The following is a 144179-nucleotide window of genomic DNA, read 5'->3' as shown; positions in this document are numbered from 1 at the left end:
AAGAGAAAAGCCGCAAGTATAAGTAGAACTGTATGCAGAAGTGACAGAATTCATAGCAGGAGGAAAATTTTACTAAAATTATGGCAGTGAAAAGCTGGACCAATGGTAGAATCTTTTCACAGAATTGTAATTGGTCATAGTCTATAAATATCAAACATGTTTAAATTCACTATTATTATACATATGTAAATGGAGACTAGTGTGAGAAATTATTCAGTAACATTTAAGTCAGATGTGCTAAGTTCCTAGAGGAGAAATAAGAGTTGGTCCTTTGCTGGTTTCAGCAATAACTGATTATCCACTTTCTTCAGAAATAGACCACCTCCTCTGTAAGTTGACTACCCTAGTATTTGTAACTCTGCAATTCTATTGACAGATGAGGATTCTAGGGACGTTGGTGGAAAAGCCCCGGAGACATACTCAAGAATGGCCAGGGAGGGGTGCCATCATCACACAAAGATTAAAATAATTTCATTCAATACTTAATTTTTTATCTGTTCAAAAAGCTCTATGACGTACTTTAGCATTTTTCTTCTTGAGACCTTTTGGCACTAAGTAATATGGAAGATGGGTAGTGAAGATTCGCGGTGATGGCATTTTGACAAAGTCTAAATTATGAATATTGTACTCAAAGAAGGGTGCTCTGTCCACTGTTTCCATGTTTTCAGTGCTGTTCCGGTGGCCCTCAAAATAAATCAAGCTGAGGATGTGTTGAGTCCAGATGGTACCTGCAAAAATACACAGCAATTCTGATGTCAATTCTTAGGTAGGTTTAAGTAATTTTCACCTGTGGTAATTTCATCCATTTTTGAGCCATTGATGCTTTTTTAACATTCTATGTATGCTAACAAGAAAGTGCAATTTTGTTTGATTTTTAACTATATTTAGCAATAACATTAGAAATGATAAAATAAAGGGCTCTAAGTTTCTTTTTTAATAGTATAGTTGTTTTGTTCTGATTTCTTGATAGTGATTATTCAAATTATTCCTATAGCTTCTCTGTATTCTGTGTTCTATGAGAAGTCTTTTTTGCAATATTTCAAACTTCTAGTTGGGAAATTGTATTTATAGATTAATGGCTACCCTCTTATGAATCCACACACATGCATACTGCTAAAATCATGTAAGGTCAAACAGCATTGACTTCACTAACTATTTTCTGCTGGAGCTTTCTTGATCTTCATGATACTGTTTCCAGGGTGTTGGACACCTTTTACTGTGTGTTACAGGAAGTACTCTTCCTTTCTGTGATTTCTTACAAGTTTGCTATCACAATTTTAGAAAACTTAACAAACATGAAGTGCATTCCATTTCTTCCTTTCTGTGTTTCTTTGCCCAACCCTGTGTTTCCATGTTCCCATGAACGGATTATGAATACATTGTAGTTTACTTACTGATTCTCAGCTTAGTAACCATTCAAGTAAAATAACTACAATGAAACTCTTTGAGAAATACATATAAACACCCAATCCTATTTCCACTTCAAAAGAATCTCAATGGGTGTGATCAACCTTTGTTGAGATATGTTCATTTTCTGAGTATGTGGTTCAGGTGAGTCATGATCATCTGGGGATTCTCCTGTCTCTGTCTCCTACCTCACCAGGAAGGTCAAAATTACAGACACATATTACCACATCTGGCCTGCACGTGTTCAATTGATCCCCACTCAGGTCCTCAAGCTTGCAAGACCAAGACATACACTTTGCACACTGACCCATCAACTCAGCCTTGAAAAGATTTTCTGACCAAACCATGTACAATCCTATTGTCTATAGTGTTTGTCAACAGCCACAGAGGAACTAATTTTTAAAATGGCATGTGACATTTTCAGGACCGATTTTTTTCTCTTAAAGTTTATCAACCACATTATAAGCACAAATGAAGACCTCCAAGGGCTGACCCTGGTGACTCAGAAGTCACCATAGACATAGGATTTTCCAGTCCCCAGCAGGACACCACTGCTCCAGCACTGCTCTGTATTGATGAACTTCACACTCAAGAAAATGTGTGTGGGTGCATGTACTTGCATGTACATGCTGGTGAGTGCAAGAGCTTCTTAAGCTGTAAAAAGTAGACCTCAGTTCCTGTTGAATACTTTAAAGTAAGTGATATATGGTAAAAAAAATCCATCCTGAATGCCGAAGCATTTTCATATTTGCAAATTCAGGAGAAATTATTTCAGACTATGTCATCCCAGTCCAACAGACCAAACAGGTAATCGCTCACCAAATGTCTGCATTTGGTTCTCTGTTGCACATCTCATTATCATAACATTTCTACCTCCCACCAGAGTACACACTGCATTCTCTGATGGCAGCCTTCTCTCCTACAGCTTGGGGTTTCCTTTAGGTTTTATCTGATCATAAATTGTTATGCAAACATAGGTTTGCTACTCCTGGTGCTGGACTGGGGCCATATTGGTACACATAATACCAAATCAAAGGAAATGTTAAGAAAGAGCACATGGTGAACTCCTGGTACTTACCAGATTTTGGATATGTGATTATGAAGACATCGTCATCTCTAATTTCAAAGTCTTCCATAGTTTCTAAGTGTTCGATGTTCACAATGCTTTTCCCAAAATTATATCCTTTAAATTTAAGTAAGTATTCATTTGTCTTATCCATAATTATTTGCCTAGAAGTATATAAACAGAATACATTTCTGGGAGATCAATATATGTCAAGTCCCATTTAAATATCTTATGTGTATAAATATTTGCTGTGACAAATTACATAGATCACATTATCTAAATTTCATAATACTTCAATGATGTTGATTTTTTAAATCACATCATTAAATATGAGGAAAAGAAGATAAAAAGTTAAGTACATTCTCCTGTAATTCCCTGGGAGAAGAATTATAACAAATTTAAACATACAGATGAGGAAATAGGGTTATATATATCTCAACCAATTTATTCAAGGTTACCCAGCTAGCCACCCTCAGAGGATTGAGCACAGAGTACATGTGGATAATCTAGAATATTTTGTGTTTCTCTTACCTGCATATTTTCATTCTTACAAAAATAAGAAACTCTCCAAGGTGTGCTTTCATATTTAATTTAGAGTTTGGATTACCTGCTTTGTCAAAATGAGGCTTCTGCAGATTGTCTATTGAGTGGCTCTTGAAATAAGCAACACCAGAATTTGTACTTCTGAAAGTAACTTACAGCTACAGTAACTTATAGATATAGTTATAGTAGCATATAGTTGCAAGGTCAGCTATTAAACTTTTCATCACTTTAATTTCCAACCAAATAATCTAACATTAGTTTAAGTAATAAAGGAACACAAGATATAAATCAAACAATCTCAAGACAAATCTGATCTTATCAAAGTTTGATCAAGTCAAATATCTCTACTGGATCTGCCAGAGAACTCTCTACTTGAAGGTTAAAATGGCCAGTGAATGCCCACAGTTCTTATATTTTTGATTGTGAGCCTAGCCTTCAAAAGCTGAGCCCAATGCCCACAGTTCTGATAGTTCCTTAGCACTAGTACACTTCCCCCCAATTGTTAGTTTTTTAAAATCCTGTCACCAAGAGATTCAATTTAATAAAATCTGATAATATAGCATTAACTAAATATCATTCCAATAATCAACACTCAATATTATGTTTGGATGATTTGAGTAAGAACTCTCCATACAGTTGAGGAGGCTGGCCCAGAACTCAGTATGTAGAACAGGTTAGCCTCAAATTGCATGAATGATATTGCCAGTATTGGGATTACATTCTTATGAAAAATGCCTGACTGATTTCTTTACAGATAGGAAATCACATAATGAGAATCACTTGGGTGAACCTCTGTGGGCTATATACCACAAAGTAAGATGTCTAATTGAGACCCTCATGCCTTGCAGGTTCAGGAACTGACAGCTCAAGTCCAAGTATCCTGACCACAGAGCTCTGGAAATTAAAAGGTTGGAGTGAAGGAACACACACACACACACACACACACACACACACACACACACACACACAGAGTAATTTCTGTGGAGGTAGATGACACTGGTATTGAAAAAGAAAACTTAAATGTATCCTTTGGAGTGTGCTGAAGAAAATACACAGCACAAAACACTGATCAATGGAGAGTCCATTCATAGAGACTTTTGTTGAAGTGCAGAGAAAACGGAAGTGAGTAACTCTAACATCTCACCACACCAACAATACTGTCCATACACGCTCTAGACAGTCACTATGCCTCCCATTCTGACCTTCCTGGATAAGAGTCTCAGAATGCCTCTGTAAGCACACTGAATGAAATTTTCACTTGTTTATTGTGTTCAGTCACCCACCTGGGCTGTCTTTTATAAGAAAGATGGGGAGCAGAGGAGGCAGAGACAGGGGAGTAAGGGAGAGAGAGAGACAGAAACAGAAAGACACAGAGAGAGACAGAGAGACAGACAGACACACACACACAGAGATAGATAGATAGATAGAGAGAGAGAGAGAGAGAGAGAGAGAGAGAGAGAGAGAGAGAGAGAGAATTTCATTCTCTAAAGCAAGGAAAGAGGGTATGAAGAAGGTTCATTATGGAAATGGACTTCAGAGGATTTTAGTGACAGTAGGAAAAATGATTATATAAGGAGAAAGCATATATAGGTTTCCTTGATATTTTTGCATTGAATCTTAAGAAAAGGAGGAAAACAAAATTAATAAGAAAAAACTATTGAGACAAGGTCTCTGTATGTAGCCCTGGCTGGCTTGGAACTCACTATATAGACCAAGCTCATCTTCAACTCACGAATATCTACGTCCTTATGTCTCCAGAGTGCTGGGAATAGAGTCATGTACCACCACACTCAGACCACAAAAAGATTATATATATATATATATATAATCAAAAGATATATATATATATATATCAAAAGAGAGGGAAATCTTTGGTAGTATCTAAATCTAGTCTTTTCTACTCACAGTTTGCAGAGAAATGGAAGAAGCAAAACCAGTTCTGATGGAATGTTTAGGAAAGCAGAAATTGATGGTTGCTGAGGTATAAATATTCCCTTCCACGTTTTTTCTTGGCCAATAGAAGTGTTCTAGGAAAAGTAAACTGAATTCAGCAGGGATACGTGAGTAAGGTTTGCTGGCACTAGGAAAGTCTTATCAGATGTTTTCAGGCACATGAAATAAGTTAAACATTAAGAGAGTATAGTTAAAGTTGACAGATCTGGAAGATAAATTTCACATTTACTTAATCATGAGGATTATCATGCAAGCCACAAGTTATATTTGACACCTACAACTACAACTTGCTTAGATAAATTCTGGAACATGATGGTAACTAAATCCTTTTAAGGATATCTGAGTGGGTAGTCTCAATTTTTCATGGCTTTATTGCTCTTTTCTTTATCCCTGTTTGTCCTGTTAGTGATTTTTGTTCCTTTGTTGTTGTTGTTTCCTTTTTTTCAACTTGACACAAGCTACACCATCTAATGGTAGGAAACCTCAGTTGAGGCCTCATCAAGTCTACCTGAAGGGGAGTTTGTGTGGCATTTTCTCAATTAATGACTGATGTAAGGAGCTGAGTCTACTGCGGGTGATGCCACCCCTGGGTGGATTGTGCTGGGTTGTTCAAAAAAGCACACTAAGCAAGCCATGCAAAGAAAGCCAGTCAGCAGCAATTCTCCATAGCTTCTGCTTCAGGTCCTGGCCCCAGGTTGCTGACTTTGATATCTTGCCCAGACTTCCCTTCATAATGGGGGATAAGCTGTTCGGTAAAATAAACTCTTTCCTGCCCAAGTTGCTTTTGGTCATGATTTTATCACAGCAACAGAGAGAAAACTATGTCACCATCTGTGCTGGCTGGTTTTGTGTCAACTTGACACAAACCAGAGTTATCTGAAAGGATGGAACTTCAATTAATAAAATGCTTCCAAAAGGTCAGGCTCTAAAACATTTTCTTAATTAGTGGTTTATGGGGAGCCCATTGTGAGTTGTGTCATCTCTGGGCTGGTGGTCCTATGTTCTATAAGAAAGTAGGCTAAGCAAGCCATAGAGAGGATGCTAGTTGGCAGCACTTCTCAATGATCTGTGCATCAAATCCTGTATCCAGTTCCTACCCTGTCTGAGTTCCTGTCCTGACTTCCTTCCATGATGAACAGTGATGTGGAAGTGTGTGCCAAATAAACCCTATCCTTCCCAAGTTGATTTGGTCATGGTATTTCATCAACAGCAACAGTATCCCTAGCTGAGACACCATCCTCCTGTTAATTTCACCTAGTCTATTTCCACCATTGCAAAAACAGATCACACCAATGAAGGTTCCATTCATTTTATAAAATCATTTCATATTTTAATTTTTTCCAATCCCTTTGGAGAATCATTCATATTGTCGTTGTTCTAACCCTGCTCCTCTTTTTAAATGTAGATATTACCTACCTTTGGCTTTCTACAAGAATGAGCTGGTTTTTACCATCTTCTCTCGTCTCTTCGCTCATTTTTCAGCCCTCTGTTTCCCACATGCACTGCTGTTAGGTAATGATTCTCAGGTTCCCACAAAACATAGAATTTGACCCCAGGAGAGAATATTAATCTGCTCATTGTACAAATCTTTCCTGGTAAGAGAATAGAACATAATCTAAGGGTAATTTAAACTTCTAAACATTGAGCTTGTCCCATTGTACATAATGTTTTCAACGAAGGAAATATTTGTAAAATAATACAGGCTGTGAGGAAAGCATAGTGCAAAATATGGGTATGAATGGGAGAAAACTACTTACTAAAATGAAAAGCTGAGCCATGACTTTCTGAACTGTCATTGAACTGGATGCCTCCAGGGTCTTAGAAGATGTATAGATCTCATGAACACGGAGAGGATAGAGGAGAGGGAGACAATACACCTGGAACAAAATGCAAACAATATGTGATATTACAGCTAGTGGGCAGTACAACAAATTCCTTTTTTCACTCATGGGACTTTACTGAAGTTTGAAAATATAGGGAGATAAATAAATTTAGCCCAGTCCATGAGAAATTATTTGCAATAAATATAAACAAAACAAAAAACTGAGATTCATTATTTATGGAGAATTGCTTCAAATGAGTAAGAAAAAACAGCTCCATAAGAAAGGGAGCAAAGATTGTGACTAGGTAAACATACAAAATAAATGTCAGTGAGTATTAAGATTTACACTGATCTTTCTCTTTAATAATCATAGGAATACAAGTTAAAATGCACCATAGACTGATTCTATAACTTTATTATGGTGAATAATGCATCAAAGACAAGGATATGCCAGTATCACTGTGACACAGTCTCTGAAAGGTCCTAGGCTATATACTCAAGAGGGTGGCTGAGTGAATAGTCATTTTTGGTTTTAGTTTTTTGTGGATTCACCATACCTATTTTCACAGTTGCTGTATCACTTTCCACTCCCATTAGCAGCATGTATGGGGTGTTCTTCTGACATCCTTATCAGCACTTGTGCTTATTTCTTTCCTTTATGACATCCGTTCTGACCAGAACCTTGTGGAATGTTAGCATTGTTTTCGTTTGTAGTTCCCTGATGATTTAAATATTCACATTGTCAAAAATTCATATGTTTCTTAGTCCTTTGATGGGAGAGAAGAAGAAAGAAGTGGTAGGAGAGTGGTGAATAGGTCAATATATACAATATACTTGAAAGAATTTTTTGTGAAATACAGTGTAATGTACAATGAGTGTAAAGCAATAAAAGTATTTTAAAGGCTTGGTAGCTATTGAAACATCATATTTCCCATACAGATTATGACTTATCTATACATAGAATCTTGGCCCCAATGACAGTGCCAGGTATGAATTGTACATTTTGTGGAGTGGACCTTAAATCCAATGAGAAAGTGGTTGGTTCTTCCTATAATATTAATGCCACTGTTGCACAGGTGGCCATGTCTTGTCAGGGCAGTCATTACAATAGCTTGAAGGGTTTGTGATTATTTTTCTCCTCCAATATCATGTGTAGAATTTTCTAATATTGTGAAAGCTACCCACTAGGGATGAAGCTTCCAGATGAGTAACAGATTGATTTCTCAATATTTTGTTATCAAGTGTATGGTATCTTCAGGAATTGAGTCTTACTGTCCAGTTCTGGAGGGTCATGAAGAGCATAGTCAATACCCTGTAATGTTTGGTGGCTGCCTATGGAACCTCACCGCTCAAAAACTCCTCCAAACAGGTAACCCTTCCCAGCAATGGACATTTTATTTGTTAGTCTGTAGTGTCTGCTGTGGACATTTTTACCGAATTATAGGGTGATGGGGGAAGTCCTTCTGTGTATATGTAAATAAAACACTGTTGGCCAATAGGGAAGCAAGATAGGTAGAACTAGGAGTAGGAGGATTCTGTGAAATGTAGTCAACAGGAAGGAGTAGCCATGTGATCCTGGGGAAGAGAGGTTGAGTCAGGATACCGTCCTTGGAAAGATAAGTCCTTATAGAAATATATATTAGTGGTCATGGGTTAATACTTAAGACAGAACTAGCCAATGAGAAGCCCTGGACATTGGCCAACAGTATTGTAACTAATAGAGTCTCTGTGTGTTATTTTGGGGGCTAAAGTAGCAACGGAACCTGGACAGGAATCCTGCAACAATAGGGTAACTCCATTTAAACTTTTTTTTATATGTGTGTGTACGTATATTTTAGGAAGCCTCTACAGTTGTAAGTTTCCATATGAATTTTTAAAAATGTCTTTAGCAATATTTATCCCTCCCTGTTTTTCCTCTTTTACCTTGTCATGATACCTCTCACCCCATTTAATCCTTTAATTTTCTTTATTCTTTTTTATCTCTTTATACCTAGATATCTTATCCCCTCCATTGAAAGTGCACCCAGCCACTTACTAATTTTCTGACTTTTATGGGTATGCCAAGAGAAACACACATAACTGAAGATTCAACATTAATATTCACAAATGATAGAAACCACTAAATATTTGTCTTTCTAGTTCTGAGATACCTCACTCAGAATGCCTGTTTCTGTCTCATTCCATAACTGACAGTATGACTGGGGCTAAAAGCCTATGCCTTGACAAGTTAGAGGTCCTAGGGGAGAACCTAGTACTAAACATTCATTTATTCTACTAAGGGAACACAGTATCAAATCAACTTCTAAAACCTTCTCATTATACACAGAGGTAAGTGTTGCAGGATATTTGATCAGACTGTGAACCCAGATATTTCATTATTTGCTGGAAAAATCTGCTTCTAGCTGTGGTGCGGTTCAGCCTTAGCACACACCTTTAATTCAAGAGCTTTTTGTCTGAATATTGTAAACATGACTAAAAAAATCCACCATAGGTCAGGAGGTGGAGCATGCACATAGTTGACATGAAAAAACCATAGAGTGTAAGAGGTCGTCAAGAGGATGGGGAGAAAGAGGTGTACAGGAGGTTGAAGGGAGGGACATCTAGCTGGAAAAGTTTTTGTTTGAGATGGCATGGGAGAAATCTCTCTTTCTGGGAAAATAGTGAAGGAGGAACCAGATGTGTGCTGTCACTGCCTCTCTGAGCTAGCAGGTTTTTACCCCAGCATCTGGCTTCCAAGTCTTTATTGATTTTGAACTATAGAGGCTTAGTTAAAAACAACAGATACATACACCTCTCGACCCTCACCAGAGGAGATCCTTTCTGCAGTCAATGGTGATTAACACAGAGACCCACAACTTGCCAAGGTGAAGAGAATAAGAGACTGGTATGCTTAGCTCTCTATGGGTTTTCTATATCACATCCCCTTCTCCCCAGGTTTAATGAACATTGAAAAAAGAAGGGGCAGAAAATGTAAAATCTAGAAGCAATGGATCACTACAATGAAACTTTTCTGGGTACAACAGAGGAGTTAAACATAGGAAGTGATGGTGGTTGTGACAGCCTGCACATGACCTGTACAAGCTTAAGTCAGACAAAATCCCAGCATAAAGAGGGAAGGTAGGCACGGAGTCCCATTCCTAACTGTGAGGAGCTCCTGGAAACTGACAGATCCTGGGAGAGGGAGAGTTAGTTTTCTTCAGTGGTATTGCTCTTGGCAGGCTGACCATGTTCTAGTGGATATCCACATACTCAAGAATATATAGGCAGCACATACTGGACTTAACATATTTTAAAAATCAGGATACAAAGTTGGATGAATTGGTAAGAGGATGTGGATCTGGAAGAAGCTGGGAAGGGGAATGAACATGATCAAAACACATTATACCCCTAACAATATAGGCTATTTCAGTTGCTCTTGGTTCCCCCCAGCGACTAAAGGTGAGTCCCCATTGCTGAAGATACCATGTACTTTGGACACAGGATTCAGAAGTCCAAGCTAAATCTGACCTGAAAGCTTACACCGATAATAATAAATAACTACCTCAGTCTTCCTGCTCCAGAAGATGCAGCCTCTGCTCTTTCAATGCTCTCTGCAACTCAAGAGAACCTGAGCCAGCCCCTCCTCTACCTTATAATGGGTCACGTCTGCACCTGAAACCACATCCAAAAGGTGTGACCACCACTACAAGTTCACTGACAAGGCAAGATGCCACTACAGAAGAGTGCAGTAATAGATCTTAGAGAGGAACTTAAAATCAGTACTTATTTACTAAATTAGTATAATTCCTATCTTCATTCTAAATATTTGTCCTTATAATTGTAGTTCTGACTCCTCATCAAAGAAATTTCTCTTTGCAATAGGTGGAGCCTATTGCGGAAAACACATTTGGTCAAAATGCAGAGAATCATGGGGTGCTCAGCCCCACTGGTCACATCTACAAGACAACTTCTGCATCTAAGGCTCGGGATGTATCGTGAAAGGAGTGGAAAAACTGTAAGAGCAAAAGGACTGGGAAATCCGATATGAGATTGTACATCCTTTCAGATAAGGCAGGACAGCTACACCTATGACAGCTCAGCATGACCCCCTCAGCAAGATCTGAACAATATACAACACCGACAGACATACTAACATGGGAGGGGGAAACCTCACGTGGCTGCACACCTAAACAAAGAACTAGAAGCAACTCATGAATGCTGAGAGTGGGGAATAGTCTTCCCCAGGAATGGGCCCCTCATGAATAGTCTTCCCCAGGAATGAGCCCCTCATGAATAGTCTTCCCCAGGAATGAGCCCCTCATGAATAGTCTTCCCCAGGAATGAGCCCCTCATGAATAGTCTTCCCCAGGAATGGGCCCCTCATGAATAGTCTTCCCCAGGAATGGGCCCTTCATGAATAGTCTTCCCCAGGAATGGGCCCCTCATGAATAGTCTTCCCCAGGAATGGGCCCCTCATGGGGCTGAAACCTAAAACTAGTTGGTCAGCCCTGAAATCCTATATGTACAAGTCAGAATACACAAACTGAGAAAAGTATATTTACATATTTATGCATTTTATATATCATATAATATGCATATATGTAACAATGACAATTGAATACAAAGAAGACATAAGTTTGAAGAGGGCTAGAAGGAGGAAAGGGAAGGGGATAATTATATTTTAATTTCAAAATATTTGAAGAAACAAAAAATAAAACTATATACAAAAATAAAAATAATAGTATAGGGCAAGCCCAGCTTCAGGTGAGCTTGGGTCTGGTGGGGGGGCACACTCCCCATCCCCTGCCCAACACCCATGCCCTCGAGCTTCCGGGGGCCGCTCCTGGAATCCAGAAGACCCGCCCACACAGGAAAGACACCACACTTCCAGGACCCAAACTACAGCGAGCCCAGCTTCAGGTGAGCTTGGGTCGGGGGGGGGGACACTCTCCATCCTCTGCCCAACACCTATCGCCTCGATCTTCCGGGGCCACTTCTTGGCATCGAGAAGACCCACCCACACAGGAAAGACATCAGCCCTTCCAGGCCCCAAACTCTGGCGAGCCCAGCTTCAGGTGAGCTTGGGTCTGGGGGGGTCACGGGGGACGGGACACTCCCCATCCTCCGCCCAACACCCATCCCCTTGATCTTCTGGGGCCCGCTCCTGGCATCCAGAAGACCTGCCCTCACAGGAAAGACATCAGCCCTTCCAGGCCCCAAACTCTGGCGAGCCCAGCTTCAGGTGAGCTTGGGTCTGGGGGGGGCACGGGAGACGGGATACTCCCTATCCTCCGCCCAACACCCATCCCCTTGATCTTCTGGGGCCCGCTCCTGGCATCCAGAAGACCCGCCCTCACAGGAAAGACATCAGCCCTTCCAGGCCCCAAACTCTGGCAATCCCAGCTTCAGCTTAAGCTTCAGTGTCAGCATCCGCAGTTTCAGCTTCAGGAAGGAAGGAGACCAGTGGAGACAGAAAGACCCCACCAGCACCCACTGGAAGAAGAGTTGGAAACAAGACAGAATAAGAGCTCACACTCAGCAATAGAAAGACCAACATGACTGCACCAGAATCTAGGGAACCAACACCAGCAAGACCTGAAGAACACTACATAGACAAAGCAGAGGAGACAGACCTTAAACATTATTTTATGAAGATGATAGAGACCCTCAAAGAAGAAACGAGGAAATTCCTTGAGGAAATAGAAGAAAAAACAAAAAAATCCATGAAATGGGGGAAAAATTCAAGAACTAAACAAATCTCTCAAAGAATCTAAAGCATACCAAGAAAAAACAACCAAACAAATGAAGGAAACAACTCAAACAGTTGAAGTATTGAAAGCTGAAATAGAAATGATAAAGAAAATGCAGAACGAGGGGATTCTGGAAATAGAAAAGCTGGGTAAATGATCCGGAACTACAGATGCAAGTATCACCAATAGAATACAAGAGATAGAAGAGAGAATCTCAGGTGTTGAAGACTCATTAGAGGATATACAGTCGTCAACCAAAGAAAAACTCAAAACCAACAAATCCCTAACACAAAATATCCAGGAAATATGGGACACCATGAAGAAGCCAAACCTGAGAATAATAGGTATAGAAGAAGGTGAAGAACTTCAACTTAAAGGTACAGAAAACATATTCAACAAAATCATAGAAGAAAACGTCCCTAACCTAAAGAAGGATATGCCTATGAAAATACAAGAATCTTACAGAACACCAAATAGGCTGGACCAGAAAAAGAAGTCACCTCGCCATATAATAATCAAAATATCAAACCTACAGAATAAAGAAAAAATATTAAGAGCAGCTAAAAAAAAAAAGGCCAAGTAACATATAAAGGAAGACCTATCCAAATTACACCTGACTTCTCAATGGAAATGATGAAAGCCAGAAGATCCTGGACAGATGTCCTACAAACGCTAAGGAAACAAGGATGCCAGCCAAGACTACTATATGCAGCAAAGCTTTCAATTACCATAGACGGAGAAAACAAAATATTCCACGACAAAGCCAGATTTAAACAATACGTATCCATGAATCCAGCTCTACAGAAAGTGCTAGAAGGAAAACCTAGATCCAAGGAAGATAACTACACTCACAAAGACACAGGCAATATATAATCCCACTTTACATAACACCAAAAGAAAAAGGGAGGAGAAACTACACAAAATAACTTCACTACCAATAAATCAAGCACAAACAAGAATCATCAATCAATGGTCATTAATATCCCTCAATGTCAATGGCCTCAACTTGCTTATAAAAAGACACAGACTAGCAGAATGGATACGAAGACAGAACCCATCCTGCTGCATAGAAGAAACACATCTCAACATCAAAGACAGACGTTATCTCAGAGTAAAGGGTTGGGAAAATATTTTCTAATCAAATGGACCCAAGAAACAAGTGGATGTAGCAATCCTAATAGCTAACAAACTAGACTTCTAATTAAAATCAGTCAAAAGAGATGAAGAAGGACATTTCATATTCATCAAAGGAAAAGTACATCAAGGTGAAGTCTCAATTTTAAACATCTACACCCCAAATACAAAGGCACCTACATTTGTGAAAGAAACATTACTAAAGCTCAAATTGCACATAAAATCTCACACACTAATAGTAGGAGACTTCAACACTCCGCTCTCACTGCTATACAGGACCTCCAGACAGAAACTTAACAAAGAAACAAAAGAACTAATAGAAGTTATGACCCAACTGGGTTTAACAGACATCTATAGAACATTCCGCCCAAACACAAAAGGATATACCTTCTTCTCAACGCCACATGAAACCTTCTCTAAAATTGACCACATAATAGGAAACATAGCAAATCTCCACAGATACAAAAAAAATTGGAATAACCCTCTGTATCTTATCAGACCACCATGCATTAAAATTAGAATTCAAGAATAATACAAATCGCAGAAACCCTACAAACTCATGGAAATTAAACAATGCACAATTGCACCATCCTTGGGTAAAGGAAGAAATAAAGAAAGAAATTAAAGACTTCCTGGAATTCAATGACAATGAGGACACAACATACACAAACTTATGGGACACTTTGAAAGCAGTGCTGAGAGGAAAGTTCATAGCACTAAGTGCCCACTTGAAGAAACTGGAGAACTGTCATACTAGAGAATTAATAGCACAGCTGAACGTTCTAGAACAAAAAGAAGCAAACTCACCCAGGAGGAGCAGATGCCAGGAAATAATCAAATTGAGGGCTGAAATCAATCAAGTAGAAACCAGGAAAACATTGAGAAAAATCAATGAAACAAAGAGTTGGTTCTTTGAGAAAATCAACAAGATAGACAAACCTCTGTCCAAACTAACCAAAAGACAGAGACAGAGCATGCTAATTAACAAAATCAGGAATGAAAAAGGGGACATAACAACGGACTCTTAGGAAATCCAGAGAATCATCAGGGCATACTTTGAAAATCTGTACTCCACAAAATTTGAAAATTTAAAGGAAATAGACAATTTCCTGGATAGATATCACTTGCCAAAACTAAATCAAGAGCAGATAAACAATCTAAACAGACCTATAACTCCTAATGAAATAGAAGCAGTCATCAAAAGTCTCCCCAAAAAAGAAAAAAGCCCAGGCCCAGATGGCTTCAGTGCAGAATTCTACCAGAAATTCAAAGAAGAGCTAATTCCAATACTCCTCAAAGTATTCCACACAATAGAAGCAGGAGGCTCACTGCCAAACTCTTTTTATGAGGCTACAATTACCTTGATGCCCAAGCCACACAAAGACACAACTAAGAAAGAGAACTATAGACCAATTTCCCTGATGGACATCAATGCAAAAATACTCAATAAAATACTAGCAAACCGGATTCAAGAACACATCAGAAAAATCATCCACCATGATCAAGTAGGCTTCATCCCAGGAATGCAGGGATGGTTCAACATTAGAAAATCTATCAATGCAATCCACCATATAAACAAACTGCAAAAGAAAAACCACATGATCATCTCACTAGATGCTGAAAAAACCTTTGACAAAATCCAGCACCCCTTCATGATAAAGGTCCTAGAGAGATCAGGGATAACAGGAACATACCTGATTATAATAAAAGCAATATACAGTAAACCAACAGCTAACATCAAACTAAATGGAGAGAAACTCAAAGCAATTCCTCTAAAATCAGGAACAAGACAAGGCTGTCCACTCTCTCCATATCTCTTCAATATTGTACTGGAAGTTCTAGCTACAGCAATAAGACAACAAAAGGAGATCAAGGGGATACAAATAGGAAAAGAAGAAGTCAAACTTTCACTATTTGCAGATGATATCATAGTTTACATAAGTGACCCGAAAAACTCCACAAGGGAACTCCTAGAGCTGATAAACACCTTCAGCAAAGTGGCAGGATACAAGGTAAACTCAAAAAAATCAGTGGCCCTATTATATACAGACAATGAAGTGACTGAAAAAGAAATCAGAGAAACCTCACCCTTTACAATAGCCATAAACAGCATCAAATATCTGGGGATAATGTTAACCAAGGAAGTGAAAGACCTGTATATCAAGAAATTTGAGTCTTTAATGAAAGAAATCAAAGAGGATACCAGAAAATGGAAAGATCTCCCATGCTCTTGGATTGGTAGGATCAACATAATAAAAATGGCAATCTTGCCAAAAGCAGTCTATAGATTCAATGCAATCCCTATCAAAATTCCATCGCAATTCTTCAAGGACCTGGAAAGAACAATAATCAACTTTATATGGAAAAACAAAAGGCCCTGGATAGCCAAAACAACCCTATACAATAAAGGAACTTCAGGAGGCATCACCATACCTGACTTCAAGCTCTATTACAGAGCTATAGTCATGAAAACAGCTTGGTATTGGCACAAAAATAGGCAGGTAGACCAATGGAATCAAATTGACAACCCTGATTTTAACCCACACACCTATGAACACTTGATTTTTTGGCAAAGAAGCTAAAACTATACAATGGAAAAAAGAAAGCATCTTCAACAAATGGTGCTGGCATAACTGGGTACTGGTATGCAGAAGACTGAAGATAGATCCATGTTTATCACCTTGTACAAAACTTAAGTCCAAATGGATCAATGATCTCAACATAAATCCAGCCACACTGAAACTTTTAGAAGAGAAAGTGGGAGATACTCTTCAATGAGTTGGTACAGGAGACCACTTCCTGAACATAACACCAGTGGCACAGACACTGAGATTGACAATTAACAAATGGGACCTCCTGAAACTAAAAAGGTTCTGTAAGGCAAAGGACACAGTCAACAAGACAAAAAGGCAGTCCACAGAATGGGAAAAAATATTCACTAACCCCACATCTGACAGAGGGCTAATCTCCAAAATTTACAAAGAACTCAAGAAGCAAGTCTCCAAAACACCAAAGGATCCAATTAAAAGGTGGTGTACAGAACTAAATAGAGAATTCTCAATAGAGGAGGCTAAAATGGCCAAGAGACACTTAAGAAAGTGCTCAACATCCTTAGCCATCAGAGAAATGCAAATCAAAACAGCTTTGAGATACCATCTTACTCCTGTCAGAATGGCTAAAATCAAAAACACCAACAACCATTTATCTGCTGGAGAGGATGTGGAGAGAGGGGAACTCTACTCTACTGCTGGTGGGAGTGCCAACTCGTACAGCTACTTTGGAAATCAGTATGGAGATTCCTCAGGAAAATGGGAATCAGTCTACCACAAGACCCAGCAATTCCACTCTCACGCATATACCCAAAAAATGCAAATTCATACAACAAGGACATCTGTTCCACGATGTTCATAGCAGCATTATTTGTAATAGCCAGAACATGGAAGCAACCTAGATGCCCCTCAACTGAAGAGTGGATAGAGAAAATGTGATACATTTACACAATGGAGTATTACTCAGCAGAAAAAAACAATGGAATCTTGAAATTCGCAGGTAAATGGATAGCACTGGAAGAAATCATCCTGAGTGAGGTAACCCAGTCACAAAAAGACAAACATGGTATGTACTCACTCATATATGGATTTTAGACATGGATCAGGATAGTGCCAGTCTGCACTTCCACTGACAGAGAGTCTGGGAAACAGGAAAGTATCTACAAGATATGCATAGTACCCAAGAATGAGGCAAGCTCCTCTGAACAGATGGGGAACACGGCAAGGGGTGGGTGGGAGTGGGAGCTGGGAAGAAGAGAGAGGGAGAGAGGAAGAGAGAGTAGGTCATGGGGGAACAGGAAGGTTGAGTGGGGGGTAGAATAGGGGGGGAGAGGGAATCATAGGTTAGAAGACAGATCAGGCACCAGTGTGACCTCTAGTGATCTAAAGGGATGACACCGATTGGCAAGCTAAGCAATAGTGGAGAGACCACCTTGAATGCCCATTCCTAATAATGAACTTGATGTCTATAACCATCCTGGAGCCTTCATCCAGTGACTGATGGAAGCAGAGGCAAACACCCACAGTTAAACACTGAACTGAACTCAAGGAACCCAGTGACAGAGAGAGAGGAGCAATGAGCAAATTGGCAAAGAATGGGCTGGCAAAACCAGCAGAGACAGCTGATCTGAACAGGGGGGAGAGCTCTTGGACCCCAGACCAACAGCTGCGAGACCAGCATGGAACTGATCCAGATTCCCCGAATGTGTGTGTCAGTGAGGAGGCCTGGGCAACCTATAGGGCCCTGAGCAGTAGGCCAGTGTTTATCCCTGGAATACAATCAGACATTGTGTGTCCATAACACAAAGAGGGATGCTCTCTCAGCCTTGACTCTTAGGGGAGTGCCTGGACCCTACCCTGAGTTAAATGACAGACTCTAGATATCCTCTATGTGGAAGGACTTGGCAATAGGGTGGGAGGCTGGGGGGGATGGTGAGGGAGTGCGGGAGGATGGGAGGGAGAGGGAACTGGGACTGACATGTAAAACAAGCTATTTAAAATTAAAAGAAAAAATGATAGTATAAGAAATTCTCAAAGACTAATAAAAATAGAAAAAATATTGTATGAAGTTCTTAATATAATAAGAAATGAAAAACCTGAGATTTACCAATATTTTTGATAGTGCAATCTGTCTGAGAAAGTTTTCCCACCACACCATTAAACAGTGGCATGTGTTTGCTTTATTGACTTTTGCAGGTGTTTTTAAAAACATGTTTAGATATTTTGCTTACCAGGAATATTAGTTCTTGTAATGATAGAATTTTGAATTAATTTCATTTAACCTACACTGAATAGTCAGTGATTTCATAAACAAAGTTCCCTAAGACTTGAAGTAACATTTTACTTACATGGTGTTCCCAACTGTGACAGTGTCTGATTATATTTGTAGTGATGTGGGTCAAAACTCCAGGCCTGTTGTTTGCGAGTCAAACGGTGTACCGTACCAATGAGCTACAACCCAATTCCCAACACAAAGTTCTTCTGACCTCACAGATATTCAAAAGCAAATGTTCTACATTCAGTAGAAAGTAGACTTTGTCTTTAAATATTTGATCTTTCCCAACCCTAGTAACAAGCCCCCAAACAACCCTAGCTGGCCAGACAGTAGAAAGTAGACTTTGTCTTCAAACATTTGATCTTTCCCAACCCTAGTAACAAGCCCACAAACAACCCTAGCTGGCCAGACAGATAGAGGGGAAAAACAACAGAACTCCCCAGTATTCTCTGTAGCTGAGCGAGGGTGTGCAGACACATGCACCACCCACATCAACTGCTGTAACACTAAGTTTGCTGTGGGTTTATTAGGATTCAGCCCTACCATGGGGTGAGGAGTTTGTACACGTTTTCTATTTTACTCTTATTTCTTGCATTGTCTTCTATACTATAGCGATTATGGTGCTGTTCTGTTCTCTTTTGTTTTTAGAGACAGGGTTTCTCTGTGTAGCTCTGGCTGTCCTGGAACTCACTCTGTAGCCTGGAACTCACAGAGATCCACCTGCCTCTGCCTCCCAAGTGCTGGGATTAAAGGCGTGCGCCCCCACCGCCTGGAAATTAGAGTTCTTTTATACGATTTTAAAGGTGTGCAGGGTGTTGTTCAGTTGTTTTGATTCCTACATGCCCTGTGATTACCTTTTTGAATGACCTCACATCATCTTTTGCCTTTTTATGTATTCATATTTGTTCTTTATCCCATTGGGATTTTTATGTTTTCTTTACTAATTTAAAGAAATTCGTTATAAAAAGTGAAAGAAACTAAGTCTTCAACTTGTAACATGTGTTACAATGACTGGGATATTTTTTCTTTTACATTTCAATTTATTTTATCTGCACATATGTATTGCACCACATGTACACTTGAGACCTATGGCAATCACCAGATCCCCTAGAAATAAAGCTAAGGATGGCTGTGACCATCATGTGTGCTGGAACCCAAATCCAGCTCCTCTTATCCGCTGAGCCATTTATCCAAGGCCCCTGGACCTTTTTCTTTATATAATTCCAAAAATTTTGTTCATGTTCCATTCCAATCATATGGTTTCCTTCCCACGCCCCTCCCTCCCTCCATCCCTCTCTCTCTCTCTCTCTCTCTCTCTCTCTCTCTCTCTCTCACACACACACACATACACATGCACACACTGCATTTACAATATCTAAATGTTTCATAGGTCCCTAAAATCATTGTTTAGTAAAAAATTTGGTCAATCAGGAATTCTCAGCTGGACTGTTCATTTTAATCTGCAGTGTAGTACACCAATTTCCACATTTCACATCATGTTGCCCTCACAGTGTGGATTATATTACAAACACTGTCTTAGTTCATACCATTATTTACACTGGTGCAGGCCCAATGTTTGGGAGCTTGAATTACCCTCAGGTTATGTCCTGTTCCCTAACTGGGGACCCTTTGTACATAACAAAGGTTGAGACTCTCTCCTGTGGTCAAAGTCTGTGTTTTGGGGGAACCTGAGAATCGCTACCTAAGAGGAGTTTAGGTGGGAAGCAGAAGACTTAAGAACGGACTGAGAGATGAGAGAAGGCGGTGCAGCAGAACTGGGACAAAAGCCCATTATTGCAGGAAACAAACACACAAGCAATATCTAACTTTAGAGCAATGAGTAGACAGTTCTACCGGTCTGCATTCTTACTCCAGCCAGCCAGATTAGCGACTTTGCGGATTCCTACCCTTGCCACCCACTCCTTCAGGCCTGCCCTCAGCCTGACTGGGCAGGATAGAGGTCTCAGGACCTCATGTTTACCACACACACTCTGACAGAAAGCTATTTAGGTGAGGAAAGGGTGTGTTTGGCTTATTCTTCCACATTGCAGGCCATGGAGTAAAGTCAAGGCAGAAAGATGGAACAGAACCGTGGAGGGATGTTGTTTGCAGGCTCTTCTCCAAGTCACACTTAGTTATCTTTCTCACTCAACCAGGGCCACCTGTTCAAAGAATGGTGCAAGCCGCATTTGGCTGAACCCTCCTCACTGCTAGCAGTTAATCAATTAATCTTTTAATTATAATTGGATTAAGTCTGTGGCCTTTTCCCAGGGGCCACAAAGTCCACAGCATTTGGAGGTTCCAGCGAGACTCCTGAGAGACCCCAGATTCAGGATCAGCGGTCTGGGATAGGCCCCAGAGAGAAAGAGCAAGTTCAGAGTGGACATGATAGACCCCGGAGAGCCCAGACTACACCTGCCCCAAGTCTGCAAATTCAAAGTAAGACTTGCTAGCCTATGTGCTTCTGCATCTAGGACCTATCAATTGGTTGTTCTGTTCTGCAGTCCAGGCATTTGGAGAGACAAAAGGTGAGATCTGACTGTCCTTCTGGTTTTGATGTACGAGTGAAGGTGGCCATCACATATCTGAACTTGTCTGCTTTTTGTTTGTTCATTTGTTTTTAATTGTTGTTGTACTGTCTTTCTCTGTTGTCTGCTGGATTTGTGTTTTCAGGCTTTGTTGCAGAGATGGGGATTCTAACTGAGCACAGCAAACTACCCATGAGCTCCATGCAACATTTTCAGCATCTCCATGAAGTAGATTGCTCCCAGCTGCCTCTATGCTAGCTCCTGGATGGAGCTTGTTCTTTTTCTGGCCCTCTCATTGGCTCACAGGAACCTGCTACTTAAACCCCACGGACACACTGAGAATTTCTCTACCTTTTCTCTCACTTTACTTCTAATGGATGTCTTTTTCCAGCTTGTTTTATCTCCCAGCTGGTTCCTGTCTCTGACCATGGACCTCTGGCGGTGGCCACTCGACCACTGCTGGGCTGGGAGAGTGAGCACTCGTGATACATAGCTCTCCTGGATACCATAAGCTCCCTGATCCACCGGCTGCTACTCCCTGCACTGAAGCTGGTCCTTGCCCAGAATTTATCGCGAAGCCTTCTGTATACTCTGCTTGCTCTAGTCTCTCCCTTTGATCACGGGATTCGTTATTTCAGAGATTAGGTGTCTTTTGGATATGGTTAATATTAAAATATTATTTTATATTCTTCTTTTAATAAAAAGATGGCTCGGGGTTTGGGTATGGCATCCCTGTTCCGACCCAAACATGGCTGTTTAAAATTTCCTACAGAATCCATATCCTAGGTCAGAAGATCATCTGGTGACTCTAGGACAAAGAGAAGAACAAAATAGTCCAAGAAAGGACAGTATGTGCTTCACAACAGCCAAAAAATAAACTTTCTATGTAAGACACTGGATATGATGAAAAATTTGTAAAATGAAAATCTATAAAGGAAGCAAAAACAACTTGCTGCCAACATTTTCTGATTCCCTAGGGATGTCTGGTTTTTATAGTTTTCTGTTTATTGACCTCTATGTTAGAAATACTTATGTTATTCTACAACGTAATGACTTTATAAGATTAAGAGGCCCTTAAGGTTGTTGGCCTGTACCTGCACACACACACACACACACACACACACACACACACACACACACACACACACAATGTAGTTATAAAATAAAATCTTCTGTCTAAAATCTCCCAATTAATAACTCTAGGGATGCTTCTTAAAATTGCCAGAGCTGGACTTGTTAAAGGCTGATCTTTCTTCAAAAGAGGGAGATAAGCAAGGTCATTGAACCTTCCCCTAAGCATCCAGTCACCCCTTCCAGTTCATAGTAAGTACTTAGGCCCTAAGTGCATGAAGCCTCAAGGTTTTCAGGTCACTTATGTTAACTATCATCATCTGCAAAAAGTGAAAGTTTGACTTCTTCCTTTCCAGTTTGTATCCCTTTGATCTCCTTTTGTTGTCTTATTGCTGTAGCTAGAACTTCCAGTACAATATTGAAGAGCTATGGAGAGAGGGGACAGCCTTGTCTTGTTCCTGATTTTAGAGGAATTGCATTGAGTTTCTGACCATTTAGTTTGATGTTGGCTGTTGGTTTGCTGTATATAGCTTTTATCATGTCCAGGTATGTTCCTGTTATCCCAGATCGCTCCAAGACCTTTATCATGAAGGGGTGTTGGATTTTGTCAAAGGCTTTTTCAGCATCTAGTGAGATGATCACATGGTTTTTCTTTTTCAGTTTGTTTATGTGGTGGATTACATTGATGGATTTTCATATGTTGAACCATCCCTGCATCCCTGGGATGAAGCCTATTTGATCATGGTGGATGATTTTTCTGATGTGTTCTTGGATCCAATTTGCCATTTTTTTAAAGCAAATAGAATATATTGTTAATATTTGAATACGTTTTTACAGAAGGTATTTTGTAACTTACTAACATGAAGATTGTTAGATTATTTTTACCAGGTATTCCCATTCAGAAGCACAGCAAGTAAATCAATACATTTTAGAAAAATATACAATATACAAAAATGCAACACACACATACACAGAACTTTTGTTTTCTTCTCATTTTCCTTGTGATTCTGAGGAGAATGCTAACCATTAAGGATATACTATGATTTGAAAATATAACTTATTTAAACTTCCATTTTTACTAATATATGTGTCTCAATATCATTATTATGAAACTAACAAAAACTAAGAGATATAAAATATTCTTCTAAAAGTTTGTTAGAAATATATATATATATATATATATATATGTGTGTGTGTGTGTTATATACAGAGGAAACTGTTCCTTATTTCAAATTCTTTGCCTCACATTAACATAATACCCCTTTCATCCCCATGCCTTGAGTGCTTCAGTGCTGACTATACTACATTTTTGTTCCATTTTTTTATCATTTTTTATAGCTTGTTTTACATGTCAATCCCAGTTCCCTCTCCCTCCCCTCTTCCCGCACTCCCCTTCCCCCTCCCTCCCACCCTATTGCCAAATCCTTCCACATAGGGGATATCTAGAGTCTGTCATTTTACTCTTGGTAGGGTCAAGGCACTCCCCTAAGAGTCCAGGCTGAGAGAGCATCTCTCTTTGTGCTATAGGCACATGAAGACAGTTTGTATACCAGGGATAGACACTGATCCACAGCTCAGGGCCCCATAGGTTGCCCAGGCCTTCTCACTGACACTCACATTTGGGGGGTCCAGATCAGTCCCATGCTGGCCTCCCCACTGTCGGTCTGGGGTCCAAGAGCACTCCCCTGTTCAGATCAGCTGTCTCTGCTGGTTTTGCCAGCCCATTCTTTGCCAATTTGCTCATCACTCCTCTCTCTCTGTCACTGGGTTCCTTGGGTTCAGTTCAGTGATTAGTTGTGTGTTTGCCTCTGCTTCCATCAGTCACAGGATGAAGGCTCCCGGATGGTTATAGACATCAAGTTCATTATCAGGAATGGGCATTCGAGGTAGTCCCTCCACTATTGCTTAGCTTGCCAATTGATGTTATACCTTTGGATCACTCGAGGTCACTCTGGTGCCTGATCTGTCTTCGATCCTATGATTCCCTCAATTTGCCATTATTTTATTGAGTATTTTTGCATCAATGTTCATGAGAGAGAATGGTTTGTAGTTCTCTTTCTGAGTTGTGTCTTTGTGTAGTTTGAGTACCAAGGTAATTGTAGCCTCGTAAAAAGAGTTTGGCAATGAACCATCTGCTTCTATTGTGTGAAACAATTTGAGGAGTATTGGCATTAGCTCTTCTTTGAATTTCTGATAGAATTCTGCACTGAAGCCATCTGGCCTTGGGCTTTTTTTGGCTGAGAGACTTTGATGACTGCTTCTATTTCATGAGAGGGTGTGGAGAAAAGCTAACATTCCTCCTCTGCTGGTGCGAGTGTCAACTCCTACAACCACTTGGGAAATCAGTATGGAGATTCCTCAGGAAAATGGGAATTAGTCTACCACAAGATCCAGCAATTCCACTCTTAGGCATATACCCAAAAGACGTGCATTCATAGAACAAGGACATCTGTTCCACTATGTTCATAGCAGCATTATTTGTAATAGCCAGAACCTGGAAGCAACCTAGAGGCCCCTCAACTGAACAGTGGATAGAGAAAATGTGGCACATTTACACAATGAAGTACCACTCGGAGGAAAAAAAAAACCAATGGAATCTTTAAATTTGCAGGCAAATGGATGGAACTAGAAGAAATCATCCTAAACAAAGTAACCCAGTCACAAAAAGACAAACATGGTATACATTCACTCATGTATGGAGTTTAGACATAGAGCAAAGGATTACCAGCCTGCAATCCACACTGCCAGCGAAGCTAGGAAACAAGTAAGACACTAAGAGAGGCAAACATGGTTCCCCGGAGTATGGAAAGGGACAATATCTCTTGAGCAAATTGGGAGCATGGGGGGACGGGAGAGGGAGCTAGGAGAAAGAGAAGGGAAGGAGAGGAGGGGAGAGGAGCACATCAGGGAGCAGGAAGATTGCTTGTTTTTAGTTATTTGTTTTAGGCTATACCTTGAAAACACACAGACAGTTAAATAAAGCCTTTTTAAATTCCCTGTTTTATTTTCTTCTTTTTTTTTAGAAACAAGCTTATTTTACATGTCAATCCCAGTTCCCTCTTCCTCCTCTCCTCCCCTGGCCCCCAATAGCCCCTATCCTATCCCCTTTCTGTTCCCCAGGGAGGGTGAGGCCTTCCATGGGGGAATCTTCAAAGTTTGTCATATCATTTGGAGCAGGGCCTAGGGCCTCCCCTGTGTGTCTAGGCTGAGAGAGTATCCCTCTATGTGGAATGGCTCCCAAAGTATATTCATATGCTGGGGATAAATATTGATCTACTACCAGAGGCCCCATAGATTGCCAAGGCCTCCTCATTGGCAGCCACATTTGGGGTCTGGATCAGTCCTATGCTGGTTTCTCAGCCATCAGTCTGGGATCCTTGAACTCCCCCTTGTTCAGGTCAGCTGTTTCTGTGGGTTTCACCAACCTGGTCTTGACCCCTTTGCTCATCACTCCTCCCTCTCTGTAACTGGATTCCAGGAGTTCAGTTCACTGTTTAGCTATGGGTGTCTCCTTCTGCTTCCATCAGTTACTAGATGAAGGCTCTAGGATGACATATGAATTAGTCATCAGTCTCATTATCCGGGAAGGGCATTTAAGGTAGCCTCTCCACTGTTGCTTAGCTTGTTAGTTGGTGTCATCCTTGTAGATCTCTGGACATTTCCCTAGTGCCAGTTTTCTCTTTAAACCTATAATGAATCCCTCTGTTATGGTATCTCTCATCTTACTCTCCTCTATTCTTCCTCCGGCTCAACCTTCATGTTCTCCTCTCCTCCCCTTCTCTTTCTCCTAGCTCCCTGTCCTCTGCCCCCATGTTCCCACTTTGATCAATGGAGTTCTGATGAGCACTGATTGCTTACTCTTCAGTCACAGCTCAAGATTTTAAATTTCCTTTGGTTGTCTTCTAACATAGACCTAAAAGTGCTTTCCATCAGGTTAAGAAATCTCTGTCCAGGGGAGACCAGGGGACCAGCTGTTCCGGCGGGACCAGGTAAAACAGGCCTTATATCTGGGCATGTGTCCTAGTGCCTGGGGATCACCTGGGAACTGCACAGAGCTTCCAATCCAGGCTGGAGCCAAGCACCCCAGAAAGACATGCCAATGAAGGTACGAGAAGCTTACAGAACACCAAATAGAGTGGACCACAAAAAAAGTCCTCTCGCCACATAATAATCAAGACCCCAAATATACAGAATAAAGAAAGAATAATAAAAGCAGCTAAGGAAAAAGGCCAAGTAACATATAAAGGCAAATCTATCAGAATCACACCTGACTTCTCCATGGAAACTCTGAAAGCCAGAAGGTCCTGGATAGATATTCGACCAACACTAAGAGACCATGGATGCCAGCCCAGACTACTATACCGGGCAAAATTCTCAATCACTATAGATGGAGAAAACAAGATACTCCATGACAAAACTAGAGTCAAACAATACGTATCCACTAACCCAGCCCTACAGAAACTTTTGAAAGGAAAAATCCAACCCAAGGAAGTTAACTACAACCAGAAAAACATAGGCATCCCTCTCTACCAACAGCCAAAAGAAAGAAGGGGTGAAATTCCACACATAACTCCACCAACAACAACCATTCCAAATCAAAGAAGAATGAGCAATCAATGGTCATTAATATTCCTCAACATTAATGGCCTTACTTCACACATAAAATGAAACAGGCTAGCAGAATGGATTCGAAGACAGAACCCTTTCTTCTGCTGCATACAAGAAACACACCTCACCCTCAAAGACAGATATTACCTGACAGTTAAAGGTTGGGAAAATTTTTTTCAATCAAATGGACCCAAGAAACAAGCAGGGGTAGCAATCCTAATACCTAACAAATTAGAGTTTAAAATAAAATCAATCAAAAGAGATGAAGGAGGTCATTACATACTCATCACAGGTGAAATCCACCAAGATGAAGTGTCTATCCTGAACATCTATGCCCCAAATACAAAGGCATCCACATTCATAAAAGAAACATTACTAAAACTTAAATCACATATAAAGCCCCACACACTTATAGTGGGATATTTCAACACACCACTCTCACCACTAGACAGGAATACCAGACAGAAACTCAACAAAGAAGCAAAGGGTCTAATAGAAGTAATGACCCAACTGGGATTAACAGACATCTATAGAACATTTCATCCACATAAAAAAGAATACCTTCTCACCACCACCTGGAACCTTCTCAAAAATCAACCACATACTTTGCAACATATCAAACCTCAGCAGCTTCAAAAAAATTAGAATAACTCCATGTATCTTATCAGACCACCATGCTTTAAAATTAGAATTCAACAACACAAATTGCAGAAAACCTACAAAATCATGGAAATTGAATAATGCACAACTTAAAGACTTCCTCGAATTCAATGAGAATGAAGACACAACATACCCAAACCTATGGGACACTTTGAAAGCAGTGCTATGGGGGAAGTTCATAACACTAAGTGCCCACATGCAGAAACTGGAGAATAGTTATACTAGAGAATTAACAGCGCAGCTGAACGCTCTAGAACATAAAGAAGCAAACTCCCTCAGGAGGAGTAGATGCCAGGAAATATTCAAATTGAGGGCTGAAATCAATAAAGTAGAAACTAGGAAAACAATACAAAGAATCAATGCAACAAAGAGTTGGTTCTTTGAGAACATCAACAAGATAGACAAACCTTTGTCCAAACTTACCAAACAGCAGAGAGTGAGCATGCAAATTAACAAAATCAGAAATGAAAAGGGGGACATAACAACCGACTCTGAGGAAATTCAGAGAATCATAAGGTCATACTTTGAAAACCTGTACTCCACAAAATTCGAAAATTTAAAGGAAATGGATGACTTCCTGGATAGCTATGACTTGCCAAAATTAAATCAAGAACAGATAAGCAATTTAAATAGACCTATAACCCTATGGAAATAGAAGCAGTCATCAAAAGTCTCCCAACCAAAAAAAAGCCCAGGTCCAGATGGCCTCAGTGCAGAATTCTACCAGACATTCAAAGAACAGCTTATACCAATTCTTCTCAAAGTATTCCATGCAATAGAAGCAGAAGGGTGTTTGCCAAACTCTTTCTACGAGGCTTCAATAACCTTGATACGCAAGCCACACAAAGACACAACTAAGAAAGAGAACTTCAGACCAATATCCCTCATAAACATTGATGCAAAAATACTCAATAACATAATGGCAAATCGGATCCAAGAACACATCAAAACAATCATTCACCACGATCAAGTAGGTTTCATCCCAGGGATGCAGGGATGGTTCAACATATGAAAATCCATCAATGTAATCCACCATATAAACAAGCTGAAAAACAAAAATCACATGATCATTTCACTAGATGCTGAAAAAGCCTTTGACAAAATCCAACACCCCTTCATGATAAAGGTCTTGGAGAGATCTGGGATAACAGGAACATACTTAAACATAATAAAAGTTATATACAGTAAACCAACAGCCAATATCAAACTAAATGGACAGAAACTCAACGCAATTCCTCTAAAATCAGGAACAAGATAAGGCTGTCGACTCTCTCCATACCTTTTCAACATGGTACTTGAAGTCCTAGCCAGAGCCATACGACAACAAATGGGGATCAAGGGGATACAAATTGGGAAGGAAGAGGTTAAACTTTCACTATTTGCAGATGGTATGATAGTTTACATAAATGACCCAAAGAACTCTATCAGGGAACTCGTACAGCTGATTAACACCTTCAGCAAAGTGTCAGGCTACAAGATCAACTCAAGAAAATCAGTAGCCTTACTATATGCAGATGATAAAAGAGCTGAGAAGGAAATCAGAGAAACATCACCCTTTACAATAGCCACAAACAACATAAAATACCTTGGGGTTACGCTAACCAAACAAGTGAAAGACCTGTATTGCAAGAACTTTGAATCTTTAAAGAAAGAAATTAAAGAAGCCCTCAGAAAATGGAAAGATCTCCCATGCTCTTGGATAGGTAGGATCAATGTAGTAAAAATGGCAATCCTGCCAATAGCAATCTACAGATTCAATGCAATCCCCATTAAAATCCCAGCACAATTCTTCACAGACATTGAAAGAACAATTCTCAACTTTATATGGAAAAACAAGACATCCAGGATAGCCAAAACAACCCTGTTCAACAAGGCAAGGTCTGGAGGCATCACCATCCCCGACTTCAAGCTCTATTATAGAGCTATAGTCCTGAAAACAGCTTGGTATTGGCACAAAAATAGACAGGTAGACCAATGGAATCGAATTGAAAACCCTGATATTAACCCATACACGTATGAACCTCTGATCTTTGACAAAGAAGCTAAAAATATACAATTGAATAAAGAAAGCATCTTCAACAAATGGTGCTGGCATAACTGGAAGCTGGCATGTAGAAGACTGCGGATCAATCCATGTCTATCGCCACGCACAAAACTTAAGTCCAAATGGATCAAAGACCTCAACATGAATCCAGCCACACTGGACCTCTTAGAAGAGAAATTGCGTTGTACCCTTGAACGAATTGGTACAGGAGACATCTTCCTGAACATACCACCAGTAGCACAGACACTGAGATACACAATTAATAGATGGGACCTCCTGAAACTGAGAAGCTCCTGTAAGGAAAAGGACACAGTCAGCAAGACAAAAAGGCAGCCCACAGAATGGGAAAAAATATTCACTAATCCCACATCTGACAGAGGGTTGATCTCCAAAATTTACAAAGAATTCAAGAAGCAAGTCTCCAAATCACCAAAGGATCCAATTAAAAAGTGGGCTGCAGAACTAAATAGAGAATTTTCAATAGAGGAGTCTAAAACGGCTGAGAGGCACTTGAGAAAGTGCTCAACATCCTTAGCCATCCGGGAAATGCAAATCAAGACAACTCTTAGATACCATCTCACTCCTGTCAGAATGGCTAAAATCAAAAACACCAACGACAATTTATGCTGGAGAGGATGTGGTAAAAGGGGAACACTCCTCCATTGCTGGTGCAAGTGCCAACTTGTTCAGCCACTTTGGGATTCAGTGTGGAGATTCCTCAGAAAAATGGGAATAAGCCTACCACAAGACCCAGGAATTCTACTCTTAGGCATATACCCAAAAGATACACATTCATACAGCAAGGACATCTGTTCCACTATGTTCATAGCAGCATTATTTGTAATAGCCAGAACTTGGAAGCAACCTAGATGTCCCTCAACTAAAGAGTGGATCGAGAAAATGTGGTACATTTACACAATGGAGTACTATTCAGCAGAAAAAAACAATGGAATCCTGAGATTTGCAGGCAAATGGATGACACTAGAAGAAACCATCCTGAGTGAGGTAACCCAGTCACAAAAATGAAACATGGCATATATTCTCTCATATATGGATTTTAGACATAGATCTGGGGAGTGCCAGCCTACAATCCCATGGCCAGAGAGTCAGGGAAACAGAGCCTTCATTCAGTGGCTGATGGAGGCAGAGACAGACTCCCATGGCTAAGCACTGAGCTGAACTCAAGAAAGCCAGTAACAAAGAGGGAGGACTGATGACCAAAGGGATTAAGACTGGGCTGGTTTAACCCCCAGAAACAGCTGACCTGACAAGGGTTAACTCTTGAATCCCAGGCTGATGCCTGGGAATCCAGCATGGGGCTGATCAAGACCCCCTGAATGTGGGTGTCAGTGAGGAGGCCTAGGAAATCCATGGGGCCTTTGGTAGTTGGCCAGTATTTATTCCTGGCATACAAATGGACATTGGGTGCCCATCCCACAATGAGAGATGCACTCTCACCCTGGACTCTTGGGGGAGGTTCTAGGCCCTGTCCTGGATGAAATGACAGACTATGGACACCCCCATGGAAGAACTCACCCTCCCTGGTGAGGGGAGGGGGAATTGGTTGCGTGGTGGGAGGGGGTGGGAGGAAGGGAGGGAAAGGGAGAGGGACGTGACATTGACATATGAAGAAACCTTGTTTCTAATTTGGATTTACATTTAAAATAAAATTTAATTTAAAAAAGATATCTCTGTCCAATCTATATGTCTGGACAGGGAGGAAAATGTTCATGTTTTGTAATCCAAATCTGTATGATGAGGGATGTTCACATATATGTATGTTTCTCTTTCTGATGGATGAATAAAACACTGATTGGTAAGTAGCCAGGCAGAAAGTATAGGCAGGGCTACGAGAGTAGGAGAATTCTGGGGAGTGGAGGCAGAGGGAGGTGGCCGTGAGGAGAGGCCAGTAGAGAACGGCGAAGACAGGATGCACCAGGTATTCTCTGGTGAGATAAGACCATATGGAAATATTTAGATGAACAGAAATGCATTAATAGACAGAGCTAGTCAGTAAGAAGCCCTAGCCATCGGCCAACAGATTTATAGCTAATATAGCGTCCCTGTGTTCATTTGGGCGTATAGCAGCTGTGGGTCCAGGTGGAAAAGAAACTCCAGCCACAGCTATTGTTTTTGCTAGGACATGAGTCTATTCCAGCTGTTCTCCAATGTGAATTTCAATACAATGGTATTGCTGATATGTCTAAAAGTGTCATCTCTTTTTGTAAACTAAAAATTCATGTATGCCTCAGGGACTCAAAAAAATTCGTAGGATTTGGATCCATCTGTCACAGGTCAAACAGACTCCAAATACATCCAGCCTAAGTGTCTCCACCTGTCTATTCCCCGAGAATGGAATCTCCCTCTCTCTTCCCTGGTCCTGGGTCTCTGCCTCTCCCCCAACTACCAGAATAATGGGCCTAAGAGTTCCAAATGTAATATTTTCCTTTAAGTTCCTAAACTTTAATTTCTTTTCCTAGTCTATATATCCGTCCCAGCCAATTTCCAAACAACTAAAAACTGCAAACCGCTCCAAACACACCAGCCTCTGGTGGTCCTTTGAAACTAGCAAGCCCTGAACTTGAAGCCAATATAAACCGGATGCTTCTGACAAAAATTCCTACCAACTTGAGCCCCAGCTTCAGGCCAGCATCCAGACTGATCCAAAGCTACCTATACTTCACTAGCCCCAGACGTTCCAATAAAACCTGGACAGCAAACCAGATGTACCCTGCCTTCTCTTGGCCTTTGACCAGCATTCCAGCCTTCCTGGGCCTAACAACAACGTCCTGTGTCATCTGAGAAGCAGTTACAGAAGAGACTACATCACCCCTTATTACTGACAAATGGCTGGAATGTTAGGTTCAAAGGAAACTAGTTCCTCTCCACCAAAGGAGCCATTTCCCTATCACTGCCAAAAGGCAAATAACTGTATATGGTGTCCATTAGCACACCAAAGCTCATGCTGGCCTCCAGGCTCCTTCAGGATTACAAACACCTGTTAAAATCAGAGAGTTACAAAAAGGGCTTCTGAAGATATTGGCTGGGATCTGATTGGCTTAACTAAAATTAATGAAATAATGAGTGTTATGGCTAAAGAAGATCCATTTTACGCTAGGCATCTGTAGTTTCAGTGTAAATGGCCCCCATAAGCTCATAGGGACTGGCACTATTTCTAGGAAATGTGGCTTTGTTGGAGTGGGTATGATTTTGTTGGAGGAAGTGTGTCACTGTGGGGTGGGCTTTTAGGTTTCCTATGCTCAAGTTATCACCCAGTGTCTCAGTACACTTTCTGTTATCCTCTGATTAAGATGTAGCCAGCACCATGTCTGCCTGCACATTGCCATGTTTCCTGCCATGATGATAAGGACTGAACCTCTGAAATTATAAGCAAGTCACAGCAATTAAATGTTTTCCTTATAAGAGTTGCTGTAGCTATGGCAATAGAAACCCTAACCATGACAGCACACATCTTGGTTCCCACCAGCTGTTTGTCTCTGACTCCAGTCCCTAGAGGATAAGTTCCCAATAACCCTGATTCAGTGTCCCCACCCACCCAAAAATGTACAACTGTGACTACCTACTTATTATGATATGACCAACTGCTTTTCTTGCTTCTGCAATTTGCTCACAGCAGATACCTAAAGATTCTTTTGAGTGGTCTTAATTATTTAACTTGCCAAAACTGAACAGGTTTTGTTTGTTTGCATAAATATGGAAGGTCTTTGTGTGGCTTTCCCCTTTAAAAGTTCTTCCTCATATCTGTCCTCCACAGCAATCTCAAATTTGACCCAGGTTCATCTTGCTAGCAGTTAATCAATAAATCTTTTAATTATACTTGTATTGAATCTGTGATCTTTTCTCAGGGATCACAAACTCCCATAACAACCAACACAAGTGAAGAGAAATAAAGAAGTGGTGACTGATTAAGGGATGACACCACCAAGGGGACATTACAATTATAAACTTGTAATAGAATGGACAAGCACAGTGCACCTAGTTTCATGAGACAAATGTTAACAGATTTAAAGTCACTGCTAAAGCCAACAATGTAATAGTAGATGACTTCAATACTCTATTCCACCAATAGATAACTCATACAGGCAAAATGTGAAGAGAGAAGCATTACAGCTAAATGACATCATGCATCCATTGTACTTAACAGATATCTAGAGAACATTCTACCCAAACATGAGACAGTTCACATTCTTCTTATCAGTCCATAAGATGTAGTCTAAACCTGATCACATATCAGGGAACATGTAAGAGTAGTGCTTTTGGATACTAAGAACGATAAAATGCACAAGGTTAGTTGTTAAATGTACAATGCCAATTTCAGAATCAAGATTAAAATGAGTTTTTAAAAATGAATAGAAGTTCAGAGACAAAATAACAAAAGACACTTTAAACAAATAAAACAAAAGTTTGAAGTAAAAGCATACTTAAAAGGGGGATATTTCAGAATCCATTTAGTTAACCTGAATCTTTGGATTAGAGGGTCAAGGGCATTAATATTTAGAGTTATTACTGAAATGTGTGTGTTGATTGTTGGCATGTTGCTGTTGCTGCTCTTTGTGTTGTCAGTCTTTCAGTACTTACAGTTTCATTTGTTCTGTTTCTCAGCTATTCTGATTTCTCTCTTTAGTACTAAGCATTGTTTCTAGTATTCTCTGTAGAGCTGGTGTAGTGAACATTAATTCTTTTAGTCTTCTTATACCATAGTAAGTATCTTTGTTCTTCAACTGTGGCAGATAATTTTACTAAGTACAGTATGTGATGGCATATGTGGTGTTTAGAATTTGAAGTAGATTGGGCTCTTTTTTTATTACTTTAAATTTTAAATAGCTTGCTTCACATGTCAATTCCAGTTCCCTCTCCCTCCCCTCTTCCCACACCCCCTGCCATCCCCCCAGCCTTCCACCATATCCCCACTCCCTTCCACATAGGGGATATCTAGAGTCTGTCATTTCACTCAGGGCAGGGTCCAGGCACTCCCCTAAGAGTCCAGGCAGAGAGATCATCCCTCTTTGTGTTATGGACTCACAAAAGTACGTTTTTATGTCAGGGACAAATACTGATCTACTTCCCAGGGCCCCATAGGTTGCCCAGGCCTCCTCACTGACTCTCACTCTGGATTATTCCCATGCTGGCCTCCCAGCTGTCAGTCTGGGGCCCAAGAGCTCCCCCTTATTCAGATCAGCTGTGTCTGCTGGTTTTGCCAGCACATTCTTTGCCAATTTGCTCATCGCTCCTCTCTCTCTCTCTGTCACTGGGTTCCATGGGTTCAGTTCACTGTTTAATTGTGGGTGTTTGCCTCTGCTTCCATCAGTCACTGAATGAAGGTTCTCCCGCAGTGTTCCCAATCTGTTCAGCAGATCTTGCCTCATTCCTCTTCTCTTGGGTACCATGCATATCTCTCTTAAGTACTTTCCTGTTTCCCAGATTCTCTGTCAGTGGCATTGCAGACTGTAACTATCCTGATCCATGTATAAAATCCATATATGAGTGAGTACATACCATGTTTGTCTTTTTGTGACTGGGTTACCTCACTCAGGATGGTTTCTTCTAGTGCCTTCCATTTGCCTGTGAATTTCAAGATTCCACTGGTTTTTTTTTTTCTGCTGAGTAGTACTCCATTGTGTAAATGTACCACATTTTCTATATCCTCTCTTCAGTTGAGGGGCCTCTAGGTTGCTTCCAGGTTCTGGCTATTATAAACAATGCTGCTATGAACTTAGTGGAACAGATGCTTCCTTGTTGTATGAATTTGCATCTTTTGGATATATACCTAAGAGTGGAATTGCTGGGTCCTGTGGTAGATTGATTCCCATTTTCCTGAGGAATCTCCATACTGATTTCCAAAGTAGCTGTACGAGTTGGCACTCCCACCAGCAGTGGAGGAGTGTTCCCCTCTCTCCACATCCTCTCCAGTATAAATTGTCTTTGGTGTTTTTGATTTTAGCCATTCTGACAGGAGTAAGATGGTATTTCAAAGCTGTCTTGATTTGCATTTCTCTGATGGCTAAGGATGTTGAGTACTTTCTTAAGTGTCTCTTGGCCATTTTAGACTCCTCTATTGAGAATTCTCTATTTAGTTCTGTACCCCAACTTTTAATTGGATCCTTTGGTGTTTTGGAGACTTGCTTCTTGAGTTCTTTGTAAATTTTGGAGATTAGCCCTCTGTCAGATGTGGGGTTAGTGAATATCTTTTCCCATTTTGTGGACTGCCTTTTTGTCTTGTTGACTGTGTCCTTTGCTTTACAGAACCTTTTTAGTTTCAGGAGGTCCCATTTGTTAATTGTCAATCTCAGTGTCTGTGCCACTGGTGTTATGTTCAGAAAGTGGTCTCCTGTACCAACTCATTGAAGAGTATCTCCCACTTTCTCTTCTAAAAGTTTCAGTGTGGTTGGATTTATGTTGAGGTCTTTGATCCATTTGGACTTAAGTTTTGTGCAAGGCGACAGACATGGATCTATCTGCAGTCTTCTGCATGCCAATATCCAGTTATGCTAGCACCATTTGTTGAAGATGCTTTCCTTTTTCCATTGTACAATTTTAGCTTCTTTGCCAAATATCAAGTAAGTGTTCATAGGTGTGTGGGTTAAAATCAGGGTTTTCAATTGATTCCGTTGGTCTACCTGTCTATTTTTGTGCCAATACCAAGCTATTTTCAGGACTATAGCTCTGTAATAGAGCTTGAAGTCAGGTATGGTGATGCCTCCTGAAGTTCCTTTATTGTATAGGGTTGTTTTGGCTATCCTGGGTCTTTTGTTTTTCCAAATAAAGTTGATTATTGTTCTTTCAAGCTCTGGGTTCTTATGGCTTTGATTTCCATTAAGAAACAAGCTGTTATTCTAATGGGCTTTTCTTTCTATGTGAATTGTGATTTTTTTTTAGTCCAGCTTTCAAAACCCCCTTTTTTGTATAGTTAATGCTTTAACTACATACCCTGAAAGTTTCTCTTCTGATCCCTCTATTTGGTGTTCTATATGGTCTTCATATCTGCATGGGTATGCCACTCTTTAATCTGGGGTTGTAGGGTACCCAACCCCAGGTGACAAATCTATGATATAAGCCGTATATCTAAAATTCAGAGAACATCATAGAAGAGGAAGTAGAAAAACTGTACTAGTCAGAGATGCAGGATATCTTCTGTAAGACAGTGTCTTCGATATATATAATAGGGAAGTTGCTCCCACAAAATCTCAACAATATGACGTGCTAACATGGATGTGGGAAAATTCCCAGGGCTCTACACTAGATGAAAAGGTACAATCAATCAATGGCTGCAGATAAAGTAAGACTCAGTGGTGACTGGGGGAAGGACATCATTTTCTACAATATCAATCAGTGTGGCCACTGATAAACAACCGCCCATGCATGCTCATGCAAGTAACCCTATTTAACCCTGAAACTCAGCAATCAGAAGTCACTGTCAAAATCCTTTTAGTTAGACTAGAGAGATGGCTGAGCGTCTAAAAGCACTCGCTGCTCTTACAGAGGACCCAGTTGGTTCACAGTTTACACATGGAGGGAAGTCACAACACCCTGTAACTCCAGTTCAAGGGGATTCAGCATTCTCTTCTGGCCTCTGCAGGCACATCCACACATATGTAGTACACAGACACATATCCAGATACACACATAAAACAATAAAATAAACTTAAATTTAAAAACAGCTAGTCATATATGAGCAACAGAGAAACTTAGAAAGAGCGGTTCTAAGGCTGAGTATGCCTGCCATCCATCGTTTCCTGTAATGCTATTGGTTCTGTATGCCAGGAATTATTCTGTTTATGGCATATATGGAACTCAGAGCACTAAGAAATAATTGTTATTTGGGGACAGGCAAGACGGCTCAGTGTGAAATTAAAAAATGAAAATACAGAACAAGTCCAGTGAATAGTTTGGAGCAAATAGTCCTGGGTCCAAAGGTAACTAAGAGAACCAAATGAGGAACTGGGTGAGACCTACTTTAGTCAAAGCTCTCCTCTTCTTTCATGTGTTATTTTCTCCAGAGGGGTAAATCCAAGTACAGCATGTAATATTAGCAAGGTAATAGATATTTAACCAAGATATAACCTAAAGTGTTAGGATCATTTGCTCTCTCATGGTTTGTTATCTCATGGCTGAATTGAATTAAGAGGGCATGATATAGAAATATAAACAAAAGTTGCATTGGGGATATTGCCAGTTCCACACAGTGTTCTGAAAAGTTTCTTAGGATTATGTTGAATTGCTTTCAGTAGTTACTGACCATGTAATTCTAACTCTTGCATTGTCCTCTGATGTAAACCAAGACAGGCATAACAAGGAAAAGATTAAGAGGGCAAGAGGTTCATATGATATGAATCTTATTCCAACATCAATTACATATCCTTGGTTTGGTTGTAGAATGAATGGGCTGATGAACTTTCTGTTTGAACCACTCACCTAGAACAAGAATTTCGTCACCTGAAACCTTTATCAAGCACTAGTGATATTTCTCAACAGGATAAATCACTTGCTATCATGCCTGATTATCCAAGTCCAATACCTGGGATCCACATGGTACAAAGAAAGAACTGATACAGGATAACAGGATATCCAAGAGAAGACCCAATGAGAGTTCATTATTGGTGGTGTAGCAGAAACCAGAGGCTTCAAGCCAGACTAATGACCTGTGGCAATGAACACTTGCAGGTAAAGATGAATAGACTAAAGGGTAAACTATGTGACTCAACGGACCACACCACAGCTTCCACAAGATTCTTTGTTGTTTGTTGCTGTTTGGTTGGTTGGCTTGGTTTTTTATTTTTCTTTTAAATTTAGTTTTGATTTGGGGGAAGGTTGCAAGGGTAGAGGGAAGACGTGAAGACCAGAAGATAAGTGGGATTGGAAGTGCATGATGTAAATCCACAAAGAATAAAAGTTTAAAAAGTGCTCACGTTTGCGACGACAGGTATTAATTTCCTATTTAGTCTCCAGATGACTAGCTGTAGCTTGCTGTAGTACTTCCATTAGTTCTAAGACTAGTGAGATTCTTGAAAAATCATTAACTTACTTAATATTCCCACACGGTGACCTTTTTATATTTGTCACCATTTCTTTAAGGGTTTCCTTCACATCTTAGAGACCTGAATATTGTTGTGCATGTCTCAGCCAGGTGCAGTGGTGGACACTTTTAACCCCAGCACTGAGGCAAAAAAGGATCTGTCAGTTCAAGGCCAGCCTGCTCTACATAGTGAGTTCCAGTCCTGACATGACTAAACAGTGAGACCTTGTCTCAAATAAAATATAAATCTGATATCTCATAACACTTGCTTCATCATTTAATAGATCAGATATTACCTTCATCAACGAAAATACTTACATGAATTGCTGTTATATGCAGAATCAAAACATCTACTATTAATTTTGAAAATTTATGATGTCGTTTTATCTTTAGGGTTTTTTAATACAGTTTGAAAGTCAAAATAATAATTCTAAAAGTTTTTATACATATGAAGTAAACCTAAATTTTATTAAGCACAGTACATTTTAAAACCCTGTTGAAAATGGGATGTTGAATACTGGATGGTAGTGGCCACCATAAAGGGAATTTTTACTTACATAGTCAGTCTCATTGTGGATTCAAAGTAGGGCCTAAGGGACCAGGAACTGGAACAGCTCTCCAAAATAAATCTTTCTACCTCTTAAGTTGATGTTCTCAGCTATTTTGTCACTGTGATAAAAAGACAGCAAATGTGGGAAAATGCTCCTTGGAGTGCTGCTGGTGGTACTGACTGCCGCGCCCGCTGTGCAGCCTGTATCCGAGAATGGGGCGAGGGTGTCGGGATTGATGACACAGAGACCAGTCGGTTGCGTTAAGAAAACTTTATGCTCCCCAAGAAGGCTCAAGAGAACTTCCCAAAAAACGCTTCCCTCCAGAAAAGCTTCTGCCACACACACATACACATACACACATCCTCCTCCTGGCTGGTGGTTATATCCCTGACACCAGAATCGGCAGTAGCAGCAGGGGGCAGGAAGAGGTGGCTAGCCATTGGAAAGATCAGGGTGTTTCAGTGAGCGAGCCCTTATCAGGAACTTATAGCTCCAGTAAACATTTCTTAGGGCACTGGATTGTTTTCAGTAAGTATGTTTTCAGTAAACATTGTCTCACAGCTGCCTGCTCCCAGGCTGATGGGGAAGTGGGTCTCCAGCCAAGGTCTGTTGTTCCCACAACTGACAATATCTATAATGGAATTTAACAGCCTTCACAGTTTCTCATGAGAGGAGTGTGGGGAAGCTGGGAGAAGAATGTTGTAGAGCTTAATGAGCACTTCTTGAGGATGCTCAAGGGATCCGAATGCTGACAGAAATACAGACAATTTACAGGGCATTTGACGCCAGTCTCAGGAGGGACTTTGCACTTGAACCTCTGAGCAATACTGGAACTGTGAGGACAGAGTGACTCCTGGAGACAGACAAACTGTATTTGATTTAGTAGCTGGACACAAGGCTTTGCAGACCAATGCCAAATGTTGTTCTTTTTATCTTTTTTCGTCTTTTGTTGAAAATAGGTTTTTCTCTCACATAATACTTCTCGAATATGATTTCCCCTCCTTTACTCCTCTCAGTCATTCCTACCTCTCATCCAGATCCACTCCCTTTCTGTCTCTCATTAGAAAACAAACAGGCTTCTAAGGGATAACAACAAAATAGAATATAATAAGATAAAAACAAACACAATAGAAGTGGACCAAACAAACAGAAGGAAAGAGCTCAAGAGAAGGCAAAAAAGTCAGAAACCTACTCGTTTGTATACTCGGGACTCTTGTAAAACACTAAACAGAGATACAGAGGATATGGTTTTTATCTTAAATATTCCCCAAAGGTTTATCTGCTGAATGCTTCATCAGCCAGCCTGGGGCTCCACGCTTGTAGTGGAGGCTTGGTGGGTGGGGGGTGGGAGGGAGCGGGCAGGGTGTGGAATCTGGCAAAAGGAAGTTAGGTCACTGGGGTATGCCCTTGAAAGGAATATTGGGAACTCTGGCCCCTTCTCCCTTTATTTTGCTCCCTGTCCACTAAATGAGCTGCTTTGCTCCACAAATCCAAACCAAAGCACCAGCTAACCATACAGGAAAATCTGAGACCATGAACCCAAATTAATATTTACTGTAGGTTGTCAACTGGGTATCTCACCATTTTGCAACAGCATTATGGTAATGTGAATGACAATGACCCCGATAATCTCATACATTTGAATGATTAGTCCCTAGTTGGTGAATCCATTTGGGAAGGAGGAGGATCTGTTGGAGGAGATGTGTCACTGTAGCCCTGTCCCCACCCCCTGCCAATGCCTAGTGCTGGTAGATCAAGATGGAGCTCTTAGCTATGTTCTAGCACTATCCCTGCCTGTCTGTTGTCAAACTCCTTGCCCCTCCCTCTGAAACTGGAAGCACCAATAAGTAAATGCTTTCTTCTATAAGCTGGCGTGGAAAGCTTAGAATCAGAAACGTGGGATAAACTAGAACGAAAACAAAGCACAGAAACCCAAGAACTTTTCCCATTCAGTTACTGACAAACTTACTGTGAATACAGGAGTTTTAATGAATTACAATCAATATACACACAACTATCAGGGTTCCCCATCCATAAACAGTATAGCTGCATAAGAAGTGTCACTTGAGCAAAATACAGTAAGAGTAAAGCCTGGTTTTTCCTCAAAATCAGGACCTGATTTTGTGGCCCTCAAACCCCCGGGGAACTGAGTAAGGGGCAAGTGACTCATGAAAACACAAGAAAACAGACTGTGGTTACCAATGCTCCCACTGTGCTCAATTCTATTCTAAGGCTTGATTGCTGCTTTCCACACAATGTTCTTCATTCCATGACTGTCGCATAAAATTAATGACATCAGCAATTTTTGCTTTCCATAGATGATACACAAGTGGTTCATCCATTCAATCATTTCTAATTATAATAAATCTTAAATATATTTAAATTAATAAAATAATATCTGTTATATCAGTATAAAACATGTCTATATAGTATTTATAATAAATGTGTATTGATATTTAGCCAATAAAGATTTCAAAGTAAACCTAACACTTGATAAATAAAATTTCTAAATGTTTCCATTAGCAGGTTAGGTAAGAGAAAAGAGGGCAGACTATTATTACCTCAAAGAATGTGTCCACAATCTAATAAGTTTCATGTTGTTAAATATTTTCCTTTTCATTCATGTCTGTATATCCAGTGTGGTCACGCAATCATCAAAGCAAAACAAAAACACAGAAATTTTGTGCTCAATGCTAAAGCCATTTTCAGGAAATTTTTTTTCATTCATTTCATGAGTATCTTTGAAAATCACCAAAATCTCAAATGTTTTCTTTCAGTTACGTGAAATGATTTGAATAGGTCATTAATGGAATTTAGTTTATACAGTCTTCTTTTAAAATGGAATCTATCCTATATATGATACATTTCCTTTTCATAATATATTGCATATACACACTCTGACCATAGTTATGCCCAATTCCTAACTCCTCCTAATTCCTCTCAGGTTCACCCCCAACTCCTTACAACACCAATTTCATGCCCCCTTTTTGTAATTTAGTAACTCATTGACTCCAATTTATGTTGTTCAAATACCCCTAGGTATAGGGGCCATTCATTCATCTGAGAATGGCCTACATCTGAGAAGCCACACCTTGGAGTAAACTATTGCCCTCCACTCACTCCAGAAGCCATCAATTGTCCACAGCCTCTTCAGTCAGGGGTGGGGGCTTGTCAGCGTCTTCCCTCTCCACCCTAGAGTGCTGACTGGCTGTGCAGGCAACCGCAGCTGCTGTGAATTCGTGAGTGTAGCAGTCCTGCCATGTCCAGATGACTCTGGCTCATACAGCCTTCTGCCTCCTGTCCTGACATGCTCGTTGAGCCTTGACTCTATAATAAAGATATCCCATTTGCTGCTGCGCACACTGCTGCCATGTAAGTGTCTGCACGGTCACTAGCTGGAGTTTCTATATTAAATTACTGCAAAAGAAGCTCCTCTGGGGAGGTCTGAAAGCTGCACGGATCTATGGGTACATCAGCTTAGAATGCTCCGCTGTGCTTCTGCTCCCGAGGCAAGCACCCTTATCCAGTGTGTGTCCAAAAAAAAAAAAAAAAAAAAAAAAAAAAACAGCCGCCATCGTATCTCACCACTTGGAATGAAGATAGAAAGGAGAAAAAATCCTTATGACAAAACTTGTTCCAATTAGCATAGAAAGTATTCATACTTCTAATACATCTTTAGCGTGTGTGTGGGGGGGGGAGTGAGAGAGAGAAGGGGAGACCTGTGGAGGGCAGAAGAAAACTTGCAGCAGTCTGCGGCTCCACCCTGTGGCCAGGCGATGGCACCAGATCACAGGCTCAGCCGCAGATGCCTATACCCTGAGCCATCTCACTGGCCCACTCCTAACTTAACTTTCCATTTACTTTCAAGATCCCTTTCTTTGATAACAATCCTAGTTCCTTTTGCTGCTCAGAACTACCTTATGCACAACAGTGCCTAGATTAGAATGAATAAAAGCTTTAACCACTAGGTGGCACTCGAGAATACTGAGCTCTGAAGACCACTTGCTCCACGTTCTTGGCAATCAATTGGTCTTGTAGAACCTTTAACACAGGTGTGGGCTTTGCTTTTGGAAACATCAGTTCATAGTAATTTGTACCCTAGAAACCACTCCTCTGTGTCCAACTTCAGCTCTTTTATTGCATTTAATTTCTCCATAACCAGTAAAGTCGAGGCTCTGTGAATCCCACCACGGAGCAAGGGGATATTTTCAATTCTTTCTCACCCCATCATAAAGACAGTATGCTAAGCTTAAAAGCTGTGCAGTGTTAAACCTTCAACCAGGATCAAGACAATTTCAGCACCACCACCCTACCTGCAATAAACCTGCTTTCCTGTGTTCCATGAGATGGTAGATGGTAGGTCCCCAGAGGAAGTTTAGTGTCTGCGTGTCAGCAGAGACAGGTCTTCCACTCTGACCTGTCTTCTTCATCTTTGTTGACCTTTACTAGTGTCATATTGCCGGACACTGACAACTACATGTGGTAGCCATGGAGCCTGCCAGGTACTCTCTTTCAACATGCTCAGTGGTCTCGACTCCTGCCATATTCTCCTGTAGATGTCCTTGGCCCTTTTCATCATTTTAACAGAAACATGGTGGAACTCTGTACTTAGGAAAAAACAGTTCTCAGTCACAATGCATACTCAACTCTTTTATTTGGACTTTTCTCTTTCACAACTTTTAAATTGTTAAATTGGGGCCTAATTTACACTCTATTCATGAGTACTAAGCCACTGACAGATTTTGTAAATTATATATTTCTGTCAACCCAGATTTCCAGTTAATTTCCTCTACTGAATAGGCAATAAGTACTTTCATTTTACCAGTGTCTCCTGTTCTGAAACTTTATATAAATGGCATCATTTTGATACACATAGTGTGGAGATCCATCTATTTCCCATGTGACCTAGTGTGTTCCTTTTCATAGTAGTATTCTACCCCATAAAAACACGATGTCTTAGTTCACCTGCTGATGACATTTAGCTTGTCTGGACTTCTCTGAATAAAGTTGCCATGATTAGTCTTGAATAGAATTTAATCTGGGATTCTGAGTATCCTGCAAAAAATACTTGATACTTCTGGTTCACAGAGCAGAGGCATGGTGCCTAGTTCCCATCATACCAAGTTTCACGCCAACGTCACCAGGCAATTCCAGCTGCTCCACACTCTCACCAACACCAGGCCTGCTAGCATTCTTAATTTTAGATACTGTAGCCGGGAATTGGTGGCGCACGCCTTTAATCCCAGCACTCGGGAGGCAGAGGCAGGTGGATCTCTGTGAGTTCGAGGCCAGCCTGGTCTACAGAGTGAGTTCCAGCACAGCCTCCAAAACAATACAGAGAAACCCTGTCTCAAAAAACCAAAAAAAAAAATAATAATAATAATTTTAGATACTGTGATAAAGGTGGATCATGTTATTGTAATTTCATCTGGATTCCTTCTCTTTCCTGAGATAGAAATCTACAAGCGATATGACATAACAATACTAGTAACTTGAAAAAAAAATCAAGATGCTGTCTTACATATATATGAAACAAAAAGCAATAAAATATATATTTTTGTAGGAAATCTTAAGTATTACTAACATTACATTAAAAAGCAGCCAAATCATTCTGCTCATAAACAGAATTACCATAAATCCAAATACTATGAATTCATAAAGAATGCTTTGCCTGAGAAACTGATGAGACAACAATGTCAGTTATTTCACTGAATGCCGAAAACTCCTAACACACTTCTGACTATGACGGTAAAATCTTTGGTTATGCAGTGATTATGTTCTATCAGTGACTAGTGACTGCAGCATTAAACTTGTGTACATGAGTACATTCCATACTCAGCTACGTCTGGACTGTTCCTAGGGCATTGGAAATCTGTGCAGGATTTAGGACTGTTAAGCACCACGGTTATACCAAAGGGACAACCAAAAGCTGTTGGAAGCATTACCAGTGCTGTCCAGATTCATTTACCCTAGTGCAGCTTGGGGTCAGTGAGAAGTCTCTGAGCCCACACTCTGAGAACCATCCCAACACACTTTCTTGTTGGTTCTCCTATCATTTCCTATTGATTCAGCATGACACTTTATTTTTGTAACTTTAACTAATTTAACACAAAATAAAATATTCCAAAGAACACCTTTTCTTGGAAAATAATTACTCAAAACCTAACAGCTATAAATCATGGTTCAAACAAAACAGCAGGCTAGACAGACATGGTAGCACACACCTACTTTCTATGCATTCAAAACGGAGGTTGGAGGGTTGCAAGTTCCAAGCCATCATGGGCTCTACTGTGATCAAGAAAGTAAACACTAAGGTATCCACAAAAGAAAAAAAAAAATAACAACTGAATTGTCTGACTCTTGCTCTTTAAAATAGTTCAGTCCAGTACTAGGTATTTAGTCCAAATGTGCAGCACTACACATAGGAGGCCCAGGGTTGATCGGGAGTAACATTAAAAAAAAAATGACCTAGTTCAAATTCCACATCCACTAAAACTTCTTTGCTTCTCAGTTTTTTGTTTGTTTGTTTGTTTGTTTGTTTGTTTGTTTTGCTTTTCGAGACAGGGTTTCTCTGTATTGTTTTGGAGGCTGCCCTGGAACTCACTCTGTAGACCAGGCTGGCCTTGAACTCACAGGGATCTGCCTGCCTCTGCCTCCCGAGTGCTGGGATTAAAGTCGTGTACCACCAACGTCCTGCACTTCTCAGAATTCTTGTAACTCACTTTCTATAATTCTTATAACATTACCTGCCCATATTGCTTATGAACCAAAAATAATTATCTCTCAAGGAATCAGATCTGAATGTGGACAGTAAACACGAGACTTTACGGTATCTAGCAGTTTACACAAACTGCAACCAGCACGGAGTGAGGACTGGTTGGCATGTACTTTCCACAGTTCAGCTGCAGTGAGGAGGTGTGTATTGCCAATTGCGTGAGGAACGAACGTAGGAAGGGAAGATACGCACTCATTATACACACAAAATCAGTACCTAACAGTGAGTAGGTATGTGTTGCTAATTGTGAGGAACAAACCTAGGAGGGGAAGATATGCACTCATTACACACACACACACACACACACACACAAAATCAATGCCCTAACAGTGAGTGGGTGTGTATCGTTAATAGGAACAAACCTGGAGGTGGGGGGAGACATGCACTCATTATACACACAAAATCAGTGCCTAATAGGTAACTGCCTGAACAAAGATGTTAATAGTTTCTACTTAGCCCCAGACAAGTATGTTACTGGGTTGGTTTTATTTCATTCTGGAGCTGATTTTATTTAGTTCTGAAAGTAAAGCTGTAGTATATTTCATGCCATAGTACTTATAGAACCAAACACACACAACATACACACAAGCGTTTTATTGAAACCAAAGATTGAGTCGTAACTATAAACTCTATTTTAATAGCATCAGGATTCATGGTTAATACAGTTGGTTATCCAAGGGCAATTTTCATACTGAATTCTTGCTACCCATGATGGTAACTCAGAAACCTGCTATCTCTCCCATCTTCTGCACTGGACATGAGTTTTGAATAAGACTCAGAATATTGCAGAACTGCCAGGAGGGTTCAGCTATTTATACAGAGCTTTCCAGTGTATTCAGGTGAACAATATCCTCGAGGTCTTCAGACGTGTTTCAGCTCAGCATCTCATCCTCTATACAGCACATGAAGGCCGACTCTGTTCCTCCAGACCCTGACAGGGTCAGCAGATGCTTCCCTGTTTGCTGCTGAGACCTAAGACTGCTCAATTCTTGCTCCAATCTTTTCTAAGCTGAGAATGGATTGGTTGACCCTGTGAAGAAAGTGCCTCTCTAGTTCATCTGACTATCCAGTGGACCACATAGAACCACGGGAGTTACTACTGAATTAAGAGTCAGATAACAGTAAAGAAAACAACGTTGACTAAATCAGTACTATAAATACAAGTTAGTCACCAGAAACCATGGTAATGGGATTAGGGGTAACCATGGTAGTGGTAATTGTAGATGATGAGTTCCACGACAACCATGGCAAAAGCATTTGACACTGCAGTAAACATCATGGTCCTTGAGCTAGCAGTGACGGCAACAGCCGTAGATGCTGCAGACATAACTCAGTATGGACTACAAGGAGAGCGTGCAGGTCTCTGAGCGACTCCATCAGGGAAGAAGTCCTAGATGGAGATCTGCTAGACTCCAGAGCCTGCTTGCAGTCACTGTGTGAGGTGTTTTAGGTTGGGTGTTACCAGGAATATCTTAGGGAAGGAACATCTATGACAGAGTAAAGGAAGCACCACAGAGCAAGGGAGAAGTCAAAGTGACAGAGGCCACAGCTGATCGATTGGGTACCCAGGACATCTTCATTCTGTTCCTAAGAATTATTCAAAACCCAGGCTTTGCAGCTACAGACAGGGATGAAGGAAAAGTCCAGCCCCTCTGCTCAGCAATCTTTCGGTGTTTGCCTAGGTAGGCTGGTTTTTGATATAATAATGGCAAAAAGGAGACAGTGGACATTTGCTTCTTTACGGTAACTATAGGTAAAGCCAGTGGAAATTTTCACTGCTAAGTACCCATCTTAGAGCAGCTGATAGGCTTCTCTGGCTATCTTCTTTAGAAACACCACCACCTACTTGTAACTTGCTATTTAGGCCACGCTCTTCAACAGTATTTGTCAGCCTGCTCCTCTTACTCTCTCCACTCCCTTTCCACCTGCTTCTCCTTTGGTCCAGTACTCCTGAAATATTCACACACTTAGAGAAACTTAACGCAGTTTAACACTGATGGCTCAGGATCGTGGACAGTGCCGGGTGTTGTCCTGTAATGGGAGCCAACTGAAACTTTGGTGTATTATTAAACAAATTTCTTGTGGTGGCTTAAAGTGGATAAGGTTCTAGTTACAACAGCAAACTCTGGACTAAACTGCATGATTTCGCTTCATGGATGGGGAAAACACTAACACTACCTACCGCAAAGGACAAATGGCACATAGCAGCTATCCAGTGATACAGTGACTCAGTTTACCCCAGTAAACAACTGGAAAGCAAATCTGTGTGTTTTAAGGCTACACATCCACAGTGTCAGTGCAATTATCAAAGGTTGGGTCAAGGATGAGAAGTTGGTGTGATTCAGAATGCAAAATTAGCTCTAGATACAAAATGAAAACAGCATAGGCCGTTTTATTTGATGAGTGTGTCTTAACAACTGAAATAATCCCTTTGGCCATCTTTTGAAACTGGTGAGTTGACAAAGGGTCCCAGGAACTTTCCCCTGAACAGAAGCAGCCTGACAGCTCTTACCATCTTTTTGGCAACTGCTGCTCTAACAGTGGCTAAGCCGCACACAAGCTAACGTCACCCAGTTGTATACGCACACTGCAGGTGCCGCTGCTTCTGAAAGCTTCACCTCCAGCTGATGGTTTCTTCCGGGTACTCAGTGTAAACTGTGATCATCTTGACACATCCTCTGGCCTTGTTTTAGTGCCTGACACAAAATACTACAAAATATAAGCGCTTCAAGTGGTGTCAGGTGGCTCACCTCCCTCCCATTTGGAGCTTGGGTAACAACAATAGGTAACATAACACACAGTAACAAGACATAGGCATCTTTCTTCTGGAACTCCTAGGAACTCATCTTTGGCTGCTTGACACACAGTTTGTGAAGTAGAATGAACTCTTCACTGAGATGGCACTGACCCCTCCTTTAGTATGACCCCAACTGTACAATGCTTAATTAACCCTTCACGTGCTGCCTCAGATCACCACTTCCTCAAGTTGCCCCCAAGGATTCTTGCTAGCAGGCTGCATGAAGGGATGAGGCCTCAGGACCCTTATTCAAGAATGTGGATAGAAACAGAAAACTGATCTGAACTCTTAAGAGAATTCTCATTCTTCCCATAATTCACACATCCCCTACCCAGGCTCCTCTGTGCCACAAGGGTCCAGAATGATGATATCTATTTACCTCTTTATCCTACTATTGTGCTTGGCACAAATAGAAAAAAACAAACAGAAGTTTTCCCACATGCAAGTGGTCACATATTGTTTCTAATGCCACTGGTCAGGAATTGCGGGCTTGGTGCTAGAGTAGGAATCCAACTGTGACTTACATTCACATGACAATCTTGAGGAGTCACTAGAACTACCCAGGTTGTGTTTGTACCACTTGCTGTTCCCTATGGTCAGTGCCAAAGCATCTAACAACCTTGTAAACCAAGTGAAGGGAGAGGGAGGGGCTCCTTGGCACATTCAGGTCAGGGACCTGGCCAGCACAGTGTTCTTCCATGCATTGTAACCGTAGTTGAACAGCTTCTGCAAAATTCTTACATATCTAATGATCAGCTTCCAAGACTCTTTTAAGGAAAATACCCAGGGGCACATCCCTCACAACCCTTCAATTCTGACTCAAATACTGCCCTGACACCATTGTGATGAAGTCTATGTTATTCCTCCCTATTGTGCAGGAGTCCAGGTTAGGGTTCTATCCACTGCAGTCTCCTTGTAAGACACTTGGAACCCAGACCAAGCACTGACTCCAGCACAGATCCCGAGTTACTCCCATTTCTCATCCGTAAACCCACACATGTACAGCAGCAGTCTACATGTTACAAGCAGAGGGCTCGCTCTCCAACATGAAATGATCTTCAATATCTACACTGTTCAATAAGAGCAAGGAAACATTTTATAGTTGAAATTTTATGGGCAGTTTATTATGTTCAATGTTGAAAGCTACCAGAAGAATATTCTCCTGAAAAATATGTTTTTTCTTAGAAAAAAACAAAAGGAAGATGCAAACCCTCTGAGCACAGCCACAGATGCTGTGGCAGTTACGCCTCTCTGGAGTCAGGGACAGTCTGTCAGTCTGAGTCGCTCCCTGGGGCAACAGGATTGTAATCAGGGTCATCCTCAGCATCGTCCAGCTCCAAGTCATCCATTTCTTGGAACAGGGACTCGTCCACCTCCACGTTGTTACCAGCTGTGAAGAGCAAGACAGTCTCGCCTTATATGCCAGAAAAAAAAGCAGCCACTGTGTAGGTGGGGGAGTGATGACTCCCAAGCTACTAGTGCAAACTCTTCCTAAGCTGATGAGCAGAGACTCTGACAATAGAAGAGCAATCCAGTCTTCACCATCACAGCCTAAAGTCTCACTATTTTAAAAAAAGGCTCATAGGCTATATAATGACAATGTAGCATGTTACAGTTGAAAACAATGACTCTCTGTCTTCTACACAGTAGACCATCACTGAGATCAGCCCCGTAAATCATCTCATCTAGTGGTGGCAGATAAATTAGGAACAAGCTTGTTTTACATGCCAATTCAAGTTCCCTCTCCCTCCCCTCCTCCCCTGGCCCCTACTAACTCCTTATCCTATCCCCTTTCTGCTCCCCAGGGAAGGTGAGACCACCCATGGGGGATCTTCAAAGTCTGTCATATCCTTTGGAGCAGGGCCTAGGCCCTCCCCCAAGTATCTAAGCTGAGAGAGCATCCCTCTATGTGGAATGGGCAAGTCCATTGGTACAGTAGGGGTAAATACTAATCTACTGCCAGAGGCCCCATAGATTGCTCAGGTCTTCTAACTGACACCCACAATCATGGACCAGTCCTGTGCTGGTTTCTCAGCTATCAGTCTGGGGTCCATGAGCTCCCCCTTGTTCAGGTCAGCTGTCTCTGTGGGTCTTTCCAGCCTGGTCTTGACACCTTTGCTCATCACTCCTCCCTCTCTGCAACTGGATTCCAGCTCAGTGTTTATCTTTACTTTCTGTCAGATACAACTTGCCTTGTATATGCTTGCCTAGTTCCCTTTATACACAACAGATGACAAAGGCTCCAAGGTCTGAGAAGCACTGGCCAGCTTCTGCCTCAGCCATCACACCCTGAGACGCTCTGAGGTAGTAAGGCACCAACACACTCCCCGAGCTGCACACGTTGTCTTCCTTCCCTCTTGGAGTCTAGCTTACTGACATTCAATCCAACAAGAATATAAAGACCTAGAGAAGTTCACAGCTAAAACTAGAATGCACCAAGTGCAGGCCAAAGACTTGGGAGTAGCAAAACCTTCTCAAATAGCATCAGAGTACACCTGACTCCACCAAAAATGCAGGAGTCAGGATGGAGCAGTTCTAGAAGTACAGAAAAGACAGAAGAAAAAAGTAAGATACTCCTAATCAGAAGACAAGATTCTTGAGGAAAAATCCCTGGAAGTAACACAGGCAATGCCAGACCAAGAGACACTGGAGTGTTTCCCCCATCACAGAATTCTAAAGTTTTATAGTTAAACATGAGTTTCACTGTCTCAGAAGCAGAGCAGTAACGATAGAATATTTAAGGCCCTGAGAAGGAGAGAGATTCAGAGGCTGGAGAGATGGTAAGAGCTGCTCTCCAGGGCCCAGATTCAATCCCCAACACCCTCATGGTGGCTCACAACCATCAGTAACTCCAGCTTCAGTTGATGTGGTGCCCTCTTCTGGCCTCCATGGCAACTAAGCACACTTGTAGTGCACATCCATACATGTAGTCAAACACTCATACATGTAAGGCAAATAGACAAATCATTTTTTTTTAAGGAGAGATTTAGAGAAATGATTTAGATGGCTATAATAAAAATTCAGGCAAAAATAATGAAGCCTTCAAATAAGAGATGAGGATTGCTGGGAGACATTTCCAAGGTAGACTTGACAGGTCTCTTTGGGAAATCTAGAGATGAAGAGACACCCTAACCTAAGAGAAGAAAGGGAGTCAAGAATAAGTGAAGCCAAACATGTTGGTAGTCATGGGGGATGTCCTTCGTGTATGTTTCTCTTATTGGCTGATGAATAAGACACTGTTTGATCAATGAAGCAGGAAGATAGGCAGGACTAGGAGAAGAGGAGAATTCTGGGAACGGCAGACAAGAGCCCCACTGAAGGAATCACTAAGTAAGGACGGGGAAGAAAGGATGCACCAGACATTCTCCAGTAAGATAAGACCAAGTGGAAATGTTGAGATTAACAGAAATGGGTTAATAAGTAAAGACAGCTAGCCAATAAGAAGCCCAAGTCACTAGCCAACAGTTTTATAATTAATATAGCGTCTGTGTGTTTACTTGGGGCTGAAGCAGCGACCAGGCAGCCAGGACAAAGAACCTACATTGGAGCACACTTCCACTCCCAACACTTCATTACATCCATGAGGAAGTCTAACAGTATCTTACCGTCCTCCAGGAACTGGATATCAGATGTGTCAAGATTATGATCTGTTTCAAATAACTGCTTTCCTAAAAGAAACAAATATGCTTAATTCAAATGGCATAGCATTTCTTTGTCACCTACAATCGCTTAAAAGGGTAACGGCTCAATAACACAAATCTGACCATCTGTATTTCTGGGAATTTCAATAAATTTATGAATTGTGGAGTAGCTTAGAAGACCTGTATTCATACTCAAACAGAAAAAAATGAAAAATCTAGGTTTCTCAGACCCAGAAAACTATGGGTTTGATTCTCTCACTTTTGATCCTCAATATTCTTATCCCAGGATCCAGAATACAAATCGAGACTCACAAATATAAAGCAAAGGTGAACTGTAAGCAGTAACCGTGAACTGTGTGGAGACGCTCGCTTGCGATGGGAGCCTGCCCTGTGGGGGCTGGCTCGGGGTGTGGGTGAGGGAGGGAGTGAGCCAGGGAGGCGCCCCTACCGCTTAGTTTATTCTTCCCTGCCTGCTCTTCTTCTTTCATCCGTTTCTTTTTCATCTCCAGGAGCTCTGCATCAAACTTGGCCTTCCAACTCAAGAAATTCTCGATCGTAACGGGAGTGCCATGGAACAGTTTCTTAGAAAATAAAGGACACAAGCATTATGTCAGTGAGGCAGTAATTAAAGAAATAAAGGCAAAGATTCTGTCTTCTACATACACACACCCACGAAGGAGAAGAACTTTAATGATTTCTGCCTAGACTAGTTCTCTTCAGTTTTAGCAGCTTACTCTGGAAAAGTCAAACTTAAAACAACTTTTTTCTAAAAATTAAAAAAATAAAGAGAATATGTAATGTACTTACTATACTCACCATAGCTATTTATTACTAAGATTTTAGTATGTTTTTTGTATAGACATCAATTTATAACACTGACATCCCTCTTACTTTACTCAGAGTCTGGAGTTGGTCTCTGTAAAACTAGGAGCTGCTCAGATCACTGTGACAGGGCTTGATAGCTCAGTATTACACACTGGCTAGAATGATTACAATTCTTGGTCCCACATGAGTGAGCAGTGTCAATCTGTGGAGGTCTGTACAGACAGACAGGAAGTGAGGTAGCTGGGCAGAAACAGGATATAGGCAGGGAGAAACAGGAACTCGTTTCTCTGGTCTGCTGAGACGCTAAGGAGGTAAGGTGTGGCTGTGGCTTGCTCCTTCTCTCTGATCTCCCAGCATTTTCCTCTATATCTGATTCTTGCCTTTTATTATCTAGATCAATTAAGAACTTCATTTACAAATCTGTCACGTGTAACTCATAATATGTCATCAGCAAAATTTCATTCCTAGTAAAATTTACTTATTAATTTCATTATTGTGATTTCCAAAAGCAAGTGACTAAAATTATCAGAAAAAAGAAAAGCTAATTATCAAACAAGCCAACAAAGAGATGTGAAGAACACAAAAACCAAGGCTTTCAAGTATACCTTCTCTGCTTCTTCTGCTTCCTTTTCTTTCTGTTTCTTCTCTTCCTCTCTTCTGGTTTTTATCTGATCGACAATCTCATTTAACTTTTCCTGAACAGCTGTCACAAGAGTGAAGATCATTACCATGCCAAGATTCTCCTCGGCCTGTATAAAATAAAGAGAGGAATCGAGAAACACACTTCCCAAGCAAGTGAAAGCTGCCCAAAGGTCAATGTTTAGTATAATGACTAAACCTCACGTTTAGAACGTGATTTCTCATATGGTTAACCATATAGTTGGATAAGTAGACATTTAAAATTTGAGTATAGAGCCAGAAGTAGTAACCTGTATATCTTAGCACTTGTGAGATGGAAGCAAAACGATCAGAAATTCTTGGCTACACAGGGAATTCAAGGCCACCCTAGCATACGTAACATCAAAAACTAACCCCAGAGCAGCAGAATGGATGACTTCAGTACACAAAAAGAGTTGTGAGCTGCCACGTGGGTGCTGAGAACCCAACCCACGTCCTCTGCAAGAGTAGCACATATTCTTAGCTGCTGAGCCCATTTAACCAATCCCCTTCTCAGTTTCCATTGGTCAGTTTAGCTAAGTGTCTATCTTGTTTATCATTTCAAAGATTCAATTCTTGTTTTGTTGATTCTTTGTATTTTTTGGTTTATTTCATTCATTTTGGCCCTATATGTAATAATTTCAGTCTACTGATTCCGAGTTTGGGTTCTTGGGTCTCTACAGCTTTGAGGTTCTATTTGAGATCTTGCTTATTCTCAGTGTAGATACAGCTATAGGCTTCCTTCTTAGGGCTGTTCTCATTATATTCCACAGGATCTGGTATGCTGTGTCTTCATTTTCACTGGTTTCTAGGAATGTTTTTATTTCTCTCTTGACTTCTTCAAGGGCCTATTAATCATTCAATAGTGTACTGTTTAATCTCTATACATTTGTGTGTGCTCTAGTTTTCCTGTATATTTTGAGACTTGAGCTGTTTTAAAGAAGTTCCACAGGCTGCTAAAAATATATATATATATATATATATATTCTTCAGTGTTTGGATGGAATGTTATAATAAAAAATAAGTCCATTTGATCTATAATATCATTTAATTTAGACATTTCTCTGTAACTTCAATTCCAGGGGTTCAATGCCCTCTACTGGTTGACATGGGCACCAGGTACACACACAGTGCAAATACATACATACAGTGTAGTACTGTAAATGTGGTCAAAAGCCCATGACTGAGAAGTCATAGACACTAATGGAGAACCCACTACTACTGTTTTGCTAAAGGTTGTGCTGTCAAACAGTCTTCTAAGTATTTATGTTTGTACTGATTAATGCTGTTCCCAACCTTGGAGAGAATGAGAACTACCCAAAGTGCTGAAAATAAGTGACTGCCGACTCCTCATCCTTAAATGACACATTCTATCCCCCAGAGTTCATGAACGTCATGGAAGAGGGTGTGGAAAGACTGAGTCAGAGGATAGGGAGGTGTTCTGTGTCTTCTGAACAGGCAAAGCAATTGCATTCACGAACTCATGACAGCTGTAGAGACATACACAAAACCTGCACTAACTCAAACCTGTCAGAATTGAAACATTGATGGGAGAGGACACAAGGCTCCACCCTTAGCTGAGGAGCTACAGCGGTCGATAGCTTCTATGGGAAGGAGTCATTTTTCTTCAGGTATGGCCGATGATAGGTTGCCCATGCTCCAGTGAATGGCCCCTAGCCAAGTGAATATTGATAGCACTAACTGGTCTTGGTGAGCTATTTAAGGGAAGGGCTGGAGAGAGGGCTCGGTGAGGTTATAAGCACAAACTGATCTTTCAGAAGATCGGAGTGCAGTTCCCAGTCCCTATGTCAGACAGTCACAACTGCCTCTAACTCCTGCTCCAGGGGCCAACACCTCTGGGGGTAGCTGCACTCCAGGCACAGACCCACCTAGAGACACATATACACATACTTAAAAACAAAAGCAAATCTTTAAAGCAACAAAAAAGGAAGAACAGGATATGAAGGTGGGAGGGGTTTTGTTGAGGGAGGGTCTGGGGGTAACATTATAGGCATTCATGAAATTCTCAAAGAATAAAAATCCTGTTTTTTTTAAAAGATGGTTTGTGGTTATGTATCATGAATTCTGATTGGTCAATGTGCTATTTACATATAAATAGAAAATATTTTCTAGCCAAAATTTAATATTAAGGCCAATAAAGTATGCTACTGTAAAGCAAAATTATTTACTTACCTGCAATGCCAGTAATTTCAAAATGTCAGAGACATCATTATCTTCTAGATTTTCCTGGGAGAATATTTCATAAAGGGGAGCTTCATCAGGGTATTTTTCACTATAAGTAAACTTCAGTGTAGTCTGCACAGCTAAAGTACAAGATAAAAGTTTAACATAAACACATTAAAAGTATAAAAAAATCTGTTTTTACTGAGTCAATAATTTATAACATCAGTGAAAAGTAGTACAATAGAATTATTAATTTAAACAACAACCTCAAAAAGATGAGTCAAACAAATCAAGGGAAAGGCAGAAATTTCTTCCTGCCTGCAAAACACACCACCTAGTGGCATTTTACTGTACTGTGTTTCAGAGGACAGACAAGATTCATTAAAAAAAAAATCCTGGCAAACAAAAAATTAATTATGAATAATATTACCATTTTTTTTTTGAGGCAAGGTTTCTTTGTGTAGTTTGGCTGTTCTGGAATAGATCTGTAGACCAGCCTGGTCTTGAACTATTGCCACAGTTTCACATTCAATCTTTACTGAGGAAGTTCCTGACTGTAGAGGACTTAGCTGTAGACGGATGCATATTCAAACATACACAGTGCTAGCAGGCTGTTATCAGCTATGTGGCTAGGTGACACATTTTTACACTGGGCAGTTTGAGAGGTTAGCTGAGAATTTTTCAGCTAGATTAATCTACACTGATACTCTGAACTTTCTGGTTTATGTCAGTTTATTGACCTGTCATTTATGAGTGAAATTCTTATGAGTACACTAGCGCCAGATGAACGCTGCAGTCCAGAACATGAGTGCTCTGGTCCATGGACAGTTTGAAGCTATTCAAAAATGATGACACTTTGTAAATAAATCTACCATCTTTTACTTAGAATTTATCATTCCTGTTATTCACATTTTTGTTATTAAAACCTAGTGATTGAAAAACAGATTTATTTGCTTTGTATGAGTGGGTATGCCACACAGCACTTGCGGAGATCAGAGAACTTACAGATGTTGGTTCTCCCACCATGTAGGTTCTGGGAATCACAGGTTACCAGACTTAGCTGTAAGTGCCTTTTCCCACAGATCAGCCCAATAACCCACTGATTACAATGAAGTAATCCAAATTAATGTTGTTCTCAATTAGAAGGCTAAAGCATACGGGTTTGATATTATTTGAATTTTCATGTTAAATATCAATAAATATTTTTATTGGTCTCTTGTGATGGTACATCTCTAAGCTGAACATTCAGGAAGCTGGCCTATGGGGATCATGAATTCCAGAACAGTCTACATAGTGAGACCTTACATCAAAATAATTTTTAATTTTAATTAAATTAGATACGTTTTTAAAAGTGCATAAGAACCAAAGTTGGGAACACAAGCAGCTCAGTGTGAGTGCTTGTCTGTGTGCTCAAGACCTTCTTCATTCAATCCCAGTGCTGTAAAATAAAAAGGCTTTGAGAGGCAGGCACAGGGAGAAGGACTGAGCATGTAAGGCCAGCCTGGGTTACACAGGGAGAAGGACTGAGCATGTAAGGCCAGCCTGGGTTACACAGGGAGATCCCGTCTGGGACCAGGATGCAAGGTCTTGTGTACCAGACAACTTCTGTTACCACCTGAGAAAAACACTCTTGAGACTGTCAACTTATATATAACTTTTTTGGTTTGTTTTGTTTTTCACAAGACAGGGTTTCCCTGTGTAACAGCTCTGGATGTCCTGGAAATTTCTTTTTAGACCAGGCTGGCCTTGAACTCACAGAGATTCACCTGCCTCTGCCTCCCAAGTGCTGGGATTAAAAGCGTGTGCCACCACTACCCAGCTTATATATAACTTTTAAAATTATTATATTAACTGACATAGATCAAAAATAGGAAACCTTTTTTTTTTTTTTTTTTTTTTTTTTTTTTGGTTTTTACGAGACAGGGCTTCTCTGTATTGTTTTGGAGGCTGTCGGTCCAGCCCAGCCTCGAACTCACAGGGAAACCTTCATATTATTATCACTAAATTTAATTTCTTTAGCTTACTAGTTTTAAAGCTGTTTTATTTTTAGGGAGTGGGGGAACAAAAATAAGTAGATAGTGTACATTTAGCCTGTTTATAACAGCAAATGCTCAATAAATAACCTATGTTTCCAAAGAAAACAGAGGCATTTAAAAAGTAGTAGTCACTTGACAGACACTTTGAACAGGCATCTCCACCTCTCTTCATCTGCTGTCTTGTTAACCTGAATGCTTCACTTCTAAACACCAATAGACTGTGCCAGACTACAGAGCCTGGACCGCCTCTGTCCCCAGGAGTCACACCCACACAGTACACACAGGCACCTCAGCACCTCGGCACCTGCAGTACCCTGCACAATGACTCCATCGTGCTTACTTTCGTCATTTTCTCCAGCCTCCGACGTCACGGTAATGGTGAAGCTGGGTGGGCTTTCTGATAACACTGCAAGAAAATATACACAGCAGTTATGAGGATGCTTCCTACAGTGGACACTCCCAGAGATTTACCACTACTCAGCACTAGACATTCTTACTTTTAGTTAAAGAACTCTGAAATCAATTAAATGTTCAGTCATTTATTTTATTCCAAAATCTACCAGTACATGAAAAATGTATTCCAAAAAAGTCCCAAGTAGAGGGGTAAACAAAAACTTTGGCATTTTTTTTACCAGCGACTACCCACTAATATTCATGATATGGTGGATTATTATATTATCGTATTATTTTCCACATGATTAAGTGGAGCCAAATCTAATCTTCCCAAAAGGCTGGGCCTTTACCATCTTTCACACAATTATAAAAGAAGTTAGGTAAGAATCCAAACATCAAATTACTTCAAACTTACTAAGCCAGACATGTGAGCAAACATGTACATAGACAAGGAAGCTTCAGAGACCGAATTGAAACATGCCCGATAACATCTGTCCATCATCTGCTCCCACACAAGAGAAGAGCACTATAAAATGCCCAGGGCCCCAAGTCAGTGCCCAGCAGGTTCGGGAAAGTGAGCAAATACTGACTCAATGGAGGAAACCATTGGACAAAACGGAAAAAAATAACAAAAGGAAACATTAAAAACCGAGTGAGAAGTAACCAGGAAGCCTCTAGCTGCAGGGTTGGCTACAGTGCCCAGGCTTCACTCCACCCCTGGGAGCGCTGGCCTCTCATGACTGGCAGCAGTTGCGTGAACTCTGGAGAGCACAGATCACTCAAGAAGCTACCATGGAGACTGCATGGTCCAGGTACTTCCTGAAGACACCGCAGACACACGTTATCAGTAACGCCTTTAAGACAGAGGCCCTCATTGTGACTCGGGTTTAAAACACAATGATGAACATCTATGATGACTCAAAAGCAGTTTGCCCAAAGATGAAGCACTCTCCCTATGTCACAGTCTCAGACAATACCCCCTTCCTGCAAAGCAACTAGAAGCTCCTTATAAGCTCCCAAATGGGTTGTTCTTATCAATGTGTCATTATCACAAAAGTAAATGCTGTGGCACAGAAACAAATGACATGCCAATCAACAAGGACTGCAGGAGGCTATTAGCCTAACACACAGCCGCACTGATTGAACACCACACTGTACTCGTGCTACTCTATGCAGTTTAACACAAATCCTTTAAGTCCAATACCAAGACCATGGGTTTATACTCTTAACTACAGTCCACCAAATGTAAGCTACTGAACACAAAATAATTTACTTTATATACCACTAAAAAAGATGCCAATTAAACTATGATATGTAAGTTCTTAAGTCAATCATGCTCAAACAAGACATGCATCTCAGAAACAGTTACATACACTGTGACCTCAAAGCCATAGATGTGGACAGAGTCAGTCACAGCTTGCACATAAATTACCTACATATACTTCTGCAGCTCTAAGTGGCAGAACTGTATAAACCACACAGGGCTTCACTTTAAAAGGAAAAAATTATTTCCAGGTGATAAATTTCAGGGATATTATTTGAGTGAGGCGGAAAGCCATGAATGGCACACTAGCAGGCAGAGCGGGAGAAGGGGATACGTGTGAGGCTGGCAGAGCACAATGCCTGGGAGGCTGAGGAACATTTAGAGAAGAACTGTTTTCTGTAGGATAGATATATATGAGTGGACTTGTGAAAGGACATTTCACAGTGTAACCCTAGACAGTAACAGGGCTGGACCCATGACTCTGCACAGGATCAGGCTGATGAAACTAGGCAACTTGTATAATCAAGCAACCAGGCAAGGATAATGAGGTTCTGAACTAGAACGGGAGCCATGGGAATAGCAGGAAATTAAGATGGTGATGACAGGTTGGGTTTGCAGCTGCGAATATGGTGCCAGTAAGTCAAACACGAGTACAGAAGAAATCAGACATGATATATTTTAAATAGAGGGAAACCTGCAGAGTTGAGGAGTGGGCAATCAGAAACAAGCAAATAGGAGAGCCAAACAAGGTTAATTCAAGTTGGGTCTTCTGGTAATAGTTGAAGCTATCATACTAAGGGGATCATTAGAATTAGATTAACGAGATCATTAGAGACCAGATAAAACACAAAGGCCAACAGCAGCTTTGTAAGGAGTGCTTAATTTGAAAAAACAAAAAAGTCAGAGGAAAAAACTGCCAGAAAGAAAAAGTGGCAGCCACAGAAGATAGTAACTAACAATATAAGTGTAACACAAATCACAGGAAAAATCTAGGGGTGTAGGATAACCCTGTTATCCCAGCCCAACAGCACCTCTGCTCCATTTGCTAGCATAGGGGTTTTATCTCCTTACCTGCTTTTATAAGCAGTTCTCAGGGCAGGTCTGGTGGCACCTGTCTGTAATCCCAGCATTTAGGAGGTGGAGGTAGGACAGTCAGGAATTCAAATTATGTGAAACCCTAACAAAGGTTAGGGAAGGGGCAAAGAACAAAACTAAAAGCAGCTCTCTATCTGTCCTCAGTGAGTTAAGATCACTTATAGAAAGAGGTGGAGCGTAAGCCCAAACACCAGAGAATACAGCGGGTCTGACACAAGTGTCTATAACATGCACTGTATAGGTGTGCATGGAGGACCTACTGACAGATCACATCTAACCCAACAAGGCCCTCAGGCATCTGGTTCCTGCTCACTTGTTAGTGCTCTCATTTCCCATTTTCCCACTTCTTTATGCTCATAGCAAAGGATTGGGAAAAGATTTTCCAATCAAATGGACTCAAGAAACAAGCTGGTGCAGTTATCCTAATGTCTAACAAATTACACATCAAACTAAAATCAATCAAAAGAGATGAAGGTCATTTCATATTCATCACAGGAAAAATCCATCAGGAAGAAGTCTCAATTCTGAACATCTATGCCCCAAATACAAAGGCACCCACATTCGTAAAAAGAAACATTAATAAAACTCAAACCACACATAAAACCTCACAAACCCCACTTTCACCATTAGACAGGACCACCAAACAGAAAATTAACAAAGAAACTATAAAGAACTAACAAGTTATGACAAAATTGGGTTTAACAGACATCTATAGAACATTCCATCCAAACACAAAAGAATATACCTTCTTCTCAGCACACATGGAACCTTCTCTAAAACTGACCACATACTCTGCTACAATCCCCTGCATCTTATCAGACCACCATGCTTTAAAGTTAAAATTCGACAACACAAACTGCAGAAATCCTACAAACTCATGGAAATTGAACAATGCTCAATTGCACCATTCCTGGGTAAAGAAACTAAAGATTTCCTAGAATTCAATGAAAATGAAGACACAACATACCCAAACTTATGGGACACTCTGAAAGCAGTACTAAGAGGAAAGTTCACAGCACTAAGTGCCACATGAAGAAACTGGAGAATAGTCACACTACAGAATTAACAGCACAACTGAAAGCTCTAGAACAAAAGAAGCAAACTCACCCCGGAGGAGTAAACTTTCAAACTGAGGGTTGAAATCAAGAATCAATGTAACAAAGAGCTGGTTCTTAGAGAAAACAAGATAGACAAACCTTTATCCAAACTAACCAAAAGGCAGAGAAAGAACATGCAAATTAACAAAATCAGAAATGAAAAGGGCAACATAACAGACACTGAGGAAATTCAGAGAATCTTCAGGTTATACTTTGAAAACCTGTACTCCACAAAATTGGAAAACTTAAAGGAAATGGACAATTTCCTGAACAGATATTACTTTTAAAAAATCAAATCAAGAACAGATAAGCAATCTAAACAGACCTGTAACCCCTAATGAACTAGAAGCAGTCATCAAAATTCTCCCAAAACCAAAAAAAGCCCAAGCCAAGATGGCTTCAGTGCAGAATTCTACCAGAAATTCAAAGAGCTAATACCAATACTGCCTCTAATTGTTCCACCCAATAGAAGCAAAAAAGTTCATTGCCAAACTCTTTTTACAAAGCTGTGTCACGCAAGCCACAGAAAGACACAATTAAGAAAGAGAACTACAAACCAATATCCCTCATGAACATTCAAGGAAAAATACTCAATAAAATACTGGCAAATCAAATCCAACAACACATCAGAAAAATCATCCATCATGATCAAGTAGGCTGCATCCCAGGGATGCAGGGATGGTTCAACATATAATCCACCAGATAAGCAAACTGAAAAAGAAAATCACATGATAATCTCACTATATGCTGAAAAAGCCTTTGACAAAATACAATACCTCTTCATGATAAAGGTCTTGGAGAGATCAGAGATAGCAGGAACATACCTAAACATAATAAAAAGCAATATGCAGTAAACCAACAGTCAACATCAAACTAAATGGACAGAAACTCAATGTGATTCCTCTAAAATCAGGAACAAGACAAGGCTGTCCACTCTCTCCATATCTCTTCAATATTGTACTGGAAGTTCTAGCTAGAGCAATAAGACACCAAATGGAGATCAAGGGGATGCAAACTGGAAAGGAAGAAGTCAAACATTCACTATTTGCAGATGATATAATAGTTTACATATGTGACCTGAAAAACTCTACACGGGAGCTCCTACACCTGAGCAAATTGGGAGCATGGGAGGAAGGTGAGAGGGAGTTAGGAGAAAGAGAAGGGGAGCAGAGGAGGGGAGAGGAGGACAGGAGAGAGCAGGAGGATGGAGGGGGGGGAGAATAGAGGAGAGCAAGAAAAAAAGAAAGAAAGAAACCCTCACAATGTCCAAGACCAAGCACAGAAATATTTTATTTCAAAGACCTGCCTTTTTCCTAAAGGTTTCATAAGACAATGATCAAAAGCAATACAAAACTCCCTATGAAGTATAAATCAAGAAGTTTTATCTATTGCAAAATGTGTACGGATGCCGACAGGAATTAGAAGCAGGCTCAACTGGTCACTAAAGAATAGTTGAATGCATCTAAATAGTCATAAATTGTCATCATCTGTTACCCTGACTCAGCGCATGCGTGTTTGACAAGAACTTCTACTACAGCTAATGGGACTTAGTAAAGTTTGGCACAATACTGCTTTAGTATTTAAAATATATCACCTTTGTAAGATACACATGCACACTATTTAGCAAAGGGAACCTTTACATCAAAGACAAGAATATACACAACCCATGCACGTTTGCTTCTGCCTTCAAAGGGTTCGTGCTTATTATATTTCTAGAGTACTAGAAAGGTCTAAACATCACGATTAATATTATCTGACAACTGACCCTCGTGTTCTATTTGAGTTTGACACTGACATATTAAGCAAGGAGAGAAGGGAGCCAGACTCCATACACATTCACCCAGGCAATGACACTCTCAAACCCCTCTTCACTCATCCCCTTAACACCCTCAGCACAGCTGTATTGCTGGTGCGAGAGAACATGAACACGACTGGAGCTACCCAGGGGAAGCCGAGAGACATCTGTCCGTGGGCAAAGCAGAACAAAATCTGCTGCCATTTGCAAGACGTTGATCAAATGGTAAGCCAAGAAAAAACACTAAACAACGAGAGCACAGCGTGGAACTGGAGTTCAGGAGTTAAAGCAGTATCCCTTAGGCTCTTAATTCAGACAATCCTAGACACTGACGACGCTTGGAGGAAGGACTGTGAAACGTAAACCCCATCAAACTGGAGCCCACGCGTTCAAAATGGCTTTACCTTGACTAATCTCAAGTCTAAGAAAAACCAGAGGAAGGTTATCCACCGAAACATAAGCTCGCGAGGAAGAATTCTCCTAATAATGATCTCTTTTCTCACACCTTTTCCCTTAGCTCAAATCTGCTCTTCCTTCACCCTAACTGATGCTGGATCCCAAAACCTACGTCTGCAGGGTGAAAGGCCAGGGAAGAAGTAGGAACACAGAGGCGGGCCTCCAGAACGCAAGCCACTGGCCTTCCCAGGGCCTCCAGAACCTCGACGGAGTCCACTATACCGTGCCGCCTCGCACCTAAGACCCCACGGCGGCCACACCGTACAGCAGGCACTGCCGCGATCGTTCTTCTACTCCAATAAAACAGACAAACCCGAGTGCGCTGCTCTCAAACCTCAGCATGCCAAACCGTCACCGCGGGGAAAAAACAGCCGCTACTTCACGCGAGGGTAAACCGGGGGGTGGGGAGCACCCTCCGCGGCTCTAACTCATCGCACCCCGGTTGTTTCTTCCCGCGTGCTGGGGGGGGGGGTGGGAGGCGGGAGGCTGCGGTTACACGAAACCACAGCGCTCGAGATCGATTCCGGGGCCGCCGGGACCCTTCAGGTTTCAGGGCGGCGGGGAAGGGAGCCGGCAGCCGGCTGGAAACTGCCCGGAGAGCCCGGGCAGAGGGGCGGGCGGGAGGGCCGCGCGGCCCCGGCCTCCGCCCCGGCGCGGGCGGCCGCCAGAGTCACCTGTGAAGGAGTCGGGGTAGATGGACTCCAGAGCCTCCAACTCGTTGCGCTGCTCCTCGCTGTAATCTGTCATGGTGGCCCGCGCGGCCGCCCGTGCATCAGCGCGACACCCTGGCGGCGGGCTGCAGCGGACACCGCGGCCGCCGGCTCCCGGGCGGGCGCACGCGCAGAGGCCGCACGGGAAGGCCTGGACCCGCGCCTGGCCCGGCCTGCAGAGAAACAGCCCGGCTCGCCGGGCCGCCCGACTCCTGGCTCGGGGTTCGACTCGCCGTGCCTGGGATGCGGGCCGCTGATTCGCTGGCTGCCCACGGCCGCTCGGGATTGGCTGGAGCGTGACGGCAGCCGGCCGGGCGCTCCGGAAGGCCCGCGGGGACCTCTGCCGGCTTGGGATGGAGAAGCCCGGCCGAGCGGCATCCCCGTTCTGCGCTCGATACGTCTGGGCTGAGAGTCTGGGTCTCGCGTCCGGCGCGGTGGCGTCGCCGAGGGCGGGGCGGGGAGGCCCTCGGGCTTCCTCTCTTCCAAGGTTCCCGGCTCTGGGCCTGGGCGTCTTGGGGACCGCTGCTGGCCTGATTCTGGGGGGACTCAGGGGCTAGAATAGGACGATCTGGATTCGGGGATCACTGAGGGGATAGATCAGGGCGAGCTGGGAGGCCTGGAGTCTGCCGCTGGCCTCATCCTCGGGTCACTCAAGGACTGCATCCGAGAGGACGCTTTGTCAGCCAGCTGAGCTGGGAGGCCTGGGGATCCGCGGGATGCGTCCAAGTCTGTCCCGGCTGCTGGGGAAGCCGTTGATCCCGGGCCGAACTGGAAGGCTGGAACCAGTCTTGGGCTTCACGTTAAAGTAGTGAAATACACGAGGCGGAAAATTGGCCTAAAGATCTCTAAAGCTGCCTCTGGCTCCCGAGTGCTGGGATTAAAGGCTTGCGCCACCAACGCCCGGCTTATCTTCCTTTCTTATGTATTAAAGCTGTCTTTACTTGTATAGAGTTCTCTTGCTAAGTTATAATGGTTCTATAAATGAGTTTTTTTTAGGTTTTCTAAGTTCTGACTGTGGTGGTGGTTGTTGCTTGGATAAATCTTGCCTTCTAGCCTAGGATTGCTGGAATTTGTGATACACTACTCTGGCCTCAGTAGTGTTGTCATTGTAGGTGTGAGCCACAGTGATCCACTTACACATATAATTTTGTTTCTTTAATTACCAAGTATTGTTTGCAACAGAGGAATACATTGTATCAAATGTATTCAAGGACACTTTAGTTCTGACTTCTTGCTTTAGGTATATTCAGGGCTGATTTTTGTCTTCTTTTAAACTTTAAAGGACAAAAAAGGAAACTCCTGAGATACTTAGTATGAGGGTCCAAGAAGTGACATTTCAAATATAAATTGCTTTTTTTGTTTACTCAAAGGAATTCCAATGATTTGTTACCAGGATGGACGAAGGGGAACAGCTGCTTCACAGTTTTGTTTTTGTTTGTTTTGTTTTTCAAGTGTAACCCTGGCTGTCCTAGAACTCGCTCCATAGATCAGGCTGGCTTTGGACTTGTCGGTCTTCCTAGGGTGGGATTGAAGGCCTGTGCACCCACCGTTGGGCTGCTTCATATTTCTTAGGAAAACAGTTCTCTTGGTAGGTTGGAAGCCAATGTGGAACATGCAAAGTGATTTGTGGGTAGGTTGTGGGGAATTCTTGAAGTGTTGGGAAAGTGGTTCAGACTTTGTATTTGAGATATGCCACTGTGGCTACTCAATGGGACAAATCTGAAAGTAGAGACTTAGGATGCCTTGTCGATAAGCTAAGCAAGCCTAAACTGATTTGGACAGATAGACATAAGGATCAAGTTTGAGGTATGGCTTGAAAATGAAAGTGTCAGAATTTTGGTACTGGTGAGTAAGGGAAGAATCAAGACAACTTGTGGCTAGACTAAATTGGATGACGAAGTTCTTATAATCAAAAATGACAGGTGGAGAAAACGTACATTTGACAAAGATGATGGCACATCTATGTTTCAATGACCCATGAGTCAAAGGACAAAACAAACACAAATCTTCATACAATAGCAATGAAAACAAGTTGCCAAAATAGGTGAGGTAGAAACAACCAGCATAAAATTTACAGAATGGCTACTATTTGCTCATTTCCATCTAGTAAGTGGAATGCCCCTTACTTGATCACCACTTTATTAAGTGAGGTTTTGGTACACCCCCTTGTCTGTCTGGTTCAGAGACACAGGTAAGTCTAGTCCTTACCTCTCATTAAAACAGCTGCTTTCCAAAGCAGACTGAGAAACAAACCTTAATTAATCAAAATGCAGAGAACAAGTGAATGTGAAGTATCCAGCCCCAACTGTTACATCTCAACATAGCCCACCCATCTAAGGCCTAGGGAACAGCAGAAAGTGGAGGGGGAAAGTTGTAAGAACCAGAGGACCAGGAAGTCTGCTGCAAGATTGTCTTCTAGATGTGACAAGTATCTATGCCCATGAAGTCTCGTAAATATGATAGCTTAAACAAGACCTGAACAATGACAACACCAATTAGCAAGGAAGAGGGAAATCCATAGGGCATCACTACTTGACAAAGAGCCACAGACATTACCAACTGCTGATAGAATTAGTCTTCCCCACAGATGGCGTCAAATCCCAGCACTGGAAGCTTCATTTAGTGACAAGAGATGATCAGTTTTTCTATGTAGGAACTTGGTGATATGAATCTACACCTTGGAACAGCCTTCATTGTGTCTCATAAGTTGGGTATGTTGTATATTCATTTTCATTTAACTCTAGAAAGTGTTCAGTTGCTGCCTTGACCCATTTTTTCACGCAGTACTGAGTTCAGTTTCCATGAGTTTGTAAGCTTTCTGTGGTTTCTATTGTTGCTATTCAGCTTTTAATCTGTGATGGTCAGATAGGATTCACACAGTGTTACTTAAATTTTCTTGTATTTGTTGAGACTTGCTTTGCGTGCAAGAATGTGGTCAGTTGGGGGCGGGGGTTGTGTGAGTGCTGAAAAGAAGGCATATTGTTTTGTGTTTGGGTGAAATGTTCTGTAAATATCTGATACGTCCATTTGGTTTATAGCATCACTTAACTCCTTTAGAAATGGGGGCGGAGTGAGGAGAGGCCACAACAGGTGGTCTGCTAAAGATGCGGGGGGGGGTGAGGCTGGGGGATTGGATTCGGAGAGGAAGGAGAGTGAGAATCTGAGGCTTGATGACCTACTTCAGCCCACTTGCTTATCTGGCAGGCTTGACTGGGGTTTCCAGGGAGTGCCTTCTGGGGGTGGGGGTGGGGTAACAGGATGAGTGGGGAGGAAGGTTGGAGGGGAAGATCTGATTGATGGAAATGGGACAGAGGGGAGAGGGAGGCTTGTGTTTTGCTACAGAGTTTAGAGTGAGACTGGGGGGTAGGATTTAGAGGAGGGGCAGGACAGATGAAGCTACTTGCCTGGAATGCCTGAGGGTTCCAGGGAAGGCCTGCTGGAGTCTGGACAGTGTGTGTGTGTGTGTGTGTGTGTGTGTGTGTGTGTGTGTGTGTGTGTGTGTGTGTGTGTGTGTGTGCTACAGAGCTGGGTGAGCTGGGGGTTGGATTTGGAGGACAGGATGGAGAGATGAAGATCTACAGTTAGCTTAGCTGAGTCCCTTGTCGAAGTCAAATGCTACTTTATTTTTTAATCATATGGATAATGGGGACCTCTCAGTTCTAGATCACAAAGCAAGGTTGGAACTAGTTGTGAGGGAACTGCACATCCAACATAGCTGTGTAAGAACAGGAGTAAGGCAAGCAGACAAGGAACAAAGTGTGCACATGTTACTTCTCTCCTGTCTACAAGGGACAACTTCCATATCCTCTCTGACCTTCTTTCCCAACCCCCCAACTGCCCCCCAAGGTTGTGTTTTAAATCATTGTGCTTAAGAGATCTATAAAGCAAAATGCCTCTAACCTGTAAGCCCTACTTGTCCAGGGACTGTCATTCATGTTAGATAACAAGCCACTCGATTTGCTTCTGTAAACAAGCTTGGTTGTCCAGGCTGCACAGGATGTCTTGATCACACTGAGGCAGGAAGTACTTCAGGATGTATGCTTGTCTGTGATTGGACAAAGGCAAGAAGTATGTAGCCTTATGTGTTTTTCCTTTCTAAGCCTCTACTGGGAATCCCAGGTATGGACCTGGGCACTATCCATTGTCCTGGCCAGTAAGTTTGCTTCAAATTTGGCTCAAAAATAGTGATAATGGTCACTTACTTTGGTTTCAGTTGGAGTTAAACACTACTAATTTGGAAGGTCTCAAAGATGTATGGCCTCCACCAGGTTCACTGTTGGTGGTGTTTCTGGCTTGTGGGTTGTGGGAGCGGTAGCTTGAGTCATTTTTAAGAATATTGAGGCCATTTGGTTGAAACTTCTGACCCTTTGGTCAGGCCTGAACAAGTGTCAAATTTGTGATATTATTTTAAGTCAGGATGCCCACCAAGTCTTACTAACACCATAATTGTCTGCACAGACACCGTTTCAAGGGCCATCAACCTACCTGCTTCTTTACCTTGTAAATGTATTCAAACTGTCTTGGGGAGAAAGACTTGAGTCTTCTGTCTCCTTGCTTGGCCCCTTACAAATAAAACCTTTTGAAAAACTAATTAGTATACTGCACAGTAATAGGGCTGTCTGTCTTTTAAAGCAATTCATTGCACTAAAATGTGTTTTAGAATTTCATGGGCCATTGAGGCTGGAGAGGTGGATGGCTGAGCAGTTAATAGCACTTGCTGTTCTTCTAGAGGACCTGAGTTCCATTTTCAGCATCCCCACTGACCTGCACAAAGCCTCCTGTAGCACAGGCTCCAGGGGATCTGATGCCTTCTTCTGGCCTCTGTGGGCATCCGCTGGCACATGATATACACATAGAAAACCAGCGTGCGCGCGCACACACACACACACATAATCTTTAAAAAAAAGATTTCATGGACTCATCTAAGATATAATGGATTTATTGATGAATAAATGAGGAGGTACATAAATATCTTTTGCAAGTTTAACGACTGTGGCTTAGATTCCCAGAGCCCATGTAAAAGATAGGCCAGTGTATTACAGACTATCTGTAATCCCAGTACTTGGGAAACGGAGACAGGGGATCCCCAGGTAAACCGGCTACCTGGAATCTGTAAACTCTGGGTTTAATGACAAACCCTGCCACAATAAATAAAGTATAGGGCAAGCAAGGAAGACACCTGATGTGTGCTCACATCTGAATATGTATACATGCATGCATGCATGCCTTGCACCTACCTACCCCCCCCCCCACACACACACAGAGTGTTGTCTATGCCCTATTTCAGGCTAAGCAGCCGCCTCTTCTGGTTCTGTAATATCAATGTTCTTTTGCAGTTTTGTATACCACCATGCATCTTCTTTTTGTTTGTTTTGCTTGAGATAGGGTCGTGTTACATATCCCAGAGTGATCAAAACTTCCTTATCCTGATCAGGCTGGCCTCAGACTCACAGAGGTTGCCCCTGCCTGTGCCTCCTGAGTGATGGGATTAAAGGGATTCACTGCCACACCCGGCTACAGTACTTTCTGTGGATTTTTTTTTTGTTTGTTTGTTTGCTTGCTTTCAGGCTATAAACTTGAACCAAGTCCAAATAGTATTTGCAGTGGAAGTGACAACAACAGAACAATCCCAAGCCTTTCCGTGTGGTTCAACCCTGTAATGCCAGCTCTGGAAGATTTATGCAGGACTGTGAGTTTGAAGCTAGCTTGACTACATTATAGGAACTTATCTCTAATAATGATAACACATTATAATAATAAAATTCTAAATGGAATAAGCCTGTTACTATTTTGTTAGTATACATTAAATATACACAGTGATCATTTCCTTATGACATTTTCATACATGTGTGTATGTTTGACTTTATTTACCCCATTACTCTCTCTTGTCCTCTCCTCCCACTGACCCCGTCATCTTCTCAGCCAGATCCCATCCTGCCGCTTCTGCTTTCTTGCCCTGTGGGTGCAGTAGAGGTAAGGGGAGAGAGACAGAGAGACAGAGACAGAGAGAGAGAGAGACAGACCTGTGGGGACCTGTCTTTGCAGGGCTGCAGTCAGAACCAGCCAACCTCCCCCCGGTTCATACCTGAGAAGGGGAGTGTGGATTGAGAAAGGCTAGGTAAAGACATTAAGAGAAAGACAGAGACGTGGGGTAGAGTCAGAAGGGCAATCCAGTAAATACTGAACACCTGAGTTTATTCTTCACTATTCTTAAATACCTTCTCCAAAAAGGGGAACATGGTATCGTGTATACAGAACAAGCAGACTTTCTTCCTCAGTTCTCTAAGGATTCGGTAACCACACCTTAGATTCAATTTCTCATTATCTGGCATTGAGGGTCAAGAGTAACCACGTCTCATAACAAATCTGTTGTTATTTAGATAAGACACCCAAGGCCAAGAACAAAACATCCTACTGTAGCCATGCTTTAGACCTTTAGGTCTTAATGACTTACTAAGGATAGTTTTGAACTCTCTGCCCTTAAGCCAAGATGAAGCGGAGCCATCTTTATGGGCCCTGACAGAGACCTAACGTATTTCCTTAGGGTTGGTTATAGAGTCCTGGATGTGAGGTCATTGGCATGAACATGGGCCCCTTACTAAGTGACTACATCATGGAAGTAAACGTCTCTCCTTCATCTCATATCCATACCTATAGACCTGAAGGTGGGGCTTAATTTTCACTAAGTATAAGCTCCATCATGCTTCAGTTGACTCCCCAAAGTGCGTATGATACTGATAATACACAAGCAGGCTAAGCAAGCTCTCTAACTGTCGAGGAACCTCTCCAGCCTGGATGTGGTGTGTGTGTGTGTGTGTGTGTGTACACAAGTTATATATTGCATTGTATATATAGAAAGGGGAGATTATAACTGAAAGGGGTAAACTAAACTCAAAGGCTTCACTTCTAATAATTTAGATATAAAGGAACCAGACCCTCACTCAGCCCCCTGCTTTAGCAGCCATGACAGGCTACAGAATAGACGTGTAGGCCTCTGACTCAGCACATGACACAAAGAAACTCCAGATCCTCTGGCCTCAAGGAGCCTACGGCTAAAATTGAACACAAAGAAATTCCACCCTCAGCCATATTCACTGTGCCCTGGAACACGATCTCCTGTGATATTGGTTGCAGGCACCTAGCACACTGAGCCAGGGGGGAGAAGGTGGGACAGACCTGCAGGCTACTCTAGCCTAGGTTCCATTCCAGTGGGAGGAAGTCCTTGATCCACACCAGAGCATCCCAAATTGATCCGGGGCCAGAAAAGACAGGCGATTTCACCGGAAGGCTCAAAGAAAGCCTAATCCTGGAATGCTGGCGGCTGGGGCGGCCCACCCTGGGTACCGGGGTGCAGCAGGAATGCAGGGCACCACACCACTCTGAGGGTTGGGGATGCAATCGGGAGTTGGTACCTGAGGGGAGAGTGCCGGGAAATCTCTGGCCACACGGGGGCATAAAGCTCCCAAGCTGCGGTGCCACCGGGCTTCACTCCTGTGCCCACCCCACTACCCGGCATGCCTCAATGAAAGCTCAAAGGCCAGGCGCCCTGATGGCAAGCAGTGAATAATCCTTACTTCTTGTTCTGCAGGTAATAACCTGCTTTTTGGATTTGGGAGCAGAGGAGCTATGCTTTGGGCTTTGTTTTCAGAAAAAAGGAAAACCTTTCTCAAAGCATTTCAGTTAGTCTACTAAAGATGCTTATTTCACAGCTGACTTTCTTCAATGAAAGAACGGCAATGTAGTCTTTCCAATAGCAAGCCAGCTTAATGTATGAAACTTATCCATAAAATCCCACAGAAATTGAGATTCTTTATTTTTTTTCTTTAAATCTGGGCGTTTTGGCACACACCTTTAATCCTGGCATGCCGGAGGCAGAGGCAGGCAGATCTCTGAGTTCAAGACCAACCTGGTTGGTCTACAAAGCAAGTTCCAGGACAGCCAAGGGCTACACAGAGAAACCCTGTGTCAAAAGCAAAACAAAACAAAATAAAACAAAAAACCAAAAAAACCTCTGTGTGTGTGTGTGTGTGTGTGAATTTGGTATGACATTTGCTTTCCTACATTTCAAAAATGAAGTATATGATTAAATTAACTTACTGGATACAGTTCTGTTGATGCTAGCTGCCAACTAAAAGAAAATATATTTTAAATTATGTTTGTAGCTTAAAAAACGAAGTCCGTAGGCTAGGAGTGATACATTTCTGTAATCCCTGTATTCAGTCATCTGAGGCAGGAGGATCATTGTTTCAGTACCAGCCTGAACTACACTGAGTTTGAGACAAGCCTCAGGAACCCAGAAAGAGAGAGAGAGAGAGAGAGACAGAGACAGAGACAGAGACAGAGACAGAGACAGAGACAGAGACAGAGAACAAACATTTATGTATCCAATAAAGTTAATATGAGCTCTTCCTTTTGCAGTTTGTAACACCTTAAAGTTGGATTACAATGTGTTTTATTTCTTTAAAATTCACTATAGATGATAGGTAAATGACTGACAGAAGGATAGGTAACTGATAGGTAGATAGATTCCAGGAGAGACAGTTTTGCTGAAGTGGACTGCCAGGGTAGATGCATTCTTGTGCTAGAGACGGCCTTAATGAGAATCCACAGCTTGTGAATTCCTAAATTCTTGGGATGTGTTGGTAGTGTCACCACCATATTACGTTATCACCACTATAATAACTTTCTGTAGACTAAGTGATTTTTAAGAAATGCAAATTTATCATCCTGTAGTTTGTAAGAACTTTATGGAATTCTTACCAGTCTGACACAGGTACCCATAGGTCAAAATGATGCTGTCAGCAGGCCTGTGTTTCTTCTGCTGCCTCTGGGAAAGCATCAACATCTTTGTCTCTTTGTTTGTGGAGATGCCTGCATCCTTTAGTTCATGGTACTCTTCATTTGTTTGTGGAGGATGCCTCCTGCATCCTTTAGCTCAAGGAACTCTTTATTTGTGACTCTGGACACTCAGTAAAAACTTTTCCTTCTCCCATGTGACAATATACTCCAAATGACACATTTGCTCCAGGAGGGAGGTTCCTCAAGATTTGGGAAGTAAACAATCCAATATTCTTGGATAACCCCAAAACTTACTTGATTCACAAAGCTCCTTCCCCAAAGTTGCATGAACACCAAAGATGGTGCAGAGAAACACAGAGGTCTAGCTTCTGTGAGTTGTCACCCATGTATGGTGGACTTTGAGTCACCCCTACTCCTGTAAGCAACCTTTCACCTACACTTGCATGAGTGATTCCAGTAAATTCCTTGGCTTGCCAGGTTGCACTTGGTAGAATTGTTTCTTTGGTCTGTTTATTGTTAGTTCCCAATCTGCAATGGGTAGACACTGTGATTCCCCAGGAAGAGCCACAGACTTGGACTGATTCCTGCTGTGAGGAAATGGCTTATGACTACATGGGTATAGAACCTCTTCTAAAAATATTTAGCTTGACCACATCTGCAAAGTGTCTCCATCTATAAAAATTACACTGACAAGTTGCAAGGGTTAGGATATGGAGGTCTTTGAGTGTAAATTCTGTGGCATGCGAAGTGAATGTGTCTGTATGTATGTGCAACTTTGTAGCCTATTTGTTCAAAACAGGTTTCTCTAGAACTACTCTTCAAATAAGTCTGTGATCAACAAGCTTTACTCAACCATTCCTACAATTTAATTATCCTCTCCCAGCTCACATAAAGGAAAATTAAGGTTCCAGAGAGACTGACATTCATGAGGCCATATGAGTGATGAGAGAATGTTTCTCTGACCTCTGCTTTAATCCTTCATAACCATGGCCTCTTGAAAACAGGCAGATCATAGTGCTGTCCTGACTGGGTCCTGGGTCCTGAGACTCTAGGACAGGCTTGTGATTACCTTCAGAATGGCAGAATCATTGTTGCTGGCTACTGGGAAGTCCAAACTGAGTCCCCAGTAGGTGTGAAGATGCCACTCTGGGGGAAAAACACAGTGCCTTGGCAGTGAGTCCTTCCTCACGTGTGCAGGTTAGGTTTAGGTGGAAAGAAGGGCACTCAAATGTGATACTGCACCTTCTTCTTGGAGCCAAGGGTGAGTGTGAGGTGACTGGACACACCTACAAGACTCGAGAAGGCCAGTGAGCTGTGTCCCTTGCTGCACAGCTCAGCACTGTGGAATGCAGGACCAGAAGCCAGACAGCTGGGGCTGCATTCTGGCTTCCCCACATAAAATGATGTGACCTTCAGCACAATTTCTTGACCTATCTGTGTCTCAATTGTTTTATTAATAAAACAGAAGAAGTTATTTTGTGAGTGTCAAACAGGCTGGATTCCAAAGACTGATGAATTACTTGTAACCTAGTAAAATAATAGTACATATAGGAACATAGTTTGTATAAGACTTAAAAATCTGTCAGTACTCACTTTAATGCCATTTTGTGAAGCTGTTCCCTAATATGTGACCCTATTTGCCATATATATATAAGTCGCTGGCACATGGTGAGTGCTGTGAACTACTTCCATCTCCTGAAAGTTGAGCCCTCAATTATCTCGAATGCTTGAGACCAGAAAGGATTCAAAAATCAGAGGGTTTCTTTTCAGGTTGGGAATATTTGTGTAGATTTACTGATTGGGCACTCATAATCCATCATCTTGCTGTTTTAAGTGTTTCAAATTTTGGAGCAATTAGAGGTTAATTAGTTAGTTGGGTTTTGTTTTTTATTTGTTTTTGTTGCTGTTGTTCGTGTAAACCACTAGATGGCAACAGAGGAAACCATACATGAAAGCTATAGTCTCCCTACAGCCTGAACTTAGAGCTTTATCAGTCTTGAGCTTAGCTTAGTTTTAGACCAAGAACAGTGCGGTTTGCCAGTCTAGAGCCCCCACTGGTTGTTCTGTTCAGAAGTCACATTATCGGGCTTGTCACCATCCAGGCTACCGTCCAGCTCGTGCCACCAGTTTTAAATCTGTCTTCCCCCAATCCTGTCACTCTGTTCTTTCTTGATCATATCTAAACTTTGGCATACTGCATTTTGAAACTAAAATTGTATCTCTACACTTGGTATTTTTAAGGATATATATATTCCACATTAGGAAGGCCTGTAACTCGTCATGTTATTTCAAAATGTGACTACCTTTTAGGGCAAACTGGAAACAAGGGAACAGCAGATTCCCACAGGTGTTTCATTTTTCTTTTTTATTAAAATGTGTGTGTGTGTACGTATGTATGTATGCATGTATGTATGTATGTGCCACATATGTGCAGGATCCAGAGGAGAGAAGAGGGTGACGGATCCCCTGGCACTAGAGTTACAGGTGGTTATAAACTACCACATGCAGGTGCTGGGAACAGAATGCAACTCAGCATTGAGCCCCACACTGCTGTTTCTAATTACAATTATTAATTAGAATTTTAAAACAGAAATACAGCTGGAAATGAGCACAGAGCACAGAAACAGGGAGGATGATAACGTGTAAGTAAGTTCTGTATAGACTAGCGTTGATAACATAAGGCATTAGCATCCACCATAGCTCAGCTTTGGGAAAGGGGCAATCTGAATCCTGGCAGAGCAGTGGGGTTGACAAAGCAGAAGTCAGCAAGTCTCTCTCTGCCAAGCCAGAAGCACTTAGCAGCAAAATACAGGGTGGTGTTAGCACATACAATTGATTTTAATTATATGTTTTGTAATTATGTAAATCCATTAAGCATAAAGGGGAGGAAGTGCCATGTTCTTAATGAAAAAAGTTTTACCTAACTAGCTATGGAACAAAAGACTATGCCAAAAGTGTGTGTGTGTGTGTGTATGTGTGTATGTGTGTGTGTGTGTTTTGTGTGGGGTCAATTTATTTTACTTGAAGTGGATGATACATAATGCAATGAAATCCCAAGGATATATACTATTCAACAAATGTTTATATAGGTGTTAATAATTCCTTGAAACGCTGTAGATGAGAATTTCTCCATCTCTTTTACCAAAAAGCCATGATTATCATTAGCTGACTCAGAAGGTTCTATGTCATGCTTTGAGTTCGATGTAGAAAGGGCTTCAGAACCCAGTCCAGTCTGGGTCCCAGTGTTGTCATGGCAACTGTTACTCCTCCTGGTGATGTAACACCATAACTTCATACATTCTTTGGTTGTGCTGTTAATTGAAAACCTTACTGAGTCCCTTTCTGAGGCAAAGGTTCTGAAAACTAATAAACCAATTCTGAGTATGGTGAGAATGATTCATCTACTAGTTAGTCCCGGCAAGAAGAAATTAAAACACTCTTGTATCCGTGGACACTGAGAATTCTAGAGATTGGAGAGACTTTTGAATAAAATGGATGATGCATTCTGTGTTTACTAACTCTGGTAATAGAGGAGACTAAAACCTGCACGGCCTTCCACATTTTTTAACTCTGATATCAGAGGGGACTAAAACTTGCATGGCCTTCCACAACATAGTCATCTTTGTTTTCAAAATTGCTTTTGCAACATTGTATCATCACCGAGTACCCAGTTGATAAAGCAGAGCTAGCTTTCCCAGCTCCCCCCTGAAAGAAGTCACTCTTAACGCTCTTTCAAAAGTAGAATACCAGTTGATGGTTTTAGAGAACGCCAAAGATTCAACTCAGTGAAGAAGCAACACAAGTCTTCTGTCATTCCGGAAAACTCTATAGACATTAATTAACCTATATAACAATAAACATAAACATTTTATCAGGTTAGGAAGGGACTTCAATAGTTCATTCGGTTCACTCCCTTGCCTTCCAGAAGATAGGGTAACATTATTCCTTCTTTACAAGTGAGGTAGGCCCCCAGAGAGATGGTCAGACTTTGGTAAGGTTGATGGTGGTTGTTAGCAAGGACAGAGAAGTCTCCTGACCTAGTACAGTGTTACACTCAGCAAATTCTACTGGGGAAACTCCTGAAGAGGTTTTGTTTTCTCAAAAATTCTTTCTTACTTGTTTCTGTCAAGTACACAGACTCATTATTACTAGAATTGGTGGCATTTCAAATAATCCAGTTATTTGATCTCCCTGAAAGTCAAGCTGACCATCGGCAGTTGGTTCTCTGGCAATCCAAAGTCATTTGGCTAAAGAAGTGAATAAACAAAAGCTTCCAGATCTCTCTGTGGTCTGATGAGCCATGCTTAATTGCACATGGCAGAAATCAGGTTTGAAGCAAATCTAATCAAGATCAGTCAGAAGATGACAGATGTTAGAGGCTGCATCTAGCAAAGCCTGGCAGAGAATAGCCAGTGCCCTCCCCCAGGTTCTATTTCTTTATTTTTAAAATTGTGTACATGAGTGTGTGCGTGCGTGCGTGCGTGTGTGTGTGTGTGTGTGTGTGTGTGTGTGTGTGGAGTTGTGATTCTATGAGGCGGGTACCTATGGAGGGCAGAGGCATTAGATACATGAATCTGGAATTTCAGGCAGTGTGGGCCTCCTGACATGGGTGCAGAGAAGCAAACTGAGGTCGTTGACAGAGCAGTATTTGCTCTTCCCCAGTGAGCCATCTTTCCAGCGTCATCCCTACCCCCATAGCTTCGGGTTCTAGAAACAACTAGAAGTTGTGCTTCATGCTTTAGTTCATTAAATATATTTGGAGCATAAAGGAAAAATTTGACATGGAAAGGGCACAGCTGGAACTCCTGTTGTGGAGCACAGAAGGGAAGCTTCTAGGATAAACTTTATAAGAAGTTATCTTAAAGATACCCCTACTGTGATGTTGAGGATAGCATAATACTAATGACACGATGATGTGTCATCTCCCATGAACACAGGATGTCACTGTTACCACTTCAGAAAAGAGGAGAAGGCAATAACAATGTATCATCTAAATGAAGATGTGGATAAAACCAAGAATGAGAATGAGGAAAGACAATGACAGAAGACAGAATTCGGAGAGAAAGGAGGAAAGTGACCCTGGTTTGCATTCACGGTATGAAAAGCATAGTGGTAAGTGTTTCTGGTCTTCTCAATAGCCCTTTGAGGTAGCTGATATGGGCCTATGACAAAGTAACGCTGAGGAATATTGATTTTCACACAGATACCCACTAATGGAACTAAATGCCAATTTGACATGACTTAAAATTCCGTACCCATTTAAAGATGGACCAACATGACACATTCATCATTATGAATACAGGATGACACTTGGTAAGTGTGGGGAGGTTGTTTCTCTATAAAATGATTTTGGAAATAAGATCTCGGATGGACTTCGATAAATAAGTATCAAAGCAGTAGAAGAGGGAGAGACCGCACTGAGACTCTAGCGTCAGGAAATCAAGCAACCTGAACTTTGTAAGGTACAGCTATCAAGGTTTCATTTCAATACCTTCTTGTCTCTCTTCTTCATTTTCCTCAACCACCCTGTCTCCCAGGAAGCTATAGGGACCCTGTGAGGTGTCACCCACACATAGAATATTGGGTATGGAAATATCTCTCCAATCCTGGCATGAAGGAATACGAATATGTTTGATGTCTTCACTTCCAGGAAGGAAGCCAAAGACTTTCTTGATGCGATGTCTGATGAGAAGTCGGGAGTGCTCCTTTGCAGCTTGTTCAAAGAGCTCTCTCTCACTCTGGAGGTGGTTGGTCCAGTAGTAATGCTGCATGGAGGTGAGGGGAGAGCAGCATCTTCCCAGACAGTTGGAGACCAGAAGAGCAATGGTTGCCAAAATGATCAAAATCCAGCCCAGCATCTGTGCATAATTAGTAGGAATATAATTAGTAGGCACAAGCATCAATCAATACAGCAAATATTCAAGAAGCACCCATGGCAAGAGGGAGTCCTTCAAACCTCAGAACTAAGATGTGGGTCTTTGCTTCTTGTTTCTAATGCATCATATACAGTGATGACCATTTGATGTGGAAATAGCTGCGATGGAAGGACAGGTCAAACCATTTCAGTGTAGCCTTCATATGTCAAAGGAATTTGACCTGTTCATGTGGGATGGATTCTAAGTAGTGTCCTTGAAGTGATAGACGCTATGAACCACCAATTAACCTTGTATAAAATGCTAAAACCTTGTCCTTTGCTTATAACCCAATTTTGCTTCTCAATCATTAGGTACAGACCCATGCGTTTCTTGGGGGTTTAATTAATATTTGATAATGATGCTGTTGTAGACACTAATGGCAGCCTCCCAAAACGTCTTCAACAACCTGCTACCAAGTACTCATTGATGTATCTTCCTGCATTCCTCTTATCTTTTGCAACCAAAGAAGTCAGGAAACAAGAGTAGGCTATACATTGAAGTTCCTTATTGTTTTCCTTTTTTTTTTTTTTAGAAAAACTAGCTTGATTTGTGACTACTTGGAACCTGCTTTTTAAACAGTAACTTTTTTCTTTCTTTTTTATTGTCTTAGAATCTTTTTGTTCCCTTCTGTATCATTCTTGCAGAAACATTTAGCAGCTGGCAGGTAAGGTAAAGAAGACACGCTTTTAGGAATGCTGACAGTAGACAGGCACGGATGGACATTGCAAATGTCCTCTGCATCTGGTCTTTCTCTTACAAGCTTTCCCAAACTCCTCTGCCTGAGCTGGTTTTGTGACTGGTCAAAACAAATAACAACAAAAAAGAAAACCCAGAAAACAATTGCAACAAAGTATATCTTAATGCAAATTTTCTGACTTTTCTACAGTTGAGTATTACTGCAGTATTTCAGGATTCTGCATCTTGATTATACTTTTTCTAATAAAACAGTATCCAAATAACTGAAAGACAGCAAATCAAAAGCCATGGAAACCTTTGTAATTAGTACTTTAACATAGAAGATGCTTTTAGTGCTTTGAAAATATGTTTTAACTTGTCCCTTAGAGAAAGTGATGGCTTTTTCTTGCCAAAGTGAAAAATTGCACGTCTGCAATTTAACCTAAAAGTATTGCAGGCTCATGTCTTCCTCCTATCCCATCCCACTCTCTGCCACTAATTCGTCCATGAACATTATATTTAGAGCTACTATTGGAGATTTTAAAAACATAATTGAGCTTCCGATAATTTTGAAAAGATGTTAATATAGAAGAACACAAATGTGAAAACACACAGAAAGATGAAATTTAATAATATAGCACTATTCTGATAATACTTATGATAATATTTATAATAATACTAAAATGTATTATTTTAACAGAGTCTAGGCACAGTCATGAGCTCTTTAAATGTATTAGCTTTCTCATTCACAACCATTTAGGTGAAAATTTCTATTATTATCTTCCTTTCACAGCTGAGGAAAATGAAGCATGGAGAATTGTACAACTTAAAAAAAATTGTCAGTCACTAAATGATAAAGCAACAGGTGTGAACGAAGCCTAGGGATTCCCAGCATCCTGACTAAGTGTGTGCAGCTGTCCAGTAGAATTCATCTGGATGCATGGGATCTAACTTGTCCTCTGAAAGAAGATACTATGAGAAACATCAGACACACGATATGTTCGTAGGAGCCGGGCATTGGTGGCATACTCGGGAGGCAGAGGCAAGCGGATCTCTGAGAGTTCAAGGCCAGCCTGGTCTACAGAGTGAGTTCCAGGACAGCCTCCAAAACAATACAGAGAAACCCTGTCTCAAAAAAACAACAAAACAAAACAAAAAACCGGTATGTTCGTCGGAACTGTAGTAAGTTTGGAATAATACATCAGAAGAAAAAAGGTCATGAACTTACTTGTGACTGGTATCTGTGTAGAAGAGCCACTTCATCTCTTACTGGAATGATATCAGAAGGAACTGACGTGTAGCATGGAAATCCAGCTAGGATCTCTTCCCGTTTGCTGGCAGTGACATTAGCAAACATGGGGTAGCGGTCCACAGAGGCAAACTCACTTGCTGCACATTCATAGTAGGTGCCTGTCATCAGGGTCACTGTCAGCCATGTCAGCGGAGCAACCAGCGCTCTCCCAGTGATGCTGAAGAACATCAGACAAGCCAGTCTCCTCTCCAGAGGGCTGCTTCTCCGGTAGGGAGGGGTACAGCTGCAGCAGCAGTATTCACTGACAGTGGTCCACATTTGACCTCTTAGAGCGTAGCCAGCAATCAGGAGGATCAAGGCAGGGACCACGAGAAAAGCTGAACCATAATAGAAGTTTTTTCCGACCTGACATGGACAATTGAATGTGTAAGAGGAGAACAGTTGCTGCCCGCAAATAGTCAAAATCGCAATCAAAGAATTGGTACACGTTCCACTTCTCTGCAAAGACGAGAGCATACAACCGAGACTTGGGTTCATCGTGGAAGTTCTGACCCAGCCAGCTGCTGGCCCTTTCTGATCTCTAGACTCCACCAGGTCTGATCATTTTATAGGATTGCACTGGTTTAACTGGTTGTGTCAAGTGACCCAGCATCCTTCTATGTTTAAAGGATCATAGACTCTTCTCATGTGCTTTGTGAACCCTGAGCTAATAAATTCACACCAGGTCACAACTGGGCGAAAGGAAGGGATCTCAGTTTTGTCTGAAAAGAGAACTTTTCAATGTCCCATCATAAACAGCCACAGCACACTTGCTAGGCAGAAGCCCTCCATCTTGCTATGCAACACTTTGTACAACATGGAATGTTAAGCACTAGCCAACACAGTCTAGGAAGCAAAACAGAGACACTCTTACCTCAGTGACAAACACATCCTACAGCCAAAGCATTGCAACACGGAGAAATGGAAACTGCCAAATATTAGAGGAATCCAAAATTTCTAGGAGGTCCCAAAATGTTTTCTAAACGAGAAGGGGCCAGGCACAACAGAGTCACGTCAAAACAAAGATGTCTGTCAACAGGCTTTTGCTATGTGTCGATTTAAAGTTAAATTGCAAATTTATTTTCACAACATCCCTTGGTTATATGAAAATGTGATTATTTGTAATAGTTGTAATAGTTTTAAATAAGAATGAAGTGATCAAACATGTAAGCTGTTTGTACTATATAATTAGGAAATATTTACCATACAATTTCTATGTACAGGGGTTGGTTGGATTTGTAAACCTTTTTTTCCCAGATTCTAGGGTGGGTGCAGTGGAGCACATTATCAGTGAACTGATACAGCATACTGAGAAATTCATCCAAAGTGCAACACAGAAAGGTAAAAAATACAGTTCAAAAAGCACAGAGCACACAGAAGATAGACGAGGCCAATCCTACTGTGTAATAGGAATTCCAAGGGGGGTGGTGGAGGCTAGGCAGAGAAGTAATACTCATTATCTGGACCCCTCAGAGCAAAGTTATAGAATGTGAAGACAGATATATTCCTAAAAGGTACCGGACAGAAAAAGCAGACGTTGCACCGAAAAACAAAACAATAAATCTAGAGCAGAATTCACATCAGTGACAATAGAGAGTAGAAGACAGTATATCTTCAGGGGGCTTAATAGCAGCAAGGCGTCATCTAGACAGAGCAAAATAAACAGATAAAGATGAAGAGAATTTTTTCATTAAGAGAATTACAAGAGGGTGTATTTCAGCAAGAGGTAGATGAAGCCTGAGGACAGACCTCAGATCACAAATAATGATGAGCCCAAAATACTAAACATTTCTCAGTTAGGTGTTGAAACTATTATTTTTATTTCAAAAGTAGAACTATACATTATTATATATTAGTAGTAGGTTAAACATATAACAATATGTTATTATAACAGGTATCTCTAAGTATCTTCCAAAAATGCTGAAGATTAACCAACCAGATGTTGCTGAGGATGTACAGCAGCTGGAGTTCTCACACACTGTTGGCAGGAATGCCAAGTGAGACAACTCCCTTTGGAAATTGTGACTTTCTTAAAAGTGTATCTATCCCCACCATATAATGGTCACATCTCCTAATTATTTGTAACGGATAAAGAAAAGCATATGTCTATGTGAATATCTACACCTGAATATCCATAGAAACCTCTTTCATAAAAGCCATAGACTAGAAATAACTCAAATATCCATCACCAGATGACTGAATTAACATGCTGGCATATATCCATTATCACTGCTCTCAGCAGAATCAAGATAAAAAAGCTGATATGTGTAACAACATGAATAAATTAAGACTAATTTTCTAGGTGAAATAATTGAAAAACAAAAATGTATGATGCTTTTTATGCAAAACTCTAGAAATGTAACCAGGTATGAGGCACCAGCCTTGAATTCCAGTACTCAGGAGGCAGAGGCAGGCAGATCTCTGTGAGATCAAAACCAGCCTGGTCTGCGTAGTGAGTTCCAGGACAGCCAGGGCTACATGGAGAGACCCTGTCTCAAAACAAGAAAATAAACCCTGGAAATATAAATGTATAACAACAGAAAGTAGACCTGTTCTTGCTGAGAGAGTAGGGAAGGAGAGATAGGAAGAGAGAAAAGAGATAAGAGCCATGAGGAAAACTTTTGGAGTTATACATTTCAACCCCAGCAGTTGGACTTGTGGAAAAATACCAACACTATCAAAAGATTTATTCTTTTTCTTTCCTCAGGAAACTAGGTAAGGGAATGCCAAGAAAGGTCACACCAGGAAGCAACCACCTGGGTCAGAAGGTGGGAGAAGGAAGAGAAAGCCTAGACCAGAAGCTTTCCTGGGCTATCTGTGGGGAAGATAAGACAGGGCAGGGGAACATTAAGATTAGCTTTAAACAAATCTAGGGCTTTAGATATAGAGATTGTCCCTATATGTCTGCAACCTGGTAAGGATAGATTTAGGGCAGGATGATATTAACTCAGTGTATGAGCATTAGGTAAGGTGATGGCTCCGGCAGTTGACCTCTGGTTCACAGGGGAAATACAAATAGCTTATTATTTGGCCCTGTAATTAATAATTAATGGATGCCAAATAGATAAACATAGAACAGGGTGATAGCAATGTTAATTACATTGATTAAAAACTTGATCTACATACTCTTGATAAACCATAAACATTTTAAGTATGATCTCTGAAAGACCAGATAAGCTATCCATACATCATTTAAAATATACCCAAGAACAATAAAGAGAAAAGACAAAACCACAGTATAAATGAGATCAGACACCTCAATAATAACAATAAGAGATTTTAAATAACTACCAATGACTGCTCATTATTTGCTAGGAACTGTGTTAAGAACATTGACTCTCCCCGATAACCCAGTCTTGAGATATGACAAGATTAAAGTATTTGCCTAGCCACACACACAGATGAATGGAGGAGTCTAGACTAAGACCCAGGTAGCCTGGCACGCATTTTTAACCCCATACCAGAGCTGGTTTAAACCTGCCCATGCAGTGCTTTAAAAACAACCATGCTGCTTACAAGTGACACTCCCAAAAATATACCACACACAAAGCTTGAAACAAAGACATGGAAGCATGGGCCACTGGGAATAATAATATTAGGAGACAGCAAGATTGGCTACGGGGAAAGAAGTGAAGGGCTAACTGCACACTCCATCTTAGTAAAAACAATGCACCACAAAGACACGAAGTGTCAATTTGTACATCCATGGCTGCATAACTTTAAAATGTGTAAAAGAAAGATCTGGCCAAATAATAATGAATTCTTTTGCACAGAGATTTTTTAATGTAACACTAACAAGTGCGTTGATCAAATAAACAAAAGTAGATAAAAGATGAAATAGAATAAATTTAGCAAGTTTTGCCTAAGTCAGATTGCTAATGATACATGGAATTTTGTGACCTAAGAACAGAGAATAAACATTTTATAAGTTCTGCAAATAATTTCCCTCTAAATTGTGTGGGTGATGCAGAGGATCACCAAAGAAATCTCAGTATCATCATCCAATGGCAAGGACGTGGATTCAGAAACCATGGAAGGGTTACTATAGTGGTGGGGTTAGTAAAGTATGGTGTAGGAGTCAAATTAGCTTGTTTTGTCTGGCTTAGGAGTTAGTAGTGGCACACGCCTTTAATCCTAGCACTTGGGAGGCAGAGGTAGGCAGGTCTCCACGAGTTCAGGGCCAGTCTGGTCTACAGATGGAGTTCTATCTAGGACAGGCTCCAAAGCTACATAGTGAAACCCTATCTCAAAAAAACCAAAAAATAAAATGACTTTTGCAGTTTAAAATGGTTGAAAAATATAATATGTGTCATGAAAATTAAATTAACTTTAAATGTCAGTGCTTATTAATAAAGTTTTACTGGAAAAATAGCTGTGTCTGCTTAGGGATGGCTGCTTTTCTATTGACAGCAGGATGGAGTTATTATTACAGAATCTGTATGACTTCAAAACCTAACTTACTCACTATCTGGTCCTTTACAGAAAGTTATCCTGACCTGATGTTAACCGGTATCAATAAATTATCTATAATGGCAGGTATCATTGCAGATAAACCTCACAAAGTAACCTTGAGGGGAAAGTTCTGGCTTGAGGTGTGAGCTGTATGGCACCACTGTAACAGAAGTCACAAGTACTATTACGTATTCTGTATGGGCAGCAACGTATGTGAAACTTTAATGCATGCGTAGCAATGACACCTATGGCCCACAGAGTTATCTTCACTAAGTAGGAAAGGAAGATGGGGTCTAAGAGGGCCCCAGACATGTTAGCTAGTTCAGCCCATGATGATAGGTGCTATATCTTAAAATCCACTCATTACAGTATCTGGTATATGAGAAAATGGATAAGAAAATCATCAAGCATTCCTTCTGGGAGCTTCCCAGGACACAGTAGAGTGCTGACTGAACCCTACTGGAGTAAGCACTTCGTTGATGCAAATCTGTAAGGATTTGCTTTGTGGATTCCTTTATGGCATAGCCACATGCGCCAGCTTTGGGATAACACTCCCCTCACCCCTTGCCCACCCACATTTAAGCTTTTCTGCCCCATGCTCTCCCTTTTACTCTAATATCACGTGTGTTCTAATACCCTGCCTATGCCTCTGGTGACCACACACACCCTTTTCTCACAACCACACATGTATCAAAATTCAAAGCTAGAACCCACATGAAGAAGGACTGTGCTTGCCTTTCTAACCCGGGTGTCCTCACTTGTATTCCAGTCCCACGTGTTCTCCTGTGGATTTCTCAAATTCCGTTTTCTTTATTGTTTACTTTGATAAACTGAATCCCAAAGTTAGCTTGCTTTCACAAGTAGACTGCTCACAGGGACCCAGTTTCACAGTCTCTCATTGAGCACCACCAAGAGAGGGTGACAGGGAAATCAGATCTGAGCATTACAGCTCAGGGGGTTGGGGGCCCACAGAACAGATGATACATTAATTTTATATAAGGGAATCAGCTTAAAATAAACACAAAGATGAGCTTAAAGTAGAAAGGAGTAGTGTGTGTGTGTGTGAGTGTGTGCATGTATGTGTGAGTGTGCACATGCACGCATGTGTGTGTGCATGTATGTGTGTGTACATGTGTGAGTGTGTGCATGTATGTGTGAGTGTGCACATGCACGCATGTGTGTGTGCGTGTATGTGTGTGTACATGTGTGAGTGTGTGCATGCATGTGTGAGTGTGTGTGAGTGTGTGCATGTATGTGTGAGTGTGCACATGTGCATGTATTTGTGCACATTCATGTGGAGACCAGGCAAAGTCATTGGTGTCTTCCTTTTCTTACTTTTACTGAACTGGATTTTCAGCTGGGCTGGCTGACTGGCGAGCTTACAGAATCTGTCTCAGCCTGTCAGTGTTAGGTTATAGGCATATATAAGCTATGCCTGCCTTTTTAGGGGATACTGGGGATTTGAACTCAAGTCCTCTTGCTTTTAGATGTTACCCACTGAACCATTTCCCTAGATCCCAGTAAAGGTGTATAAGAAGAATCAAGACTCTGTATAGTACTTTGGTAGCTGGAGGTCACTGTTGTCTTATGTTGGAACCTTCCAAGTCTTCACTGAGTGGCCCAGCTGCCTCCCAAAGGACCCGGGTAGAGGTGGGTAGAGGTGTGGTCCAAGACACTGTTAACTTATGGTGGCTGACAGCTGGGCAAATTTGACAAGACTGAAGAGTGTTTCTCACAATCCTGACTCCAGATTCTATTCTAGCCAGCTTAACAATCATTAGGAAAAGTAGAAACACAACACTTGGGCATTGTTTTGAACCAATTCTCCTCCTCCCTGCTCTAGTTCCTGGGCAAACATTGGCCACTTACGTTCCGAAGTACCAAACTAGGTTTTCTCCTGTTTAAGAGTGGGGTGTTGGGGGCTGGAGAGATGGCTCAGTGGTAAGAACACTAGGTGGTCTTCCAGAGGTCCTGAGTTCAGTTCCCAGCAACCACATGGTGGCTCACAACCATCTGTAATGAGATCCTGTGCCCTCTTCTGGCCTGCAGGGATACATGCAGACAGAACACTATACATAATAAATAAATTAAAAAAAAAGAGTGGGAGTATTTTAACATAAAAAGAAGGGGTCTAGGAGGGGCAAGGCATACTTTGATGGTAAGAAGTATTGAAGGATGCTGAGCTTCATAGCTGAAAATGAGAAAACCAGTGTCCGAGTGACAGTGGCCATGGCTGTGTCTGCCCATGATGTGTGCTGTGTGCCTGCGAGGCACTTAGGTCCTTCCTCAGTCAGGTCCTGGGTCTGATTTGGAGGGCTGATGGCAAGTAAACAGCCTTGTCGATCTGGAGCAAAGAGTCATCTTTTCAAAGGTACCTATGGCGTCTTGAAGCTGTAGTCGCCTTGATATGACCACGACACAGCCATGGCCTTCTATGTGTTGATTACAGTGCCACCTCTCCCTCACTACAGGCACATAGATCTTTCCTGTTTCTCTCAGGGGTCTCTTACCGTGAAGTCCAAATTAGCCCCCAAATTGGCAATGCGCTGTCAATTGCACATTCATAGTTGTTTAGTGTCCACGTCTAAAATTTTTTATCAGCCTTGTTAGAATGTATACAATAGATGAAGCGGGGAGGTATTTGGAATCTGCAAATGTAGTTTTGTTCCTTACTATCCAGATCAGAGTGAAGGACTTTGTTAGACTTTTTATTTTTATATTCCTATCCTGTAAAATGGCAGCCAGTGTCATACTGACTATTTTACTGACTGACGTTGAATTAAAATGATATAGACCCTGAAAACTATGCTGTAAGCTATGAAGTTGTAAATATGTTGTGAGTCTGCCTGTAAGAAAACTGCCAAATTCTCTAAACCAAGTATTATCGATTTCCCTGAGACCATGCTTTCACAGAACAAACAGAACCACTTCGCATGGTATAGAATTCCATCCCATGTATCCACCTGTAAGAAGAGCCTGCAGTAATTAATTTTTATACACTGCATTATAATGTGTTTTACAGTGCATATCATCTCTTTGATAGTCAACTTATTCTGTGAAGTAAGTATTACTATTTCCATTTCACAGATGTGGAAACTGAGCCACACAGCAATAAAGTGGCTTGTCCAAGGCCACACAGCCAGTAATCAGGAGAACTGCAACTGATTCGGAGCCTTGCCAGCCATCCTAGGCTCTTTCAACTGTGCCACGCTCTGCTTCAAAGTGCTCGCCTGTCTTCACTTTGCAGGAAGAGTGCGCCAGGACCAATAGGACTAATTGTCTCAAGATGTAAGAAGCGGAAGACTGCCTCTCCACCGAATCTTCCATGTCTATTTCTGCAACAGCTTTGGACTCCCGCACCCTGCATTTGTCATGATGAGACTTCTTTATTTGAACTTTAAATACATGTGCTTTTGCATAAATAAAGAGAGCCTCCAATAGCTCGGGAACCATCGAAAGAAAGCTAAGGGCTTCTTCCCTCTGCCAGAATCATTATACATTATTAAACTGTAGAGCATCCATTCTGCACAACAGCTCTATAAGGAAATTATGGCTCCTTAAAATTGCTGATTGTCATTGTGAAAAGTTATCTTTCCACAGCAAGATGCTACATCTGTCCCGATGCTGTAAAGACGCACAATGGGGGCAGGAAATGTTCTGTGGACAACATGAAATTCTTTTGTTGATCAGGTTTAAACGCAGGGTTCAGTGTCCAAAGACTGCTGATCCCGTCTCTGAAATTCATAGAACAATCAATACGGGAGTGAATAATGCTAACATTTGGATCTGTCTTGGATTGCAAAGGTTTCTGTTTGTGATTTTAAAACAATACCTTGGCATCTGAACAAAACACCACTCATCAACTCCCTGGGGCTGGAGAGGTTTTAGTGTCTTGGTGCTTTGGGTCTGACTTCACACACACTGTGAGCTTTTACCGGACTGGATTACAAGGGAGTCTGTTCCTTGATCAGTAGCAGGTTACAAAAGTACAAGTCAGCGCTGCTGTTGACGTATTTTTGATGGGGTTTTGTTTGTTTTTTTCCCTTCCATTGAGCAAAGACAAAGGCAGCAGAGAACACTCCTGTATCAAAGCAAGGAGGAACTTGCTAAGACAAAAGGCGAGAGGACTTCTGAAGCACATCTAGGTCACAGACAGAAGAAAAGAACTGAAGATCGTTCTTCATCTATCAGGAGAGATGTCTCGCCCTGCACACAAAAGGCCAGAATATCACAAAATAGTAAGACCATTTTTTTCCAATAGCCTTGCTTCCTCCTCCCAGCAAATGTTTCCTTGAGGGATGTTTTGTGTATTTGGGGAAATAATGCTACAAGTAGGTTTCAGCGGAGCAAAGGTAATGTTTAGTAAATGACCCTTCTGGGAATAGTTACTAGTATCTTTTATTAGTGTAGAAGAATAATCAATTCTTTATACAGAATTTTAGGATCTCCTTTTCTGATGGATGACTTGAATACAGGTATCAAATATTCCTTTTGCCTCAGAGATAAAAATATGAAAACATCAATCAATTCTTTGTATTTCATGTTATATTAAATAGCAAATTAAATGTATAGTCAATTATGTATAAAATTAAATGGGAAAAGATCATCAAAACACCAGGAATAAAAATGTTGTCATTAAAAATACATCCTCTAGTCTCCCTAGTCTTAAATGTGTTTGTATTTGGTGTGTGCTATTGTCCTTTCTACATCTTCCAATTTGCTTATTTCTGAAATGTTTTGTTTTGGCACATTTAATTTGAAGCAATACTCTTTTATAAAAATCCTCCTCATATAGATTTAGTAATTCAGATAGTACAGGTAGGAAAACTTGTGGTTATGTTTAATGCTGTTTTAATTATTTCAGGACTGGTGGGCCTTTAGTGTAATCAGGTAATCTCAGCCCTGTGCTCTCGAGGCTGCATTGACTAACTGGTGAGCATCACATCTGGAAATGCCTACAAATACTTCATCTGGCATTTTGAAATCTTGAACCATTTGTCTATTGAACTACCAAATGACAAAAAAATGTATAGCACTTAATTCAAATTGTTCCTAAATCACAACACACACACACACACACACACACACACACACACACACACCAGTTAAAACCTTTTTATACTGGTGTACCCCAAACCACTGGGAAAAATTACTAGAGTTCTAATTTTCATATGAAAGTGGTTGGGTTTATTGTTTTAAAAACCACAAAGAATTTCTTGTTGATATTTTTTGGGATCTGTAGTATGGATGTGAGACCTACAAAGATAGGCTAGTTATGCTGTTCACAGCATAATCTCTGGTCATGAAACAAGATGAAGAAATGGACCTTTATGGTCAATGTACTTGAAACGCAGGTGGAAGCTAACTAACATGTTTCAATATATCCTGTGGGGGTGGGAGAAGGGAGAGAGAGAGGAGAGAGAGAAAGAGGGGAAGGTAGGGAGGGAGGGAGGGAGGGAGGGAGGGAGGGAGGGAGGGAGGGAGGGAGGGAGGCAGGGAGCCTGAGATTCCAGGGCAGGCTTTGCCTTGGCTTTAATTCAAAACAGACACCATGCTCAGGACACAATTTCTTCTCTGTACAAATTCTTATTTGTGTAAAGTAGCAACAAACACATTCCTCTTTTTCTTCTCTACCCCTTTCCCTCCCCTCCCTCCTTCCCCTCTTTCCTCTCCCTCTCCTTCCTGTTTCCCCTTGCGCATTCACATTTGTTTACTTCTATGTTACAGGACTGGCACATGGCAATGCTTAGTTCTCTGCTGTGGTGTCTAAGTTAGGCAGAAGTTTTGTACATAATACATTGTTGTGTTCTATGTTGAGCCTCTTGGAAAGTTTATATCACAAGAACAGGAATAAAACTGAACATTTCTGTCCCTCAGTGTTAGGTTAATATTATTTTTGTTTGAGGAAAAAGCATTAACATATTATTTTCCTATACCTGAATTATATGTACTATTATAATATTAATTAACCTGCAATGTAAATTAATTTATAATTTCTATTCTATATATACTTATAGCATTTTGTTTCTAGTTTTTACATAAGTTGGCCTGGATGTACCAACTAATATTTAGATTCTTTTCTTTAAAAATGTGTCAATAATAAATATTTCCACTAGGCATAAAGGCATGTTTGTCATGATACAAACCCACACAACTCATTCAAATGCTCCCCAGTGGGGACATTGAGGCATTGGGTTAACTTTGTAATTATTTGCTTCAAAATTCATGGTGTTTTATAGAAGCTATTTGGTTGCATAAACAGTTATTTTTTTTAAATACATTCACATCCACTTTTAAAATATAAACCCATACATGATCAGGCCTCTGTTCTCCTACCTACAAAGTCAAGATGCTTGATGGGAGAGGTAAGGATGACCCTTCCAGTCTGAAATCCACATTGACATCTCATGAAAGTCTAGTGCTCTGTGAAACACCCTTATTTTCAACAGTGTTCTCACTTCTACCTCCCTCCTCCATTTGCCTCTGCTCCCTCCACACATATTCCTCAGTGATTAACTCTGCATGAGAGCTGGAGTCGAGGGAGCTTCAGGCTCCAGATGGCTGGGCAAGTACCTGTATCCTCTGTGTCCTTCTTTGGCTCTGTAGAATGGACAATGTGGAACTGGGACTCGGAAGAGGCTACGCAAACTCACAACGAGCCTCGCCAGTCTTTCCTTCCGACTGAAAACAGGCAGTGGAAAGCATGAGACATCCCAGGGTAACAGTAATTGTATTAGAAACTAGTAGTTTAAAAAAACCTTCCTCCATGAAAATACACATCAAGGTATGCAATAGATACGATAGAACATAGACTTCTCCCAGCCTAGCAGTGTGTGCAAATAAATGTAAGTGACGACTCGAGAGTGCAAATTTATAGTCGTGGGAGAGTGGGAGAGGTGAACGAATCATCTCTGGGTGTGATTCCATAGATCAAAATAAATAACACAGTAATATACAGTCATAACTGCCTTAACAAAACCACGAACATTTCCCCCTACAGAACAAAGATCTTTTTGTACTTACCTATGGAGCTCTGGTTGCCCAGCTATGCAAGGATTATGAGAAAGATGAAGATGTGAACAAATACTTAGATAAAATGTAAGTAGATGTCTCTGCTGTTAATAATCTATTGCTTGTTAATGGAACCTGTGTTTTCCAGCTCCTAATGCCTGGTTGCACCTCCCCAGCTCCTCCTTGGCTTCTATGAAACACATCTGAAAGGAGAACATAATTTCTTACAACCCAGCTTAAACAAATAGGAAGGGGCTTTTCCTTATTTCTATCAAATATAGAATAATCCTTTTCCAGGTTGGAAATGATTTCTTTATTAGTCACATATGAGCAGGTGACATTATGGAACAAATGTAAAATTAGTAAGATGATGGAATTTTCAATCTGATTTTGAATTTTCACATTTCCCTACAGTGAAGATGTTTGCTTATGGAAGCATAGGTCACCTATTAGGGCCTATGCAATAAACAAATAAAGAAACAAAAACTAACGGAAGTTGCCCGAGAAGACCAAAAAACTCAATTGAAAGGGGAGTGTCTTTTTCTTCTATAATAATTCCACTGCTTGAGTGCTTTAAAAAGTATTTCTAATATAAAAATCCAATCTTTCCTTTTTAAATAAAGCCTTTTTCCTTCATTAGTGAAGATTCCTCCAGCTTATATTCAAGTTTCCCCCAAATAATTATATGATCACCAAATTATTGTAACAGTGTCGCTATTTTTAACTTTTTCTTTTTTAACGTTTTGTGACCGTGTACTTACTACACATAATAATGGGTTTATTATGACACCTTCATACACGTTCACAGTGTGTTTTGGACATATTCACCCCCTTTATCCTCTGTTGGCCCCTCTCATCCCCACTAACCCCTGCCTCTCTCATGGAGCGCCACCTCTCCCGTTCTGTTGCATTCCCAGTGAGTTTCAATGGGGTTGTTTACAGGACGATGGGCACCTTACCCCAGGGCTATACCACTGAGCAAAATGTCTCTCCCTCCTCTATCAACCATTCCCTGCATAAAAACAGAAGGAAGGGACCCCAGGAACCCCTCCCCATTTCATAACGGACTGCTGATTGGCCCGCTTTTATGCAAATTGTATGTGGGTAATTACAGCTGCTGAGTACAGCAGTCCCCTCACGCCAGGACATCGGCATGCCAGCATTCCACATCTGCTTCCCCCCCTTGTCTCTGCATCTTCATCCCCAGTGTTCTGTAAGCCTCGGAAGGAGTGATACCGAGGCCCCATTTTTGGCTGGATATTCAACAGTTATTTATTTACTTTCAATATCTTTAGCATAAACAAATCACTGCTGACAACTTAAAAATTATTGTAATATTGTCACTATTTTTAACTTTCTTTTTAAATGTTTTATGAGCATGTACTTATTACACATAATAATGGGTTTATTATGACACCTTCATACATGCTCACACAATGTGTTTTGATCATATTCAAGACTTAACACTAATGTACAAACTGACTTAGTGGGGCCCTTTCTATATAGAGAGATACATGGGGGTTTAGGGGTGGAGAGGTGCCTTGGTCCTGCCTCAACTAGATGATGGGAAAGACTTAGTAGACTTAATGGGAGGCCTTGCTCTCTCCATGGAGCAGATGGGAGGAGGGAGGAGTGGAAGGAGTGTGAGGAACAGAGGGAGGGAACTGGGATTGGAATGTAAAAAATAAATTAATAAAAGAAAAAAAATGCCTCTCTTACCAAAACTGGTAGCAGTATCGTTATACATCTATAAACACAGTTATTTGTAAAGCAGTTTGATATGCTTATCACGCCCACTTAGCAGCAACAGTAGCTTCCCTGCTAGGGTCTAGGATCTCTCCAGCCACAGGCTTTTGACTGGGTTTCCTTCCTGTGGAGACGTCATCAAATCCAGTCAGAAAGTGGTAACCACGGAACAGACTTGCTGTTATTGCACCAGTGTGCTCGCCTTGCGTATTGTTGCACACGGGACCCACAGCTGAGTAAGACTGCTATTGGCGCTTCTCCAGCAGCCTGCGTAACAGCCAGTTCTTTTTTTTTTTTTAAAGATTTATTTATTTATTATGTATACAACATTCTGCCTCCTTGTATGCCAGAAGATGGCACCAGATCTCATTACAGATGGTTGTAAGCCACCATGTGGTTGCTGGGAATTGAACTCAGGACCTCTGGAAGAACAGTCACTGCTCTTAACCTCTGAGCTATCTCTCCAGCCCGTAACAGCCAGTTCTATGAGAGTGGTTAGAAGGGAGGAAGCTTCTAGCCCAGGTCCAGCTTGATTTATCTATGCCTTGTAACTAAGATGTTTGCTGTTTTCACCCATAAATCCTAGGTTTTAAGAGTATTAAAAAGGGTCCGGGTGTTTTTCCAAGAAAAGACTGAGAAAAAAGCACCATAAAGGAAAGCTTGGGAGAACATTTAAATTCTTAGTTTCTTCCATTTCCTTGTACTTATACCCTTCTTTGGGGGGAAGTTCTTTCAGTTTAGTACACATAGTCTTGTTGCACTTCTTGATAGTTGTATTTGCAAAGACACAAACTTCGAGCCAGTGCCTGCAGCCCTGTCCCCTTCTTCCTCAGCTGAAATGATACTGTTGGCTAGGCTTAGGACACATGCATCTCATGTAGCGTTTCCAGAAACCACTCCAATTTATTTGACTTATGTTGGTGATTTTGTGTTATTTTGTGGAATAGCTGTAGGAGACAGAGAAACTCCCTTATTTGATTAAAAGCACATTTGGTGAACCGAGTGTGCAACTTAACAGATGTGAGTGTCATAGCGGGCAAAGTGAGAAATTTGAGATGCTGTACCAAGGCCTTGCTTGAGATAAAAACGTTTCACATTCGCATTTCTTGAATAGCTTCTGAGAGCATTTCACATTTTATATTTCACACATAAATATGAATACAGTGTAAATACAAATACCTTGTAGAAACATAGCCTCTGGTGGACGCCAAACATATACATACAAACATGTACATACCACGCATGTACAGTATGCACACTGCTCATTACATTCTCCTCACCCCATGGCCGAGCCTATATACACATAAAGACTAATAACAACTATTTAAGGCCCCGCTCAGCTGTCTTTTGGAGAAAACTCTTGTCTTTTTGGAAGCTGAGCCATCAGTCTCTCCTGTACAGTTGCCCTGGTCTTAATAAATAGAATATCTCAGTGGATTTGGTGAATTATTAAGGACTCTGACCTCAGAGCCATTTCCCTGTAACTGCCAGTCTACCAGAGATCTTTCCACTTGGGGTTCCAAAGCACGAATAGTGCCCTGGAAAAGTCCAGCACTGGTTTTCTTGGGGTTTCTGTTGCTCTGTCCAAATGGTTTCACTTGTCCTTTTATATATGGCTGTGCAAGTAAAGGCCGTTTGTTTTGACAAGTGGCAAGGAAAAATAATATTCCTTTTTGCTGGTAGTTTAAGATCTTATATCTGTAACTGGATTAGAAGCTCTTATAAGACAGAGACTCTGGAATCTCTTGGTGTCCTTCTTAGAAATTTAAGTTCCTTGGGCTATCTTGTTCAAGGAGGCTGCTGGGCCATCTTATCCACTCACTTGGTTATGTTACGGCACCTCTGTAAAGGGCTTTCTCAATCGTACCTCAACTACTGCTGCAGGTAGTTTATTGGCAGGAGTTAGTAGGTAGTTATGTTCCTTCCCTGGACCTGTCATTCCAGTTTCTATGGAGTGAAAAATGTGTCTTCTGAAGTTCCGTGCCCACCTTCACACACACACACACACACACACACACACACACACACACACACACCGGGGTGGGGGGAGGGAAGAAAGGTGGAAAGGGGAGGGAGATGAACTTAAGAAACTTAAATACTGAAATATGTTCAATGGCAGCAAAATAATATTTCTCTGTTCCATTCCCCTCTTTCTTACACAGCACCTCTGGTAAAACCGCTCCCCTGCCATGGGTACCAAGAAAGGCCCGAGCATCCAGGTGCCACACCCGCAGCGGAAAAGTTGGCAACCATTTTACTCTGTTTCTCAATAGTTAACAACGAGAAATAGTAGGATGTGCAACCACCCTTCTCTTATCTGAATTTACCGTCAAGTTTGGGCTGGCCTCAACAACAGTGAGACCCCTCTCCTTGCAGGGACTAATTAATTTTTCCTAGATATGTTGACCTCTGCTCCTGTGGTCTGTGGAACACATACAAAACCCATTACCTAAGACAATTTGACTTGTTATGTTGGGTCTGGTGTGTTATCAACTGTGCAAATCACACTTCCCTTCATCCACAGGGGTTACGGTATTGGAACTCGGCTGGTGGAAGATTTTTTGGCTCGATCCTGTGTGAGAAGATGTCACAGTTATTCAGAAATAATAGACATAATTGCCCAGGTAACTGCATTTCTGGTTTTTCCAATGTGTGTTGAGAACATGTTGAGCATGAGGGCGCACAGCTATTGTCCCTAGAATACTACCATTTGGGAGGTAGAGGCAAGAGGACTGTGAGTTCCAGGTCAGATTGGGCTAAACAGTAAGTTCTGTGCCAGCCTAAGCTAAGTTTGTGAGATTCTGTCTCACACACAAAATGAACAACGAAACAACTTGAATTTTTTCTGAGTTTGGTAGTTTTCAGTTCTGACTAGACAGCTTCCATCTGCATGTGCTGTTAGGGGATTATAATTGAAAATCTTTTGCTCCTCCTCCTTCTTCTCTTCCCCCTCCTCTTCCTCCTCTTCTTCTCTTGAGACAGGGTTTCTCTGTGTAGTTCTGACTGTCCTGGAACTCACTTTGTAGAACAGGTTGGCCTCTTAACTCAGAGATCCTCCCGTCTCTGCCTCCCAAGTGCTGGGATTAAAGGCGTGCACCACCACCACCTGACTTAAGCCTTTTATTTTCATATAGATATGTAACTACTATGAACTGAAGACAAAGCTTCCAAACTGACATACATACATACAAACATACATACATACATACATACATACATACATACATATTGGGGGTACTGGTAGTGTTTACAGGGGATTGGAAAAATGGCTTGGCTGGTGAAGTATCTGTTACATAAGCATGAGGACCCAAGTTCAGATCCCCAACAGGGTTACAGGTAGAAAGTTCTTGGATGACCTCAGAGCACCAATAAAGAGCAGTCCCTTGTAGAGCAAATCTGCAGAAAGAAGTTTCCAAGGGGAACAACATGGATGGCAGGTTTCGAAGTGTGGTAGTTTTGGAGACTGGAAGCAGCTGCAGAGATACAGTCCGTTATGCAGTCAAAATGCCGTCTTGGAAGCTATGACAGGAACAATCCTCTCAGCCTGCAGCCACAGGTCAAGTACGGGAGGACAGAGCCATGGGAGCCTGAGCAGACGTCGTGCCTCTAAGAAGTGGTGAAGGGAGAGGCATGCAAGGCAACCAGGGGTCAGATCCTAAAGTGTTCAGCCGTTTCCTCTGAAGAGAGCAGGCCAGGCCTCTAGCCCAGCAACCGGGCTCTGAAGTCTTCCGGTCTGTCTCCTCCTGCAGGTGGTTCTGAGGTGGTCCGGGTTCTGAAGCCCTAGAGGACCTGGATTTCTAGGGGACAAGCGAGGCCCTGACAGGCTGAACATGGGTATGAAAACGGGGTAGAAAAATGAGACTAATCAAATCGAAGAAGAGTTGTCAAGGCTGGTGGTGGGAGGGGCATTCTAGACCACCCAAGAGCTGCCGAGAGTTAGTTCCCCGTCACGTCTGCAGGTCTCTGCCTCTGCAGGAGGAGGGGAACGGGAACGTGGTCTAATGTTTTGTCAGTTCCCAGTTGCTATGGAAGTCTTTGCAGGCTGTCGCCTGTTTCTCAGCCTTGGGCTGTGGCTGCTGATTTCATCCAGCTTGTGTTTTTTGTTCATCGTTTGTGCTTCCTTTGCTTCCCACAAGTGCTCCGTGATGGCAAATAGAGCACAACAGGCGACCTTACAGCAGGCAAGCCCCTAACCAGTGCCAAATGTCATCCTGAAGGGACTGGTGTTTACCGGCATCAGAGATCATGGCTGGAGCAATGTTTTCCCAAGAGAGAATATTCTCAAGATCCTGCCACAGTGTTGTATGTGTGCATTTGTATGTGGGAGCACATGTGTATGGGTACACACATTTAAAAGGACATGATTAGCGAATTTTTTTTAATGTGCTGTGTGTGAGGCATTCGCCAGAGTCTTGCACAGTATGGATGTGTGGAGGACAGCTTGGAATTGTCCAAGAATAGTTCTCTTTCTTAGAGTAACACATCCTTAGTCAGCGTCCTTTCATCTCAGACCTGTGGTTATTAGGCTAGTGTTGTTAGGTTGTTAGCTGGTAAGTCCTCGAGGACACAAGATACGTAGGACGTCTTGGTATGCTGCCGAGTGCAGTTCACACAGCAGACCTACCTAGCCAGTTTCCTCCTCTTTTCTCCTGAGCCCTCATATTTACATGCATGACAGAACTGACTTTTCACATGAATGACTGCCACATAACACTGGCTCTGTGATTCTGACTGTAGGCACTGCCTTTGGTCCTTCAGTCTGAGCAACAGGAGTTGCTGACTGCCATATTTCAAATAAAAGTTCTACAAAGAATATGAAGGAAATGAGTAGTCTACATGGAGAAATAAACTTTCAAAACCATAATCCAAATGAAAGTTGTTTTCACATTATTATTATTATTTTATTATTAATGGTTAATGAATCATGAACATGACATTGGAAACTAGCTGTCCTCCAACTTCAACACAATGAGTTTAACATACCATTAAATAGGTTAAAAAGAACAGAGAAAGAAAGAAATCCCTTTCCATATGTGTTGGCAGATTATAAGCAAGACCCTGCAGCAGTGTTGTATGTGACTGTGGGAGCACATGTATGTGTAGGTGCATGTTTAAAAGGACATGATTAGCAGATTCTTTTTAAAAATCGGTTAAGAGCACTACCCATTTGGGAGCGGGGGTTTGTGTAACCTGTTTTGAGAACTGGAGGTCATTTTCCATCATTCTGTCAAATACTGGAGCTCATCTGATCTGTGCTCAATACTGGGGGATGCTGGGGGATACTGGGGGACACTGGGGGATACTGGGGAATACTGGGGGATACTGGGAGATGCTGGGGAATGCTGGAGAATACTGGGGATACTGGGGACACTGGAGGATACTGGAGAATACTGGAGAATACTGGGGAATACTGAGGGATACTGGGGAATATTGGCTGTTGGTCTGAGCAGTGCCGTAACACAGGGGGCCATTTCATTTTCTCTGGATGTTATTCTTACTTAGGTTGGTGATCTCACCTACTCATCTAAAACAGAAACAAACAAACAAACAAAACTAAGCTTCTATAGTAGGAAAAAGAAATCTGTTTAAGACCTTTGAGATAGGTGTAATGATGTAAACTGTAATTCCAGAAGGTGGGAGGCTGAGGCAGGAGGATTGTGAGTTCAAGACCAAACTAAGCTACGCAGGAATCAAAGCCAGCTTGGGCTACAGAAAGAGACTCTGACTCAAAACAAAACAAAACAGAAAGAAAGAACTTTTCCCAATCAAAATTATCCTCCAAAGAAGCCCTAACAAATAATGTATGCAACTTGTTCTTGGAGATGGCTACGATGACAAAAGTCTCACATGGAATGGTCTTGTTGTCTATGTGCTGTTGACTGCAGGAAGATTACAAAGCCAAAACCCAAAATAACAATTCCAGTATGAACTATGGTGTAATTTTAACAGTTCATGTTTAGGGGCCGAAGCCAGATGTTGGTACAGATAAAACTAAATATTAGTTGGAAAACGAGGGGGAAAGAGGTGAAAAGGAAACAGGCAAGGGAAGCAGGAGAAGACAGGGATCCAAGTGTTTGTTTAAGAACTTTGGGAAGAGTTTCTCTAACAGGGAGGGGATGGGAGTGCTCCTCAGACACCAGACTGTTAGGGGCTGCCTCAGACCTTTCATGAGGATCTGTGCTGTGTTCCTACCTGGTAGTGAAATTAAACAAGAACCATTTTAGTGTGCTAGATTGAAGAGTCCTCCAGTGGGAAATGTTATATGGAGAGTGAGAAAGGAAGAAAGAAAGAAAGAGAGAGAGAGAGAAAGTGAGGGAAGGAAGGAAGAAAGAGGGAGGGAAGAAAGGAAGGAAGAAAGGAAAGAAAGAGGGGAAAAGAAAAAGAGAGCAAACAAAAACAGAGAAAAAGATTAGTAACTCAGTCAAAGAGAAAAAATGTCCACAGGCAGTGTCCCCACTGAGCAAGCTTGTTGTGTCTTGAATAGAAATAAAGTGGCTTCTACAGCTAGCAGCCCCCAACCTGCATCATGTTCCACAGGCCAGACAAGAGACTGTCAGGTTTAAAATAAAAAACGTGTAGGATGTCTGCTTTCTGTCGCTCTCTTCTCTAAACGTTTCAACATCTTGTCAGTCATCCTGTCACGTGTAAATGCTTGTCTCCCATTGTCTGTTCTCAGTGAAGTTGCATTTCTACTCGCGTGCAACTTTTCTTAGCAATAAAAAGAACATTTTGCCTTTTTTTTTTGTAGACAGAACAGCTGTCTCCTGGATACTTCTTCATTCCAAGTCCCGGTTTTAACCTCTTAATCATTTTTATATCTCATAAAAAATGCTCTTACCTGTGGTAAGATGATATCACCTGCTTCAAGAGCATTTTTTTGACACAGATGCAAGGTCAGGCTTTAACTATGTGCACACCCACGGATGCTTTCTTTATAATTAGCAGCTTTCATTCAAAGATCTGGCCTTTGGCAGCATTATCTCATTAACCCTGTAAACTCTCTTCAGAGGAAGCAGGTGGTAAATGTGGCTGAGTCAGCTTTAGAGAACTAGAACAAATTCAGAGGACGTTTAATCACAGCTTATGCCGGGAGAGCATAGCAGAGTCAGGAAAAGCGAGCAGTGCTGTGTTTGCTTAGCTGACCTCTCAGAACAAACACTGTGCGGAGTGCTCTGCCCCTCTAGAGTGCAGAACATCCGTATCCCTCCGCCTCCACGGAACCCGCAGTAGCTGTTCTGGTTTCAGAGAGGGAAAGGATACATTTCAAGAGAATTTGCTAGACATAGAAATTTATGTCCAGACAGGAAAGTGATTACTCTGAGTGAGTTAGGAGATGGTTGGGTGAGAACAGATCTTGTGAGCTTGACATCCGCTCGGTACTGCTCTGATTTTCAGAGAGGAGGACGGGGTAGCTTGAGTGTCAGTCAGCAGGACCCTCTTCTCTGATTTTCTCACTTCGTACTTTTCAGCGGGTAGGTCATCCATTACAAGGCATCAGACGGTTCTTCCCAAGTGTATAAGATCTCAAATTTTGCCATCTAGTGGCCTAAAGAAAAATCTCATGGGAGAGGAGCGCAAGGACACTTTCTTCTTTTCTCTTTTTAAGGAGATGATAGGCCAACTCTTAACTTTCTGCTGCACTAAAATAGTCCCAGGTTTGAAATGTGACTACCATCTACAAGTCTAATTTTTGTAGTTACATCTGAGTTTAGCTACAGATATTAGCCAAGATGCTTCTATCGCCAGGCATCTTGGTTGCTCTTCGTTGTTGTTTTTGTCAAGTTGACACATCAGAGCAGCAATTTTCAACCTGTGGGTAGCGACCTCTTTGAGGCTCACAGGGATCCTTTCACAGGTTACAGGGGTTGCCTAAAAACACCGGAGAACACAGATATTTACATTACACTTCATAACAGCAAAAATTACAGTTGCGAAGCAGCAATGAAAATGGTTTTATGGTTGGGGTCACCATAACATAAGGGATTGTACTAAAGGGTCGCAGCATTAGGAAGGTTGAGAAGCGTTGGTGTAGAGTTATCTGGGAAGAAGAACCTACATTGAGAAAATGACTCCAAGATATTGCTTGTAGGTCTGTGGGGCGTTGTCTTATTAATGGCTGACATGAAATTAAAAAGTGAATTAAAAAGCATGCCGAGCAAGCCCCGAGGAGCAAGCCAGTAAGGTGTGCTCCTCCATTGACTTGACTTTGAAATAAAGATAATTACGTAGGCCAGGCTTGACCAGGTCTAGCATCGTATGTTAGAAAGTCTCTTAGTGGTGGAGATGCAGCTCCATCGTAGTCCTTGCCCAGCTTCTGAACACAGGAGCCTTGTGAGTGCTAACCTAACGTGTCCAGTAAGAGAGGCCCCACCCTGCTCAGCCATAAGCCTACTGTGTGATCTCCAGGTTACTCAGCCTGTGGGGGCCTGTTTTCCTGCTTGTTACCTGAGACCTCTCTCTGCTGTTAGTCTGATGTCCAGATAGTTTTTCCTTAGCTGACTCTGGATACCAGCTGCTGGTACATGCCTGATGGATGCTGATTTCTGGTACATACCTGACTGTGCTGGGTGAGGCTTCCGAAGTGGTCCTCACAGCACCCACATTGATTACTGACCATATTTCTAACTTCTTGGTCTCGTACCTATTCAACTCACCAAAGTTAAGACAGCTTTTACTGTCTGGTCAAGGTCAAAGTGATGGTTTCTCTGAGATGTCACAGAGAGAAATTATCATTTGCTGGTATAATCAATGTATCCTTGTGTTGTCACACTAACAGGTTTTCTTAATTAGAGAAAAAGTACAGTTTGTCTTGAGGCTTTGATCTCAGACTTAAAATATTAAAGTATTTCACACCGTGCTTGTTGAAAATGCCAGAAAGAAAAAAAAAAGAACATTTCCTTTTATAGTATAATTTGAAATTTTACCTTAATTAAATAATGTGAGCAATGATTTCTTTTTGGGAGAGTGATATAAAATCAATGAAATGATTGGAGAGGAACAATCGAGCCAGGGAGGAATGGAATCTACATAGTGAATGTGGTAAGCATCTGCACCGGGGAAACGGTTCTCAACCTCCCTAAAGCTGTACCCTTTAATACAGTTCTCATGTTGTGGTGATCCCCCCACCACCATAAAATTATTTTCGTTGCTACTTCATAACTGTAATTTTACTACTGTTATGAATCGTAATGTAAATATCTGTGTCTTCCCAATGGTCATAGGTGACCCCTGTGAGAGGGTCAGTCAACCCCAAGAAGTCTCATCCTGCAGGTTGAGAAACCACTGACTGCTCCAGGGCAAAAAAGATTTTGGGGACACACTCCAGAGAGGAATCTGCCTAACAGAAGAATTTGTTGCCCAAGCCAAATTGTTTTTTTATTTTTAAAAAGAAGTTTGCCTAAGACTACAGTTGAATGTACATAAGAATCGTAGTAAATCACAGTAGTCATATTTTTAAAAGTCCTTCTGACCCAAGTGCACAAATCTACGGGGAGAACCCAAGCCTTTTGAAAGTCTCTTATCCCCGTGATGCTTTAGGATGAGGTCAACTCCATGGCCATAGACTGCCAAGCTAATCAAAGTGTGTAGACAGGGGCTACAGCCCAGCAGTAGTGTTGACTTGCATGCGTGAGGACCTGGGTTTAATATCTACAGTCAGAAATAAATAAATAATGGATTACCCAGAGACTGTTATTTGCTGCTTTACCAGGAGCTCAAATTGGGTTGAAGGAAGATTCAGACCACAGACAGTAAAAAAGATTGCTGAGTGTCCAGGCTGAGGCTGATGGTGGCTGTGGTGCATGACTTTTCTGGGGAGACATGAATGAACATGTGTGTACTCTAGATATTATCCAAATGCAACTTTGTGAACCAGAGTGTTTATTGGGCTTTCTTCCAGGGGCATGGGTAAAAGGTTTCTCATAGGAGCATGAGTGATTTGGGCAACTACATCATGGAAGAGCTCACCCCAGCAAGGGTAATGACTCATAAAGGCTACATCACTGGAGCTCCTGCATGACTTGCAGGCAGCCAGCTACTCCACTGAAGCATGCAGCCTCCACACACAACATAGTTTTTGCGTGCATACACATGTGCAGGGTGTGTGTGTGTGTCCTTGGGAAGGACCCCTTAATCTTACTATGTCAGAAGTTTCTTCTGAGTTTCGTGAGCCTTGTGAGTCCCCTTCCTCCCCCAGGAGGAAGTGTTTCAAATCCAAAGGAAACAGCTGCTTAACAGGTAGGCAGGGAACTATGAGGCAAAACCAGCCTGTAGGAACTCCTCCCTAAGAAGTAAATGGTCTGAGGGTGGCATGTTAGGAAGGGTGTACTGTACATCCCACGTACCACCAGTTATCAAGGTGGGTGAAAACCAAGAAAGGATCAGCCGGAGCAGGTGCCTCTCCATCTGTTCCTATTACATCTTCTAGTTGAAATTGAGGGATGCTTGCATGTTCTGGATGGAGCCTCACAGAGTTGTCTGTGGAGAGTAGATTTGAACCAGAGGCATCTGAAAGCACAGAAAGCGTGGACCATCCTGATTATTAATATTTCTGTAGCCATAGCAATGACACCTTTTCCTTTTGTGGCCTTACATTTGACCTCACTCCACCTGTTGGTTCACACACTGACTAGTCCATGCCTCTCAGAGCAACTCAAGCTGGGTGGTAGGAGGAGCAAAGGAAGCCCCACCCCCTTCTTCCTTTGCCACTGAAGCAAGTAGACTAAGGAGTACTAGTCTCAAATCAGTCAACTTTTCTTCAGAAATAAGGAATTTTTATTAAACATTGTGGAATTTGTCAAATATAGCCACTGCCTCTGGTATCTATGAATTTCTCAACTCTGATAATCAATTATAAGCACCCACGATTACTGGACCAGGGCCTCCTGATATAGCTTTGAGGAATGAAATAGGCCAGGTTGGAGGGAGCCACAGCACAGTTGAGGCTGTGACAATATTATTGAGAGCAATCAGACTTTTAGACCTGTTTCAGAAACAGAATATGATGGCAATTGCCGGGATCAGTACAGTTGTAGTTGCTAGGATACAATGAAATGCAAAAGCTATACAGGGTTCACAACATTAATGTCTAAGACCAATAGTCCCATCAGGTTTCCATGTTTCCTTAACTACTAAGGGAACATACAGAGAAATACAAAGCAGCCTGTGGTGGTTTGAAAGCAAATGGCCCCCAAAGGGCACTATTAGGGGATGTGGCCTTGTTGGAAGAAGTGTGTCACTGCAGAGGTGGGCTTCCAGGCCTTATATATGCTCAAGCCACTCCCAGTGTCTCAGAACACTTCCTGTTGCCTATGGTGCGAGAACTCTCAGATACTTTTATACCACAATGTCTGCCTGCATGCGGCCTTGCTTCCCACCATGATGATAATGGACTAAACGATTAAGTGTTTTCCTTTAAGAGTTGCCATGGTTATGGTGTTTCTTCACAGCAATAGAAAAACCTAACTAAGACACAGCCTAAGCACTTCATTGCCTGGGGGAGTGCATCTATCTCTCAGAAACTGAAAGGTACACTGTGCTCCAGGAGCCATGGCCTCTAACTTGAAAAAACTATGACACATGCCTCTCAAGGCAGCTAGACCAAGCCAACTCCATGGTTCTGTGCAACCAATTATCTCTCTAAATCACTTGCATGGCTATTAATTCCAGTGCCTATTTTATTATTGTTCGAGGTGCTACTGCATGATAGAATGGCCAAGAACCCTGGGATATGGCTGACCAAATCATGTACACTCTCCTCGCTATAGGACCAAGGACATGACTTGAAGGCACGGTGGCAGATAGTGTCCATAACAAGTGTGGTGTGAGCCCTGGGTTTACACTTCATGATCGTGTCAGCGCTTCATAGACTTCCAAGTCAGAGTTACCTTCTGAAGTATCTGCCGGTTTCATGGTGGCCAAAGGGTGAAATGGAGTTTGTAGGACAGGAGTTACAGTGTTGAGATAAGTAAGAAAAGACACAGCTTGGAGAAGAAAGGGAACCTGTGATTCCCTTCCTTAAACACCTTTATTATGAAAAGAACGAGAGCAACATGAATATACGTTTTGGTCTACAGTTTTAACCAATTTGAGAACTAGTTATTTTGCCTTTGATCTGCCAAAATTTCTCTATTGGTTAGTTTCTTTTCTATGTATTTCAATTCTCCATCTTACTAAGCAAAAATGTCTTGGGAAAAATAAACACAGCTGGTGCAGTGGTCAGATTAATAGTCCCAGTTCCTCAGCAGATTGATGTTGAGAGGAGGATGTCCTGAGCCGGGGAGGGTACTCTAGGTGTCAACATGAGACTCTGGTTAAAGAAAATAGCAGTTATTATTATGGTGCATGTGGGCTTTGTTTAATTTGGCACATTATTGTATTGTCCAGCGAAATCTTTCATTTCCAGGCAATTTTATTTCTCTATTATATGAGTAAGCTTTCTAAAGGGAGGAGATCATCCAACGTTGCTGGTGTTCAGCCTGCTATGCCACATATTATTGTATCTCATTAAATGTTACTAATGTGAACTCAAGAAAAAAAATTGAAAAGTCACACACCTATGCAGTGTATTTTTTTCTCTTTTGTTCTGACACAGAAGGAAAGAAAATTGCGGTCCACATGAATCTAGAGTTGAAGATTACCACCCTTTCCTGTTATACCCTAATTCCTACCTCTGATTCAAGCAATATTTACTACATTGATGTACCTGTAGTTCACAGTAACAAACTACAGTAGCAAAAGTTAAATTGCAGCAGAATCTAGGAGAGGAAAGTATCTGTTCTCATTAAATAGTAGACAGTGAATTCATCTTGATAATTTCATCAAAATGTTTATTTTTACCACTGCCATCTATATGACTATGGAAAATTACAGAAGAGACAGATTCATTCCTCTACTCTGAGGTCAGCCACAATTACAAAATGTAAACATTAAATAGGTAATTAAATAATTACTAATTATATTTCATATTATTCTGGAAAACGTTTGACATGTATCCTAAAACTTACTGTGGAGCCAAAATAGACTCTTCCAGCTGATAGCCTTGGGGTTTGTCAGGTCATAGGGTTTACTGAACTATGTTCTGGGATGTAAAATTCAGGCCCCAAGAACAGATTTGGAAAACTGCTCCATCAGTTTTGTTAGGTCTTTGTGACTTTCTGCTTCAGTCCCTTTCTGTTTTGGTAAATTGTCCATCAGCTGCTTGTCTCTTCTTGCAGGAGCTGCAAGTATTTTCCTCTTTCTTTCTTTCTTTCTTTCTTTCTTTCTTTCTTTCTTTCTTTCTTTCTTTCTTCCTTCCTTCCTTCCTTCCTTCCTCCCTTCCTTCTTTCTATGCTTCTGGTGCCATACAGATTTTCTGCCTTGGAGCTTTTGCTCTCCTTAAAATAAAATGTGTGTATGTGTGCGTGAGAGTATGCACGTGAGCTTGTGTGTGGAGTGTATGCGTGTATGTGCGTGTGTGTGTGCGTGTGCGTGTGTGTGTGTGTGTGTGTGTGTGTAGTGTGTGTATGTGTGTGTGTGCATGTGTGATGTATGTGCTGGAGCCCACGGGGAGGTTTGAGAATGACTGTGAAGAGTTGGTCCTCCCTTTTCACTGTGAGTTCCAGGGTTTGAATTCAGGTCATCTTGTTTGTGCAGAAAGAACCACTCTTTTCCCTGAGGATTGTTTTTCTTGTGCCCAATCCGTCATCCGCTGTGATTTTCTCTGTGTATCACATGTTTGGAGGTCTGAAAAGAACATCTCTAATCTGCCCGCTCAATCACGGGACCCCTGGATAAAGTTTATGCTGGGTCATTCCCACAGCCCTAGAGAAACAATAGACTGACTGCCAGGCTCTCAAATGTCCACAGGAGCCTATTTAGCGTAACCACAATGGCATGGTCATGAGGCAGAGAATGGCATCATGGGAATCCCTCAGAAATAGTTCTTGGGTATTAAACACATGCAAAGCTATTGGTTCCTCTTGCCTAAGAAATAGTAGTATATAACACTTACTTCCTCAGAGCTCCCTGTCCACTTTACTCATTTCAGGGACTGCTGTTTACTTTCCTTTATTCCAGCCTAGACTTTGCAGGGAACCTTAGTGTAGCAGGCGGCATTGGCGCTTACTCTGAGGTATTGCAGTGGAGAGAACTACCTTCATTATGTGTTTGCAGATAATGATCAAGTAAGTAAATCTTAAAAAAAATGCTTCCCTTAGGAAGCAGTCCAAGTGAAACCACATTGTTTGTTGAAAGTAAATGTTTTAGACCATTAGTGGGAGTGGGGCAGATAGTTCTCAGAACAGTAAACTCCCAGGGATGCTTGAGAGCAGAGGGGCAGACAGCCTCCTAAGTGGTGCTGTGATGTAGGGGACAGGCTGGGTTCTCTTAGGAGTTTACAAAGGAAGGAAGCATACAAACTTGCCCTGGTCCTCTAGTTCTCTGGGGTTCATCTTTGTTTCTTTCTCTTTTTCCAGTCCTGTCTGCGGGCATTCTGTGTTATTTTCAAATGATGTTGCCTGAGATGACCTGATTTTTTTTTATGTGACTAGGAAAACTGCCCAGATAAAAAGAATTTGAAGCAGACTGCCCAAGTCAGAGACATCCGCATATTTGGGGTTGTTTATTTTTTTATTGTTTTTAAATTTTATTTTTCAAATATATATAAATATATGGATTTCTTCACTCTCAAAAAATTGAGATGTCTTTCAATTACCCTGAAAGCTGCTGAATTTCACAATTACTACTCCTTTATGATACCAGTATGCGCACTGTGTAACCATCACTGGGCTGTATTCCAAGGGTGGTCTGTGCCTGACCTCTGGAAGGTCACTCTTTTGTCAGGGTAGAAATTATACAGCTGCTTTCTGCTGTCCTAATTGTCTCCTTCATGCACACACACACACAGACAGACAAACACACAGACACACACACACACACAGGCACGCACACACAGGCACGCACACACAGGCAGACACACACACACACACCTTCCAACCTATCTTAAGGGACATATTAAGGAATGAAATCAGCAGCATGCAGGAGAGAACCTGGAACCTGGCAGCAAGGCACAGCGATGCCACCCAATTAGACCTCTCCATGAGTAGAAAGTGAAGCTTATTGTGGAACACAAACTGCCAGAGAATAGAGGACAGTACCCTGCAGGAAAGGCTTTGTCACTCCTATGGGGACAGGGAGCAGCAGCAGGAGGAAGGAGGGGTACAGGGAGCAGCAGCAGGAGGAAGGAGGGGTATAGTCCAGCAGAGTCTAGGAGCTAGCATGGGGCCCTTTAAGTTAATCAGAAACTGGAGCTACTTAGGGAGGTTGGCCATTGAGGGAAGATATGGAAAGCAATGGCCTTGCTGACACACAGAAACCTGTCTAATGAGATTCCTGAGGAATTTTGTGTTAGGTTTCTGTTTATATGATAGCAGTCCTTCTGTTTGCCTGTCAGGGTCCTGCCTCGGTTGGTCCCAAGTTGTCATTTATGACACTGTCAGCAGCATTACCATTTGGGATGGCTTGGAACCAAGAGGACCTCTTTGTTTCCATGCCATTTCTGCTCCTCTGTTTGTTAAAATCTCTCACTGATGTATAGAACTGATTTTTGCTGATGATTTTCCCCAAACATGGCCCGTTCCTTCTGCTGTCACCTCATCATAGCCGGGAGCACATCATTGTGGCTGCCTAGCTGTCAGCTGCTCCAGGTGACAATGTGGCCCCTCTTTTTTAGAGGGGACTCTCACTCCTTCACATAACTAACTTACTAGGGCATATGTGAACATAAGACACAGAACATTTCCACACAGCTCGGACCTACCCATCGTGGGAACTCAATGGTCTATTCAGGACAACCTGTTAATGAGGAGGGCGGGAGGAAGGTATGGAGGGTACCACTTATTTCATAGAGTTCAACCAAGATCTTAAATTATTTGGATATCTTGCCACTATCATACGCTGTTCCATGTGCTTCCCGTGCAGCCAATGACTGGAATAGAAACATGACATGCTGGAATACCACCAAGAGTTCTGAGTTTAGAACCCAGGCAAGCCTTACCATGCATGGAGCTGAGGACTTGGAGGAGGGGGCAGGGGGAGCAGAAGTTTGTTGATACAGAGAGCATACAGATGTGGAGAACACAGGCTCACAACAAACTGGATGGAAACTGAAGGGAAAGCACTTCTCAGCACAGTGCAGTCAAAGCGGGACCAAGGACTGAAGCATCATTCTAACCCTGGGCTGGATTCCCCACTTCCTCTAATTCTTCAACTGGAAAAACTGGATGCTAATCAGATTAAGTTAAGCTTAGCATCTTCTTTGGCGGTTGCTATTTGGCAAAGCCTAAGTCACAACCTAAATGAGCTGCTTGCCTTTCTTCTTTTTTTCCCCCCTAACATATATTAAAATAAGTGGGAGCCCTTGGTAAATGGGAATTGAATTCCATAGGAGTCACGGCCCAACATAACACAGCATTCCAGAGAAGGTTGGCATCAGCATTAGCTAAATGTTTTCCTACTTAACATTTTTGGGCAGAGAAGAAAGGGAGGGGAAACAAATTAAAAGGAAAGAAAAATTCTTTGTGGTCATAAAGTTTTCAGTATTTGAAAATTGATAGTATTAACAACCAAACAGACTAATAAAATAGTTTAAGAATTTTTACTCTTTGGGCTAGAAAATGTGGTAGATAGCCTGCTAGAAAGGAGAAACTTAAAAAAGCCACTTCCATCTCTTCTGCTCTGCACCTCAATGATGGGCAGAAGAGAAATGTGAGACATTGTTTCTCGTGGGAAGTATGTGTGTGCAGCCACTGAGGGCGATGGGTTTGGGAATTCAGATTTGGGAGGAGCCTGGAGACTGTCTGAGCAAATTGTTAGGACTCCAATATGAAGAAAAGGTACCGTCAGGGCAATTATCCTTAAACTATAATGATTATATTTGAGAACAGTGTTTTTCCTCTGGTCACAGAGAAGTATCTGCTAAGGCTTGATTGTCAGTGAATTCTGAGAGTCCCTAAACAAAAGCCCTGCTTCCTTTCACCTTATTGACAAATGTCTGTCCTCCCCTTCTGTTTGCAACCAGGTCTTGCACAGCAAGTCAGGCTTCCTCTGACACCTTCTCCTTGGCCCCTTTACCAAATATTCAGGAGAGGAAGTTTCAAATGGTCCATGTCAGCATCTGTAAACTAGACAGCCTCATTTTGCATAGGGGCCTCTTAGTGTTACTCATTTACTTAGTGCGCATATTGTATGACTGTGTAGATGCCCATATATGCATAGCCATGTGTCTTTGTGTATGCATGCACACCTGTGAGCATATATATGGAGGCCAGAGGATGTCTCCATCATTGCTTTAGAGCCATTAGCATTGTTTTTTCCAAAAGGGTCTCTCATTGGCCTGAAGCTCACCGAGGAGCCTAGACTGACTGGCCAGCAAGCCCCATGACCTCCTTGTCTCCACCTCCCTAGCTCTGAGATTAAATGTGTACCCTATGTCTGGCATTTTTTAACCGCTGAGCCATCTCTCCAGCCCCTATGTCTGGCATTTTTATGTGGGGTCCGGGACTCAAACTCAGGTCTTCATGCTTCAGCAAGCCCTTTCTCAACTGAGCTATCTCTCTAGCTCCAAGTTGTGTTTGTTTGTTTGCTCTTTGTTTTTTATTTTTATAATGTTTAATTTCTCTTAATCCAATTCATAAAAGGAGAGAAAAAGTTTTTCGGGGAAACCAAATCTTTACATATAAGCCCTTAGGTTTTCTGGTTGGTTGTTTTACATTGAGCCTGAGTTATAATTGGCATCATTACACAAAGCACCTGAACTTATTGAAACGCAAGTCTTACAATGCATGTGAGCCTTCATTAAGAAACAGGGAACAAAAAAATTGAATACTTACATACTAGTTAGAAAAGAATAGTTTGTTGCCAAAAAGCAAGTAAATGAGGCTAGGGGGAGGGAAGTTACAATAATGAAGTCTTAGAGTTTCCTCACCCTCCATCTTGTATTTAGGAAGCCCATCTCCTGCTTTTACAGACAATATGGAAGGTCAAAGTGGCGTTCTGTCCCTGATGTGCAGGTAGCCTTAACTCAAAAGACAACATGCTACAGTGACACATTTGGGAAATATGTCTTGGCCCCAAAATCTGCTCCTGTGGGTTGGAAATAGTAACAGTTTTGGAAGTATTTCAACAGCATAGCTATTTAACATGAATTTCTTTATCAAGAAATGAAAATATGGAGCAAATAGTTTGAGAAACAAAACCCTGCAGAGTTTCCTGTGCATAAAGAAGCAGAGACACCGGGAAGGCCAACTGAATTTTGGGCCAACCCTGCTGGTCTGGATTTGTAATCATTTCAAAAGGAAAACACGGTCCAGACTTGCCCCAGCCTCTCCCGGAACTCCAGGCAGCGGTTTTCAGCTACAGTTGCCCTATGAAACCCCCTGAGAATTACCGAAAGTCCGGGGCTCCAGGCTAACTTTTGACCAGTTAAGTAATGGTCTCTCGACAGGACAAAGGCAATAGAGCATTTAAAATGTCCCCTTGTGTTTCTAATGAGCATTCGTGTTCAGAGCAACTGTGTCCTGCGTCACTGTGGGGCGACAGCTATAGAAGCGAGGTAGAGCTCTCACGTCACGCCTCTTAACCACTTAAAATAAAATAGTAAAATAAGATGCACTGAAGTAAAAGGAGAAATCATTCCAAAGATGCGGCACAGGATGAAGAGCTGGGTTGAAAGGAAGCATGCTGTACCGTAGTCCTGGAGGCGGGCAGATCACAGAGAAGGAAGGGCGGCAGCCACATCTTCTACACATTTGCTCCAAAGATGATGGAAACTGTCCAAACACTAATTCAGAAACACATTTTCTTAAAACTGCTTTTCTTCACACACATGGTCAGTGAACTAAAAGTCAGCCAACTGTTGAAGGAATAAAACTTTTGTTAAGCCCTAATCACTGTCCCTTATGTTTCCTCCTACCATGGAGATTCCAATGAAGCCCTTGGGAGAAATAACCCTGTCTTGTTTAAACCATCAGTGCTTGCATTATTGAAGATGCACATTTCTTTATGTTGACATATAGGGCTCCAATGTTTTTACAATGCAACCTGTCACTATGTTTCAGGACTTAGGTTACATATTCCACCAAGGATGAATACATTTTGAAGTTTTGTCCTTAGAATCATTGATTAGCACAGGTTCTCATTTTGTCCTCTTCTTTGGAATGACACACTAACTGTAATTAGGTGAATTAATCAATATTCTCCATTTAATCTGTTGTCATTGTAATTTATATAGCATTATGGTTTATAAATATTTCCTTCTAGTATTGATATAGATATAGGTTTAGGAAACTATGGAAAGTGAGATGGTGAAACAAATAAAGGTAAATATATAAAATTTAAAGTCTAGGGAGAATTCTAAACCTTTTATGAACTTCCTCCCAATGTAAATTTTATCAATTGTCATTTTTAACTATGGTAGCAAGAACAAACAAACCAAGACCATGACCTCATTAATACAGTAGAAACAGAGCTGAGCAAAGCTGTCCAAATGTCCAGACACTGGATGCAGAGGGTCCAGTGCTCCTGACACAGGCCAAGACACTCGAAGTCAGACATTGATTCCAGGAACCTATCATAAAGTCACTCACTGGGCACCCATGTGCTACTGCCCATAATTTACGGCGGCGGATTGAGAGATGTACTAATGTGAGATCTCCACGTTGCAAATGAGAACACACGCTTTTAAAGAAGCAACATGAGAAGGCAGCATGTGTGTTTTCTGTCAGACAAATATGGGTTCAAATTCATTTCCTACGCCTCAACAGTGGACTAACCATGTTAACCTTTTTGAATTTTAATGTAATTTGTGAAAAGTGGAACTATTAATACTCATTCCCACAAGTATGCTTGAGGAATTTAGGCGGAACAAAAAAAACAGCACTACAATATTAGCTACGTTTTAAAAGTAAATTTAAGGAAATACCAACAGGAACAGAGCAGTAGTTTGGTTCTGAATCCAAAGGGTGCAGTCCTTGAGAATGATGCAAGGGCATAGGAGGGGACCAAGTCAGCTCTCCTGAGATTGAAGGAAATGGCTCTCCATCACAAAAGAGCAGAACTCTTCCAGAAACTCTTACCTATCTGGAAGCATATTTGCAGACACCAGATTTTAAATAGGAAAAGCCATCTTTCAGAATATAAGCAAATACGATGCTACTAAGAGGAATATACCAGGTGTAGAGTCCTAATATCTCTTTCAAGCACCTTCCCCCAGGGAGCACTGGGAACTATTTCTTATAGGTTCCACCACTTTCCAACAGCACCATAAACTGGCATCTTAGGCACAAGCGTCTTTGGAAAACATTTCAGACCCAAATGCAAAGCAGGATCATCCAAATTGGAATGTGTCTGGTTGCTTCCTTCCTATATTAACTGCCTTGCCTTATTTTACTACCATTCCCCCATAAACCTCATTAGTGATAGGTTTCATTTTTAGTGGTACTGTGTGCCTAACTCTTATCTTGCATGCCAAGATATCAAATGTCGACTTGCTGGTTTTTGAGGACGCAGCTGTAGATAAGTGGCTTCAAGTTGCACAGGATTTGGCTCTCTTATTTTCACCTAATAGTTTAGAATTTAATATTTATTGTCTACATCCATTATGCATTATGTCATTAGGAGTTGTAAAGGTTTCTTTTTCTAGTTCTGAAAAGCAATAAAAAGATCAATAAAGGGCACAAAATGGCACAAAATAATAGCTTTCGTGCACTCAGATAACAACCCCTTTGAAGATATAATGGAAAGAGACGCCATTGAGAATAGCAACAAAGAACACTGACAAAGAAATGTTGCAAGAAACTTATGTGAGGTAACCTTTAAAACATTCCTAAAGCATCAAGAGCAAATGGAAAGAACCCCCCAAGCTCTTGGACAGGTTGATATAACAAAGATGTGTGTGTGTGTGTGTGTGTGTGTGTGTGTGTGTGTGTGTAGGTCTAGGCAGAATCCAAAAATATGGATCCTATCTAGTCTCCTTCCCCAGAATGGCTGGCTCCACACTTTGGAGCTATCTTGAATTCTCAAAGTGTGGTCACTAACCCAATGACATCAGCACTGCCAGAGAACCTACTGGAAATGCAGCTGGTCTTGCTTCTCCCTATACTTGTTGATTCAGATACTTGGAAAAAGGAATCCATCGAGCTACACTTTACTAAGCCTTCCAGATGATTTCGGTGTGAGCTAAGTCTGAGAAACGCCTCTCTAAGCTCCAGTTTAACTTTCAGGGCAGACTTGATCCTGCAGGTGTGGAGTCCGTCTCTAACTGCTAACAAGCTCCTCCTGAAAGCCGGTGCTGAGATTCTGAGACAATGCATGGAGAAACCATTCGAGGGCTAATCCATCTGCAACTCACTCAAAACCAACCCACCCTGTAACCTCCCCCCATACTCATTTTTGACCCAGGTATTAATGACAAATAATAGTTTAGTGTGTGATTCCTCCCAATATTGTGTTTACTTTAAATGTTTTAACCCACAGCACTATGTTCTTTTCAGACATAATTTATCCAAAAATAATTTGAAGATGCATTTCAAGCCTTGGTGGAGATTTTTTGGAGAGGCACTAATTCATGTTTATTAAATCATGACTGGTAGGTTATGGTACTTCTTGGAATGTAAGAAAGAAAATATCAGGGGGAAAGTAGGAGAGGATATTTGTATAAATTATATTTTGTGGGTTTTTATTTAGTTCATACTGTGTATTGTTTCATGTTGTCCTCAAATTTAGTCACTTAACACAGTAGGTATTTACTTGCGCATATGCTTTTCCTGGATCAGAAATCTGAACATTTACAGTCCCCTATGGGGTAATTCAAATGTGCAGGAATGCCTTGTACTGGTTTGGTGAGGGACCTACATCAAGGACCTTTCCAAGCTTCCTGGTTCTTTTTCCTGCCATGCCTGCTATATTAGGACCAGGCTTTCCAAACAGTCTCTTCACTCCCTGACTTGCTAGCTGATCTGCAGTGACTGGAACAATTGGGTCTGTTAGGTCTCTTCTCTCTGGCCCTCACCTACTCCACCTTCTCCTCCTTTCTCTACACTTGCCTACCTTGGACTTCATACATGGTGGCTGATTTTAGTAGATCATTGGAGACTGCAAAGGATCAAGAACAAGCTGTAACCCCTCGCATTGATCCAGCTGTCATGCTCTCTTGTATTTTTGCTGTTGTTGCTGCTTGCTTAGGTCTGAGGAGGGACCTTCGTGTGAAGATCAGGGGTTCCATCTTTCATCTGGTGTTATTAATCCTATTTTGTGTACCATGTGTGATGGTTAATTTTGAATGTCAACCTGATTAGATTAATACTTGGTAAATCCTTAATTTGGAGTATGTCTATGAGGATGTTTCTGGATAGAACTAGTATTTGAATCAGTGGACTGGATACAGAAGTCCTCTCTAACCTAACCTAAGTAGGCCCCATCCTATCTACTGATGTCTTATCAATACTAAAAGGACAGATGAGTGATATATTTGCATTTCTCTCTAACTCTTCTCTCAATTAGCTTACTGTCTCTCCTCCTCATTCTCTTCTGTCCTCCTCTTCATTACCCACTCCATCCTTTCCACTCTCCCTGAAGAGCTGGTATAACCATCTCCTGTCCTTTGACATCAGACCTCCAGGTTCTCTGTCCTTTGGCCTCAAACTGAGTTCTAACATCAGTTTCTATGGTTCCCAGGCCTTTGGACTTGCACACTCCTCTAATTCTCAAGCTTGAAAATGGACTGCTGTGAGACTATTCGGCCTCCATAACTGTGTAAACTAATTGCCACAGTAGATACCTTCTCGTATATTTGTATTATTCCTACAGACGCTATTGATTCTGTTTCACTGAGGAACCCTGGTTAACACCCAAATGTAGATTTTTGTGAAAATGAGACCTAAGTGTGCTGAAACTGATGCAAAATTGAACTGGTAGAGTTATGGACCTCCAAGAAACAAAACAAAACTAGGTGTGGTGGTGTAGGTCTGCAGCCCAGAACTCAGAAGGTGGAGGCAAGGAGATCAGAGGTTCACGGTCAACTTTGGTTACATGGTGACATAGTGAGTTCATTGCCAATCTAGGCTACATGACACAAACAAACACAGCTATTATTTCTTCCTACCTATTCATTTAATGGTATCACATTGGCAACTTAAAATTGCATCAATGCACATTGTCAAATAGTTCTAATTAGGGCTTTTCCCCTACCTGGAGACACAAGGTCTGGTCATAAGTCACTATTCGAAAGCTAGATAGTATTGCAAGTATCACAAATTCATAAGCCAACCATTACCATAAATTCCCTGGAAGCAATTATGTGGGTCATTTTCAAAATCCCAACGTGCTGTTCCAAGAATAAAAAATATATGAGGATGTGTGGCATGGGCCAGACACTGAGATTTTCAAAGCCTCAGTTCATTGCAAAGTATGAGCAAAATTGACATACACTAACAAATGGGACTTCTGATCCAGCCTTAATGTTTTTCTTAATGACTTTAGGATTGTAAAAGAGGCAGATCCTTGTCTAAACTAAATATCCTCTAGCCTGTACAACAGAAGACAAAGGGAAATTAAGAAACCTGTCTTAGAGAATTCAGGAACACAAAACTTAAGTACACTAATGCTACTATGGTGCACTCATCATCCTCAATGTCCTTCGAAGGAAAGGTTTGATCTCCACTCTTTCACGGTTTGGAGGTGGTGTTGGGAACGGGTGAGGCATAGCAGGAGGACTTTAGGTTATTTCAGGCATGCCCTGGGTGGGAATGGGGGGTACAGCCCATTACTCTTCATTTCCATTGCTTCCTGAGGTGAGTGGCTTTGTGATGCTTCACAGGATGTGCCCCGCCCCTGCCATATGCCTGAAGTGGGACAAGTCTGTCATGAATGCTAACTCCCAAAGTTATGAGCCAAGACAAGCCTTATCCTTTTGGAAGCTGTCTTGTCTTAAGTATTTGTTGTAGTGACAAAAAGTGAATGACAGTTAATAGTTGAAATACCTGAAATGACCCACTGGAGGAAAGGTATGACTTTTCTGCCATCTGGTGACTCCTACAGTCTTAACCAGTTTTTGTGGTAAACCACTGATCATTGGGCTTTGAACTATTGTACATTTCAAATGGATAGCTTCACCAGTTTCCTACTGGATGTATACACACTTAGTGGTGTTTACATGTGTAAGAAGAAAATAGCGGGAGGGTGGTGGCCTATACCTTTAATCCCAGCACTCAGAAAGCAGAAGTAGGTGGAACTCCAGGAGTTCGAAGCCAGCCTGGAATACAGGGTGAGTTTCAGGACATCTCAAAAAAAAAAAAACAAAAAAACAAAAAAAAAAGAGAAGAAAATAGTATATACTTTTAAAAACATAATTTGAGAACATACAAAGTATGCAAAATATGCAATCTAAGGGTACAATATATGAAAATCTTTGTCTATCAAGACTTATTTGTAATTTTTGCTAGATACTTTTTTCCATTTCCATTGGAAATAAATACTATGGATACATCCTAAAATTATGATGCTTACGAATTGAGTCTGAATGGAAAGCTAGGAATGCACCAAAAACCTACATATTTGTGATTATTTTTTCATGGGATAATTAAATTAGACAAAAGAAAGTCAACTATCTTTGAATTTTCTTACATTGATCCCTTGTTTGGGAAGACATTACATCCTTACCCAGCGTGCACTATCCAGAGCAGTCATGGTAAGAGAAGGCAACTGCCCACATTTGTTGCTGTGGCTTCAGGGAAATTAGAAGTTGGAAGAGGCAGTGAGCCTGGGCTTCGGTGGGTCCTGGGATGTCTTCCATGCACATCATTTCTTTTCTTTTTTTTGCATTCAAATACATTTTAATGACATCATTAACTATTTAAGATGAAATGAAATATTCACATTTCAGTAGGAAACATCATTTTAGTTGGATAAAAAAGACTCATCATGAACTCATTGTAATTAGAAACCAGTGAAGAAAAATTACAAGCTATATTAAGACTGTGAAGTTCAATAATAACAAAGATGCAAATGAATGGGAGAAACAAGAAGTTCTCCTTTTACACATAAGTAAAAATTTACTTATCTATGCTATAAGAGTGATTTCAAAAGCTCAGAATGAGAAAGATGATGATATCTTCACTGTTACAGAGTATAACAAAACACAAGTGTATAAACATCAATGTTTTTTTTTGCTTTGATCTAGTGTTTAAATTTACAAAAACATAAAATGAGAAAACAATCTGAACTCTCCACAAAGCAAGATTCTTCAAATAAAATTTCATTTATCCTTGAGATGGGAAACTCTGCTGCCAACAAAACAATGTTCTCAGTATCTCTCTACATACACCAAAATATTCAGGGAACAGCTTTAAATGAAAAAAACGGAGAATTTAAAATAAATTCATAGTATGGAATTATGATTGAAATATACTGTATGAATATTTTTAAATAGAAGAACGAATAAATATTTGCTGCAGAAGACTGAACCTGATGTTACTTTTTCCTTTAAAGGGAACAGTTTATATGCATGCACATCATTTCTAAGACTAAAGGAAAGCTTCATTGCAGACATGGGGGACACTGTTGACACCTCTAGTACCTAATTTCAGGGTGATGATCTCCCAGTTGTCCCTGTATGAACTTCCCTGGAAAGTCACCCTGGGCCATCAGCTGCCCTTTGCTTGGGAATTTCTCCTCCTGTTACAGGAAAAGTTCTCTCTTACTTGAAGAGCTCACAGCCTCTTCTGAAGCCTTTGGGGCCAAGGCAGATGGCCCATCATTTGCTAAGGGATTGGTAGGACCTACACCTTACCTGAAACCCCATCTACTTTCATCTATTGTGCTAATGGCTCTTTCCTGAGCTCATTCTTTTTGGAAAGTCATTTATAAAGGCTCCCTAAGTTTCGGGTTCTTTCTAGGGAGCTCCACCTATGAAACAAACTGCCCACACTTCTGAAGTTCTCTATACCTCTAAGACTATCTTGTCTCCCCACCTCTGGAGACCCACATTCTCTGAACATCAAAGAAGAGATACCCGTTTTCTCTCCCTGTATCCACCCATCCCCTCCAAGGCTGCTGAGGGAACAGATAAGATGTCTTGAACTTGTTTACCTCCTGGATAAAATACCACTCCACAGGAATCAGACCAGGAGTCAAGAAGAGGACCTGACTCATCTCAGGGTGACTTGGTCAGAGTAGGAGGGTCAGCTCTTCCACTGACTAAGCAAAAAGTACAGGGTGCTGGCTTGCCGACCTGGATATCCTTGAATGAGGCATCCATAATCCTAGGTGTCTTGAATACAGAAAGGCTCTGAGGTAGAGGGTGGCAGAGATGTGCCCTAGTGATTCCTCCTTACTCTCCAGACTCATGCAACTAAGCTATTTTTATACAACTGCTGCCTCCACCTTAGGCTCAATTCCAGAGATGATGCATGGCTATCGGCTGAGTCCCATCTGCTTTCTGGGTCTTAGTAGACACTTAGTGGTGGACAAACTCCTAGTCAAGAAGGGCTAAGGAGAGCCACTCATTTTTTTACTGACTTATTTACCCTTGTTTTGATGCCTCTGCCTTGTCTCATCCATAATCTCTATCCAACACACTCTCCCAATGCAGTTCCTTTGAAACTTGAAGGGCGGTGTTTTACATATATTTCTGTATTAACACTCCTGGCCAACAAGTGTGTGTGTTTTCTCTCACACTTATAAATTCTCTGATGTAAAGGGAGCATCTTATAATTCAAATCATTTCTGACACTAATTGAAGTCAAGCATGTGTCCCATGCAGGTTTAGAGCTAATTTCCCAAGAATTGTCCCTGACTTTGGAAGCCATTTGGATAATTGACTTTGAATGCCATTCACTAGCAGTAGACTCCCATGCTACTTACAACTTGCTCTGGGGGCAGCTACCAGTAAGAGGTGTTGTGATTCTTTACCATGATTTATTCATCAGAGTAGCCCACATGACTCAGGAAAGCACTGTACTTGTTACCTGTTTGGATTTTTCCATTACATTTGGTAATGTGGATATGTGTAAGTGTATATGCCTGTATGTGTGTTTGTGAGTGTGTAGGTGGAGTGTTTATGTGACTGTGCGTATGTATGTGTGCACATACACATGTATATGTATGTGTGGGGGTATGAGTGCTGTGTGTATGTGCGTGTGTGTCTGTATGAGTGTGTGGTATATGTGTGAGTGGTGTGTATGTCTTCTGATTGTCTAGGCAGTTTTGGAGCATAAGCTTTGTAGATGACAAATTCATGTTGTAACAAAAAGGCTGGACATTATTGCCAAGACATTCAACAGCCCCTGTCTACTCTCTGGAGGTCAGAGGATGAGGCTGAAAGTTTTGACCTTTTAGTCACATGATTGTTTCTGGCAGCCAGCCCCCATCTTTAGCTGTGTAGGAGTCACCTCATTAGTAAAAGGACACATGGTAAGAATCCAAGGATTCTCTCCTTTGCACCAAAGAAAGGCAAGAAGGCAAAACATATTTCTCATTATAAATCACAATCTTAAGGTTTTCTTGGGGTCTTGGACCTATAGGATTATCCTACAGTCTCTCATCAGCTTTTAAGTTAGTGAAAACCCAAGATGAATTGTTCTCAAATCTGGGGATACAGACAGCTAGTGACATACGGTGTGAGCTAGTGACTAATGTGGATACTGTGCCTTATGCACTAATATACTCAGAGATTTATGGAAATTTACACACACACACAGACAGACACAGACACACACATACATGGTAAAAGTTACATAGTAGAGAGTAACACTCACATTATTTCTGATAAGTATAAAACAGCAACACAATTTTACACTGGGACTACTGTGGATAGCCTCCCAGTATCTGTATCAAGCCATATCAATATTCTATATTTTTCGTTTGATTTTTTTTTATTTTGTTTTTTGAGGCAGAGTTTCTCTGTGGCTTTGGAGGCTGTCCTGGAACTAGCTCTCGTAGACTATGCTGGCCTTGATCTCACAGAGATCTGCCTGCCTCTGACTCTTGAGTGCTGGGATTAAAGGTGTGTGCCACCAACACTGGGCTTTCGTTTGATTTTTTTGAGACAGGGTTTCTCCCTAAAACAGTCCTGGCTGGCCTCGAACTCCCAGAGAGCCGCCTGCCTCTGCCTCCTGAGTGCTGGGATTAAAGGCGTGTGTCACCACTGCCCAGCTAAAATTCTTAAACTGAAACCTGACCTCAAAGGTAATATCATTAGGAAGTGGGCCTTTTGAGGGTCATTCAGTGAGGGTGGAGCCTGCGGCATGGTCTGAGCTCCCTCAGTAGAGATGTCCTAGGGAGTTTATTTGCCCTTCTCACCACGAGACTCCCAGTGGGGCATCAACATCAGTGACCCAAAGAAAACACCTCACTAGGCCCTGCCTGTGCTGTTACCCCGACCTCAGATGTTTTAACCTCTCACATTGTGAGAACTATTGTTTATAAACCACACCATCTGTGGCATCTGGTTATAATATACCAGAGAAACTAAGACATACCCAATATATAGATGGCACCGTGCCCTGGACCCAGAATTTTAGTAGAGAATCCATCAAAGTGATTTTCTTCTTCTTTTTTTTTAATTTAAGTTAGAAACAATCTTGTTTCACATGTCAATCCCAGCTCCCTCTCCCTCCCTTCCTCCCCTGCCCCCACTAGACCTCCCAGACCCCCACCCAGTCTCCACTCAGATCCCCAGGAAAGGTGAGGCCCTCCATGGCTCCATGGAGGATTTCCAGGATCTGTCATTTCATCCATGGCAGGGCCTAGAACCTCCCCTAAGAGTCCAGACTGAGAGAGCATCCCTCATTGTGGAATGGGCAGCCTAAGTCTATTTGGATGCCAGGGATAAATACTACCCTAGGCCCCATAGATTACCTAGGCCTCCTCACTGACACCCACATTCAGGGGGTCTGGATCAGTCCCATGCTTTCCACACAGCCATCAATCTGGGATCCAAGAGCTCCCCCTTGTTCAGGTCAACTGTTTCTGTGGGTTAAACCAGCCCTGTCTTAACCCCTTGGCTCATCAGGATTTTCTTTTTTAAAACAAAAAAAATGGAATTTTTAGTTGAGAAATGTGTTTTAACATACAATATTAATGTGGTTGTCTTTTTATCAATGAAGGCTTGTATGTGGGTCTTACAGGATTGTCCTTTAGAATATAGAAGTTGGCCTGTGAAGGCATGAGCACCTTCAGCGTACAGCAGTCATGAGGCAGCCCTGCCCTCAGAGACAGACCTTCAGGATCTGGGAGAGATATGAGAACCCCTGGTTTCTAGACATGATGTTCTTTCAGTTGGCACTTTTTGAGAATGGAGCTCTTCCGAGTAAAGGAATGTCAAATGTTAGAATTCCTTCCATCTTGAAAGGTGTTGGATACATTTGTGAACGGGTTCTTGCTGGCCACTCTGCAGATGTCACTGTGCACAGGTCCCTCCCCCAATACCACAGCAGATACTTGCAGAAAGTGGCAGACGCCTGCCAGAGTCTGGGCACTGAGTCATAAAACCCTAGAGCTTAGAATAAGCAACTGTTGGACCTCCTGGGCCCAAGCCTCCGCCAACTCAGAGTGTCTTTCCTCACTCAGCCTCAGTGTGGGGACATCTGGACACTGCACTGCAGGTTTAAAACAGTTGCTCACTGTGTGATGGTCTTCTAAAGAGGCCGTGATGGTGAGAACACCCAGAGGCTCAGGTAGTGGAGACAGCAGGAGACTCTCAGAATGAGGGTAACACTGGACAACTGAGCCAGCTGCGATGGTGGTTGATTCACAGGCTCTGGGCACTGCCCACAAGGATCATTGCTGTCTCCTCCTCTTGGGGGGTTTGCTCCAGACCTTCGTCTATCACCTTGTGGAGAGCGCTGTAATGTTCACGGTCTTGGTGGAATGCATGGAGCTCAGAAGCAGCTTCCCAGGCAGCAAAAGATGGCATGGGAAAGGGATCCGGCCTCTTATTTTCAAAAAAGCACTTGAGGTTCCTCTCACTCAGCTTGTTGGCACATTCCAGGAGTTTGTTTTCCAACTGTTCCCTCTCCCTTTGTGCGTACGTCTTCCAAAAACTCAGCTGCAGATAGCTGACGTTAGATTTGCAGCGTGCATAGCAAGTGGTCAGCAGAGAGAAAAAGGATGCGGAGCAAATCAGGCACCACCCTAGAATCTTAGGGAGAAAGAGATATTGAGGACACAGAAAAGCAAAATGGTATCTCAGAGAACTGGGAAATATTACAGGAGAGTATATAACCACATTAATACCACAGTCATTACTACCATCTCATTTGAAATGATTCATCTTAACTTTAAATGCTTTTTAACAGCCAAAACAAAGTTGTCTCAATATCCATATCCACTCCTCAACTCAACATTGTTGCTACCCAAAGCAATAACCAGAAGGCTGACAAATGGAAAGAGTGACTATCCAATAACTTACTACAAAAGCACTTCCAGTGGTATTACTAGAAGAAAGAATTCTTTCCCCCATCTAAGTACTGACCAGGTCTGACCCTGTTTAGCTTCCAAGATCAGGTGAAATCAGGTGCGTTCAAGGTGGTATGACCATGGATGAAAGGATTCTTTCTAATGGGTCGTGGTGGTCATTTGAATGAACGAGTGGTTTGTTAGCCAGGTGTCCAGGCATTCTTCAGTGTGCTCGCATGCTCCTGACCAAGCTTTCCCATGGGACTTTGTGTGTAGCCACTCTGTGGACCCCAAAATTTATTGCTCACAGTAAAGGAAAAAAGAAATAGTATAGCAATGCACAGAAACGTTAAAAATGTAAAGCCTTTCTAAATGTTGAGAGAGAAAAAAAGGGGGGGGGTGGAGCAAATTCTTTTCTACATATGAATGATCCCATTGGGGTTTTAACTTTAAAAGCAAACGTCTACAGCTAACATATCTTCTGACTTTATTACTTCAATTTAACTTTTCATAATCTGAATTAATTTTTGATTTGAGCAACTAACAGATTTCTTGAGAGCATCTCTTCATTTCAGTTCAGAGGCCCCTTACCAGATGGACCCCAGCGAGAACCAAAATAACAATCTGCAAATGGGTCCACTCAGATCCTAAGAGAGCCAAGATTAGCTTTAACTGAGTGGTTGCCAAGCTCTGTATCAGAAGTGGGGTTCCTGGAAGGGTCTCAGTCTACATAAGTGCCATTTCTGAGTTGGCATTCCTCAGGCCGAACATCTACCTTTCTTCTCACTGTGGGCGTTCCCTGTACCTTGGTCTCTATTGTAAAGTTACAGTTACCCATCTCGGAAGATATTTGGGGGGATCCAAACAAATGATGCTGGTCCAGAAGTTCACGCTTTCCACCTGTTATCCACCTGTTTGCAAGTGTCTCTTTCTGTTCTGTGATAAGAAGTGGGACACGGTCACTACCGTGCGAGAACCCTCCTGCTCTCCTTCAGTCACCGGTGGGCTTGTGGTTCACTCCCTCAGACCTTCCTTTCTCTCAGCATTCCTTCTTCTCCCTTGTGACTGGGCCTCATGTGTAGAAGCCTCCCAGCTCTACCTGAGTTAACCCTGATGAGCTAGAATCTATCTGGCCAGCTGTCCTCCTCCCCCTCCCAGACTCACAGCACCCAGCACTCCAACTACAATGAGGTGACTGTGCCTGGTCCAGCCCCTAGCTGCATCCTATTTGTCTCTTTCTCCAAATCCTGCCAGTTTTCTCCTTACCTTGGAATGCTTAATAATGTTCTAGAAGCTTTATGCCTCTATATGTCCATTATCTTTACATAACTTTCCACTGTGAGATCCCCCACTGTGGGAAACTGGGGTTCAGCGTTCTCCAGCACAGAGCTGGGGAGTGGCAGCATCACGATTCAAAACCAGCTGACACCAGGGCTGAGCTCTTTCCACTACTCCATTCCACCATCCTTAAGAACAGAGAGTCACCCAGCTGCTGCGTCTCTTGTTGCTCTGCCCCACCCATGAATGAATGCACTTTTCCACGGCCGCCCACATGCCCAATTATTGTTTTGGACCGTGTGATGCCTACTGCCGTCTGAACCTCATGGCCAGCACCTGCTATTGCTACATCTCCCCTACATCCCCTCAACCCCAAGTCCTTATTCTGGTGAAAAGTCACAGGTCATTGTGGCTGATCTAAGGCACGACCAGATGTGCCCATTTTCGTTGGGCTTATATTTAAAGAAGAGCTTATACAGTGATGAGTGCTTGGAGCTGGCACTGGCTGAATGGAGCCTGGTGCCTGCGGGGGCAACCCATGTGTCATTCACACTATCATAACATCAGTAATTAATACCTTCCTTCAACAAAAGATGGAAGGCACTCAGGAGCCCAACATGTCCCATCTAACTTATGCTTTGTGCATTAAACAAAGGAGTTTATTTAGGGAAATTCTTAGGCTTAATACTTTATAAAGAATATGATTTTATTATCAACGATTTTAGATTGTAGGAGCCTGCTTTGCTTTGATGTGCTTAGTGTAAGGGAAGTCCTTGCTAAAAAGGTAAAATTAGAGTGCACTTGTGTCTTCATCCAGAAACCAAGAGTCTTCCTCACAAATGACGACTCTTTATCTAATCCTACCACTTTTTTTTTGCCTCAGAAATAAGAAACCAACTTCATCTCCAGGCCAGGCCAGAGCTATACATGGAGATCTGTGTTTATATACCTGGCAAGATGACAAGTTACCTCCTTGTATTAACTAGTTGAAGCTGTAAATAACTTCTCTCAAGTAAAACAATTACCCAAATTCTGAGCTTCTAAAGTGTGGTGAGAACTTCTTTAGCTGCATAACACAGACAGTAAAGTCATAATCTCTCTATGGACTATGGTCACTCTTCACCGAAGGCCATTTAAAGACTGCTCAGTCCCACTTCGTTTGGGAAACTCTCCATCCCGACAGCATGTATGCACACAAGTAGCAGCGCCCAAGTGGTCACTCAAGGAAATCCCCACACTAATTGCACCGCATGCTACTTAGAAAAGCAGTAGCTGATTTGGTTCATCTGTATTTCGGTGGATGAAGAAACGTGTCTGTGTTTTTTGAGAAACCTGCTTGAAACTAAACAATCGACAGAAGGCAGTAATACTTAATTACAGTTCAGGGTTAGCTCACAGTGCGTGGTTTTGGTGGCTTTGCGTTCTGCATTATTTACAAAGTCAACCCAGGGAGACGGTTTTGAGCTCTTAAGTATTTACATATGCATAACCCAGTGGGTATTTTCTTTTTGGAAATGAAGACTACAGGATCCAATCAGCAATTTTACTGAGCCATCTTGTCCCTTGAAAAGCTTTTCCTGAGATTGCCTTAATGCTACATTGTGTTCCAATTTCCACTTAGTGTCAAAATTTTCTGGCAAGACTCAGACTCTGGCCTGGCTGACAGGAAGACAGAGAGGAATCTCCAAGCTCACACTGGGAGCAGAGAGTCACATTTGTCCTTACCTGAGACTGGGCTTGCAGGGACAGCTTCACCTCCTCATTGTCCGTGGGTTCCATGCTACTTCTGCCACAGGAGACTTTGTACAGCTCTTCCCAGCACTCTTTGGGCTTGCCCTTGCAAATCAGCTCCAAAAGCCTGGTGCTTCTTGTCCCACTCATAGCACATTCATAAAACGTCCCATTAAGCAAAGCCACAGAGAGCCACATCACTGGAGCCACCAATGAGCTCAGTGTGATGTGGCCCAGGACGTAGAAGAAGCGACAGCAGCGTCTCCTAGGGAAGATTTTCCTGGGGTTTATACAGCAGCCGGTGAAGAGTCTCCACGCCTTGTTATTCAGAAAGAATCCAAGTATCAGTAACACCCAGGCAGGGGCAAAGAGGAAAACCAGCCCATAGACCGTATTCTCAGTGCTGCAGGGGCACTTAAAGGCCACGAGAGAGAAGAGACGCTCGCTTCCCACGGTCAGCAAAGCCATGAAGCTGTAGCCAATAGCAGTTCTTTGGTTAAGAAAGAATTTTAAAATGCTCTGAAAAGCATCCATGTTGGAGACACACGAAGAGGGAGAAACGTTTGCCTTGGTTGCAACACAGCTACTGCGGCTGTAGCTGTAGCTGTGGAGGGTGGAGCCCTCTTGAAACAACAGTCCTCCTCTGTCTGCATCCAGCCAGATAAGGAAACAATGTCATTCCCCAGGAATGCTTATTTCCCAACAACGTTCAGATAATGCCTCCTACTGGTGAATACTGACACTTGGGGGCAGCCAAAACACCGACGATTAAACGCCAAGTGTGCAGGTTCCTTTTCATATTCTTTCCTTCTAAAGCAGGTGTGGAGTCTGCTTTAGGATGTCTCCTTGCCTCCCAACTGCCCACCTGTGGGTAGATCTAGACCTCTCCTGAACCTCAACGTGGTGTGTCATGAGAGGTTTCTTTGCTTGCTCTTTGCCCTAAGATTTAGTAGATGGGATTCTGGCTTCCAAAAACGGCATGCATAAAGACTTGAAACAAACACCGCTCAGGACTGGGATCATTGGAATTTATAAGAGAAGTGCAGAAACTAACTGAGCTTTTAGAGAAAAAGAGGAGTCGTCGTTTCTCATCGTGTAACTTCTTGATTCATATTAGAATCGTTTTGGCAGGTGTGGAGTCTGCATTAGCATGACTTCTGGCCTCCCAACTGCCCACCCGTGGGTAGATGTAGACCTCTCCTGAACCTCAGCGTGGTGTTTCATGCCAGGACACCTTTCTGTCTAAAGTGTCTTTGCCCCTTCTTCATCCCACTGTCTCCACTTGGCAAATGCTAGCTCTCTCCATTTTGTGTATTTTAGGTCTAATCATGATTTCGAATGTAAATTGGAAACTCATTCAGTAGTTTGAATGCAGTGGCTACTGAAGTTGGAAGGCACTTGAGAAAGGCCGTCCTCCATGAGAGAGCCTGTTAAATGAACCAACAAAGAAATGAATGAGGAATTTTTGTACTTCAAATTATAAATAATTTAAGAAAATTGCTTCCATTTCTCTTACGCTGCTCTTAATTTTAAAATTAAGTTAATTAGGGACTTTGAATGATGGCAAAACATCAAGCAAACAAATTTCCATTAATAGCTTTGAAAGTTGGGCCTAGGTGTTTCGAGAAAAGAAATTGCCTTGGGTTAGGAGCCATGGACCTAAAAGGCTACAGTCCTTGCTGTCATTTTACTTCTCTAAATGACAGATTACACATTTGTGAAACTTAAGCTTCAAAAGAAGAAGTGGAGCCAGTGAGATGCCTCGTGGGGTAAAGGTGATTTTCAGGAAACCTGGGAATCTGAATTGTATCCTTCCAACATACAATGGTGGGACAGGGGAACCAGCTCCTTCTTGTCCCCTGACTGTGTGTCATGTACACACAGTACACAAACAAACAAGCAGATACATGCAGAATAGTGTTTCAAAAAGAAGTGTGTCCTTGGATGCTTAAGATCTGCTTAAAAACAAAGACAGAAACAAACAAAAGGCGAGAGTAAGGTTTCTTCCATTTCTATGTTGCTGGGTTCTTGGAGTCCTATACCACAACAGACACTTTTGACAATTGTGTTATCACATATTTATGTTGCTCCCAACTCTACCCCTACATCTCCTCGAAGATCTGACATGTACAGTATAAGTCTGTGTGTCCAAAAATACATCCTTGTGTCTAATCTGCCCCATAACACCCTCTTCTCAGACCAGTGCCTCCGTCATGGAACATACGTCTCAGACCCCTTGTAACTGAATTGTATGCTTTGCCGTGATCACTGGGTATATACCATGAGGCTGTGTTGATTAATAATCTTTTTGTTTCGTGCCATTCTCAAGCCTATGTGTTTTCTCCAAGGGTTTTTGGAAATAATATTTTTTACAAATCATATTGTTCCACAGAGTCTAGCACTTTAGGATATTCTGTATGAATAAAAGATAGCTTAAGAGTCTCCCATGGCATAAGGTCAGTTAACTGCAAAGAAAAGTGTAGACGCAAGCATCCTGGTTGCAGACTCAGCTTGACGCGATGAGGATGTGCTGTGATACCTGGGTTATCTGAATAGACTTCCGTTTCAGACTAAGGCTGTCACCCTCTCTCTCTTTATCAGGTTGCTTTCAAGATGTACTTGGGAATCACACCAAGCGTGGTCTGTCACAATTCAAGCAGAAATGAATTTTCCCTGATTCTAGACAAGAATCCTCTGGCAGAGTTTGTAGAAGAGCTCCCTGCTGGACGATCTGCACTGTGCTACTGCAACTTACTCTGTGGAGTCATCAGAGGGGCCCTGGAGATGGTAAAGCACATGTTTCATCTTGCTAGCGTGTTAGCCATCAGTGCTGTCCTCTAAGTGTAAGAGCCTCAAAGCAATGCACAGTCCCTAAAGATGGGACCTCCAGGACGTGCTGTTACCTCAAACCTGCCATTCAGCTCCTTGGGAGGTAAGGTAGGAGGATCAGGATTGTATGTCCAAGGCCAAGTCTGTGATACGTAAAACGAACTCAGCACCATCCTGGGCAATTCAGTATGGTCCCGTATTAAGAATTTTTTAAATGAAATGGAAGACTGAGGATTTTTGCCCAAGAGAAAGAAATCTGCCAGATGACTCAGCTTGTGCTGTTAACCCTGACAGGCCGGTTTCAGTCCTTAGAACCCATACTACCTAAGGACTGAGCTGACTCCTGGAAGCTGCAACTTTCTGTCTTTTTTATTTATTTAAATTAGAAACAAACTCACTCCCCCATCCTCCCCCGCCACTCACCAACCCCCTCCAAGCCCATACCCAAACCCCACTCCCCTCCCTAGGGAGGGTGAGGCCCTCCATGGGGGATCTCCAAAGTCTGTGAGGAAGGGAGAGGAAGATATGCTGGAGCAGGAAGGTTGAGACAGGGGAAGCATAGAGGAGAGCAGCATGAGAGACACCATAATAGAGGGAGTCATAGGTTTGAGGAGAGATCTGGCACTAGTGAGATTTCCAGAGATCTACAAGGATGACACCAACTGGCAATCTAAGCAATAGTGGAGAGTCTACCTTAAAAACCCTTCCCCAATAATGAGATTGATGACTACCTTATATGCCATCCTAGAGCCTTCATCCAGTAGCTGATGGAAGCAGAGGCAGACACCCACAGCTAAACACTGAACTGAACTCCTGGAACCCAGTGACAGAGAGGGAGGAGTGATGAGCAAAGGGGTCAGGACCAGGCTGGTGAAACCCACAGAGACAGCTGACCTGAACAAGGGGAGCTCATGAAGCTGTAACTTTCAACTTTCATTCACACTCTGTGGTACATGTGTCTATGGGAGCACACGCACACCAAACGAATTAATAAAAAAAGAAAGAGCTCCAGGAGTCCACCATGTACGTGTGGCTGGTGATGACCTTTCATGGTTTCTCCCATGCAGCCTCAGCTGTAGCCTCTGCAGACTTGCTGGTGCTAGACAAACTGCACACACACTCACATAGTCTCAGTACCTTGCAGGCCACCGTGTGGAAGCTTCAGAAAGTTCCTTGCCCCATACACCTCTTAGTAGATCTAATCACAGCATGGCAGTCTGAGCTGCCAGCCGTGATGCTGTGTGGGAGGGGATAGCTGAAGGTGTGTGTTCCAGGAGGTGCAGGTCAGTGCAGGTCATTTTCGAGGCTGATTTTCACACCCAGTTATCCCTTGGTTTAACTGAGACAGCTATTAGCATCTGAAAGGTATTCGGGACTGAGCCTGCAAAGATTGACAAGATACAATTGCTGCCACAGAGAATCTCCTGTCTAGTTCATGAAGTCATGTTCAAACAAGTGTGATAAAGGGGTAGAGAGGGTCCTGGAGTAAGAGAGAATTCATACAGTCTTGATGGAAACTCTGAGCTGGCTTTTTGAAGGAACAATGGGAGTTAGATGAAGGTCTTTGTAAAGAGAGCAGGAAAAAAATCGCATTTCAGATAGAGGATCAGAATGTTCACAGGCCCCTCAAAATGAGAGGACCAGAAACTCAAATTAGTTCAGAAGGACTGGCATGAAGACTGGGAGAGGGTTTGCCATAGCAAAGTCTTACATTCTTTAATGATAAAAAGGGGATGTGCATGACGGGCCTGGACATTCATTCTTCTACACTGAAAGTATCAGACTAGATACAGGTTCATATTCAAGGAGATGAGAGTCTGAAGTCTCTGTTCCAGAAATTCCATTCCCTTGTCAATCAGATAAAGGCATATATGGAAGGAAGAATACTGAGGGAGAGAGGAGAACCAGTGGGAAGCTGATGCTGGTGACCTCAACTAAAACCAGAAGACACCCCTGACAATAGTCATCAAGAGGCGACTCACTGGGCCAGTACTTGCCAGGGCAAGACAGGGAAAACTCAGATGTCAGCTGGCCGAAAGGGACAAAATTAAAAAACAACCTTCAGGTTCTGAACAACCTGTAGGGAAAGTTACAATATTAACCCATGGAACAAGACTAAAAGGGTTGGAATTGATGAAGGGAGGAGCTCAAATTGGAACCTACTAATGTTGAGATGTTAAATAAACCCACAGTGAGGATTTTTTTAAAAAGCTGTTTGTTTTTTAATCACTTATTTATGGACAAGGTCTCATTATGTAGCACAGACTGGCCTCAAACTCATTATCCCCCTGCCTCAGCCTCAGAGTTCTGGGGTTACAGGTGTTTGCCACCATGTCTTGCCCAAGTTGTTGATGTGTCCCTACAGAATATGACTGAAGAGGTGTCAGAATTGACAGAAATACCTAAGGAGAGTCTTATAACAGGAAGAAAAGGGAACACGATCAGAACTCTAGGATAAGCAGCCCAAAAGACTGAGTCAAACAGAGCACAGAAGATAAGTACATGGAGTAGTCAGAAGCAGGAAACTGATAGAGAGTGATGGGATTCCAGAAACCAAGAAACAGAGTATTTCAAGAAGACAAATGAGACCACTCAACAACATAGTTGACCCTGTAGACAGGGTTTCTCATTGGGAAACTCCCAATATAACCACACAGAGACTTATTATTAATTATAACTGCTTTGGTGATAGTGTAGACTTGTTACTAACTAGCTCTTACATCTTAAATTAACCCACATTCCTTATCTGCACTCTACCACATGGTGGTACCTTTTTTCGGCATGGCATGTTCACCTCCTGCTTCCTCTGTGTCTGGATAGTGACTCCTTTGACTCCATTCTTCTTCTTCCCCACATCCTCTCTGCCCCCAAAATCCTGCCTAGCTATTGGCCATTCAGATATTTATTAAACCAATCAGAAGGCGTCTTGGCAAAGACATATCTTCACAATGTACAGAAGGATTATCCTATAACTTAACCCCATTTACCAACAGTTTGGAGAGGGCCTTAGTAGAGGCTTTGATGAAGAAAAGATGAGGGGAAAAAATAATTTGTCTGACTGGTGAGGCTGCAGTAGCTGACAAAGAGGCAATAGCCAACAGCCAACAGTCTTGCTTTTCTAGAATCTTCTCTATTAGGATAGTGAGGCCAGCTTTTATCCATTCTAAACCTGTGTTTGTTGACCTTCTCAATAAAAATCCATGCATATAATTTTATTTGTGGAAGTTAAGGAAGGGATGAAGTAACTGATAGCCCTAAAGTATAAAACAATGGGGATAATTGCACGTATCTTCCTTGCAGATCCTTCATGATGTAGTACCCTACCTAGATTGTCTTAGATTTGATCTGTGTCAGTCAGCATTATATTAAGGAAAGGGAAGAGAAGAATTGTAAGTTACACGGAAAAGGGTAACCATATAACTAAATCATAAATGGGATAAAGAAGTCTCTAGCTTTCATAGGTAATTCTTGATCATATGTGCTGATCACAAATGTTAGAAGTCATGTGGTCTCACATGTCCAAAGAGCTGCAGCAGAGTCTGTGTGTTTCTTTAATGGACTTTCTGTTATATTTTCTAAGACATAAAAAACCCATAGGGAAGCAAATTAAGAGATTAATTATAGGCCCTGTATTTCAAAGTACAGTCCATTCTCTTTCATTGAATGGTGGATGTGGTAGTTTGAATGTAATTAGTCCTCATAAGCCTATAGGGAGTGACACTATTGGGAGGTGTGGTTTTTTGAAGTCGGTGTGGCCTTGTTGGAGGAAGTATGCCACTGTGGGAGCAGGCTTTGAGGTCTCCTTTGCTCAAGTTTCACTCAGTGTGACACACAGTCTACTTCCTGTTGCCTGCAAAATATAGGACTCTCAGCTCCTTCTCCAGCATCATGTCTGCCTGCATGCCACCATGTCCCACCATGATGATAATGGACTGAAACTCTGAACTGCAAGCCATCACCTTAATTAAATATCTCCCTTTATAAGAGTTGCCGTGGAGCCAGGTGGTGGTGGTGCACTCCTTTAATCCCAGCACTCGGGAGGCAGAAGCAGGCGGATTTCTGTGAGTTTGAGGCTGGGCTGGACCGACAGCCTCCAAAACAATACAGAGAAACCCTGTCTGGTAAAAACAAACAAACAAACAAAAAAACAAAAAAAAAGAGAGTTGCTGTGGTCATGGTGTCTCTTCACTGCAATAGAAACCCTAACTAAGACAGTGGGTATCACAAGGCAAGGGTTTTGCACTCTTTATGAACCAAACAATTTGACACTTGGAGGTCTGTGGTTAAGAAAAGCCAGGCTCATTGCCTAGGAGTTCTTTATCTGGGAGGGGTGAGTCAGGTAAGGTTCAGTAAATATTAATTAATTGCCTGCTAGACCCAAGAGTTTTTCACTTATTACTTTCTTCTACCAGTTACCTTCACTTATTTATCTTCTTTATCCCAATGACTAAAAATAACTCTGATCAGATTCTCTATTGAAAATAGGTCAGCAATACTGTTCTGCTCTTACATGAACACATTTTAATGAATAGAGAGGTAAGCCCTTGGGCTTATTCATTGTCTGGGAAATGGGAAATGCTTTCAAGTTGAAAAGAAGGCCTAGCCATTAAATATTCATGTTTGTAATTCAATATCTAATATTGTATTTATAATGTATTTAGTGGGTATTTTTCAAAGCTCTCAAAGCCATAGGCAATTGCTAAATGTCGTTAGAACAAACGATTATATTGTTTAGCTAATGACAGAATGCTTTATGGCAAGTCAGCTTGAGAAGAATTCTATAAGGACCCATTTTTCCTCTGAAGTTCCTCTTGACCAAGCACTCAGAGTGAGGACTATCTGTGAGTTAGGAACTTGCATCCTTCCTGAGGCGGGTAGACAAGTCTGGGACATTCCTGGACCACTTACCCTCCCTTCAGAGCATACACCACTGATGACATGTGGCCAAGATATCTCTGGAGAATGCAGTCCAAGGTTCTTTATTCATAAAACAGATGTTACTTATCAAAAAGTGAAGACAGAAAAACATAAATGTGAAAAAAAATTTAATGACACAGGCCTGTTTTTTTTTCTCTCCTAGGTTCATTTGGCTACTGATGTTACATTCTTGCAAGACAGACTAAAAGGCGACAGGGTGACAGAAATTGGAATAACATTTCTAAAAAAGCTGGACGAGAAAAAATATAAACGGAAAAAATGAAGACTATCGTGCAGAGAGTGCCATGCATGCTTAGCTGACCAGCGAGTATTAGCTAAACACCCAGTCACAGAAGCTTTGCTTTCCCTGATGTCATGGGCTTTGACAGGCTTATACATTTTGCTGTGTATCACACATTTTCAGGATTTCAGATACACATAACCTCTTATAAAACAGCGAGCATGAATTCCACATGTTAGTCAACCCAGCTTCAGCCAGTCTACCCATTCAACTACCTGTGGCAATAGGGGGAAAATAGAGGCACCACTGTTAGGTCATTATCTCTTTTCAATAGAAAAAATGGATGAAATGATACAGCATTAGAGAGAGACAGACTCAGCCAGGTGATGGTGGTGCACGCCTTTAATCCTAGCACTCAGAAGGCAGAGGCAGATGCCTCTGTGAGTTCAAGACCAGTCTGGTCAGAGTAAGTTCTAGGACAGTCAGGACCACACAGAGAAACTGCCTCAAAAAACAAAAAGAAAAGGAAAGGTTGTATACATACATACATACATACATACATACATACATACATACATATTTGTAACAGTTCTTGTAGCTGTAGCTTTTATAAATGGTGACTACGGTTTTTCCTCATATACTGTCTTGGCTATGGCTTTAACCACTGTCTAGTTATAACCACCCAAGCTAGCTATTTATCTGGATGCCAATTCTGAAGCATTTAAAACATTGGTTAACTTTAATTCATTTAGCTTTCAATTTTACTTTCTCTAATTTGGAAATAGCTGGTATTGCCCAAATATCAATGTCTCATGACATTTGACTGGTAGAACCCATGGAGATCAAATCTGAAAGCCTTGCACCTGAACCAGCATATACTTTCTCTCTCTCTCTCTCTCTCTCTCTCTCTCTCTCTCTCTCTCTCTCTCTCTCTCTCTCTCTCTCTCTTTGGTTTTTGGTTTTTTCGAGACAGGGTTTCTCTGTATTGTTTTGGAGGCTGTCCTGGAACTCGCTCTGTAGACCAGGCTGGCCTCGAACTCACAGAGATCTGCCTGCCTCTGCCTCCCGAATGCTGGGATTAAAGGCATGCACCACCAACGCCCGGCTCACTCTAGCTCTCTTGAATGCTTTCTGGACTCTGGAGTATGCTCCTGTTTGACTATGCATTCTCTCCTGTTCAGTCAACTTAGTCATCAAACCTACCACCCTGAAGGCAGCTTTACCTGTTATTCTCAGTGACACTGCATATACAACTACTGATGCCACCAAAATAAGTATCTTTTTTTTACTTTTATTTTATCATCCTGGAGAGAAAGGAGTATCTGGGCATTGAATTTATGCTATTGGAGGTGACTCATAAACCTATAGAATGGCTTTTTGTGCTCACTGCTTCATCCTGAAGACTATGAGACTCCTGAAAGTCACATCTATAGTTTCAAATCCCCACTTCCTCTTCTTCCTTCTCTTCCTTCCTCTTTAATGAAATGTCACATTGCCCAGTCTGGCACTCCAGTCCTGGTCCTCCCATCTCTACTTTCCAAGTCCTGGGATTTCAAGCATCATGCTCCAGCTAATTTGAAAATTTCCAGTACCTACATTAAATTAGTCTAAAGAAATCAGTGACATTCATTTTAATAATAAATTTCATTTATATTTATTATCCCAGATTGTACACTTTAGCATGGATATTTTATATTCCTTCCTGATACAGTCTTTAAAAATCTACTTTATTTAGCACATATCAATTCAATTAGTTTAAATAGTTCAATAGAGTTTAAAGTAAAATGTAGCCTTCCCAAAATAATAAATTTATAATTAGTGGTGTTTAACTGCTTTGGTTTTAAAAATCTGAATCCATTCAACTAAATTGAAACAGATGCCATAATAGTCACCTACTAAGTGTTTAGTAACAGAATGTGCTTTGCTTACAGTTGCTGCTATGGGCAGCACAAATTCAAAGTTGAAGGTTCGGTGAATCTCCCTTCACTAATCTGGAAAGTCAGCAAAAAATGACACAGTAGTTCATACCAAGCTGTCCTCAACATCAGAGAGGTTACCCAGAGAATCAATAAATGATGGTGGCACCAGCGTCCCCATTCTCAGAATGTGCTTGTACTGCTGTGGGAAGTTCTATCATTTTGGGGAAGAGCTACAGGAAGTTTTTGACAGAGCTACAGGGTTTTATTATGTATGTTTCTATTTCACAAACTCTTTAGCTTGAGCCCCAAACTTTGATCAAAACAGATTCTTATTGAATGGAAATAAAAAGGAAAGGTCATGACTGTTCCTAGGTATGGTAAAGGAGAAAGTTTATTATAGATGTGTGGGAGAGCATGGCCAGAGGCAGGGACATCTGGGAAAGTCCAGAGTGGACATGACCATCAGCCATTTGAGGAGTGGTGGGGAGGGGAAAAGGGAAAGGGAAAGGGAAAGGGGAGAGAGGAGAACCAGGTGCAGCATCCAGGGTACCCAAAATAGCCCAGGTAACCAAAATGTCTAGATTACTATGGAAGAGCAGCTACAGGAAGGGCAGCCCAGTCCCTGGGTTGAAGAAGGTTAGGGTAGGGAGCAAGGTGTGCCAGCCTAGAGAGCCCTGCAACAGGTAGGGCCTGGGGGGTGTTGGGAGAACCTGATGTCAGGTTCTCTTTGATATATTCATTAGGCACATCATATTCCCAGCTAAAACCCTAAGCATCAGTGGAGAGGGTTCCTGCACTGGCCTTCCCCTGTAATCAGATTGATGGCTACCTGTGTTATCATCATAGAATCTTCATCCAGCAACTGATGGAAGCAGATGCAGAGATCCACAGCTAAGCACTGGGCCAAGCTCCCAGAGTCCAATCAAAGAAAGGGAGGAGTGATAATATGAGCAAACAGGTCAAGACCATTTGGGGGGATACCCACAGAATCCACAGAGCTGAGTTACTGGGAGCTCACTGATTCTGGAATGACAGTTTGGTAATCTACATAGAACCAAACCTGGCCCTCAGGATGTGGATGACAGTTGTGTAGTTTGGGCAGTCTGTGGGGCCACTGCCAGTGGCACCAAGATTTATCCCTAGTGCTTGAACTGGCTTTTTTGAACCAATTCTCTTTAGAGGGATACCTTGCTCAGCCTAGATATAGGGGGAGGGCTTGGTCCTGCCTCAGAGTAAGGTTCCAGAGTTCTTTGACTCCCCATGGGAAGCTTTACCTTCTCTGAAGAGTGGATAGGGGGTAGGATGGGGGGGAATGAGGGGGTATCAGGAGGAGAGGGAAGGAGTGGGAACTGGGGTTGGTTTGTAAAATAAGAAAAGATTGCTTTTAAAATAAAAAAAGATTTAAAAAATATGGGCACCTCGACCATTTGTCCCAGGTTTAAGATCTAACACTTACAATCTTTGCAAAGCCAAAGGCAAAGACTCAGATGGGTGTTGTTCAGATAGCCCCCAGGTTGCTATCTCTGTTCTGTCCCTGAGTGCCTGTCTACTGTGTGCAGTTGGGGGCGGGGCAGGGGATGGAGGGGTGGCAGAATCTTCCCCTGCACTTTGGGCTCTGACTTCTTGTCTTCCTGAGTTTCCTGTTTTCCTCGTTTAGCTACTGAAGTTCAGACACCATCAGCAGTTGGGCTGTTGGGAAATGAATGGAAAGTTCCCTGCTGAGTTGATCACGAAGAACCAAGTAGAAATATGGAAAAGCAAGTTCATCACATGAGAGAACAGTGAAGATGTTGCAACCAAAGAGACTTGCTCAACAAAAATTGGCTATTTTTTAAACAAACAAAAAGATTTGTTAAATATTTACTGATATACTAATGCGGAGTGTCACTATTTACTCACTGCTAAGGACGAATTCAGCTGGGATCATGGTATTTCAGTTTCATCCCCCAGCTGTGGAAGCTAGTTAACATCTTCTCAATAATACTGAAGGAGCCAATGATAATAGAGTAATTTTCCCTGCTATGGAGTATGGTACAGCAAGAGATGGTCTAAAAGCACTTGAGAAGGAGACAAATTTACTTAGTTCACCTGCATGTTTCTTTTCGTGTGTGTCTCTGTGTGTGGTGTTCGTGTGTGTGTATGCAGTTTGCATGTGTGTATGCATGTGGGAGACTGAGGTTGACAATGGAGTCTTCCTTAATCACTTTCCACTATATTCACCTAAGAGAAGCAGGAAGTCTCAACTGAACCCAGAGCATGAGGATGCTAGTCTAACTCTCTAACGGCCCTCTCTCTGTCTGTTTCTGTCTCTCTTTATCTTTCTTCATCTCTCCTGTCCCAAATCAAAAGTGGCCTTTCACTCACCTCCATACCATGCCAATAAATCTCTTGAGTGAGATCCCATTGGGTGATAAGAATCCTGTGGCTTTCCTTCATCCTGATATGCCAATGTATTCTTCTGACTCAAAAATACTAACATCAGTCACCACAGAAGACTCAAAAGAATTTGACCAGGAAAAATGATGTTGGAATTGGTAATGAGGTTTTTGCCTCAGAGCAGCTTCAGGACATTGACAGATACAGGAGGCTCTTCATGGCGGCTGGAGGCATCAGTGGGAACTGAGATTTTTTTTAAGGACACTGGCTGCAGATGGGAAGAGACAGGGTATTTTGCCTAAAGTTCTACTGTTTGTCCCTTTGTTGTCATAAGAATGTGGGCATCTGAATATCTACATGAGGGAGAATGCAGGCTGAAGTAGTTATGAGGAGATGGATAAGGTGAGGATCCCTATGGCGGGAGAGAAGCCTAACTCGGAGCTTCAGAAAGAGTACCCTTCTGGAAAAGGTTCCGTGACTGAGTAGTCACGGCGTGGATGACGTCTGAGCTTCAGAGGAAGAGCTCGGCTCAGCTCATGAGCATTGGCCACAAGGGTCTCCAGCAGACAAGACTCAAGGTGCTCATGGAGATGAGTGGAGGCTGAAGGAAAGTGAGCAGCTGTGAGTGAAGAATCCTGGTCTTGGCTCTACCATCCCCAAAGCAGCAAACTGTCCGCTTTGAGGGATGGGAGGAAGACATGTGCCTTGTGTTCCACTGAGTGATTCTCCACTTTGGTACCCACACAGCTGGGGTGGTATCTTCACTGGACACGCCGAGCTGAGCACAGACACCATTTCCCGCTGGAAGGAGACAGATGCAGCAGTGTGCTGGTGTGCTGTCTGAAGGAGTTCTTCTAAGCACAGATCAGATTGCAGCTGTGAATTTTTCTCAGTGTTTCCTGCATTCTGGAAACAATTATAGGCAGTGGAGATCGCTGAGGAAAGCTATGGAGAGCAACGCAGCTGAGACAATGAAGATGGTGGCTTTGGCTTTTGTTACTCTGACAAACAACTTACAGGAGGAAAGGGTAACTGGGTTCACAGTTTCAGAGTCTAAATGGAGTTCTTAACTGGTCTAAGTAATAAAATTCTGGAGTCAGAGAGGAAAATGCTGAGAGATCAGAGAGAAGAAGGAGCAAGCCACAGCTGTATGTCTCAGCAGATCAGAGAGAGTGTTCCTGTTTCTCCCTGCCTATATCCTGTTTCTGCCCAGCTACCTCACTTCCTGTCTGTCTGTACAGACCTCCAGACCTCTGTGGTTAGATAGTGGCAAATTCCATTCTCTGACCCTCAGACGGGCTTTATTTGTACAAGAAGACCACATCAGAGTTCACTGTATAGTTGCTGGTTCTGTGTTTCTGGGTCTTGGCGAGTGAGCACACCGTGAAAGAAGGGCATGAAGGGCATGATGGAGTAAAGCTGCTCAATGGTGACAGCTAGGAAGGTGAGGGAAGGGGGCGGGGGAGATGAGTATGTAACGGGAGACCAAGGGTAAGATACAATTCCCAAAGTTATGATGACCTTCTTTCTCCAACTAGGCTCATCTTCTAAAAGTCTATTGAGCTATGGACTCAGCAACATGTTAATACATCAGTTAAGTTAGCACCTTCATAAACCAATCACCTCTCAGTAGCTACTCTATATGGGAACCAAACCAACATATTAGCTTTTAAGGGGGCATTTCCTTTCCAAATCATACAATGGTAGTGTCCTAGAATTGTAAATGTAATTAGAGAGAGAGAGAGAGAGAGAGAGAGAGAGAGAGAGAGAGAGAGAGAGAGAAAGGAAGGGGAGGGAGAGGAGGGAGGAAAGAAGGAAGGAACGAAGAGAAGAAAGGAAAAATCCCTTCAGTGAAGCCAGGAAGTAAAATAGCTCAAAGGCAGTTTTATTGACTGATTGATGTAGCCATGCTAAGGGTTGAGTCTAAGGCCTTGTACTTGTTGGGCAAGCATTCTATCACTGTGCAACATCCCTAGCTAATGCAGTGACAATTGTTAGTGCTACAAGATGCTTAAAAACTGAAAGAGAAAAAAAATCCTCATCCTGAACTGCTGGTAGACATCTCCCAAGCTGCAGCCTTGACTATCTATGATTGTCTAAGATATTCTGAATTTCAATTAGAAAGAACTCCAGCTCGAAGCAGCATTCATTCTAATCCAACCAACAGGTTGAAAATTGCCTTATAAGTTGATGGTAACACCTAGTATGTAGGACCTCTCAGCAGAATGGAGGGCAAAGCTCCCAAATGTGTTGCTGTGGTGTAGACAGCTCCAGGGCTATTCTTTACTAAGAATGTAAAGTCTCCAAAGCCAGGGTATGTCTATGCATGCCTCATCCAGCTATCTCCTAGCAAAGACTTGTCCTCTATAGTCTAAAGTTAAACGCATTTGTCATAGTTGACCCAAGTCTTGATGATGTTTCTGGTAGCTAGCTTTGAAAGGCAAAAACATTTGTCACGAATTTGGTTTGGAGACACTTGGATGAGCCATGTAATTAGAAAATTCTTTGCAATTCTTTGATAGAAGACTTAATATTGAAAAAGTTGCAAAGATAAAGGTTTCAAATAAAAAATAGTCTTGGGATTACATACATCAGCTTTCATTTCAATTGATAAGATCTTTGTGATACATGAAAATCCTTCCTACATGCAGTTACTGTTTGCCTTGGTCACTATCTCCAGGGCAACGACTCTCTATTCCCAACCTTTCTGAAAACGCTCATCATCTTATTAATTATGCTATGTGTGATAATAATCTTGTGAGTTTTGTTTGTTTACTTGTTTGGTTTTTAAAGACAAGGTCTTACTAGGTAGTCTTGGCTGTCTTAGAGTTCACTCTGTAGATGAAGCTGGCCTTGAATTCACAGAGATCTTCCTCTCTCTACTTTCTGAGTGCTAGGACTAAAGGTGTATGCCATTATGCCTAACTTGTGGTTTGTTAAGATACTGTATTCCACAGAAAAGTATTAAATAGCTTTGGAAAACTAAGACATTTGTACTTTGCTTCACATTTCTTCACAGCAGAGTGAATAAATGTAAAGAAAGGGAAACATGCATGCAAACAACTATCCATTTGTACTAACGAAAAATAAAAGTAGACATATGTTTATCAATGTATTACTGATTGAGCAAACTATAACATAGGTACAAAATGAAGCATTATACTATTAGTGCTGTGATGGTTTTTATAATGTGTTAAGTAATAAAATAATGTAGATAAAATATATGTCATAAACATGGAAGATTAAATTAAAAACACTTTTTAAATGGCTACTCTTTGAGGGGATGGGGAGATGGTTCAGTCAGTAAACTGCTTGTCCTTGTCACAAAAGCATGAGGACCTGAGTTTGGATCACTAACACCCACATAAAAACCCTAGTGTAATGACACTCATCAGATTGGAAGTGACACCTGATGTCAACCTCTGGCCTCCACACTCACATGCATGGAATCTGGGCACATACATTTCCTCATGCACGTGGACATCACCACATGCACACAAAAGAAACAGTCAGTAAGGAGGATATAAAGATCAGATTTTGTGAGCCTTTCACAAGAACGTAAACGGCTGTGTTTCATGCTGTGCTGGCTCCTTAGCAAGATAACGATAAGATTATCTGTCATCCATCACTTCACTGGGTGAAATACAAAACATGCGAAAGCACTCTTGAAATGATCTTTGTGTGACCATGTTCATAGCCGCATTGTTTGTCACAGCCGAATGTGGAATCAGTCCAAGTGGATGGAGGATAAAGGTGTATGTTTTAATATGCACAGACCTATCTGCAAGGAACTTTAGTCAGCATGAAAGGAAGACATTCTGACAAATGCTAACACATGGATGGACCCTGAGGACATTAGAAGAAGATGCAC

General features: G+C 41.8%; 5 protein-coding genes and 1 long non-coding RNA gene across 7 annotated transcripts in view; 2 read left to right on the top strand and 4 right to left on the bottom strand.

Moving 5' to 3' along the window:
* Window positions 1–7552, bottom strand: part of LOC101840271 (amine sulfotransferase) — a 16142-nt gene extending 8590 nt beyond the window's left edge. Inside the window, exons 1-6 of the mRNA XM_005073278.4 lie at window positions 7349–7552; window positions 6727–6846; window positions 6386–6561; window positions 4922–5043; window positions 2486–2637; window positions 520–728 (exon numbers count right to left, since the gene is read on the bottom strand). Coding sequence (XP_005073335.2) covers window positions 520–728; window positions 2486–2627 — 351 coding nt within the window. The 5' untranslated portion in view covers window positions 2628–2637; window positions 4922–5043; window positions 6386–6561; window positions 6727–6846; window positions 7349–7552. The remainder of the gene's footprint in view (window positions 1–519; window positions 729–2485; window positions 2638–4921; window positions 5044–6385; window positions 6562–6726; window positions 6847–7348) is intronic.
* A 42088-nt stretch (window positions 7553–49640) lies between these two features.
* Rwdd1 (RWD domain containing 1) lies at window positions 49641–64891 on the bottom strand. 2 transcript variants are annotated; one of them, XM_040728131.1, is made up of 7 exons: window positions 64664–64891; window positions 58230–58295; window positions 55863–55993; window positions 53618–53761; window positions 52636–52768; window positions 52152–52214; window positions 49641–49936 (listed from the first exon to the last, which is right to left on the bottom strand). In XM_040728131.1, exons 1-7 carry the CDS (start codon window positions 64734–64736, stop codon window positions 49818–49820), a joined length of 729 nt encoding a protein of 242 aa, XP_040584065.1. In that variant the 5' UTR covers window positions 64737–64891; the 3' UTR covers window positions 49641–49817. The 2 variants fall into 2 exon arrangements, with proteins under 2 accessions (XP_040584065.1, XP_040584066.1); XM_040728132.1 differs by lacking the exon at window positions 64664–64891 and adding an exon at window positions 64227–64245.
* Window positions 64892–65044: 153 nt separating this feature from the next.
* LOC110341479 lies at window positions 65045–82599 on the top strand. The gene is made up of 4 exons (XR_002383433.2): window positions 65045–67410; window positions 78436–78610; window positions 78702–78811; window positions 80882–82599. It is a non-coding gene; the product is annotated as an uncharacterized LOC110341479 (long non-coding RNA).
* Window positions 78970–81877, bottom strand: Calhm4 (calcium homeostasis modulator family member 4). Its single transcript, XM_005073276.4, has 2 exons — window positions 81317–81877; window positions 78970–79356 (listed from the first exon to the last, which is right to left on the bottom strand). Exons 1-2 carry the CDS (start codon window positions 81875–81877, stop codon window positions 78970–78972), a joined length of 948 nt encoding a protein of 315 aa, XP_005073333.1.
* Window positions 82600–92187: 9588 nt separating the features above from the next.
* Trappc3l (trafficking protein particle complex subunit 3L) lies at window positions 92188–136347 on the top strand. Its single transcript, XM_040728361.1, has 5 exons — window positions 92188–92196; window positions 92832–92929; window positions 97113–97212; window positions 130628–130813; window positions 135936–136347. Exons 1-5 carry the CDS (start codon window positions 92188–92190, stop codon window positions 136053–136055), a joined length of 513 nt encoding a protein of 170 aa, XP_040584295.1. The 3' UTR covers window positions 136056–136347.
* Calhm5 (calcium homeostasis modulator family member 5) lies at window positions 123545–128644 on the bottom strand. Its single transcript, XM_005073275.4, has 2 exons — window positions 128021–128644; window positions 123545–124760 (listed from the first exon to the last, which is right to left on the bottom strand). Exons 1-2 carry the CDS (start codon window positions 128558–128560, stop codon window positions 124371–124373), a joined length of 930 nt encoding a protein of 309 aa, XP_005073332.1. The 5' UTR covers window positions 128561–128644; the 3' UTR covers window positions 123545–124370.
* Window positions 136348–144179: the final 7832 nt, after the last annotated feature.

This window comes from Mesocricetus auratus, unplaced genomic scaffold (assembly GCF_017639785.1).
Source record: "Mesocricetus auratus isolate SY011 unplaced genomic scaffold, BCM_Maur_2.0 Super-Scaffold_100018, whole genome shotgun sequence".
Lineage (NCBI taxonomy): Eukaryota > Metazoa > Chordata > Mammalia > Rodentia > Cricetidae > Mesocricetus > Mesocricetus auratus.
This window is presented reverse-complemented; position numbering and strand designations above follow the sequence as displayed.

What these genes read in the sequence shown, in the direction of transcription:
- Trappc3l (XM_040728361.1), top strand. An exon ending in AACAAATACTTAGATAAAAT is followed by an intron (nt 92,930 to 97,112) that starts GTAAGTAGATGT and finishes CTTCATCCACAG; the next exon opens with GGGTTACGGTATTGGAACTC. An exon ending in TAATAGACATAATTGCCCAG is followed by an intron (nt 97,213 to 130,627) that starts GTAACTGCATTT and finishes TCTCTTTATCAG; the next exon opens with GTTGCTTTCAAGATGTACTT.
- Calhm5 (XM_005073275.4), bottom strand. Translation starts at nt 128,560, where the DNA reads ATGGATGCTTTTCAGAGCATTTTAAAATTCTTTCTTAACCAAAGAACT. An exon ending in CCCTGCAAGCCCAGTCTCAG is followed by an intron (nt 124,761 to 128,020) that starts GTAAGGACAAAT and finishes TTTCTCCCTAAG; the next exon opens with ATTCTAGGGTGGTGCCTGAT.
- Calhm4 (XM_005073276.4), bottom strand. Translation starts at nt 81,877, where the DNA reads ATGAACCCAAGTCTCGGTTGTATGCTCTCGTCTTTGCAGAGAAGTGGA. An exon ending in TACACAGATACCAGTCACAA is followed by an intron (nt 79,357 to 81,316) that starts GTAAGTTCATGA and finishes AATTATGCACAG; the next exon opens with ATGCTGGGCTGGATTTTGAT.
- Rwdd1 (XM_040728131.1), bottom strand. Translation starts at nt 64,736, where the DNA reads ATGACAGATTACAGCGAGGAGCAGCGCAACGAGTTGGAGGCTCTGGAG. An exon ending in CTACCCCGACTCCTTCACAG is followed by an intron (nt 58,296 to 64,663) that starts GTGACTCTGGCG and finishes ATTTTCTTGCAG; the next exon opens with TGTTATCAGAAAGCCCACCC. An exon ending in TATCCAGTTCCTGGAGGACG is followed by an intron (nt 49,937 to 52,151) that starts GTAAGATACTGT and finishes TGCTCTTCACAG; the next exon opens with CTGGTAACAACGTGGAGGTG.